Source organism: Pyrus communis, chromosome 4 (assembly GCF_041283825.1).
Source record: "Pyrus communis isolate YQ-2024b chromosome 4, ASM4128382v1, whole genome shotgun sequence".
Classification (NCBI taxonomy): domain Eukaryota; kingdom Viridiplantae; phylum Streptophyta; class Magnoliopsida; order Rosales; family Rosaceae; genus Pyrus; species Pyrus communis.
This window is the reverse complement of record NC_142568.1, coordinates 2,659,573-2,781,468: the sequence shown is the minus strand read 5'-3', so window position 1 is coordinate 2,781,468 and position 121,896 is coordinate 2,659,573. Positions and strand designations below refer to the sequence as shown.

Sequence of the window (121,896 nt, the reverse complement as noted above, 5' to 3'; positions counted from 1 at the left end):
AGATTGGGACCTGCACACAATATCATTAATTTTCATTTTAAGTGAGGTTGTTTGATTTTAATACTGATTTAAAATTCAAATGAATTTGCATTTAAAACGTACCCTAAATTCATTTTGGCCAGGTTTATCTTTTATCTTTTTTATTTATTATTTGTTCTTTTTTACATCCACTGGTCATTACGAAATTGGCTTTGTGAGAGTTGCATGGGTGCCACATCACATACTAACACATTTATTTTCGCCCAGTTTATCTTTTATCATTTTTATTTATAATAAAACTTAACTAGTGTAGATGTCTGAAAACAAATTGTATCTATTCAACCACATAAGAGAAAAGGAAATCGTATCTACATAAAGAAAAAACGTAGTCAAATAAAGACAATTGCCAAGAGCACATAACTCAGAAAAGACTCTGAAGTAGGTAAATTAATTCCTGCAAAAGAAAAAAAAATAATTAACTGAATGATCAAATGATAATCCTCGTAAAAAGACCTTACATTTTGAACGAACAAGAAATACAAGGAACAATTTAGTGAAAAGAAGAGTGCATGATGCGGCAACCTTATACGAATCACGATATGAAGAGTTTCAGTAGAATTTGAAAAGAGGACCATCGACTTAGCCTCGAAGATTGTTGGCCAACAAAACGAGAGATAATTGGTGAAAGTATAAATAGTTACAATCTCCAAATGGGATTGTACTGTAAAAGTGAGCCTCCCAAACGTGTACTTACATCCAACAAAACTCACATTGTACTGTAAAAGTGAGCCTCCCAAACGTATACTTACATCCAACAAAACTTACTTGCAGGTTTTGGCGTCCAGTAATTAAATCTCAAACAACCAAATTTGTAAGCATAATCATCACACCCATCCAATAGCATATATCAAATAACAGATGACAGTCAATGTTCCAGAAAATGCATAAACAATATAATTTCATAAAATGGACCTTTACTTTACTCGTCAGCAATCAATCACGGATTATATTGTTCTTTGCAGTCATTACACACACATCTACTAATTCGCATTGAAATAAACATACAAGGACAGTAGAAAATAAGAGAAATATATAAAACCTTTTTTTGCAAGCTCAGACGACGAAAAGCCTGTAGAAGTGATCAAAAGCGAGAGAAACTGGCCCAACCCCAGACCCACCAGTGTCTTCTTTACCCAAAAATCTTTAAACCTCATCATATTTGCCATCAAAAATCCGAGAAAAACCCAAATTCAAAGGCTTTAAAAGAACCCAATACACTGCCGAGCTAAATGTGTCGAACAGTAGAGTGGAAAAGCTAAAACTCAGAGACCAATTTGCAGAAACTCCGCTCTTTGAGTGTTAATGGCGTTTAAAGGATGATAATTTACTGAATTTCGAAAACCCAAATACTAATGGCAGATTTTGTGTTTGCGTACGACTCAAGAACTCAATGGGAAGGGGCCTTCAGCCTTGGGGAAGAAAGAAGGATAATACAATGAATGTATGAATGAATGAAAGGGACTGTGAAATCGAGGTTTTACCCGAAGCATAGAGTTAACCGACGGCTCAGCTGATTGAACCAAATTCTATGCGACACTTCTGACGGTTTTGTTTCACAGCATCTCCAAACGTCAAAATGTCCAAATTGAAAAAGGATGCAACAACATTTTTCAACCGAAAAGTTAAATTTGATATGGTATGATATTAAGCATCGCTCACTTTTACAAAACTCAAAAGTGACCGCAATTTTAAATTTTAATTAATTATTAAATCTATTTATTAATTTTATTGATGTTTTCATCTTAAAACATTTATTAGTCTCTTCGAGAACATCAGATAAATTGAAACGATTTTAAAGCATTTATTATTGCAGTTTAATCTAATAAAATAATAATTTAATATAACATATTGAGTGAACATAAAACTTTTAAAAGATTTTAAAATACTCCATGTCAAATTTAAATGTTATATTTAAAATTTGACATGTCCAATAATGCTCTCACCCGTTGAATTTGGGAGAATGTCTGGTAATTTTTAATCATCAGCAATTCCTCATTATTTTCTTTTGGTTACAACTTTCATTTTATATAACATTTTTATTTTCAGAAAGATTATTAATGAACTATATAAAAATAAATAGTGGACTTGATAAAAATATTACAAGTAGTCTATTTAATTGTTACGGTTGATTGACTAACTGAAGTTGATTTTTTTTTTAAGAAATGATCTTTATAGAATATTTGTAATATAAATGATTTTGATAATAAACACATAATTTTGTCAATCATTCACGAAGTGTATAAAGTAGAATTCCTTCACAATTTTATGGAGTGACGCAATGTAAATTACTCGATTTTTTTAATATAACTACACTATAGTGAGGAAATTTGACCAAGTCGCTCAATATATAACAAGTTAGTATCAAACTCTCTATTGATGAAAGTCGATGATAAAACTAATCACTTAATCACCTACAAATGAGGAATAATACTACTATATTATAGTGATTAAGTGACAAATAAAATTATTATTTTTTGAAATAAAAATATGTTACACTAAATAGTGACGAAAATAAATTAATTTTAAACACATCATTTATAAAAATCAAACTTAAAAAAATTTTGAAAAAAATGCTATTACGTATTACTAAATGACAGATAAAATTATTGTCAAGGACAAACAACATTTTTACCAATTAATTGATGTGGACTAACCGACAAAGGACTAAGAAGCATATAATAATATTATTCATTTCTTTCATGAACCCAAAAGTAATAGCTTCCAACCATTATTCATGGATATATTTTTTTGGTCACGTGAATATAGATGTATATAAAAAGCATGCATTATGTAACTTGTGGGGCCCTCTATCTATCGACTACATGACGACTAGCGGCAAAGGCCATTTTTGACCTAGAAAATGCGGTGGAGGTGGTCTGTGGCTGGCTGTGGTCCAAAGTGGCGCATAATGTAAAAAACTGAGGAGAAGGGAAAGGACAAAAAATCTCTTTTTATGCATTGGAGGAGTTGGGTGTTTGAGTTGCAATTCCAAAAGCACAACACCAGGCTTGACTTATAAAAGTAGTATGATGCTATTTACATACTTTTTTTTTGTCAGAAAAAATAAATAAAAAATCAAAGGGTAAAAATGAAACAGAGATGTGTTGAAGATAAGGAGGTGTGTGTTGATAACGCCGTCTCAAAAGTAACTTTTTCTTCTAGCACAGAGCCGAACCCAAAACCCCTTCTCGTCTCCGCCACTCCTTGTTTGAGTTGAGGTCGGTGGCACCCCCATCTTAATGCTTTCCTTCTTCTCCCTTTCCTTTTTATTAGCTATGCATGTGTATTGCCTTATCGATGCTCATGGTTGTAGATTTGAGAAGTCACAGTTTTCTCTCGACTTTCTTTGTATAGTTTCCCACTATTCGTCGCTGTTTTCCAGTGTTCTTCGACGTCTCCCGATATATTTAACCGTACTTTGCATTTGCCAAATCCAATCCCCATCCTGCAAGCCCCCTTCTTCAACCCTCAACATCCATCATCTTCCATCTTGTTCATTTGCTTTTACTTCTCTCTTGCCATCCCTCCCACAAACTCTGCTCAGAGCCAAAGTTGACACACCTCTTTTGGCCCTCAGATGTAAGCCTTCCGTTCACCGCCCTGCACCCGACTGGCATGCCGAGGCCAAGCATGTTGCAACTTTGCTAAAAAAAACCTACCGAGTCCATGGCTCTAAAGTTTAAACATAAATGAGCCGATCATTTGTTAAAGAAATCAACCCCATCTCATTAAAGGACCTACACAAATCTAGAATAAAGAATTCTAGAACATTCACTAAGGTTGGTTAGCTAGATTATCCAAGTTAAAGTAGTACTTTGTAGAAATGACTAGAATGTTGTTTCTTAAGTTGGTGGAAGAGTCTAGAAGAATGGTGAGGTTTCCACCAACATGCAAGATTAGTGTAGATAATTCTAGCTTAGGAAGTTAGTGGAATTATCTAGATATCTCTAGCATGGTGTGTCCAAGCTTCTCCAAGATTCCATCCATGCCTATAAAAGGAGAAGGCATCCACACCATTTGTATCAACAAAATTAACAAATCAACAAATCAACCAAGCAAGCTTGTAAGCAAGCAAGCAAGTGAGAGTGAGAAGAAAGAATAGTCTTGTAAGAGTGTGAGTGCTCTAGAGTTTGTCTCTAGAAAGTGAGTGAGTGTCATAGCTTCTCAAGAGTGTCTTTGATAGTTTGTGTTGTAATATTTTGTTTGTGTAATACAAGTAATTTGTTTACTTGTATTGTCTCTCCAACACTTGTGTTAGAGTTAAGTACTCTGAGTTTTTTGCCCAACATCATTATCACTTTGAAACCAGCAAGACGAAAGTACTCAAGCACATAAACTGGGTTTCACCTCCCAAAAACCTAAGTTGGCTTAAAGAGGAGACTTATCTGCCACGAATGCTCATTGTTCACTTGCTTGCGCATGCCTTTTCTTCTTCCTCCCATCTATGCTGGCCTTTTTTCACAAAGGCTTGTTGGCATGTGCAGCAAGTAAACAACGATACTAATGTTGAGCATAGTCAGGTCAAGCTTCTTCCGGTGGATTGGATTGAAGCAAGCAGCATTCCATGAGCTACAAACCCGAGAAACGGATATCAAATTCAGATAATTTAAAGTGATCAATATTCGTACGAGGATGTCGTATTCCATATTCGCATAGTTTCGAACTTCGGATCTCTGCCATTTTAGAAGAGATTATTATTGAATAATGACAACTTGTACATCCAAGTGGCTAAAAATTGGTGGCTCGAATTATGATCAACATAAATACATCTATGAGACTCATAGAGTACCTTGGTGCTCTTTTGTTGTGGCTCTTAAGATTATGTGATGGCAGTCACGTGGAAGAAATGAGATAGATTCTAAAAGAGAGCGTCCTTAGACTTGAAATTACCAAAAAAAAAAAAAAAAAAAAAAAAAATCTCTTTTGACTTTATAACAGCGATCTAAAACTTTCAAATCGTTGGTTGGAGACTTGAAGCATCTTATGTTTCTCAGATTGAATCCTGCATGCAATCTGACATCTGCATGAAGAACTGGAATAAGCCTAGCCTAAGATGCGTCATATGGCCACATTATTGGTAGGAATAAACACCCAATTGTGTCCTAAATATGTGCTCATTGAGAGGAACAAACACTCATGATGTTAATTTCCTCATACACATGTCAGACTGCATGCAGGTTTCAGTTTCAGAAGCATAAGACACTTCAAGTCTCCAGCTAACATTGGAAGTCTTAAATTGACGTTGCAAAGCAAAGAGAGTTTTTATGTAAATTCAAGTCCTAAGATACCTTCTATAAGAACGTGTCTCATTTTCATTAGGAGTGTGATATCCACATACCTTTTTAATTTTCGACTGTTAGATCGGATGAATTGAAGAAGATCAACGAATACAAATTATCATATATATATATTTAAATGTTAGCTGCTTACTCTCTGTTCTTTCGCAGTGTGATCCTATTTCCAGTAGCAATCACTTTCTATATCACGGGGTGGTTATTCACTTTTTGGATAGCTTCTTCTCTCCAATGTATGCTTAACTTGGATTCTGAAATGCATTACTTAAACCCCATTAATGGATTGGTATATTCTAACTTGCATTAGTCATTGGTCTTGGGGTTTGACGTTGCCGAGCCAAGTATGTAGTCCATTTTCTCTCTTCCATCTCACCCTCGCTAGAGACAAATTCTGGTGCGATAATCCAACTTCAGTAAAGACAGTTTCCATCCGACTTCAGTGAAGCTAGGGTTTGATTTTCTTCAACTTGGATGCTTAATTGTCTTATTCTTAGAAAAAGGTTTTTGATTGCACGAGTGACCATATATCTTATCTAGAGTATGTAACAATAAGAAGAGATGGGAACAAAAGAGAGATCTGGAATCACTCTGGCCTTTGGCATCACAACAAGGGTGCATTGGAAATCACCCCAATAGATCAATTAGATAAATTCAGGCATCACAGCGAAGCTGACTAAATTTGGAATCACTCCAAGTCAACCTGTGTCTGACACATAAGCAGGAAATCCAAAAGCTTACAAAGTAGCTCCTTTTTCATATATGGAATAGGAGGAGCCTCGTGCCCCATTGGTTCGAGGAGAGGAAGCTTTCTACACCAAAAAGATGCCAAAAAGTTTGGGAGCAAAAGGAGCTGTCGAAAAGGGTAAACTATTTTCGATATATGGATTCCTGCTTGGATACTCCCTCCACCAGCTCAATCCAGAGTTCTATGTTTCATACCACCAGTGACTCCATTGCAGCAACAACAGCTACTTCGCAAAAGGCTCATGGGAATCGAAGAGTACCTCTCGAGACCTTTGCAGGCTTCTCTGAAGAAACAGTTTGAGGAAGGTGAGAAGACTCTTTCAAGTCAATATCTCGGCAACCAATTACTGCGACAATCAAAATCATCTCAGAAAATGTAGCATGTAAATCAACTGAGCGGAAAAGAATTCACTTTCACATTTGGTGGTATATCAGGGATTGTATGAAGGTTAAAGCAACAATCTAAGCTCAATGTTTGAAGCATTGAAAGACCACTGAGGCTGGGTAGGGTATGAAAATCATTCCATGAAAGATCCAAAACTTGTAAAGAAATTAGACTCCCAAGATCCTTAGGGATTGCATCATCAGCTAAATAGCACGATGAGAGATTTAATTCCCTTAAAGAGTTTAATCCCCGTAACGAATGTGGCAAATGAATACTTTCCACACCTGATAGGGATAAACGAGTGAGATTCTTCAATCTTACTAGGGAAGGTGGTACTTCTCTTATGTCTGTATGATCTGCTTCAAGTGTTCTCAGTGATATCATCTCCCCTATATCCTCATGCAGTTCTGTGAATTCTGAACATCTATTAAGAAGAAGAGTCTCAACAGATTTCGACTTATAGAAATCCCTTGGAAGAGAAATAAGCTTAAAACAGTATGAAAGGTTCACCAAAGAAAGTCTTTTAAGATGACCAATGGAGGGGTGAATCTCGGACAAACTCATACACCATTCCAATATCAACTCTTCAAGATTTGGGACTTGTGAAAAGTCCGGTGATTTATGCAAGGAATGGGAATGGCTGAGATCAAGGGTTTTCAAGTTATGTAGCAACCGTTGCAGAAAATCAAAAGAAAATTGAAATTAATATCCAAAATGAAGATGTTATAAAAAATAAAAAATAAAAGAAAAGCAAAAAAACAAATAGAAACCGAACATCATCAGGTGTAATTCATTGTACCTTGGAACCCTCCCAAACTTGTACCAGTTTGCTTTCCTGCATCTCTAAGACAACTAGTCTGGGTTGATTAAAAAAGTCATCTGGTATGGACTTTAAAGGGCATCCTTTCCAACGCAGATATTTGTATTCTCCTTTGAGCTCTACGCTGATGCGTTGATGGGATAAACGAGTGAGATTCTTCAATCCTAATATGGAAGGTGGTACTTCTCTTATGGCTGTTAGCTTTGCTTCAAGTGTTCTCAGTGATATCATCTCCCCTATATCCTCATGCAGTTCTCTGAATTGTAAACATCCATTAAGATGAAGAGTCTCAACAGATTTCAATTTATAGAAATCTCTTGGAAGGGAAATAAGCTTATCACACCACTCAAGGTTCACCAAAGAAAGTCTTTTAAGATGACCAATAGAAGGTGGTACTTGTCTTATGGCTGTATACTCTGCTTCAAGCGTTCTCAGTGATATCATCTCCCCTATATCCTCATGCAGTTCTATGAATTCTGAACATCTATTAAGAAGAAGAGTCTCAACAGATTTTGACTTATAGAAATCCCTTGGAAGAGAAATAAGCTTAACACAGTATGAAAGGCTCTCCAAAGAAAGTCTTTTAAGATGACCAATGGAGGGGTGAATCTCGAACAGACTACTACAGTCCAACAATATCAACTCTTCAAGATTTGGGACTAGTGAAAAGTCTGGTGATTTCTGTAAGGAATGGGAATGGCCGAGATCAAGGGTTTTCAAGTTATGTAGCGACTATTGCAGAAAATCAAAATAAAATTGAAATTAATATCTGAAATAAAGATGTTATAAAAAAAAAAAAAGAGAAGAAAACCAAAAACAAATAGAAACAGAACATCATCAGGTGTAATTCATCCTCATTGGGTGGTGGATGATTGACAATGTTTTAGTTGGTGGCATTGAGCTTGAATTCCTGATCATAACAGGCTAGATCAAGCATATTTTTCTGCGAGATGCTTTGCTGCTGGATGTTCATCCTTTGCATAATGTGTTCGTATTTAGATGTAAAAACTTACGTATGCCATAGGTATTTTGTAGATATAAAATTTTATTTGTAATTGGGAATAATTTTTTGCTGGCCAATTGACATACAAACATCCATAAATACAATTAAATTGAGTCATATGTGAATGTGCAATCTTGATTGATAGAATGACTACCCATCCATCATGCCACATTATCTTGAAAGAGAACATGTCGTCGTTGCATATGACATTTCGAGCTGATAGTGCAGGCATGAACAATGTCCATGGTTACAGTTCTGCGCCTATATAGTATGACCACGAACATAACTTTTGGAAGCTATAAGTTCCCCTACCCTTAAATTTATGATCTTGTTTACATCTGTCAGTGGTTTTCAAAACGGCTTTTTAACCGATGTTCCGCTTACCAAAAATCTTCCATAAAATCTTCCATTGCCTCGGAGAACAGTGAATTCCATTGGAGCGCAGGGAGAAACTTGCCTGATAAGTGAAGCTCTTGAACCACTGTTCCACATAATTTTAAGCACCGCAAATCTTCCATTGGCTCCAAGATCTCTGGGAAGTTTTCAAGTTTGGAGCACCAAGAGAGATCGAGTTCCTCGAGATATTTCAACTTACAAATGCTCTTTGGGATACTTGAAAGGCTTCTGCAAAATCGTAGTTTAAGTATTTTGAGCACAGGGAGAAACTCGACAGATGAGTGTAGCACTTGAACCGCTGTTCCACTTAAATTTAAAGACTTCAAATGTTCCATTGGCTCCAAAATCTCAGGGAAGTTTTCAAGTTTGGAGCACCAAGAGAGGTTGAGTTCCTCGAGATATTTCAACTTACAAATGCTCTTTGGGATACTTGAAAGCCTTTTGCAACGTTCTAGGTTAAGTATTTTGAGAGCAGGGAGAAACTCAAGCAATGAGTGTAGCTCTTGAACCGCTGTTTTTCTTAAATTTAAGAACTTCAAATGTTCCATTGGCTCCAAGATCTCTGGGAAGTCTTCAAATTTACAGCAGCCGGAGAGATTGAGTACCTCAAGATATTTCAACGTACAAATGCTCTTTGGGATACTTGAAAGCCTTTTGCAACGTTTTAGTATAAGTCTTTTGAGAGCAGGGAGAAACTCGATTAATGAGTGTAGCTCTTGAACCGCTGTTCCACTTAAATTTAAGGACTTCAAATGTTCCATTGGCTCCAAGATCTCTGGGAAGTTTTCAAGTTTAAAGCATCTGGAAAGATTGAGTCCCTCGAGATATTTCAACTTACAAACGTTGGTTGGTAGACTCACAAGTCTCGTGCAACTAACCAATGATAATTCATTTATATCCCTGGGAAGCTCAGAAAACTCGCCAAGAGATGTGCAGGAATTTATATAAAATGAACCAGAAACTTTCAACTTACACCTGTTGCTTGGAAGTTTCTCAAGGTATCTGCACGAACTTATACCCAAGTAAGAAATTTTTTCGTGAGACCAAACTGATTGGGGCAACTGCTTTATACCACTCTCAGATAAATCCAAGTATTCAATATTTCTTGGCATCTCTGGAAGATACTTGAGACTTCTGCAGCCTTGAAGATCAAGATGAGTAAGCTCGTCAAGATCTTGAAAATACCCAGGAATTTCAACCAAACTTTCACAGCCAAAGAGATTTATGTTCACAATTTTTAGACTCCCAGAGAGATTTGGAACTTCAGTTAGATACATAGAGTGAAACAGATCGATCACTTGTAAGTTCACAAGTCTCTGTAACAAGAGGAGAGAGAATATCAAGAATTAATATAATTTCTACACTTAATTTTATACAAGAAATAGAATAGGCATATAATATACCTGGTCTTCTTGCCAAAGCTTCTTAACTCGGCTCCATGGCATATGAAGCTCAACTAGATTTTCCGGGGAAAATTTTGACGGCAAAGATTCCGGTGAATATCCCCACCAGTAAAGGTAACGAAGAGAATCGGGAAGGTCTAGAGAAGCAGCGGATTTGTTGTCTAATAATCCAAAAGTATGCCCAATAAGCATTATTAGGTTTGACATCAGTTTGAAGTTCAATGGTTGCTTTTCACTCTCATACGACGTACTAAGTTCAATGGCTTCAACAATTGGAGTTTCCTGACAATAAGAACAAAGTTTAAATGTATATATCTTCAACATGGTAAGATGTAATGCTTATTTGGAAAAAGAATTCAACAAAGTTCTAGAATAATCTAGAGTATTTGCGATGGTAATGACGCACAAGTTTCGTAGTACCAAATGGCTCTTACCATCTAGTTGTACCATCACTTCTACCATCTTTCTATAGAGTGTAGGACCCATCAACGCATTTGGGTCCCATCTTTATTGGAGAGAAGGTACAAATGATGGTATAAATAAATAATAAGAATAACATTTTTGCAATAAAAATTCACTCAAATTAATTTTTTAAGAATCCGACTTCTTTATTATAAATGAGTTTTACTTTGTTGTGTTATCATCTAAAGTTTGCTATTTATTTTTTCTTAAAAAATAAAAGAAAAAATTGAATGCATTTAACTCTTACCGTATTACTCTTCAGTACATGATGGACATCCTCATTCGTGAACAACCTATTCCGTTTACCGGGATCTTCAATACATTGTTCCCGAACAATTGTCATTCCCATTTCTTGTAGCGAATCGTGCATCTCTATGATTTCCCCTTTCCATTTATCTGAATAAATTGATATGAGAGACCTATCAACGAGAATTCTAATTCCAGATGTTGGAAAGAATCCACGAACATCTAACATTCGCTTTACCTCATTCACTTTCATCCCCTTATGAAAACATGCTATATCCAGAAATACCTCCTTCTCAGATTTTCCCAATCTATCATAACTTATTCTCAACACTTTCTGGATATCTTCACTGGGAGATTGTTTCAATTTGTTGAATTCATCTTTCCAGTCTTCTTTGTTCTTGCAATTGAAGAACAAGGACCCCAGAACTGTAAGAGCTAAAGGAACGCGTCTGGCATAATCCACGGTCTTTTTCGCCAACTCCTCATAAGCTGTTCTACGAGTAGTGTTATCCTTGAAAGCATGCAAACAGAAGAGCTGAAAAGCGTCATCTGGTTTTAATACCTTAACCTCATAGATATTATCCTCTTTAACAGTTTGTCTAAGTGTGTCCCTATCTCTACTTGTGATAATGATTCTACTTCCATTGCCATACCGAAGACGATCACCAGCTAAAAGCTGCATTTGCATTGGACTACTCACATCATCAAGAACAATGAGGAGCCTTGTGCGACTGAGCCTATTTTGAACACCAATCGATCCTATGGATAGACCTTCTTCCCCTAATATCTCACTCAGAAGTTTATTTTGCAAGCGATCTAGTCCATCTGGTGGTTCTGATTTTTCCCTGACATTTTTAAGAAAACAAGAAGCTTCGAATTTAGAAGAGAGTCGGTGAAATATAGTTTCAGCAAGGGTGGTCTTGCCAATACCACCCATGCCCCAAATACCTACAGTGATGCAAGCGTCCTGTGAATGAATGCCCAGTAGTGATTCAATTTGCTCGATGTGGCTTTCAATTCCAACCAAGCCCTCCTCTAAATCACATGATGATTCACATTTCAAATTTGTCCAAATATGATCGACAACATTCTTAATTAGATCTGCCTCCGTCCTGGAATATATATAAGTATGAAATAGTTAGTCTTAAAGGCGTGTTGAAAAATTTGTCACGTAAATAAAGAAATATACTAAAAGGTTTAACACCGTATATTTGTGAAAAAAAAAAAAAATCTTGTTATTCTCTCCTCAACTAAGTGTGCTTACATATTATAGCATTCAACCGACTATCTATTGATGAAAGTAAACTTGCCTCACTAATTAAACCGCTAACCCTAAAGAGAAATCAGATACGTTTAAATAGGGTACAACTAATTACAGAGAGACAGAGAGGGAGGCGTGCAATTGTGGGGAGGGGGAGGGGGAGGGGGAGGGGGAGGGGGAGGGCAAGGGAGAGGTAGAGGGAGAGATGTTGAACAGGGGCAAGTAAGACCTGTTTGTATGAGACCTGCGATTCAGTAAGTGGAAGGGTTACAGAGAGTGAGAGAGAGGGAGTTGTAGGGATTGCAGAGAGAGAAATAGAGAGGGATGAGTGGGTAGTCTTCTTCGGCGGTTCTGAAGAGATGAAGAAATCTTCTGGAGCAGATTCCTGAGAGAATGAGTATCCTTCTAAACCACTCCTTTTGTTTGATGGGTTTTGTATATTTATGGGTGATACATATTTTATTGAATTTCGCGGTGTATAGACTAATGCTTAGTATTAGATGATGCTAAAAGGGGTCCTTATCTTCTAAATCTTTAGCTTGCTCTACCTTGAATTTGTTTTGAGTTCTCTTACATGAGATTATCCCTTATGAAGAAGAGAACTAAATAGGGTGAGTCTTATATTTGTTAAGATTTGTTCCCCAAAATCATGCAATAAGAGTACCACAGATCAAACTCCCAAACATTTCTTGGAGGACATATATCCTGATGAATTGCTTAAACCTGATTTGGATGTTGAACCTTCTGTCGATATGCCAAGTTACCCAATTTTTAGTGTCTGTTGACATAAACCATGAAAAGCTTGGAAGCAACTGAGAGTCTCTCCTCAATAATTACACTTGTGTTCCGTCATCTTCACTAAAATGTCATTGATTTATATTAACAACTTCTATTTTTTCAATTTGCAACATAGAAGCATACATATGAGGGCAAAAAAAAAATTCATGTGTTGATCAAGGAAGTTCGAAAAAGCTAATTAGTATATATGTAAGTAGAATTGTAAATATGATTGTACAATGTGTGTGGATAGAGTTGTAAATATGTGTAAAGAAAATTTATAACTCAAATTGTCACAAGTTTAAAGAAAATTTATAATATATAGTAATGCTTTACCAAATCTTAGCACAAATCAAATTGTCACAAGTTTAAAGAAAATTTACAACTTTATACAAATTAAAGAATGAGTTACTTACCCGTCTTTGTTTGAATAATCAAACCCAGACAGATCGGCTGCAGTTTTCAAAGCAGCCCTCCACTTGTGCACCTTATCAATACTGTCCTTGAAACGTTTTTCAAGTTGAGCAAATGCACCCACATAACTCCCGTGTTGTTTTCGTACATAAGATGGTTTGATTTTGTAGAATATGGGTATAACCTTCTGGCCATATCTTTCCTTGCATTCGAGTATATGCACAAGCTCATCCAAACACCATGTGGAAGAAGCATAGTCTTTTGAGAAAATGATCACCGAATGCGTGGATTTCTCGATTGCCTCTCGAAGGGCAGGTCCGATTTCTTCTCCTTTCTGAAGTCTGTAATCTATGTAGGTTTCAATTTTTTTCTGAAGTAAGGCAGCATGAAGATGGCTGGTAATACCAAGGCGGGTGTCCTCACCTCTGAAATTGATAAACACATCATACTTTTCTCGACGAGGGGGGATATTAGCTTCAATACCATCCATCTGTTTGTGTCTCTTTTCTCGACGAGGGGGGATATTAGCTTCAATACCATCCATCTGTTTGTGTCTCTTTTCTCGATGAGGGGGGATATTAGCTTCAATATCATCCATCTGTTTGTGTCTCTCTCACACTAGAAGAAAAACTGCCATTGCACACTTCTTGATGACTGGAGACTCCTTGAATGGCAGTAAAATATGTGGGAGTACATACATATAGACCACAATTGATCAAATCACTCACCTACATTTAGAAAATAGATAACCCTTACATAATGTGGCCGGGAACAAAGAATTGAGATCATCAAGCACCAACTAAATGAACAATTTAGGGACAGTAATTGCATCTATTACATACAAAAGTCTCCGGCTTCTCAGTATAATGCAATAGTTCTTTGGTGGCAGGATCAACAACCAACTGCCAAAACTGGTTCGAAGATTCAGCAGAAACTTACAGATGAACCTAAAAACGAAGTATGGCATGACGAAAAAACATGAGGAAAGAGCATCAGGAATATGGGGGAGAGTTGCAACATTATTCAATAGTTCAAGCTCTGTCAACAAACTAACCTTTATTACTAACATTGTACCCATCACCTTATATCCTTTATGAGCATTTGCAATGATGAACAACAAGAAGCAATAAAAGGAATTAACTTTTTGAAATTATATCTATAATTCCAAGCAAAAAACTTCCAGTTAACATACAGGAATACGGAACACCAAACTCCCCAAGCATGTCTTAAGTAGAAAATTGCAGCAAACATCACAATTCAGCAAAAAGATATGCGACTGTTCCAGAGACACAAATACAACATCAGATTAAGCAAAATTTTATTACACACAAAAGTGGAAATGGAAACAAATGAGAATTAAGCCTAGAATTCGAACCGGGCTGTCTAATAACAACGTGGTCCTTACTCCTCCTGACTAAGTCCTTACAATATATACCAAGCAATGATCCTGAACTAAATCCACGGCCGTCCACATCCACAGATTTCATCACTGTTTGTGTATTTAATAACCACATTTTAGACCAACTCCAATGTTGGGCTAAAAACCAAATTACCCCCAAAATTTCCCCCCGAACCCACTCCAACCCAAGGGGAAATTTTCGGCTAAATGCTAAATGCTAAACCAATGCCAAATTCCCCCCAAAATTTAGCCCAAAAATCGGAGTGGACTCCACCTAATATTTATCGAAATTTAAATTTTTTTATATTAAAATGTTCATAAAATTAATTTACGATAGTCTACATATTTATTTAAAAAAAATAAAATTAATTTAACAAAATAAATAACCTAAGTTCATTTTTTAATAATTCGGGTTAAAATTTTAGGCTAGAACGGGTAGAGTCCCTGAGCTAAAAGCTAAATTTTTCGGGTTAAAAATTTTAGCTTTTAGCCCAACCATCAGAGATGATCTTCCAATGCTTGCTGTGTAATATATGAAAAATAGTTTTATAAAATATTGAAGTGGTAAGATATAATCCTATAGTTGATTAATCCTAAAATCATAGAGATTTCACAAACCATTATTTTACCTTATCTCTCTGGCTACTTCGATTCTGGCTTCCTTTGCTAATTGCATGTTGCTCACTTAATTAATTAGCTGAAGAAGGTTCCACTTCCTACGACCGGAGGTGCGGCTGACTCCGAATTCGAAGGCTTCCACGACGGCTACGAAATATAAACGAGGACCTCGACTGCTCACTCCCTCTCTGACTCGCACCTGCTCTTCTCTCACAAACACCTCCTAACGCACCTCCCTCCCATGATCCCTCCCTATCAGACTCGGATCCCAACGCGATTCCCGATTCAGGCTCTACATCCACCGATCTTCCCAAACCCAACCCACCCCCTCCCCTGATCCCTCCCTACCAGACCCGATCTTCCCAAACCTTCCTGCACCGCGTGCAGAGCGTTTCTGCTAGGAGATTCTGGCAATGATGGAGCTCGAGAGCCTCCACGATTTGTCTGGAGAAGGTAGAGAGAGAAAGGGTCAAAGGGGAGAAACAATCTGAGGGAGGCGGAGTAGAAGAGGAAAGGAAAGGCAAAGAGAGATGAGAAAGAGTAAGGCTGCTTCTAAAACTGAGTGGGATGTAGGGTGTTGATCAATAAAATTAATATTAAAATATAATCGTGTCCAGACTTGTGAGGGAATTCACAAACTATTAAAGGGCACAAAACTGTTTTTTGTGCGTTAAAAAATTAATAAAAATTATAATTACTAATACCATAAATAGTAACACAAACTTTTATTTTTGGGTAAATTGGATTTATAACCGGGGCAAAGTCAAAAAGTTACAAAAACAACCAACAAATATAACACAAATAAACTACTTTTGAGTGATATAGGGGGCAAAGATCCGACACAAACCACACCATTGTGTAACCCTAAATCACTCGAACCAAAACAAGACTTAAGATGGACATGGTAAACCATCCTTGTTTAATATATAAACTATCGAAGATAGAGGTTTGTCGATCCAAAAATAATCATAGTAACACAAACTTTTGAATTCAAATTTCAATAGGCACAATACAACTTTTTGTAGACACAATTTAATGTATCTTTTGGTTCAAAATGCACATTTGAAAAAATTTTGTGCTAAATGAAACTTAAAAGCACAAATATATATATATGTGTGTGTGCGCGCGCGCTCAACGAAATTGAAAAGGGCACCAATCAATTGTATTCTGTGAAATTCCAAGAATTTATTACCAAAGAAGAGAAGTATTTGAAACTTATTTATCGAATAGGTCTTTGTATGAAGATAGTAAAAATTATTATGAGCTCGTAGCATCTTGTATAATTTTTTAGAGGTCAAATAACTGTAAGGTTAATCATTGAGTCGATGTTAGATGGCAACCATTGAATGGCTAGGTGTGTGCCATGTGGTGACCAGCCAAAATGACAGGAACCATATTACTAGTACACATGGTGGAAGGTGATTAGGTATTAAATAAAAATGTAGCGATCAATTATCACATAATGTGTCTTATTTTAGATTATTATCTTTTTCTTTGGCAGCCACGTAGGTTACAGGAGGTGGCTTAACAATGCCATGCAATATGAGGTAGTGTGATGTATTAGAAGTGAATAAGCAACCTAGTTGCTTAGTGTTCCAAGCTATAAGCGGGACGTGGCTTCAAATAGCCTTAGGTGGTTGCACCATATCATTAATCCTTTGTTGGGTTGACACCTTCGACTTTCCAATGAGATAAGAAGCGAACCTTTCAAGTACATCTGTAGCCAACTATGTATTTTCTATTATTTTCTTGACTTGGTTACTAAGTTCAGTAACCGACTCCATATGGTATAAATAGGATTCCCTCCATTTTAAAACAGAGAGAACGGTTGATATTTACTACCAAGTTTAGATGGCATGCAAAGCTTGAGGAAGCATGCAGTGCATGCAACGTAGGGAAGAACAGATAGAGAGGGAAAATGTATATGTTCACGTAAGTATAAATATAGAGAGAGATTAGAAAAATAAAGGAGAGTAGAAAAAATACTTGATGGCTTAAGAGTGATCAAGGAAATTGCTTAAGTACGTGGACAACTAGCTATTCCGGTAATGATATGGATCTTTGTTTTAGCTTTGGAATCCAGGTAGGGGAAATAAGGCAAACCTTTACGGAAATTGATTTTATTAAATTTTGTGAAGTGATAATGTTGTGATCTTTTTGGTTGATTAATGTGGTTGAATAGTAATGGGCTAATTGCTTCAGTTAAGTGTTTACTTGTTATTGGTTATGGAATTATTGTTGAAATGTTATTCGTTGAGAATATACTATGATACATGTGGAAGATAAATTGATATTATTTGTACATCATTCATGTTGATGTGGTGGGAATTTCAGTATTCATATTGGAAGTATGGAAAGGAGGGTAGTTGGAAAGGATCTTTTGTGTAGTTGAATCTATTCATTGTGAAACCAGTTCCAGGCAAGCCTGATGTGCACAATAGAATAGGATATCGATGGAATTGTCGATGGGTGATTTGGGCTAGAGATCAAGGAATTAGATAAGATGACTAGCAAAAGGGGTTTATGAACTTGGGATATAATATGGGGGTTAGTTTCTATAATAAAACATTTGAACCACCTCTGTGGGGGTAAAATGCATGGTATGAGCCGTGTAGGTTCGCATGTTTTATTATATAAATTAACGGGGGTAAATGAAGAGGTTGCATTACATTCATGCATCGTTATAATTGTTGTTTTGATATTTGGCTATATGATTTCATGACACTTAATTTAATATTGTCAATTTACTGTGGTAAGGATATGTCCCTACTGAGTTGTTGAAGCTCACCCCTATATTGTTATATTGTTATGCATGTTTACGAACTAGACATTCAAGATGGTAGGCATGATGAGATTGGAGTAGAGAAAGTTTATTCATTTATTTACTATAGGTTGTAAAGAATTATTTATGTATTTAAGAATCATGAATTATTTTAATAAGAAGAGTTTATTTTTCAACCTGTGTCAATTTCTTTTTAATTATTTAGTTTTTAACTCACGTTTCGGATTCGGGTTCAAGTTTTTATTATCGATTCCGGGTCCGGAGCGTGACATGTTCTTAGACCATTTTTTTGTAGTGTCAAGGAACTAACAATAGACTTGTAACTTGCGAGTGAAAAAGAAGAGAAAGAGGCGAGCGCTTGATAATATGTCAAAGAAGGAGAACGGAATATTTGAGATGAATGAGATATATTAAGCTATTGAACGCGTACAAAAATTCAAATAAAAAACCCCAACTCAAGCACCTTTACATGACATCATGATTGCAGTGATCCTCCGATTCTGCCGTCTAACAACATGCTACTAATCTATATAATGAAGTCTAAAAACACTAAAACTTAGCTAGATGTAGATGTCTGAAACCAAATTGTATCACATAAAGAGAAAAGAAATCATATCTAGATAAAGAAAAAAGGTAGTCATATAGAGGCACAGAAAAAATGACCTTAAGTGGCTTCCTTCGGTAAAGCATGATACCTCAATATACAATTGCCAAGAGCACATAGTTCAGAAAAGACTGTGAAGTAGGAACGTTAATTCCTGCAATAAAAAACATTAAACGAATGATTAAATGATAATCCTTTTAAAAAGACCTTACACTTTGAATGAACAAAGAATACAAGAAACAATTTAGTGAAAAGAAGACAACATGACGCGGCAACCTTATACAAATCACAATACGAAGAGTTTCAGTAGAATTTGAAAAGAGGACCATCGACCTTAGCCTCGGAGATTGTGGCCAACAAAACGGGAGATAATTGGTGAAAGTATAAATAGTTACAATCTCCAAATGGGATTGTAGTTTGTACTGTAAAAGTGAACCTCCCAAATATATACTTACATCCAACAGAACTTACTTGCAGATTTTGGCGTCCGGTAATTAAAGCTCAAAAAACCAAATTTGTAAGCATAATCACCACACCAATCCAACTACATATATCAAATAACCGATGACAGTCAATGTTCCAAAAAATGCACAAACAATATAATTTCATAATATGGACCTCTACTTTACTTTACTCGCCAGCAGTCAATCACGGAAGCTCAGATGATGAAAAGCCTGTAGAAGTGACCAAAAGCCAGAGAAACTGGCCCAACCCAAAGCTAAAAACTCAGAGACCCATCTGCAGAAGCTCCACTCTTTGAGAGTTAACCGACTGCTCCGCTGAGTGTTTTATTGTTTTTTTTTTATTGAGTACATTAATATTTTTACTCGAAGAGAAGGAGAAGTTCAGCTAAGTCACATAATAGACAGTCTAATTTGGTATCGAATTTGCCGTCCACGAGATTCGAACCCAAGACCTCTGACTTCCAAGTGAAAAGTAATACCACCAGACCGTAGTATTGAGTGACTTTGTTGTTTCTATTTAAAAAAATTATTATTATGCCACTCAGTACTACAAGTCTCGTGGTATTCCTCTTCACTTGTAAGTGAGATTTCTTAGGATAGAATCTCGTGGATAGCAAATTTGATACCAAATTAGATTGTCATTGTGTGGCTTAATCGAACTCTTCATTTCTGTAGGATAAAATATATCGTTGTACTAAAAAAAAATTATAATTTGATTTAATAACATAATAATTTAATTTATGGATGAAGAGAAATTTTAAAAATGTTAATGTCACATCCCGACCCGGGGCGGATCACTTCCCGGGCCCGCTCCACCACCGTAGCACGATATTGTCCGCTTTGGGCTTGCCATTCCCTCACGGTTTTGTTTTTGGGGAACTCATGAGCAATTTCCCAGTGGGTCACCCATCATGGGATTGCTCTAGCCCCCTTCTCGCTTAACTTCGGAGTTCCTACGGAACCCGAAGCCAGTGAGCTCCCAAAAGGCCTTGTGCTAGGTAGGGATTAGAATATACATTTAAGGATCACTCCCCTGGGCGATGTGGGATGTCACAATCCATCCCCCTTAGGGGCCCGACGTCCTCGTCGGCACACCACGGCCAAGGTTAAGCTCTGATACCAAATTGTCACATCCCGGCCCGGGGCGGATCACTTCCCGGGCCCACTCCACCACCGTAGCACGATATTGTCCGCTTTGGGCTTACCATTCCCTCACGGTTTTGTTTTTGGGAACTCACGAGCAATTCCCCAGTGGGTCACCCATCATTGGATTGCTCTAACCCCCTTCTCGCTTAACTTCGGAGTTCTTACGGAACCCGAAGCCAGTGAGCTCCCAAAAGGCCTCGTGCTAGGTAGGGATTGGAATATACATTTAAGGATCACTCCCCTGGGCGATGTGGGATGTCACAGTTAAAGTATTAGATAAGTTGTCAAATTTAAATGTCGTATTTAAAATTTGACGTGCCCAATAAAAGTGCTCTTAGCTGTTGAATTTTGGAGAATGTCAGACAATTTCTTATTCGTTAACAATTTCTCATTATTTTCTTTTGGTTAACTAATTGTATAAATATAGATGGTCGGACTAGATAAAAATATTACAATTTATCTGTTTATTTGTTATGGTTGATTGAATAGAGGAACTTAGTTTTAGTTGGCCTTTTTTTCTAAGATAATCTTTTACAGAATAATTTATAATATAGATGATTTTGATAATAACCACATAACTTTGTCAATCGTTCACGAAGTGTTTGAAGAAGAATTCTTCACAATTTTGTGGAGTGAAGCAATGTAAATTATTGGTTAAAAAAAAAAACTACACTATGGTGAGAAAATTTGAGCAAGTTGCTCAAATTGTGGGTTTTTTCTTTGAAAATGAAAGGAAATAGTTGGTTGTTTGGCTTTTTGTTCTACTTGCAGGGGCTCGTGTTTGTGGTCCGGCTCTTCTCTAGTGTAGCGGTTTTTGTTGCACGTTGAATTATTTTACACTGGGATACCTTCATTGAATACAACACGGAATTGATTTTTTGGGTGGCTACCCTTGTGGTCGTTGGCGAGGTAAGGCAACAGTGGTCAACCATTGCGATTGAAGGTTAGGATTTTTTTTTTTGCCTTTTTGTTGAGTGGGCTTTGGTTATCCCCACCTTATTGGGCTAGTTTAATGTAATTGTATTAGGTTTTTCTCAATCAATGAAATTTCTTGTTTTTTGACAAAAGAAAAAAAAAAGGTGTGCTATCCACACACTCCTTTTTACTTCTCACATGCCTTTGTTAATTTATGTCATTTGATCTTCTTCATTTCATCTGATCCGAGTGCCAAAAATGTGTGAGAAGGGGTACATGGATATCATACACCCCCCCCCCCAAAAAAAAAAAAAAAAAAAAACTTCGAATATAAAAGAAGTCATTCTTTATTCTTGATTTAAACACATATTTCTTTTATTTGGAGATAATTTGTATCGAACTTTTTATTTATGAGAGTAAAAATTAAGATCTTTCACTTACTAGTAAGAAAAATATCACTACATCGTAAAGCTAAGTGGCAAAGATATTTTAAATTGTGATTGATTGGTAAATAACAATGAAGAATGACCATTTTCAAAGGAAGGAGACGAATAAGCTTTTTTCTTTCAGAAATTGTGGGTTTTTTCTTTGAAAATGAAAGGAAATAGTTGGTTGTTGGGCACTCATTTTCCTTTTCTTTGAAAACCACCAACCATTGGTGGATCCAGTATTAACCGGGGCTCCTAATTTAAGGGATCCCGAGTGTCATTGAGATATGTGAAACAAGGATTTTATCGAACACTTTGTGAACACAAAAGGGTACCATGCGTTCAAAAGGTTCTTAGTGGGCCTTCAATGGCATTTTTCGGACCTCTAATGAGTCATGCTGCCACCCTAGTCTCTGTGTGCATCCACCATTACCACCAAGTATAGTTGTATTGTGTTCCTTTTTTATCACCTCAAAAATAAGGCAACAAAATAAGCCCAAAAAGACAATTGTAGTGGACAAGAAACACATAAACTATAGATTCCTTGAAAAAACCACCGAGTTCATGGCACTAAAGTAAAATGTGGATTTCAGAGGATTTTAATGGATTTTCTTCAAGTGACAGACTTTAAAGGATTTTAATAAACTTTACAATTCTATATGAATTTTGGCAGATTTACATATATGTTTATTGTAGATTTCTATGGATTTGTAAGGATGTCTTTCATGAATCTCTTAGGATTTCTTTCGGTGCACAATCTAAAAGGAATTCTTTCAGTGCATAATTTTTTAGTGACAATATAAAACAAATTTTTTTCGGTGCACAATCTGATATACCAATTGGCATCCTCAATGTTCCCATGCTTTTCGAAATAATCAGCAAAGGCCATTACTGACACACCCTGACCTTGATATTCTCCCAAACACCAGGATAGACACTTGCTAATCAACACCCAAGGTAACGCAAGCCATTTAGGATGCATGAGAATTAAAAACAAACACAAATAAATAAAAGTTAAGAATTTAAATATAATGAATATGCATTTAAGGAACGTGTTCGGAGTATACACTAAACTAGAACCCTAAAAGAAATACTATAAAATTGAATGGACAAGGAAAGGGTCCTACACCGAGAGGACTCGAAGATGCCGATGAGGAAGTGCCTTAACACCAGGATTGTACGCCTTAGTTCTAAGTCCTGAGGGGGCACAAACAAACATGAGTGGACCAAGTTAATATATATACATAGTAAAACAGTTATCAACATACTAACCCCCAAAGCTTTATGAAAACTAATAGCATAGTAAGTGGTAGGCTTTCCGAAAGCCCAAGCATGCCATAAAACATCTCATAAAGCATATCTCATATATAGTGTGCTAAATAGTGGTATCCAAATATAATCTCCCGGCCCATTGCCAGCACCATGTTTCTCGACTCGTAGCTGGAGATTATTTCTCTAGGCCCTTCGCTAGCTCTATGTCCCTCGACCCGAAGCCAAGGATTATTTCTCCCAGCCTACATGCCAACACCAGATCCTCGCCCTAGGCGGAATAGTGACCACTAGATACGCACAAAACATTGAACATAATCTTTCCAAACATAGGTATATATATCTCAAAATCATCTTCATAGTATAAAGTCATCCATCATCTATACTATAAAGAAGTGATTAAAAACATGTTCTAAATAGTATATCATCATCCATCAAATATCCGACAAGAACATGAGTTCGAAAGAAAATATGGTATTCCAAAATAAGGTTAGTATAGCATGATAATCAATTTCTTATAAAACGTTTCACAAACGTAATCATTAAATCATTCTTTTCATGTATGCATTTCTACTAATAAAACATACATTTTAGAAAGGGTCCACTCACAGATACTTCGCCGTAGAAGAGCCACGCAAACAATCAAAGACGAAAATGTCACCAATAATTGCCCCTAAGCACATAAAAGGTTCAATTAATAAAACTATATCCAAATGATTTGATTTGGGAAAATGGATGTCAACAATGGGTCCAGGACATCGAAATTAGCCTAGAAGGGGTCTCGAACGAAACCTAAAAAGTCAAGGTTGACCATTGACCGGTCAAAGTCAACTATGACCGTTGATCGGGTCAACAATCAGACCAGGTTAAAGTCAACTGATCAACGAGTCGAGTCGGTCAAAGTCAACAAGTCTGGGTCAAAGTCAAACCGGGTCAGGTCAAAGGGTTTAGGTTGGACCAAGTCAAGGGGTTGGGGTTGGGTTTAAAACCGGGTTGGGCTTCTAGGCTTTTGGTTTTAGGGCTTAACGAGCCTGGGCTTGAAAGCCCGGCCCAGGGATAGGATTTTGGGTAATGGGGTTTAAAAGGTTGGGCTTAAGGTCCAACCCAAGGACTTGGGCCAAGGGCCCGTGGCACACTCGGCCCAAAGGCCTAAAACCAAGGGTATTGGGTTTTTATTCTAAAAGAGTTGGGCCGGCCCAACCCGCTCATGGGTCGTCGGACCCAAATACAAGGAAAACAGGAATCCGACCAGAAAATTCTCCTGATTCCGTTCAAGCTCAAAACACAACTTTAGGGTACGATCCTAGTACCAAAATAAAGCTAGAGATGAGAGGGAGAGAGTTGGTACCTTCCAATCACCATGAAAAGGCCGAAGATGGCCGGATTTTGGGTCGAGAGTCTCGGGACTCGCCTGAGCCGTTTCTCTGGGTTGCACAGAGATGAGGAAGTGAGTTCACAAGGGTGGTGGTGGCGCTGGATCGTCTTCAGGGTATCCCTAAGGTTGTGTCTGGGGTGTGGGTTTGATCGGGGAAGGAGAAACCAAGAAAAAGATGAGTAAGATCTAAGAGAGGGAAGAGAGTGAGTGCTGAGAGAATGTGAGGCCTCGGGGGAAAAAGAGAGATAGTGATGAGTTAGGGTGGTGCCACGTGGAAAACTGAGAAAGAAGGAGAATCTAAAAGGGAGGGTCCGGATTGGTTAAGGATAAGGGGACCAAATTGTAAAATGTGTAAACCTTTAGGGGGAGTGTAAAATTCACAATAATTTGGTGGTGGGGTTTAACAATTACAGTAATTGTCCGATGGTCTGCAATGACAATCTTGTCAACCTTCCTTTCATAAGGAACTCCCATGTCTTATAATCTGGTTGACCTCCTCTCTCCAATGTGTGCAGATGTAATGCCTCAGCTTTCTCAGTCAATTCCATTCTGCATATATGCACCAAGAATGAATAAGCACCCAATTGTGACTCCCAAGTGAGTTCACAAGGGTGTTTATTATGACTCCCAAGTGTGTCATATGGGCACATTATTGGTAGGAATAAGCACCCAATTGTGTCCTAAATATTTGCTCATTGAGAGGAGTTATCACTCATGATGCTAGGTTCATTCCATTTCCTCATACACGTCAGACTGCATGCAGGTTTCAGTTTCAAAAACATAAGACACTTCAAGTCTCCAGCCAACATATTTAAAGTTTTAGATTGGAGTTACAAAGCAAAATGAGTTTTCTGTAACTTCAAGTCCTAGGATACCCTCTATAAGAACCTTTCTCATTTCTTCCATGTGCCATCACAAGTCTTAAGAGCTACAAGTCTTAAGAGAGTATATCTTGGTGCTATTTTGTTGTAGCTCTGAGGACTATGTGATGACACGTGGAAGAAATGAGATAGGTTCTTATGGAGGGTGTTCTAGGCTTGAAATTATAGAAAACTCTCTTTGCTTTGTAACGGCAATCTAAAACTTCCTATATGTTGGACTTGAAGCGTCTTATGTTTCTTAGATTGAACCCTACATGCAATCTGCATCTGTACGAGGAACTGGAATTAACCTAGCGTCATGGTACTTATTATTACTCCCAATTGTGTCATATGAGCACATTATTGGAAGGAATAAACACCGAATTGTGTCCTAAATATGTGCTCTTAGAACACAATTGAGAGGACTAACGCTAGTTTCATTATGTTTCCTCATACACATGTCAGACTGCATGCAGGGTGCAGGGTTCAGTTTCATAAACATAAACACTTCAAGTATCCAATCAACAAATTGAAAGTTTAGATTGCCGTTACAAAGCAAATGAGTTTTCTGTAATTTTAAGTTCTAAAATACCCTCTATAAGAACCTGTCTCATTTCTTTCATGCATGTGTCGTCACAAAGTCTTAAGAACCACAATAAAAGTGCACCAAGTTACACTCTCTAGGACAAGATATATTTATGTTGAGAGCCACCAATTTTTAGCTACTTGGACCGACAAGCTATCATTGTTGAGGTACAATCTCTTTTGAAATGACAGAGATCCAGAGCTAAAAATTGTGCAAACATGGACTATGATATTCTGTTAAAAATATTCATCACTTTATATTTTCTAGATTTCATACCTCTTACTCGGGTCTGAAGCTCCTTGGAATGCTGCTTGCTGCAAGACAATCCACTGGAAAAAGCTTGACCTGACTGTGTCAAAGTTTAACTTCTTCAATGCTCCTCGAAGATTGTGTACTTGGTCCAATGATCAATCAAGCGAAACACTGAAAGGAATATTGAAGAGAGCTTCACGTCTCAGCTGGGGAATTTATCTTCCTTGGTTTTCGATTTCTCTGTGTTCGTAATCGAGTACCATTTGATCTACGCAGCCGCAAAAACCCCTCGCCTCAGACAACTTGTTCTACCAACCTAGAACCCGAGTGCAGTGATTGGATTTGAACACGCCTCGGCCTCATGGCTCAAGGAGCTCAAGCCTTAACCAATGTGGCAAGATATCGAGGATGGCACAATGGTCGAACATAAAAGCAAATAACAACAGTGATTTAAAAGCGATATGAATTGCAATGCGTACTGATTTGAGGAAGACTATGAATGTATATGGATTGGCAATAACATCGAATAGATTTATATAGAATTATCATCAAATACGTTTAAGACACACGTGTTATATACAGATTGGCAATAACACGTTAATATCTCTTAAAGTATTGGTCCATGTGGTGTACGTAGATTGGCAATAACACGTGACGTTTGTCCATGTGGCAGACTTAGACAACGGCTATATTAAGATTGAGACCAACACACAATATCATTAAATTTTGTTTTCAGTAACGTTGTAGGATTTTAATACTCATTTAATTCAAATGAATTTGCATTTAAAACGTATCCCAAATTCATTTTGCGGAGTTTATATTTATCTTTTTTATTTATATTATATGTTGTTTTTTACATAATCCAATTGGCATTATGTAATTGGCTTTGTGGGCCTTACACTGGTGCCACATTACACACTAACGCATTTCATTAACAGAGTAGACAGAAGGACACATTGATGATCGAAGCAAGGGATGAATGATGAAATTGATGAGTTTGGAACATAAAGAACCAAACTGATGAGTTGACAAAACATAAGGGACTATTTGTGGTAAAATCTTGAATTAAAAATTCCAAACTTTTTTGTTTGCCAAAAATAAAATGCCTAATGATTGGCTTAGTATTGGGTTTATAAGGAGTGAGTGGTTTATTGTTTTGGAATTTGAAATAATTTTAAAAACGAATGATTAGTCCATGTGGCACTATCATGATTGGCTTTTTAGGCCCCTTTGGGTCCCACACATCACACTAATGAAATTTTTAATGGAGTTAGACGGTAGGGACCACATTGATAAGCGGAGTAACAGATAAAGAAAAAATTTATGAGTTTGAAACATAAGAGACCAAACTGATGAGTTGGCAAAACATAAAAGACCACTTGTGATAAAACTAATATATATATATATATAAAATAAAAGGATGAGGTTGCTAAGATATTTTAATCTTTTCTAGGTCTTAGTCTCATCTGATCCAAATCTGATGCTAATCGAACATGGATTGACAAGTTAGACCCGATGATTTGAATTTGTTAATTTGATTATAAATGGATATGAATATGGATCAAGTTTGAACTCATCCGAATCTGATCCATTTACAAGTCTATTTTGAGGTCTTTAGTTCAAATTGCATTGAAGACATTTGGAAGTCATGTTTTCTTTGTCGCTGAAAAGTTGATCGACTGGTCACTGAAAGTTGGATAGTTGTCCATAGGGCCGTTTCTGAGATTTCGGAGGCCTGTGAAAAATTTATAAAAGGACCCCTTTTTAAGATAGTTTTTATTTTTTAAAAAAGTAGGATGTTGCAGTCCTATTAGATTAAAAATGTGATTTTGTAAATCCTAATAGATATGGAAATGTATCTTATATTCCTATTAGGAGTAGATTACCTATTAAATGTTGTAATCCTAAAGGGTAAGGAATTAACCTTCCCTACTACTATAAATGAAGGCACAATGGGGTGGAATAACACACACCCCATAATTACACATCTCTCTTCTTCTCTCTATGCCGCACCTTCTCTCTCTATATGGCCTTCATAATTGTTCAGTAAATTATGCCTACAACACGTTATCAGCACGCTCTTGACGCTGCGCTAAAGAGAGTTTGATCTTCAATTAGGGGAGTATTACATTTTAATCATTCTTTTTATGATTAATTTATTATTTTATTAAATTGATCTACATGCTATTGATTCAATTTAATTTTTCTGTGTAGAACGTGATATAGCGCATTGGAGATGCAATTCTGGTTTTCCGAGAAGGAACTTCTACAAATTCAAAGGCTTTTGTTGTTTTCTGCCAATCAGGTACGCTTAAAATAAAGTAAGATATTTGAAACGACTATGAAGCATGAAAACATTCCCCATGATGCATGAACCCCTCTATGTTTATATTTTCCTTACGATATATATATTGTATGTGTTTATATATTTGTCAATATATATATCTGTTTCATGCATCGCACAATTAAATTGTTATATGGAATATGTGAGTCAATGTATACAAAATAAATTAGAAGCATATTCAGGGTTTCTTAAACCCGAGGTTCGAAAAAAAAATTAGGTATTTTTTGGCATCACCACAGCAATACCGTGGGATGGCATCACCTTGATGCCTTTGGACCACTTGTGTAGTCCTTTTTGGGCCTGCTGCTCCGTATCGAACAACAACCAAGCCTCGGCTTGGCCTACATATCACACGGCCCTAACATCCCTGGTCCACCCGAGCCCAAACCCACATGCTAGAAGCATGCTGGGCTTGTTCCCAGGCACGGGCCTGCAGCCCTGATCCCTTGTCTCGGCCCACGCCAGCAAGCTGTCATGCTTGTTGGGCTTTGAATTAGCCTCGGCTTGCAGTTTTTTTTTTGCAGCCAGCCCATAAGGCTGGGCTCCCCATGCCAAACCAACAGGCCAGCTACCCTGCTGGGCCTTGAACCATTGCCACCCCCCTTAGCCTAACGCGCCAGCCTTCATGGTTGGCCTTATTGCTTGGATCTATGGCCTACAGCCCACCTCCGAGCACTTCCTTTGCTCACGGCACCCAACCCTTTTATGGGCTATGGTATTTTTCGACTTGATAATATTATTTTAATATTATTTAGCTTTTACAATCGACCCCGTATGGCCCGATTTATTGAATTAATTAAAAGTGACATGCAGTCCATTAATTTGATAATGAATCCAAAATTATTGACTTGAAGATCACTTTTGGACATTAACGATTCAATAATTTATTTTTATACTTTGATCCGTTGGCATACTTTCATAGTAACAAAGCTCTCACACTTGAGTTCCCGAAGAAACTCAAATCCACTACACTTAAATCAGCATATTGCATTATGTGTTTTTGCAGGAACCTCTCTTTTATGAACTAAATGTTCATAAACTAAATTGAACCTATAGTTTCAAATTTAGTGCCTTTGAAACCCCCGAAGTTTTCATAAAACAATACACCCATGAAAACTCGACCTTTTTTTATGTAAACCGTGTCTTAGAACTCGAATGTTCTAACTTTGATGATTATGGATGATTCATTCCCAAAGCACCAATCACAATCTTGTTCCCTCCAATTCGGTGGATTGTCGAACCGTCACAAGTTCGTTTTTTCCTGATTTGGACGTTTCTAATAGAAACCACTTTATGTGGGGGACAAAACGTGACTCTCCACTCGACTATTAAGAAGCTGAGAAACCATTGTAGCCAACAATGGCATGAAATAGCTGAATAAGCCTCTGCCATGATCTTCATTCGAAGACTTATGCCCGAAGCATTACAAACGGGAATACCTCCCGATCGAGGATTCCATGGCTCTTTGGCTTGCTCATACAGACCGTTTAATCATGAAAGACATTGCCTGCAGCACACCATGATTATGTCCATGAATGAATACAATTATGAAGTTTATAAGTCCAATTGAATTTTGACTAGAAAATACTTTTCTCGTCCTTCTATGTTTCTAACTCGCCTTTGAAGCAGTAGTGTAGAATGCGGAAGTTTACCAAATTCTCGGATCTAATTACTACCACAAACATATGGTAGAATCAGGGTCTGCCAAGGTGTGGCATCATGCCTGAAGTGTGATCATTCTAAGACCTAAAACTTCAAGAATAATGGATAATATTCCTAAACCTTAACCCTGCAGAATGTACTTCCATCTTGATGGAATAGATCATTGGTTATGCACATGTTCGTGCCCCTACCAATGTTGTTGAGGAGTACCATTCTCATAGTCAATATGTGAGACTAATTTTGCTCCACCAAACATCGTTGGAAAAGCATAAATTTGACTTGGATGGCATTGTTAACTGAATCCTTTTAGTAAACCATTTACTTTGTGAACATTTTTCCATGTTCTTGGATTCAAGTTTGGTGTATGTTTTAGTTATGGATAATCTTATTGATATTATCCTCGAATATGAGTTAATTGAATCATGTTTCTTAATACATGTGACCAATTCAACTAAACACGTGATCAGGTAGGAATGTGGGAGAATTAGTTGTTTGGATGAATGCGATACTACACACACTAACTTTATACCTAAATCACATCTCTAACAACCACTTCAGGTCTGTCCAACTTGATTAAGAGCATTGGCACGCTCCTCATTGTATGAATCGTACTGAATCACCATTTAAGGGACCTTAAATTCTCCCTGTCGTTGAGTTTTTAAGGATATTCGAGATGACAATGATTATAAATGAAACCACCGAAGAAAATAGAGTGGAATATTATTGCACCACCTCAAAAAATGAGCATGCAACTTTGATTTGGGGCCAATGGGTTGTCTCCTAACTGGAAACACGCCACATGTGGCCGGCCAGAAGCCGGGTGATTCGAGCAATTTACTTGCTTTGGCACGACCATTTGGGACACTTAGGTCGAACAATAATGCTACAATGCATCTCCTTACCCGAAGTAAAGATCTTGTGCCTACAAGCACACTTGCCAAAACTCGCTCGTTTTGAGAAATTTGATTTCTAAATCATCCCTAGCAAAGATACGAAACGACTCCCTTTTTCATAGTGGATTCAAGGGAATATATGTGAACTAATCCAACCAAAATGCGGATCATATAAATACTTATGGTTTTGGTTGATGAAACGACAAACTGGTCACATGTTTGTCCACACACATTACTACTAAACCTCATGGGCGATTAATGGCTCACCACCCTACTTATACCTTAAAGTCCGGGAGACTAGATAATGCCGGAGAGTTTATATCGACGGTTTTCAACAAAGTATTGCATGTATTTTGGGTTTATAATTGAACATCAAATTCTCATGTTCACCCCAAATAGCCTCGCCTAGCGATCATAAAGCGCAATTTAAATGATCACCCGAATTTTGGTAAACGTACCAAGTTTTTGGTCTTTACCTAGGGCTATGCAATCTTGTATGCAGTTATGTTGGTCTGCCTTAAGGCCCATTGCCACCCAATCAATATGACGTTACAGTTAGTTACTGGGTACGAACCTGACGATTTTCGTATTTACGCATTTGGGTGAGCATTTCATGTGCCAAGTTGCGCCACTGCAACGTACCACTATGCGTCATCAAAGAAGGATGTGAATCTTTGTCGATTATGATTCTCCTTCACACTAGCTCTCTTCGAGCCCTTGCACGTGATCTTTTTACCTCTCATTTACGGGTTGTCACTTTAATGAGATAATCTTCCCGCCGTTAGGAGGAGATAAGAATGTCAACGTTCCTCTCGAACGACGCGAAGTTGCATGGAAGTTGCCCACTATGTCTCATCTCGGTCCCCATACCTCACACGTGTGATAAGCAAGTGCGATAAATTCTAGCTTTCATAATGTTGCTCCATATGCATTCCTCTGATCAAGCTAAAGTGACGTGATCATATACTAGCTGCAAACATTCCGCAAGGATAGACGTACGTAATGGACATCGAGTCAACATCCTTGGAGGATGTGGCGTCCTTGTTGGACGGTTTGGACGCCCATGTTGGACGGTCCGATATACCGGCGAATAGCCAATCAATCTGTCTTTTCCTAGAGCATGACAGATCATTCGGTTCATAAGATTCACTTCCCTGGAAGAGGAAGACAGGACACAACAATGAATCTAAACTCGATCGTTGTCTTAAATCATTTCCATCTCATGAGATTAATTCAGATTACTCGTGAGACTTGAAGTTCTTAGTCTAGTATACTAGTTTGGATGAGCTAAATGGAATTGAAATGAGATTACCATTGATGATGTTTTCACTTATATGGTAGCTATCAACATAAATAAAAGCGACGATATCGAACTGTGTTTCGTTGATTAAGTGACAACTTAGAACTAATTAGACAATGGAAATTACAATCCAGGTCAAATTCCTTACAAAGTGTATATTGGACCTGTCGTTCCTACACTGCCCAAGGTAACCCTATTGTGTTACAAGTGGGAAAAGAAGCGTTATGAGATGAATGAAATAGTGCGATATAATGCACGCCTTACGGTGCAAGGTTTCTCTCAAACGTCATGTGATTGATAGCAACATTATGAAATGTGGTTAGTGTTTTCTCCATGGGGATATAGATACGAAGATTTACATGTAAGTTCCCAAAGAATTACATGGACTAGTTCAAATAGTTCCAAACCACATAACATCTTCTTAACTTGTTTGAGGCATTCACTTACAATCTGACGGAAGTGGTATAACCATCTAAGTGATTATTTGATCAGCCATGGATGAATTATGCTCTTGCGTGTTAAACTATGAAGTCTTATTTCGAATTGCTAGAGTTACAGTTTATGTCGTTGACACGATTCTCACTAAGACATCAGAAGAGCTTGAGAAAACTACCTTGCACCTAAAGATGGAATTTGAGATGAAATATCTTGGGAAAACTCGTCTATGCCTTGACCTGAAGTTGAAGCATTGTTCTGACGGTATTTTGGTCTACCAGTTGAACTACACCCTAAAGGTGCCACCTTTGAGTATACATTTGATCGTCCATACGTTATATGCAAACGAGACCCTTGAAAGGGCTATGGAATCCGAAATTCCATATCTAAAGTTCAACTTTGCGCTTTGTTGTACTTAGCTCATTGTATTAGATAAGACATCTCATTCGCTATTGATCTTGGCCGCGCCTACACGTAACCATTGAATTGGTATTAAAGACACACCCTGAAGGTACTATGAAGGCAAATCCCAACACATCTCGAGCGGATCCAACCCCCTGATCCTTGAAATGATGATTGCCTTGTTGTTATGCTGACGTAGGTTACTTATCAAACCTGCACAAGGCAAAATCCTCGAATGGTTATGTCTTTACCGTTAGGGATATCTCAATATCTTGAAGGTCCACAATATGTCCTTAGTTGCGAAATCTTCGAATCATTCCAAGACTTACCTTACTTTACTACACCACAAGTGAGACATAGTTATAAGTTCTTGTTGAGCATATTCGAAGTACTTGCTATTTTTCATCCATCATTGAGTCCCAACAACGATCCATGAAGACTATGCCACATGTATCAACCTGATCAAGCCATGATACATCAACGAAGTTAACACCAAGACATATTGCGTCCATATCTACATCAGCAAAGCATCAGGAGATTGAAGTCATGCAAGCCAATCTCAGACAACCTTGCCGGCCTCTACACGACGTCACTGCCGAAATCAACCTTCCAGAAACTTGTCTGAGGAATTGGTATACCTAACTATCATATGCAATGCTTGTAGTTCTCATGTGGAAGTTATGTCAAACTTAGGGGGAGTATCCAAAAGTATACTCACTTGATCTTAATGTACTCTTTTTCCCTACGATTAGGAGCATTTTTCCCATTGGATTTTTTGCTACCTAACTAGGTTTTAACGAGACACCTATATTGGGCTTATCATACCCTTGTGAGCTCTTCTACTTGCGTCCAAAAGATGTATAGTTTTGACTTAATGCAACTTCTCATTTTTCTCCTTAGTCTATGGGTTTTCTCCCACTTTGGGTTTTACCATAACGAGGTTTTGTGAGTTTTATTTTTTTATGCATTCTTCCGTTGATTTGAGACTCGTATTTGCTCATCGTGCCGACGACTTCATCAACTGTACTTACTTCATCGCTGAATACTTGATGCGCCATTTACTTGAGTATTTACACACTCAAGGGGGAGTGTTGCAGTCCTATTAGATTAGGAATGTGATTGCGTAAATCCTAGTAGATATGGGAATATATCTTATATTCCTATTAGGAGTAGATTACCTATTAAATGTTGTAATCCTAAAGGGTAAGGAATTAACCTTCCCTACTACTATAACTAAAGGCATAATGGGGTGGAATAACACACACCACACAATTACACATCTCTCTCTTCTTCTCTCTATGCCGCACCTTTTCTCTCTATATGGTTTCCATAATTGTTCAGTAAATTATGCCTACAACATAGGACAATATATTGGTACGAGAAAATAATAACTTAAATCAAAACAACCTTTAGGACTCACTAGTTGTAAGTTTACAAATGTCATTAAATAAGTAAAAAGAGTTACAAACATAATCTTCACTAGATAATCAAAAACATTTCAACCTTAAGCAACCAAATAAAGAAAAAAAAAAGCTTCAAAAACTCTAACTTTAAAGTTTCACTTGAATATATAGCATTATTATATAATAAAATTGAAAAGAAAATCGTTTTTTAAGGTGTTATTGGCACTCCTGTTTTCTTATTGTGTACTCCAAATTTTTATATTTAGAAAGAAAAAAAAATTTACACTTATGAAAAGTACACTATAAGTTTTTAAAGTGCCAATTAAAGTATATTTTTAATATATAACATTAATACATATAAATATAAGATACCAAAAATTTTTGGGGCCCTTCAAATTTGGGGGCCCTGTGCAATTGCACATTTCGCTCCCCCTCAACGCCGCCTCTGGTTGTCCAGCCAATCATCGAAAAAGTCGAGGGTTGCCAGAAAAGTCATCTAAAGGCTGGCCGGCCACTAATTATTGAAAAATTTAGTGAGATTTAGTGATATGTATAAAATGATTTGGATTGACCTATCAATTGGTACCTAAACTAAAAATATGGTAATTTTTCTGAAGTTTTTCTTAGAAATGGTACACCTGAAGAGTTACATTTAAAGAACTGTTGGAGACGCTCTAAGGTGCAAAATGTTGTTAACCATTAAATATTTAAGTGCTTCTAAAAAAAGCACTTAAATGATTTGCTGCCAAAAACGGTTTTTAGGCTATTAAAAAACTTTTCAAACAGGCCCTTGTAAGTTATATCGTCTTTCTTTCCGGCCAGAAAGGAAAACCCCATCATAAACCCTGAAAACAAACACCCGCTCCAAGCTCTCGCAGTTCAAAAATGAGCAGAAGGCGGTTGAAAACTCTCGTCTGGCAATCAATTTCCACCATATCTTCGTCACCTCTGAAGTCCAACCCCTTTTTCTCCACAAACCCACCACACCCATTCCCTTCTCCATTCAAATCCTCCCACCAAAGTCTAAAACCTTGCTTCCCCAGATTACTTTGCACTTCTTCGGAGGACAATCTCGATGGTCTGGTCGATCCCAACGACTTGTTCAAGCTGGAGAGTTCTGGAGTTGAGTCTATTTCGGCAGAGGAATTCGCCTCTCTGCGCGATTCGGTGTTGGATACCAGTGTTGGTGGTGGGTCTTCGATGCCAAAATTTGAATCAGCTAAGTTTTCTAACAATGCCATTTTGATTTCGAATGCTATCAGGAATAATAATGATGAGTTTGATGACAAAACCCAGAAGTTTCTTAGGCAGTTTAGGGATAATCTGAATGAAACTCTGGTGGTGGAGGTGTTGAAGCTTATACAAAATCCTGAATTGGGTGTGAAATTTTTCATATGGGCAGGTAGACAAATTGGGTTTAGTCACACTGCTCCCGTGTACAACGCGTTTTTAGAGTTATTGGAGTGTGGTAATAAGAGGGTGGCGGAACATTTTCTGCAAGAAATTAAGGGTGATGATAGAGAGGTGCTTAGGAAGTTGCTTAATGTTTTGATTCGGAAGTATTGCCGAAATGGGTTGTGGAATGTAGCTTTGGAAGAGCTGGGGAGGCTCAAGGATTTCGGATACAAGCCAACTCAAGCAACTTACAATGCTTTAGTTCAAGTGTTTCTAGAAGCAGATAAGTTGGACACAGCACACTTGGTCCATGTGGAGATGTTGGATTCAGGGTTTAAGATGGATGAGTATACATTTGGTTCATTTGTTCACGCCCTTTGCAAAGCTGGGAGGTGGAAGGAAGCTCTTGCATTGGTTGAGAAGGAAGAGTTTGTGCCCAATACTATTCTTTACACGAAGATGATATCTGGGTTGTGTGAAGCTTCACTTTTTGAGGAAGCTATGGATTTTTTGAACAGAATGCGATGTGATTCTTGCATTCCTAATGTTGTGACCTATAGGACTTTGCTTTGTGGGTGTTTGAAGAAAAGACAGCTCGGTAGGTGCAAGAGAATTCTTAGTATGATGATCACAGAAGGTTGTTATCCAAGCCCTCAGATATTTAGTTCTCTTGTACATGCTTATTGCAGGTCCGGAGATTACTCTTATGCTTATAAGTTGCTTAAGAAAATGGTAAGATGTGAATGCCAGCCAGGCTACGTGGTTTACAATATCTTGATTGGTGGTATATGTGGAAACAGGGAATTACCAAGCCCAGATATGTTAGATTTGGCTGAAAAAGCTTATGGTGAGATGCTTGATGCAGGGGTTGTTCTAAGTAAGGTCAATGTGAGCAATTTTGCATGGTGTCTTTGCGGTGCCGGAAAATTTGAGAAAGCCTATAAGGTTATCAGCGAAATGATGAGCAGGGGTTTTGTTCCTGACACTAGTACGTATGCTAATGTTATTGGCTTTTTGTGTAATGCCTCCAAGGTAGAACAAGCATTTTTGTTGTTTAAAGAAATGAAAAGGAACAGTATTGTTCCTGATGTCTATACCTATACTATTTTAATTGATAGTTTTTGTAAAGCTGGCCTTATTGAACAATCTCGGAGCTGGTTTAATGAAATGATACGAAATGGTTGTGCTCCAAACGTGGTGACATATACTGCTCTTATACATGCATACCTTAAAGCAAAGAAGGTGTCTGATGCTGATCAACTCTTTGAGATGATGTTGACTGAAGGTTGCAGTCCTAATGTTATTACTTATACTGCTTTAATTGATGGTCATTGTAAAGCTGGTAGAATTGAAAAGGCTTGCCAGATATATGAGAGAATGAGAGGTAATGTGGACGTCCCTGATGTTGATAAGTATTTTGGAAGTGATGATCAGAGTTTTAGAGAACCTAATGTCTATACCTATGGGGCTTTGGTGGATGGTTTATGCAAAGCACACAAGGTTAAAGAGGCCCGTGATTTATTGCATGCTATGTCAGAAGAAGGTTGTGAACCTAACCATATTATTTATGATGCTCTTATAGATGGATTTTGCAAGTATGGGAAGCTATATGAAGCACAAGAGGTGTTTGCTAAGATGTCAGAGCAAGGGTACAGTCCAAATGTGTATACGTACAGTTCTTTGATTGATAGGTTGTTTAAGGATAAAAGACTGGATCTTGCTTTAAAAGTCTTGTCCAAAATGTTAGAAAACTCTTGTGCACCAAATGTTGTTATCTACACAGAGATGATTGATGCCCTGTGTAAAGTTGGAAAAACAGATGAAGCCTATAAGCTTATGCTGATGATGGAAGAAAAAGGGTGTTATCCAAATGTCGTGACTTATACTGCAATGATAGATGGCTTTGGGAAAGCAGGTAATATCGAAAAGTGTTTTGAGCTTTTTAAACAAATGAGCTCTAAGGGTTGTGCTCCAAATTTTATCACCTACGGGGTTTTGATAAATCATTGCTGTTCAACTGGACTACTGGATGAAGCTCATAAGCTTTTGGATGAAATGAAACAAACACATTGGCCAAAGCATATGGCAGGCTACCGTAAAGTTATTGAAGGTTACAATAGAGAGTTCATGACCTCTCTTGGGCTTTTAAATGAGATGAGTGAATGTGACACAGTGCCAATTACTCACATATACAAAGTTCTGATTGATAATTTTGTAAAGGCTGGAAGGTTGGAAGTGGCTCTTGAGCTGCTTGAAGAGATTTCGTCATCTTCACCGTTTACATCTGTGAACAAGAATATGTACACTTCATTGATTGAAAGTCTTTCACATGCAAATAAGGTCGGTAAGGCACTGGAGATGTTTGCAGACATGATGAGGCATGGTGGTTTTCCAGAGCTGGATACATTCTTTCATCTTATTAAAGGGCTTATTAAAGCTAACAAGTGGGATGAAGCTCTTCAACTATCAGATAGCATATGCTACATGGTTCGTCTCTCTATTTCGTCTTTTCTTCCATACTGTAGCTTTCAACTATTTCTTTTGCATGAAGTCTTTTTTCTCTTTATGTATATTTTTAATCATTTCTTTTCTTTTATTTGCTTCTATCTTTTAGGTGGGAATATGATACATTTAATGCCCTAGAAAATGAAAAAAAAAAAAAAAAAAATTTCCTATGGCTTTTATTTCTTAGCCCTTTACCTTTACTTCCCTAAGCCCCACAATCAAACCCTAACCAAATAAACCTCAATCCAGTGCTCAAACTAAGAATTGTGCACAGAGAACATCTAATTTGCATTTAAGAAATATTGCATAAGATAAAACGTTGAACAGCTTCTATGTTAATGGTTTTAATTTTGAGAAGGGTTGAATTTAATGTGACATTTTGTGTTGTGTGAGCACATGCACAATTAAGGAAGCACAGTAACAAGTCTATTTGTTTCTGTATAAGCATGTAAAATGCTATGACTGGCCATGCATTTTGCATCTGTGCGTGGACCTTTAAGCCATTATTGACTATTCAAAGGAATGAATTAAGAAAATGTGATAATATTGGAACTCATATTCAACTACTTGAGCGAATTGTTTGTTTGTGTATCTTATATTGAATGGTTTGGCCGACTTGTCTGTTCAGGAGTCAACCCACCGTCTGGTAGTTCCTCATCATGATGCCCTCTATTTCTTGTGAAGTGAATTTTCTTTATGCTGTATAAGATCAGTGGTTACTTGAACAATCTTTCAGTCAGCAGTTTTGTTCTTATCTCTCAACTTTGCCTTACTGTCTCGGCAGCATTTCGCATAAGCGCCTTTTGATTTGTTGTGGATGAGCTATCTTACTTTGCTGCAGTATGTGATTGAGCTGCCGCAAGCTGTAAATTTACAGTATCTACCTATAAGTTGTCTTTTGTGCTTTTTTTAAGGTCTGTGAAGACCCTTTCTGTAGCATTTAGAGGTTAGTCCAGGATTTTAGATTCATTTTGAAAAGATCTTTGAAACATAATGATCACACAGATTTTTGATACCACAGCAGCAGCCAGTGCTTCTGCTTTCTAGTTCTTACAACTGGGCTTTTTTTTTTCTTTAAAAAAAAAAAACAGAATTGTTGATGAAATCAACAATTTTTTCTCCCAAAATTTCTATTTAATGACTTAGATAATATGCTTTATTTATTTGTTTTATCAATTTTTAAAACTATTATCGAGAGGTAATCTATGCTTGTTTGGTGCAAACTTCAAAAGTATGGGAAGCTGTAATCTGAAACAGTTGGTGCTGCTGATATCTAATTGCCTCTGCTTGTCACTGTAAATTATTTGTTTTTGTTTTTTATTCTTCTTATATATCTCAATTATTTGCGCAGGATATCCATTGGCATATGCAAGAAGAGACATCTGACAGAAATTAATGTGTTTTCTAGACCATCATGTTTTGTTACTCATGCACCATCTGATGACTCACTGGACCTGGTGACCTGGTTGAAGGTTCTGTTGAGGAGTGGACCGCATTTCTATCAGAGTCCGTGTGCAAGCATCTGCAACATAGGATGTGAATGATTGTTGCTTGCTTAATGAAGTGACTACATTTTTACTTCACTTTGTGAAGCGGCTAGAAATTCAAGAAAACTAGAACTTTTATCTCCTACCTATTCAAAGGAGGTAAGTCATCTTATATAATTTCATAGCATGGTTACCCCAAAAATCTTGAGAATGCAGGATCCAATACCAATACTTCCCCATGATGCCTTGATGGATGTCAGATATTCCAAATCTGTATCTTGTTGATTTCTTGGAAATTTTGATTTTTGGTTATGGGATGGATATGTGTGAGGCATGTATGATGGATACATAAGGGATACAAGCAAGAGTAGAAGGGGTTATTTGTAAAATTTCTATAGAAGAAATGGGGGGTATGATTGAAAAAGGGCTTAGTGGGTATTTTAAGATGTTAAAGAAGCTAATATGAAAACAAAACTATTCATTAGAATCTTATGTGATTGTAATATTCCTTGTAGTCTTCATAACAAGTTTTTAGAAAATTGTGGTTTTGCAGTATCATCTCACATTTCCTAAATTGTATCCATACAACATAGTTTCGATGTTCTGCACCAAGGCTTTCAGATGATGCTGCTTAATGAGAATATGCAGCAGGTCTCTGCTGCTAGAATTTATTTACTGCTCCATAGCCATTTTCATGGTGAGTCATCAGAAGGTCAGAAATTCAGATTTTTATTATTCATATCTCTGCACTTGTTTAAATGTATGGTTGTTCAAATACTTATGTACTAGGTACAGATAATTCACCATGTTATTTGCTACTTCATCGTGGCGAGAATGATCTTGTGTAGCTCTATTACTTACTGCTGTTGTTGCTCATTGAGTGAGCAGGTTGGTGACGTGGAACTGAGTTCAGGGGAAGTTGTATTTGATTTCCAATCAATCATGTCAAGGTAGTAGTGTTATTTAAATATCCTATGCATGGAAACAAAACAATATTGTTCGAAAAACAGTTTACAGGATGAAATTTCTGTATGAGCTTGAACTTATTTTGCCTAGTTACTCTTACAGCAATTACTTTGAGTTATGAATTGAGTGTAATAAGGATTATGTGATCAGAGCTGCGTTTGGAAATTCTCCGCAAGATCTCATAAGGTGTCTAATGTCAAATTGCAGGCATTACACAGATGCGAGAAGCTCCAGTCAAACTTCCTCATAATGACAAACGATGCCAGAAAATTATGTCTGGGATTTGCCGTCACAAGCTTCCTACTTGTGAACCTTGAGGATAGTCGTTGATCAACTAACAAAATACTGTGCTTGAATTTATGAAGTAAGTCAGGTATGAGATACGATTGGTGTCTTATAAGGATGTCTGATGTCCTCATTTTAGAGAAGAATCACTTACAATGTGCTCTAATGATCCGAGCCATCAATGTATTGAATTCCTTTTCAAGATCGTTCATGCTAAGAAATCAACAAATATGAAATTAGTCATCCAATTGTCATTGAACAACTCCATATGCAAGGACAATGTTTTTAAACATAGAAATTATCACGATGATGGTCAAATGACTAGGCAATGCATGTAAATCCATGGTTAAGCAATGTCTTCGTTTTAATGCACTTACTAGATTCCTTCAATGCCCGCAGTTATTTTGTGCCGTTGCACTTTTGGGCAAGATTTTTAGATTCTTTCGACTCCTGCAGTTGTTTTACTTTTGGGGGAGCTAGTTTTGAATCGAATGAATTTTAACGACCATAATTGCTTATGTCATCTGCATTGATTTAATCATTCTCTGCGTGTGCTCATTTTGATTGCAGTGCATCTAACCAACATGAGGAAACTACTCAACAACATTTCGAGTCACCTTGAATTTCGGTTTTCATGTACGAGGTGATTGCAAGGGAAAAGGTAGGACATGTGTTCTAGTCACACTAGCAGCAGCATACCCATTTTTGAGAATGTGAACAGGCAAACTCCTCTCCATAGTCGGTCCACCATTGCACTGTTTTGGGAAAACATGGAAAATGTTGAAATACCCTTTTGACAACATTTGGTTGTGGTGCTCTTCTGGTTGCGGGTTTGTAATTTTTGTGCTACGATATCTTGGTCGAATTGACCACTTGGTCATTTTCTCTCGTGTTGCTGCCTTGGTGGCTGCTGGCAGGACGTTCGTGGCGGCAGTGGCAGGTGGAGCTGCTCTCTGCGTTTGGAAGATAGGGATTAGGGTTTTAGTTTTCGTTTGTTTGCTCATTGGGCTGGGTTTTGTGTTTATGATTTCCCCCAGTGTATTTTCGGTTATTATGCTGTCCTTTGGATTGGCCTGTAACCTCTTTTCCTACTTAATGAAACGTTACTTTTCGACAAAAAAAAAAAAAAAAAAAAGAGATTAATTTATAAGTCCATGCAAGATCTCTTTTTTCGGGCAATGTTGTACGAATGTTGCACGTGACCAAGTTTTCGTCTATACATAAATACAAGAAATCGTTGTTATTTGGGTCCAAAGCAAGCAGATTAACATGCAGGCAGCGCCGGGGCATATGAGTACCCCAAAAGTGTATATGGGTCCATGAGAACCCTGGGCTTCAAAATCAAACACTCCTTATCTAATATCAAACCCCAAACTGACAGAACAAGCGAACATTTGTCGTAGTTGCACAGTTGCAGACATCCTTGGGACGCATACAGAAGCCTAACTCCAGGCTTCTCATCAGATGCAGTAAAACATTGTTAATCAATAATACCGACACCAGTCGATTTAGTCCTCTTGTTCTTGTACTTGATGTTGAACAGATCAAATCAAATCCAATAAGAAAGGTCCCTTCCTTTCTAGTACCCATCCAAAACAGCATCCCATTGTATGCCAATCCAAAAGAGGGGAGAGAATCCTCCTCCCGTGATTAGTAGATACACGTGTCGATGTCATCTCTGTTTTCGTTTTTGGCTTTTTAGCCGAAATGGTCCATAAGATTTGCATAACTCATCACTTTGGTCCTTGAAATTTGAAATCAATAGATACATAGACGGCTACGAAATTGTGTCGACGTCCTCTCTGTTATTTTCTTTTTTGGCTTTTTAACCAAAATGGTTTATGAGATTTGTATAACTTATTACTTTGGTCCCTGAAATTTGAAATCAATAGAATTTGATACATCTACCTTCAAATTTCATTTGTTGTCTAGAAAATAATTTTCGCTAGCCTATTTTCTCCTTCAACTCATGTGTGCTAATTTGTTGTCTGTTAATTTCATTTTTATTTATTCAATTCAAATTCTGCAAACAAACAAGGGTGACATGGGATCATTTGTTGTCCATGATCCCAACAACTTCAAACAACTAGGCAAACTAAATTACAACATTCTCTTTTTACTTCTTATATTTTTTTTTTATCATCCCTGTCTTCCTTTTTTATCTTCTTTTGTGCGACTTTATTTTGCGCATCAAGCACTCAGTGAAATGTCTCTGTTGACAAGTTTGGCAGTCTTCAACATTACGTTATAGTTTCCTGTAGTCACTCTTGATAAGTCGCTACATATCATAGTAATTGTTGACCTATGTTGGCATAAGCCTTTAGTAGATGTTGGCAAGAATCCACATGTTCCTACCACTCAACGAAATAGTCTAATGAAGTTTTGGTCAAAATCATGAACCCGTTATTTGAAAATCCTGACTCCGCCACTACAACAGTAAGTTAGGGAATACAAAAGCAACTGTTCATCACACACAAATAGAGTAGCATGTTGCCACCACAATGAATATGTTCTTAATATGATTCCAAAAACCTCAATAATCTTGTTCCACAATCAACCCAACTAGCTTTAGTTTTCCACAACAGAGTCAGAGGCATCAGGTTCAAGCACAACAGTAGGCCTCTTTCCTCCGGCTTCAGCTCTGAAAAAATGAATCTTCATTTCACTTCTCTTTTCGTTGACAAGCTCAAACACGGCGGTGTCCCCGGGTGAAACGTTGTTCGCATGCCAACATTTCATCAACCCTTCCGTCATGAGCACACGACTGCCACAAGATTTTATCTCATCGACCCGGAGCTTAACTTTCCATACTTTCCCATCCGGATCTATAAGCCTCACCCTCTCCTTTTCAATGAGACCTTTTGCTACAGCTAGCTTCTTGGGGACAGTCTGCAATATGCAGGGAACATCATCAGTGACTAGTCGGTTGGGTATAGCGCTGAGATGGCATGCCCTTCCCAGGATCTATCGGGGAAGGTTTCATAAACATAATTGGCTTACAAATTGGGTTGAAGAAAGTACTCACCATTCGATAAGGAATCTTCGGCACAGTTGCTTTGAAGCATGTTTTATACTTTGATCTGAATGCGATGTGTCCATCTGATGTTTCTTTCACATCAGCAGGCTTGTACAACATGCCTGTAGAGAAAATAGCACATTCGAACACATTGTCTCCGAACAGATACACATGCCTGTAGTGTGTATATGTATATACAACATTACAAGAAAAGAAAGGAACATGCCTGTAGTGTATATATGTATATACAAAACTTGTATAACTTACTTTTCCTTCGGTTACGAATACTAGCTTGATTTCCAGTTGTCTTCTTGGCAGCTACAGCTTCCTCCTTTTCACATCCAGTTGGATTATAGATTTTGACGTCAAACTTTGTGTCGCCATCGTACTTAAAAACCAAGAAATTACCGATTTCTAAGAGATGATCCTCAACGAAATTCTGCCAACCCTTGCGGAAGAAGAATTTTCCATCCTCTCTTCCTTCCAAACCTACCGTCCACGATTCTCCACTTGGGCCTCTAAGAGTGCATTTGCAGGGAGGCCGTCCATTGAAATTCTCCATGAATAAAGGTGGCAGACACTTCAAAGTTCATGGTATCAGAAAACAGAATACGGTTGTATGACATCAAAATATGAAAACAATTAATCAAACACTGCCTAATTCTATGCCAAATCAGAAAAGCCATCACATGCATGACTGAATTAGTCAATATGAAAGCAAGATCGTAAATCCAAAGAGAAGTTTGTTTAATTTTCGCGGTTACAAAAGTCTGTTTCGTTCAAATGGTAGGTTCATCTATATATAAATCACAAGAAAACACTTTGTAATTTTGCAGAAGAGTCTGAACGTAAGTGTTTGTTTTGCCCTTGGAAGGCGGAGTGCCTAACAAACATTAATTACCAAAAAATTTAATCGAAAAGTTAAAAGGCATGTCTCATCCAAATGCCAGAACAGAGAAAGAAACAGAAAGTATTTATCATCCATTCGCTCCTGCAGCGATCGATCTTGAGTTATTCTAAGTGAAAACGAGGCTACTAAAGGGGCAGGATGTTACCAAATGCCGAGAGAAGTCATCATGAACTAGGGGCTTGAAAAAGGATCGCACTCTCCGTGAAGGATTTGTTGAATTCCTCGCCATTTGAGCGTAAAAGCTTTACTGAAATTCCGAAAATGGGTGATCATCCACTTCAACAAGTAAACGGAAATCCCAAAAATATTGCAAGGAATTTCCACAAACTACTTCTTCATAAAGGAGCAAACTGGGGAAACAAGATAAATGTACTCCTAAAAGAATGGTTGAAATAGATTATCTGGATGCTGTCCAACTATGAAGCTTATACTGGTTTCATAGATATACAAGATGATGATAAAACATACATGCAGATTCTTCAGGGGATTTTCTGGGAGAGAAGATTGCCTCAAAACACTATCCTTTGTCTGACTAGCTTTTCCTGGGAAACATTGGACATGAGGAGGAGGAAAAGTAAAACTCGTGAAGGAGGCAAAAAGTTCAGCCACCACCAACCATCATAAGTTTCTTTTAATATTCCTAACATTTTTTGCAATCAAAATTGACATGCATTGAATTATTTCCATGTACATTATTTGCTCCTTTGGGATGACGAAATATATATATATATATATATATATATATATATAACTGATATGGAAACTGTAGACAAATTCATGGAAAAGTGAACTTTTCCAGTTTTGAACAAGTGGTCATCTCACCTTCCCCGATCAATTACTCCACTTTCGACCAAATAAATAAATAAAAGGAAATAATTAAAGAGATAATTAGAAAGAAATTTAATTTTATCACTAAGGAGACAGTTATTCCTACTATTTGCTCAAAAAATTGAAGTTATTGTTGGAACCAGAAACTTGCAAAGGACTGCTGTAATGCAAAGTTCGAGAGCTTACAAAACAAAACCGGGAGAATTCTTATTAAGCAAACAAACTGCATGGCTATTAAATAGCCTTTACATTTGAACATGAAAAGAAACAACTACTTCCCACGATCACAGGACCTACGATCATGGTGGAGACTACGTCAAAACAGGAAACATGCAACACGTCCCTTAAGTGTAGGGATTATTGTTTCTAAAAGATAAAACAACCCTAAAAACTAGGAACCCTAGCTGTAAATCCTTATCAGATAACGGCTAGAGTTTTAAACAATTCTAACATCCTCCCTTAAACTGAATACCACAGCTATTCAGTTTACTCCTGAAGCTTGCAAACACCCAGTAATCCCCGCAACTTCAGAAACAAGTCGACCTTCAACGGCTTCGTGAAAATATCTGCAACTTGTTCCAGAGATGAGCAGTGCACCAGTTCTAAAACTTCATCCTTAACCAAATTTCGAAGAAAGTGGAACCTTACATCAATATGTTTGCTTCGACCATGCAACACAGGATTTCTTGATAGTTTGATAGTCGAAATATTATCACAATACACCACTGTTGGACTTCGTTGCTCATGGTTAAGACTCTCCAAAATTCTTCTTAACCAAACCACCTGGCATGCACTTGATGCTGCTGCTATGAATTCTGCCTCAGTAGTGGATAAAGTAACAACTGGCTGTTTCTTTGAGGACCAAGAGACTGCGCCCATATTCACCATAAATACATAACCTGAGGTGCTCTTCCTATCATCTTGATCACCCGCATAATCACTATCGGTGTACCCAATCAACTCCTCAGTTCCTCCCTTCTTGTAGAATATCCCCAAATCAGTAGTTCCTTTAACATATCTAAGAACTCTTTTTGCCGTCTGCATGTGAACTTCAGTTGGACGCTCCATGTAACGGCTAATCAAACTTACAACAAACATTAAGTCAGGGCGTGTAGCTGTTAGGTACATGAGACTTCCTACCATCTGTTTGTAAACAGTGCCATCAACCTCTATTCCTCCTTCATCTTTTGTAAGTTTGAAACCAGGAACAATGGGATTTAGTACCGAGTTGCATTGATGCATGTTAAACCTTTCCAATATCTCTTGAGCATACTTTCTTTGACTAATAAAGATTCCTCCAGAACCTTGTATTACTTCAATACCAAGAAAGTATCTCATTTTTCCGAGATCGGACATGTCGAACTCCACCATCATAGATTTCTTAAATTGTTCAAACATCAACTTATCATTTCCAGTAAAAATGAGATCATCGACGTAAAGACATACTATCAAGATCTTACCTTGTTCTGCAGTTTTGATGAATAATGTGTGCTCAAAAGGACATTTGTTGAATCCTTCCTTGTTGAAATACGACTCTATACGACTGTACCAGGCTCGGGGAGCCTGCTTGAGTCCATATAGAGCCTTCTTCAGTCGATACACTTTCATCTCCTGCCCTTTCTGTTCATACCCAGGTGGTTGATCTACAAATACTTCTTCATCTAACTCCCCATGCAGAAATGCGGACTTGACATCAAGCTGATAAATGTCCCAGTTCTTTTGCGCAGCAAGCGAGATTACCATGCGAATGGTGTCTAGACGAGCAACTGGTGCGAAGACTTCTGCATAGTCAATCCCATACTGTTGGCAGTAACCTTTAGCAACTAGTCGAGCTTTATGTTTATCTATTTCTCCATTCTCGTTAAGTTTCGTCTTGAATACCCATTTTACTCCGATAGTTTTCCCTCCAGGTGGTAGCTCGACCAATTCCCACGTACTGTTCTTCTCGATTGCCTGTATTTCTTGATCCATGGCCTGTCTCCATATTTCGGATGTCACTGCTTCTTCAAAGGTTGTGGGATCTTGATCAGTAAATAGTGCCAATTGAGCCATACCCTCATTCTCCTCATCAGATAAGCCCTGACCTGTTTCGTAGTCCCTCATCCAAGTTGGTGGTCTTCGAGTTCGTCTTGTGAAAGGTGAGACTTCATCAACTTGGCTGTCTTCTTCAGCTACTAATCCACCATGATCAGATTCGGTTTCAATTTCTTCATTACTTTCAGCCTCAGGATTACTTGTCATCTCAGTGCCATTTTCTTCATCCATATCCCATTCGAGATCTGCCATAATGACTTCCTTGTGATTGTCATCCCAAACCCACTGCTTGTCTTCTTCGAACACTACATCCCGGCTTATGATTATTTTCTGTGAGACAGGATCAAATAATCGATAAGCTTTAGACTCTTCACTCACCCCAAGCAATACACATTTACAGCTCTTGGCATCGAGCTTCACTCTTTTATTGTCAGGTATGTGAGCATGAGCAATGCACCCAAAGATTCTGAAATGGTCCACGGATGGTTTGTGTCCATTCCATGCCTCCTCAGGTGTCTTGTTCTTCACGGCAAGAGTGGGGCATCGATTCAACACATGCACTGCCCAGTTAACTCCTTCTGGCCAGAAAGTTTTTGGAACTTGCTTGGCTGACAACATACTTCGCACCATGTTCATGATGGTGCGATTCTTTCGTTCTGCTACACCGTTCTGTTGGGGGGTATATGCTGCAGTTAATTGCCTATGAACTCCATTCTCTTGGCAAAAATTTGTGAATTCGTGTGAAGTAAACTCCCCTCCTCGATCTGTTCTTAAGCTTCTTATTGATGTCCCAGTTTCCTTCTCTACCCTTGCTTTGTAGGATTTGAACGTGCCAAATGCTTCGGATTTCTCTACCAAAAAATAAACCCATGTTTTTCTGCTAAAATCATCTATAAAGGTGATAAGGTACCTCTTTTTGCTGTTTGATGCAGGATTAATTGGCCCGCATATGTCCGCATGCACTAGTTGTAGTATCTCGGAGGCTCTCCATGTGCTTTCCCTGGGAAAAGGGTCTCTGGGTTGTCTCCCTACCAAACAGTCTTCACATACCCTTTGAGAGGCAGTGAATTAAGGCATTCCTTCCACCATATGCTTCTGTTGAAGTATTCTAAGCCCATTCCAGCTCAGATGCCCATAGCGACAATGCCAAAGTCGTGCTTGATCAGTGGTTTGAGACGAGAAACATCTTTGTTCCTTTGGTAGTCCTCGAGCTGATATTGCAAACATTCGATTAGAACTCATCTTGGTCTCCATGATTAGACCTTTCTCTTCGTGAAAGATTTTGCACCTTCCATGTTGGATAAGTACTGAGAGTCCCTTCTCTTGTAATTGTCCGATGCTTAACAAGTTGTTCTTCAAATCTGGTACATAGAACACACTGGTGATCACGTGTATCATACCATTTACCTCCATTCGAACGTTTCCTTTGCCTTGGACAGTTAAGCTGGAATTATTTCCAAGCTTCACTGATTCTGTGAAACTGCTGTCAAACTCACTAAATAGGTCCCTCTTGCCACACATGTGATTGCTGCATCCAGAATCAAGGAACCATGTGTGCTCCGCTGTTGCCTCATTGAACTCCACGAGTGCCATCAACAAAATCTCTTCTTTTGTCTCCACATAGTTTGCTTTCTCCTCCTTAGGTTTCTTTGGACACTCCCACTGAAAATGCCCTAGTTCATGGCAATGATAGCATTCTAGGGTTGACTTGTCTAGCCTTCCCCGTCCTCTTCCTCTTCCTCGATAGGTTCCTCGTCCTCGTCCTCCTTGCTGGATTCCATAAGTAACCTGAAGAGCATGTTCATCCTCCTGATGTCGACTCATCCTTTGCTCATGCACCAAAAGGCTGCTCTGGAGTTCGTCGATAGACATGGTATCTAGGTCATTCGATTCTTCAATCGAACAGACAACATAGTCGAACTTCGTTGTCATGGATCTCAGGATTTTTTCAATGATCACCACGTCGTCCATTTTTTCTCCGTGAGTCCGCATCTTGTTAGCTATGGCAAGAGTTCTGCCAAAATAACTATTGACTGTTTCTCCATTCTTCATGTGCAGCACCTCGAACTCCTTGCGAAGGGCCTGCAGTTGTGCACGTTTTACACGTGCAGTTCCTTGATACTTTTGTTTCAAGGAATCCCATATATCCTTTGCTGTGTCTTTCTTCAGAATGGTCTCCAAAATGGACCGATCTATAGCTTGGAACAAATAGTTCTTGGCCTTCAAGTCTTTCAGCTTTAGTTCATCTAAGATCTTCTTCTGTGCTTCCCCAGTTTCCGATCCTCCTGCTGCTGCAGTAATCCCAATCTCCACCAAGTTCCAATACTCTTTGGAACGAAGGAAATTCTCCATAAGCATACTCCAGTGGTCATAGTGTCCGTCAAGCTTGGGAATAGCTGGTTGTACGTAACTATTCTCAGACGCCATGGTTGTGTCTCTCCGCTTAGGTTGCAGACTCTCGATCAGGCCCCGGAGTGGGGCTCTGATACCAGATGTTGGAACCAGAAACTTGCAAAGGACTGCTGTAATGCAAAGTTCGAGAGCTTACAAAACAAAACCGGGAGAATTCTTATTAAGCAAACAAACTGCATGGCTATTAAATAGCCTTTACATTTGAACATGAAAAGAAACAACTACTTCCCACGATCACAGGACCTACGATCATGGTGGAGACTACGTCAAAACAGGAAACATGCAACACGTCCCTTAAGTGTAGGGATTATTGTTTCTAAAAGATAAAACAACCCTAAAAACTAGGAACCCTAGCTGTAAATCCTTATCAGATAACGGCTAGAGTTTTAAACAATTCTAACAGTTATATCAAGTTTAGTCTGTAATTATGCAAGTTTTGGGCCTTTGCCCTCAGAAGGCAAGCACGGACTGACAGAAATATAGTTACTCACTAATCCGAAAGCTAAATGGAAATGCACTTGAACAACGCCTATCCGATAAACTTAAAACAGAAAACGGAAAATTACTATACGCCGAGAGAAGAAGTCATCATCGACTAGGGGCTTGAAGAAGGATCACACTCTCTGTGAAGGCGGCATTTCAGCTGAAAAATCTTGGCTAAGTATGATCGAGCTGGGAGAGAATTTGAGGTGAGGGATTGAAGCTGATGCCAACTCTGCTAGCTGGCTGGTGATCTTTGTCAAACTATATATGTGAATTACATAAACAGTCATAAATTTATTGAGGGGGGGAATTACAAGTGCACCCACCATCCATGTGCATTATTTGCTATTTTGGGATGAATTATTACTGCATTTAATAAATATTTAATTGATCTGTGTAGGAAGGTTTTTCCAGTTTTGTATTGCCTTGAACAAGTGACTTTTTCAAAGTGCAGAACCAAATTTAGCGTCGGTGATGCATTGGATTCGTTTTTCCTGTCATCTCACCATCCCCAATTAATTACTTCAGCCTCATCAGATCACGTAATTATCTAAAGATTGTTTATTTAATGCATGAGAATTGTTATCAGCATTCCGAAAAAAGTTAACAAGCACTGCTTCCTCTCTTATTTTTTTTCGACAAGGGAGGAGTTACGCGACGTCTAACTCCTATTGTTTGTTTTAAGTGCATGCATGGACTAATGTAATGTCATGTTAATTTTACTGCGTTTGGAACATTTCTTGACAAGAGTGGTTCAAGAACCCTAGCCATAGGAGCTGGGTCCGTCTTCCTTGTGGTTGTAGAGACAGCAGTCATGGAGCCTTCAACCAGATTAAGTGAGCTTAAAGTTCCATCCATGCATGTCTACAGACAATTTCACCGTTTGCCAGGCTTCTTCCAAATCTGCTTCCAATTTAAAGTGTTCTTGATAGAAACAATTTAGAGAAAGAATTGGGAGCCAAGGACTCCTTTTTTTTACCCAAAAAATAAAAAAAGAATCTACATTTTGTTGTCGTCATGATTTGAAAGAGTGCGAAGAAACAAATGGGAAGCCCATGTGAGCTCCACAAAAGCTTTGTTAGAGGGCTCGCTCGAGGCTCGCAGGCTACGTGTAGCCAGCCCTGCCTGATAACTAGCATATAGCCCCCTTACTAGGTAGAGACTGTTAGCAAATGTGTCCGTTTTATGTTTAAACAACAAAATTATTATACATTTTATCACCATTTGTTTGATCAACAATTTTAGTCAAAATACTAGATGGATAATTAGGTGATGAGTGGAGGAGTAGTTGATTTTTTTGGTCGAAAAGTGAAGTAATTGATCGGGGGAAGGTGAGATGAGAACAAAATCACTTGTTCAAAACTGGAAAAATTCACTTTTTCATGAATTTGTCTAGAGTCTCCATATATATTGCATCATCCCAAATGAGCAAATAATGCACATGCAAATGATTCAATGCATGTCAATTTTGATTGCAAAAAATGTGAGGAAAATTAAAAGAAACTTACGATGGTTGGTGGCTGAACCTTTTACCTCCTTCACAAGTTTTACTTTTCCTCCTCATCATGTCTAATGTTTCCCAGGAAAAACTAGTCAGACAAAGGATAGTGTTTTGAGGCAATCTTCTCCCCCAGAAAATCCCCTAAAGAATCTGCAGGTATGTTTTCTCATCATATTGTATCTGTGAAACCGATAAAAGCTTCTCAAAGGTGTATCGGTTTGAATTATTATCACTATAAGTTGTTTAATGTTTATATTTTTTTTTATTAATCATGTTTTGAAGATCTTCCTATGTTTGTAAATTTTGTAATTAATCAGCAACATATATAATTACTAGCTGTTCTTTGTTCAACTTATAAATTCCTAAGGCAGCATGCATATAATATATTTCAAACAATCTTTTAGGACTACTTTCATCTTGTTTCCCAAGTCTGCTCCTTTATGAAGAAGTAGTTTGTTGAAATTTGCTACAATATTTTTCGGTTTTCGATTTACTAGTTGAAGTGTATTATCACCCATTTTCGGAATTTCAGTAAAGCTTTTCCGCTCAAATGGCGAGGAAATCAACAAATCCTGCGCGGAGAGTGCGATCCTTTTTCAAGCCCCTAGTTGATGATGACTTCTCTCGGCATTTGGTAACATCCTGCTCCTTCACTAGCTTCCGTTTTCACTTGAGATTAATTCATGATCGGTCGCTGCAGCAGCGAATGGATGACAAATACTTTCTGTTTCTTTATCTGTTCTGTCATTTAGATGAGCATTGCCTTTTAACTTTTGGATTTTGTTGTTCTTGTTAGTGAACATGTTTTCTTGGCAATTTATATTTGTTAGGCACTCTGCCTTCCAAGGCCAAAACAAACACTTCTGTTCAGACTCTTCTGCAAAATTAAGTGTTTTCTTGTGATTTATATATAGAACCTTCCACTTGAACGATACAGACTTTTGTAACCGCGGAAATTAAACAAACTTCTCATCGGATTTATGATCATACATTCATATTGGCTGATTCAGTCACACATGCTATGGCTTTTCTGATTTGACATAGAATTAGGCAGTGTTTGATTAATTGTTTTCATATTTTGATGTTACACAACTGCATTTCTGTTTTCTGATACCATGAAACTTTGAAGTGTCTGCCACCTTTATTCATGGAGAATTTCAATGGACGGCCTCCCTGCAAATGCACTCTTAGAAGCCCGAGTGGAGAATCGTGGACAGTAGGATTGGAAGGGAGAAAGGGAGGAAAGTTTTTCTTCCGCAAGGGTTGGCGTCATTTCGTGGAGGATCATCTCTTAGAAATCGGGAATTTCTTGGTTTTTGAGTACGATGGCCACACAAAGTTCGATGTCAAAATCTATAATCCAACTGGATGCGAAAAGGAGGAAGCTGCAGCTGCCAAGAAGACAACTGGAAATCAAGCTAGTATTCGCAACCGAAAGAAAAGTGAGTCATACAAGTTTTGTATGTGGTAAATGGGTGTTTCTTTTCTTCTTATTCATGTGTATCTGTTTGGAGACATTGTGTTCGAATGTGCTATTTTCTCTACAGGCATGTCATACGAGCCTGCTGATGTGAAACAAACATCAGATGGACTCATCGTGTTCAGATCCAAGTATACATGCTTCGAAGGAGATGTGTCGAAGAACCCTTATCGAATGGTGAGCACGATATTTATGAAACCTTCTCCGATCCAGGGAAGCGCGTGCCATCTCGGCGTTGTACCCAAAATGACTAGTTATTACGCTGCTCCCTGCAATCGCTTAGAATTAAACACACGCCATGCACAACCTAACGTCACATGTGTTTACTACCAGATCGATAAACTATAAGCGATTACAGGGAGCCTCATTAGTGACTAGTCCTTTTGACGTAGGTGCCTGCGTGCGCTTCCTTGGGCCGTGACACAAGTGACTGAGCATTTTCTTTCCCTTTTTTGTGTTCTGTCCTTGATATTGCAGACCGTGCCGAAGGAACTAGCTGTAGCAGTAGGTCTCATCAAAAAGGAGAGGGTGAGACTTATAGATCCAAATGGGAAGTCATGGAAAGTTAAGCTCCGGCTCGATAATACAAAGTATGGTAGCGGCCATTTGCGCATGACGGAAGGGTTGATTGCATGTTGGCGTGCGAACAACGTTTCAACCGGGGACACCGTCGTGTTCGAGCTTGTCAATAAAAAGAGAAGTGAAATGAAGATTCATTTCTTCAGAGCTGAAGCCGGAGGAAAGAGGCCACGTCTTGTACTTGAACTTGATGCCTCTGACCCTGATGTGGAAAACTCAAGCTAGAATTTACGTCAGATTAGACTCTCGTATCGCAATACTCATCGGTTGTAATATTTTAAAAGTGGATCCACAAAATTAAATAGAGACGTGCAAAATGAGGAATGAGTGTGGAAATCGTTTTTTCCGGCATCAAATTACTTTCGAAGGTAGATACATCGAATTCCCGCACTTACAACACACTCACAGGGTAGGGTAAACAAACCAGTCATTCGACAAACCAAACTAAATCAGCTGGTTTGGTTCCAATTTTAATCAAAAGCCAAGTTAATCAACATTCCATGCTTCCATGTTTTGCCTGTTCATGGATGTGCAAAGTTCTTTCAAGATATAGTTAAGCTAAGGTGCAGCAGCAAGGAATGTCTTTGAACCGGAAAAGTCCCCGTAGACAAGAAAATTTATGTAAATAATAGGCTGTTTTGATTATTGATGATAATATCGATGTTCATATAGTACAGATACAGGTTCGAAAAGGCTTCCCCTCGTACCACACGCGCAACCTTGAACAAGTATCCATCTACTCATTCATAACAATAAGAACAAAGGTAAAAAAATATAGGTCGTTTGGAGTCCAATCAAACTTTACATATCAATCGATTATGCTTCGATCATTTTCTTCATCTGTTTCTGCAAACACGTTTTATTTTCTGTGAGGTCAGACCATACACTTCCTGCTGTCCTGCAAATATCACGGGGAAAATGGTAAGAGTCAGAACAAGGCAAGTTTCTAAATACTAAATGCTAAACGTCTATCGTTTACAATAAGGAACTTTTGATTTTTAGAATTTTATACCAGCTGATATGTCAAAACATGTTTTAGGAACAAAAGCATGGTAAACAATGTACATATAAAATGAAAGTTGTGACCTAATCCAAGATGTTCGTTACCTAATTAGTGTTTAGAACCAGGTCACTCAAGCAAAAGAAAAAGCGAACAACTATTTTGTTCAAACAACTATCCAAATTGGTACTTCACCTCAATTTGCCCCAAAGATTCATCCAACTACGGACCACTCCTATGCTTGGTTTTTAACAGTGTGAAATACATATTCACACACGAGACGTTCTTGTGAGAGTTATGATAATGAGGTAATAGTAATACTTGCTAAAGATGAAAGAGAAGATTACCAACATGGTTTTTGTTTAAGATAGCGTTAGCAAGTTAAATTGTTAAATGTTAAGGGGGAGGAGAGGACCCACACCAGGGTGCATAGGCATTATTGCTTTCCGCCACTGCGCTGTAGCGCCATCTGCGAAGATTAGCAACATGATGGAAGGGATCGTATTGTAATTCGGACTTCCATAAACTTGGATGAAACTCTGATCTAAATGTCACCTTATATTTCATATTTGGGAAAAAGAAACCAAACTGTTATTGTGCTTGTTCATCTAAAGAAGGGCAAACAAGAAGGCATCAAGAAAACCCAGATCTCAAATAGACTAGATAAACTCCAACTCTGCAGCCGGCTCGATTCCCTTGCAGGACATGTAGGTCAAAAAGGTAAATACCAAAAGGGAATAACTTAACAGAGCATAAACTAGTATCATTGTTCAACTCTAAGGTCCCTTATGGTCAGCATGTGACTGAAGACCCGAAAAATTATCCTTAAATGATCTAAACCATTCTATCCTAATAAAAGCAGGCATATCATGAAGCATGCAGAACTGGTCCTGGGATTCGGGATTCAAATGTCATTTACCAAAACGAATGTCTTTTTAATAAAAATTTAAAGTCAAACACCAATGCAACCGACTGTAATGTGTATCATTTCTCAAAGAAACATACAGACCTTGATACTCAAGAAGATTCCAACAGATTCTGGATGTCTTTCTGCACAGAGCAAAGATAAATAAATCAGCAGCTGTTGTCTTCATTATCCCCAAAGCAAACAAACAGATCATCACAAAAATCACTCTGACCTCAATTTTAAGAGGTGATGTCACAGGAGCATATCTCTCCACAACCTTCCCTTCTTTGTTAATGAGAAACTTCGTAAAGTTCCATTTGATGCCACTCCCGAAGACCCCACCTTTCTGTCCCTTTAAGAATTTGTACAGGGGTGCCTCGTTCTTCCCATTCACCTCAATCTACAATGTCCACAAGTAAACTAAATTAGTTGTGCATGAGTTAGTTAGGGCTGGTTTGGTATTGTTGTGCTTTGAAAAAACGCTACTTCTGCTGTGCTGTGAGAATAAGCAGCAGAGTGTTTGGTAAACTTTTTTGCAAAAGTGCTTTTGAAGAAAAAAGGCAGTATTATAGTGTTTGGTAAACTTTTATGTAAAACAAATGTGAAAAAAAGCCGGTTTTTCAAAGCTGGGTTTTGCAACTTCTTGTTTTTGGCTTCTTTTCACCCAAAATTGTGAAAAAAAAGCTGAAGCTGAATGTTTACCAAACACAAAAACAGCTCCCAACTTTTTTTGATATCAGCTTTTTTCAGAATCACCTCAGTACCAAACCAGGCCTTAATCTAGTCACTTTATACGTGTAGTAGTCGTTAAATATTAGAAAAGCCATCAATCAAAAAATTATTTAAGTAAAACCGTAGAACAAGTTCTCTGCATTTTATTTGATGTATGAAATTTGAAGAGCACATAATCTATGTGCACTTGTGTGGAGATACTTGTTGATAATATCTACCAACAACCATATAGCACCAAGAACAAACAAAAGATTTGTATTTAGAATTTTGCATACAGATTGCTAACAAACTAATCATTTATTTATTTTCTCCAATATAAGGATACCTTGTCAAAGATTGGAAATTCAGCTTTAAATCTAGTGCATACAACTTCTTGAATCTCCTCATTGTTTCCCGGCTCTTGTCCTCCAAACTGGTTGCAAGGAAATGCCAAAATCTCAAAACCTGCCAGAAATTAAAAAGTAAAACCCCCATGGATAAGTATGAAACACATGAATCAACAAATTTTTGGCATTGCTCTGCAAAGGTTCACATACCTTTGTTTTTGTACTTTTCATACAAAACACTTAATTCCTTGTAGTTGGATTGTGTTAAACCACTGCAAAATTAATAAAAGAGTGAGCCAAGAGGGACAACGGAGGTTACAGAGGTGAAATGCATGTCGAACACTTACTTCAGCTTAGAACATCATGATTCACTAGAAAATTCATCATCTACTAGTTCATCTGAGCACAGAATACGTGTACAGTTACCAGTGAAATGCTCTGAAGAAAGAACTGTTTATCAAGATCTTAGAAAAAGGAGATTAAATAATTAGTCTTGCCTCTGAATCTTGAAGGATGGACATCGTAGTACCAGATAAAATGCTTTTCCATTTAGGGGATCTATTGCTTGCTACACAGTACAATTATTATTATTTTTTTTCTTTAAACAATCCGATGAAATTTTACCAACTAGTGAACACAACTAAGATTTCGTGACAAACTTCCTGGTATCAAACAGGAAGACAATGAGTAAAATCTTCAAAAGGAATTTTTAGATTCAAATTTTTTATAAATTTTACACTAACTGAAGTCCATGGCTTTCAATCTTTCAATTACAATCCAAGTAGAAATATCACTAATATATTACATCATAAGAAAAGAAAATAAAACGAAAGTTACGAAAAGAACAAGGAAACATTTGTTGAGATTACCAAACAAGACCTATGTTACATACAATATGAAAAGGACAAATTAATGCATCTGTAATAAAATGCGTTATCCTAAATACAATACAATTTAGACCATTTTACAGATCATCTGAATGTAAGAGAAACAATCTAATTGAACTTTCCACATCAGGATAATGTATGTGTAGTCCGCACTTCTTTTCATATATAATCTCCGTAAAATTCAATTTGAAGGTAATAACCATGTATTTGTTCATAAGGAGTCGGACCCTTAAGGAAAATATATGCATAACATGAAAGCTGAACCTGTATTTAAACTAGGAGAAATCATACTTAATAAAGACTTAAAATTTCAAAAAGAAAAAGATAAATGATTACGTTTTGAAAAAAAAAAAAAAAAAAAAAAATTCATATTCTTAATGAGAGGATCATACCCAATTAACTAATTATAGTATACAACTACAAAAATGTTCTTGATAAAGCGACATATTATCTCAAACGTCTATTTCCAAATGTTAAATCTCTCTCTTAAGAGCACCAGCAGATATTTAAACTACAAAGAAAAATTCTTTAAAGCCCTCCCTAATTCCCCATAAATTATGTTTAGAAACAACGCTCCACAGAAAAGGCCAATAGAGATTTATTACCACAAGATTTGTATCATGAATTTCCAAATATGCAAAGAAGCACACAAATGCCCAGGGTGTCACGATTAACATGGAATAGGGATACAAAAATGTCAAGAAATCATTCACAGAAGAGATCAAGTTAGTTACCATTTTGAAGCAACATTCACAATCAGAAGAACCTTCCCACTGTATTCACTCAGATTTACGTCGTTACCATGAATATCCTGCAACCGAATTCAATGCATAAACAAATATATTTCAGATCAAGTTGTCAAATAGAACAGTCTACAATTTGAATGTACTCAAATCAGTATTGAATCTGAAATTCCAAAGTCATTTCATCAAACATAATGCAATATAAGATATAACTACAGAAATTTGCAGCTGTCTCCTAGAACTCCAGAAGAAGCATAACAAAGCAATTGATCTGGCCGGAACGGCCTATGGTTTTGTTCTTTTTCTCTCATAAAACTTCAATATATTTAATTTCATATCTGTAACAACAAAAATCGGAAAAAATTCAAAATATCCAAAAAAAAAAAAAAAATCATAATTCAAAATTTCGAAATATGAAGAGAAAAAAAATTGATATTAAAGTTAGAAGAAAAGATATGGAGTACTTGGAGCTTTCGGAAGATATAGTGCAAAATCAAATGCAGTGGCGTTCTAGGATTCAGAGCCGATCCTATTTAATGGGATAAAGCTTGGTTGTTGTTGTGTTGTTTTGATACTAAAGTTAAAGTGAACACACAGAAAATCAAAAGCAAATAGAAGGATGAAACTATTCAAAAACAGAGAAGACCCACCTCAAAAGCAAGATATCAGAACTACGGCTCCACAGTCCAACTGAATGGATTCACTACTATGTTACTTTGCAAACAATGAAACTTATTATACAAAAAGCTCAAATCTTTAAATTCCATTAGTTTCTCCCCAGATTTTCTCAGCAACCAAACATAACATACGAGAATGAAACAGAAAAGAATGAAAACCCAGTACCTTGACAGTGAAGTCGTAAACAGATTTGGAACTTTCTTCAGCCATAATTCGAGGAGAAGAGAATTGAGAAGTGTAGAAGTAGCAGACGAAAGCAAAACCCAAAAAGAAGAGAGAGACCCAGTTGGTGAATTTCAACAAACGCATGCCTACGCCTTTCAGCAATTGGGAAGGTCCTCTTTCATACTGCATTGACAATTTTGCTGCTTTTTTTTTTTTTCTTTTTTTTTTAAGAAATTGTTATTAGCATTTCAGTAAACTTTTTATATTAAAAAAGAAAAAAACATGTAAAAAAGATTTTTAGAATACCAATAAAATTTTTTTTTCTTTCTCTTTTTGTCAATTATTGGCATTTCTACTCTGTTTCCTTCTTTAAATGTTTCTGTCTCCCTCTTATTTTATATCATTTTTTGTCGTAATTCCTTTGTTTGTTTTTTTTACATTACATTAAATAAATTAAAGTACATTCCCTAAATCAACCACCAAAACCAATCATGGGGTGGGGGGAAGGGGCATCTCCAATCGTCCGGTCATAGGATCATAGTTCAGCATAAAATTCATCTCTAATAAAGGTCTGGCTTAAAAATATCTTGAGACTCATCGGGCCAAAATATAGTCTTATGGCCAGTGGGTTAGCCATCTTTAGTCAACCTATCTTTTCAATTGAGCCTAGTTGGATTTGTTTTTTAATACAAAATTTAAAATTTCTAATTTTTTTCTATAATTATCTAAAATATTTCTACACCATTTCTCATATCATTTTTACCCTTACATACTATCTTACCTCCTTTTATTCAATTATTCACATTCTATTCAACTCAAACACTCTTTTTATACACACCATTCTCTTACTCTTCCGATAATTTTTCCTTTAATTTATTCAATAATTTTCAAATGACCACGTCTTCAAATGGCACTTAAAATATGTCCGGAGTCTTATTCATTTAGTGACAAATGATACTCAAATTATGTCTGGAAATTTTATTTTAATATGATAGTCTAATTCAATTAACCAATAAAATTAAAGAACAAACTTAAAATAATAAATTATTGGGCTAAAAAATAGCCCCCTTAGACCAACTCCAATGGTGGGCTAAAACCCAAATTACCACCCAAAATTTCCCCCCAAACACACTCCAACCCAAGGGGAAATTTTGAGCTAAATGCTAAATGCTAAACCAATGCCAAATTCCCCCCGAAATTTAGCCCAGAAATCGGGGTGCACTCTACCCAATATTTATCGGAATTTAAATTTTTTTAGATTAAAATGTTCATAAAATTAATTTACGATAGTCTACATATTTATTTATTTTTTTTAAATTTAATTTAACAAAAAAAATAGCCTAAGTTCATTCTTTAATAATCCCGGGCTAAAATTTTAGGGTAGAACGGTTGGAGCAGAAAAACTGTTTCTGGGCTAAAAGCTAAATTTTTCGGGCTAAAAGCCAAATATTTTAGCCCGAAAAATTTAGCTTTTAGCCCAGAAACAGATTTTCTGCTCCAACCGTTCTAGCCTAAAATTTTAGCCCGAAATTATTAAAGAATGAACTTAGGCTATTTTTTTGTTAAATTAAATTTTAAAAAATAAATAAATATGTAGACTATCGTAAATTAATTTTATGAACATTTTAATCTAAAAAAATTTAAATTCCGATAAATATTGGGTGAAATCCACTATGATTTATAGGCTAAATTTTGGGGGGAATTTGGCATTGGTTTAGCATTTAGCTCAAAATTTCCCCTTAGGTTGGAGTGGGTTTGAGAGGAAATTTTGGGGGGTAATTTGACTTTTAGCCCACCATTGGAGTTGATTTTAGGTTGGAGATGATATAGAAACATGGTCTAACACTGTTCATTAAAAATAAAAAAAAATTATTGCAGGGCTAAAATCTGGACGGGGGCTAAACATAGCACCTTCGTTGGAGATGGCCTAAAAGGTCTTAGATCTAATTCTCGGCGAATTTGAATCACATGATTGTTAGCTCATTATAAGGTTAAACTCACTTCCTAGTGTAGATAATATCATTTGTTTATGAAAAATAAAAAAATTGAGTGAAAGCTTGACATTATAGATGTGCTTACAGGTTATTTTTTTATTGATGTTAATTTTGCTATTACTAAGGAGAGGGGGAAGAGTTCGAAACTATTATAATAATTTAGGCCTGACAAATAGGTCTTGTTTGTAATGTTTGTATAATTTTCGTGTCATGCCCGTTATTTTAACAGTTTGTGTGTGTTAAACTCCTTATCTTAACAGGTGACTCAATAACAACCTGATTTATTAACAGGTCATATCATTTCATATCAGGTTAACAAGGTATGTTATAAATTGTCAAGTCTAATGTCTAGACTTGGCAAACAATATTTTAATGGGTTCTTAGTATGTGATCCGATAACGATCAGACTTGTTAACAAGTTAACGCGAATCCTGTTATTTTTGTATCACTTCGTGTCGAGTTAACGGGTCATGCAAGAATTTGTCATGCCTAGGCAAGATGGGTGAGTGTTGCTCATGATTCACATATGCTTATGGCGATGTTAGTTTTTTAGTGCATATTTAAGTTATACATCTAAACAAAAATTGTTAGATATTATTGAAGAAAATTTGTAATGGCTCTTATTCATATTTAAAACTAAATGTACATTACAAAAAAATTACTTCACTTGAAGGCTAAAATATAGTCCTTTGACCTTATCATCCTTCTAGTAGGCAGCCAAATTTTTTTAAATTTTGTTTTTCAACCAATATGTCAAATTAACCTATTATTTTTTTTACATTATAAAATAAATGATTAAATTAATAAGGGACATTTAATTCATTATTAAATTGACACACGTTCACCTTCCTTGATTGAAAACAAGAAAGAGGTAGGATAATTGCACCAATCAACTCAACATTAATTATAATAAATGATTACATTCATATCACCGTCACATAGAAATCGACACTTGAATTAGAGAATGTTAAATGTGGTCTTTACTGTTATGAAACTCGTTTGGATGTGCTTTTAAAATGACTGAAAATATTTTTGGTGAAAATGTTTTTAGAACCAAGCTTTAATAAAAATGCAAGTAATCCTAGAAAATCACTTAAAGTGCTTCTTGGAATAAGCACATAATTGGTGCTTTTTGCATAAAGCATTTTAAGTGCTTTTTGAACCTAAAATAATTTTCTCTAAAAGTACTTTCCATCATTTTGAAAGTATATCTAAACGAGTTCAAATCTTATGGGAATTTTTAACAGCTCATTTGCAGATACTTTAAAGCACTTCCACCAGAGGCACATTAGGCCGGATTCTGTTGCCTCCTTTTTGTCTGCCCTTACATCCTTTCTTTAATCTGGACCGTTCAACTAGATCCAATGGCTAAGAGCTATGCCACATCGTACAAACCTTAACAGAATCAAATTTACCTGTCTCTCCTCGCCGTCTCCAACGTCTCAGACTCGGACCAGGATCCTCTCCTAATCTAAGGATGAAGATCCTCATGACCAATAGATATGGACCGTTGGACAAAAATTCAACAGTTATAATTATTATAACTTTAAAGGGACTTCCTATTTGTAGCAGTTAGATAAAAATCTAACGATCCACATCCATTGGTCACGAGCATCCTCATCCTTAGATTAGGAGAGGATCCTGACTCATCAAGCATCACTAATCCAGTGGACCTGTTCAGATAGTTGGGGAAAGCAAGCCATTGGAAGCTGTTGAGCACGGTGGAGATTTTCTCAAGGGACGGTGGTGCGGAGGAGGTGGGATTTCAGGCCATCGATTTTCATTCGGTTTCACGGACGTTGTCGTTTTGGGTTTATAGAATAAGAGGGAGAAATATAAGGAAACGACAGTCCCGTCGCCTTATCAATTCTTCACTCACTCCCCATACATATCGAATTTAATTATTCATTCTTTAATGTAATCAGAACTGGTTGATTTTCGTTTTCCAATCGTTAATTTTCTTGTTTTATTTATTAATCATTTCTGTGCTCTTGCTGCTAAACCGTAGATTTTCGTTTGCAATTACAAAACTGTAACTTTTTATTTTGTTTTATCATTTTTCGCTCGTAACATAACTCTGATCTTACATTGCCGGTCCCAAGCCCGGATAAAGGAGGAGGGGAGGGCGTCAGGTAGTCAACAACCGACACTCTTATCTCATGTTGAATCCTTATGATTTTTCGCTCGTAACATGTTTGATAAAATGCCTAGCTCAGGTTGTGTTCCAGAGTAATGTCATGTTCGTTGTTTGACAATCTGCTGGAACGTTGCATTTTATACCGGTGTTGATTCTTCCTTTTGCAGTTGCGCTTCTTGGGTTGAGCACAAAGTCGTGCCGTTTAGGCTAGCATAACGGGAGATGTAGAGAAACTCAAGAACGCTGCTCGTCTCGTCCATATTTACCAAGAAAGGATCATGGCCCAGTGTCTTGTAATTGTTAAGGTAGGCGGGTTTGGTTTCCTCCGTGGATGTCTGCAAGAATTTAACTATCAGCAAACGCGTGGTCTTGTGAATGTGAGGTTGAAATGGGTGAAAGATAGGGCGTTGGATTTTGTTGTGGCTTCTGAGAGGGATCTCAAGGCTGCCAGCATTCTGGTTTCCATTATTTCTTCCTCACCTCAGTGCTGCATCCCTGTATACCGGCTCACTTGTCATCGGGGACAACTCGGTCTTCCTCACGATCTGAAGCTCGCTACTTTTATTAGGAGGTACCCATCTGTTTTTGTTGAGTCCTATGATTTTTGGGGCGGAGGCGCTCGAGTCCCATGCTTTAGCTTGACTCCTGAAGCCCTACAGCTACACCAAGAGGAACTCAATGTCCTTAAGCAGAATCAATTGGATTTCATTAATAGGCTTCGAAAACTGCTCATGCTCACCCGGGATTGGACCCTCCCTTTACAAACCCTTGACCAACTGAAATGGGACCTCGGTTTGCCATATGATTACATTCATACTGTGATTCCGCATCACCGTGACCTGTTCTCTTTTGTACACCTCCCTGATGACCGCGTTGGCTTGAAGCTCTTATCCTGGGATAAGGACCTTGCTGTCTCCCATTTGCAAAGGAACTCTGCCCGACAACAGAAGGAAGAAGATGTAAGAAGTGGCTGTTTAGCTTTTCCAGTTGGATTTACAAGGGGTTTTGGATTGAAGAGAAAATGCATGGAGTGGTTGAAAGAGTGGCAGACCCTCCCTTATACCTCCCCCTACTCTGATGCCTCCCATTTAGATCCTCGTACAGATGTATCTGAGAAGAGGATTGTAGGGGTCTTTCACGAGCTTCTTCATCTAACTATAAACAAGAAAACTGAGCGTAAGAATGTGAGCAACCTTCGCAAACCTTTGGCCCTACCTCAAAAGTTCACTAAAGTGTTTGAGCGCCATCCAGGTATTTTCTACATTTCAAATAAATGTGCCACTCAAACTGTCTTTCTAAGGGAAGCCTATGACCGTCAAAAACTATTGCAAAAACACCCTACGGTCGAATTGAGGGAAAACTTTGCAAAGCTGTTGAGAAAAGGGTTCCTAGATAGGAGCAAAGGTTTATACAAGAAAAATAAAGGTGATGGTATCGACGTGGATCCACATGTTGATGGTATTGGCAATAACCAATTCAGTTCTGAAGAAGAGTCAGATAACAATTTGTTTTATGAGTATGACTCGGATGAGCAACATGGACCTAGGATTCATTTGTGAAGAGGATTGGGTCGAGGGGATTCATCGCTTCTGGACACCATATGTGGGATCAGCCTCATGATCACTGCCAGAATTTTGCAAATAATGGTAAGTATAATTATTTTCAACTTACAGAAATTTGTAGATAATGTTTTCTGATACGACTCATTGTTGCCTATCATTCTTCGTCTTCAGTGGGGATCTTTCAGTTAACGTTTCTCTTTCCTTCACTGAAATGGTAATAATATCAATCAGTTTATATTTTGCAGTCTTGCTTCTGATCTTCTGATTATACTCCACCGCTGTGTTTTGCAATTGAGGTATTTGCTTTCTTACCTGGACTTGCCCTCTGCTCTATTTCTAATCATTTGGAGAGTACTGTGCAAAAAATTGACGTAGATGATTATAACGAACAGTGCTATTTTATTCTCAGATCAAATTCTTCCAAATTCTTCCAAATTCTCTTGTTCATTCTTGAATCTTGATCTTTGTCTCTCAGGTCGTAGTTGCTTGCTAAGGAGGCAGCTCTTGATCAGAGTGAAATCCCTGTCCTCTCTGCTACGGTAGCTAAGAATCAATCTATTTTGCCTAAAGCTTCATTCTTTCATGGAGTGTCTGGTCCCAGTTTTCGGAAGTCAATTATTCTACTGCACGTCATGAGGGTTCAATTTATAGAGGTCATGTCAGAGGAAGATTTTATTTCAACACTACCAGAGATTTCCTAAAGTGAAGACTGCATCTTCTCTGCAATCTGTCCGTAAAGCACAGTTTCCTGTTTCTGATTACAATGGAACTCGACTTGCCACGTTTGCTTCATAAAAAGGGAACTACGCTTCAGATTGTTATCAGACGTGCAAATCACTGTTCAATCACCTTCTGTTGCATCGGAACCATGCCATATATGTCGGAAGATTGGGCATACTGCTCTCGTTTCTCATTGGTTTTCACAACGACGACTACACTAAGCAACAAAAGGTTCCTCCTCCGACCATCATTGACTGCTATGAGTGCCAATACAACGGTTGCACCTTGCTCCTGCAGGATTGCTGGGTTACGAATTCCGGTGCCACGTAACGTACGAATCATATGATGCAGATTTCTCAAATTCATCTTTTGGCAACATCATATGCAAGCACTCAAGCAATTACAACTGCCAGTGGCTCAGGTTTCTGAAAGATGTATAGTTTCTTCAACCGGGAACTTGCATCTCAAACTGTATATTTTTGTTCTTTGTTCACTTTTGAAATTGAATTCGTAAATTTCATTTGGTTGCTCCAGTTATTTGAAATTTATTTATTCACATAAAATCTGTGCCCCTCGGGCTGAAGGATGGTTATCTTCTTTGTTATTAGTATCATCCTTTTTAGTGTAATGATGTATTTACACTCAAAGATGAGGAAGATATTTGGTATGCAACTTGCCATTCACGAGATTCAAATTTAAGAATTCTCAAGAGAAGTAGGCGGAGTCGGTGATATCCCCGAGGCAATGGGTGTCATGTCGTCTTTCCTCTCTACGTTACCATGAGAATCAATGCATGCATCTAGACCAACGTAAAAATTTTCAACTGTTGTAAAATCGATAGTGTGTGCAGTGAAATAAATAAATAAGACATAAAATTTACGAGATTCCTCTATAGTCAGTGTGATTGGAGTACATCCTCAGGACTGTAATGATGCTTTCATTTATAATCTGAAATAATAAGATTATAAAGATAACTTTCTCTCTATTCTCTCCTCTCTCCTTCCTTTCTTCTCTCTCTTCCTCTTCATTCCTTCCTCTCTTTGCCGTGTAATTCTCTCTCTTCTGTGTTCCGTAAGTCTTACATTTACAGGAAAACAAGAGCACCAAAAGTATGCAGCCGATAGCTCATAGTGGAAGAACATGTTCTTAGGGGCCAGCCTAAATTTCCACTTCCTTTGTTTAGTGGACAGCTAGCTCTTAGTGGCCAGCCATCTTTACAACATCAACGGTGATTTCTCACTTTCATTAGCAAGATGTCTTGTTGCAATGGGTTTCAAGCACATTGAAAATGTCATGTTGCACTTTCCTTTTTAATGGACGAGGCGAACAAAGTGGATCCCACTTTTATTACCAAGATGTTATTCTTGTCGGATTCTCTTTATGAGAATTTTAGGAATCCGTGAATCGTATTCGTTTATTGTACATCGTACGATCAAAAATTATTTTAAATATTTTTATTTTAAATTAAACATAAACAGTACTTGACAAAAACTGAACGTACGATATACGATGAACGGATATGATTTACGGATTTTTAGAATTCTTACCAAAAGGATGTGGAGATGACCCTGTTGGCTAGTTTTTATGTTTTTACAATTTTCAAAACTTTCACAGCCGTTGGATTTGTATCTTTAATCCTAGCTCTCCATAGTGGTGGGGTCCATTGAAAAAGGTCGCGTAAAAGAATCAAGAACAAAACAGATAAACCCTAAAACTAAGCCGCCAAGATAAACTACCACGCACTCTCTGCTTTCTCTCGTAGCTCTCCAATGGCGACCGAAACAACAGAGCAATCCCCGCCAGCCGACCAAGTCCAGTCGCTTTCCATATCCGAGCCTCAGGTCGATGACCAACCCTCCAGTTCATCAAATCCAACCCCTTCGTAAGCTTCGATCAGTGTATTTTTTTTCCTTTCCGTTTCTAAATTCGCTTGTTGATCTGAATTGTTTTCGAAATTGTGTGTTTGTGTGGCTGTGATTTTTCTGAAGATTGAGCTTGGAGGAGAAGTACCAGATCGTGAGGAGCGTGGGGGAGGAGTGTATTCAGGAGGATGAGCTTCTGAATCTGCTGGCTCACAAGACTGAACCCATCTGCTACGACGGGTTCGAACCCTCGGGTCGAATGCACATTGCTCAGGTTTTACATCGGTTTTTCTAGGAATCATTAGATGTGTAATTATGAAACGTAATTGATATGAATTGTGTATTTGTGAATTTGAAAAGGTTCTAAATTTGAACTTTGTAGTGTGTTCTTCGTGTAAGTTTATTGGGGTTATAGAAGAATTTCTTTGTGCTTCGAAAGAAAGATTGTAGTAATAACTTTAACGGCGGATATTTGTTTGAGCATTGATTGTTTTATGAGGTTTGAATGGGTTGTTGTGTAGGGAGTTATGAAGACTATTAATGTTAACAAGCTGACATCTGCTGGCTGCCGAGTGAAGATGTGGATTGGAGATTGGTTTGCGCAGTTGAACAATAAGATGGGGGGTGATTTGAAAAAGATAGAGACAGTTGGCAACTACATGATTGAGATATGGAGGGCTGCGGGGATGAATTTGGACACTGGAAAAGTTGAGTTTTTGTGGTCGTCAAAGGAGATTAATGCGAGAGCACACGAGTACTGGCCTCGTGTGATGGATATAGCTCGGAAAAATAAACTTCCGAGAATAATTAGGTAGCTACCGTATTGTGATGCTTATTGTACCTAACTCTGTGGACCTTGTACTTATATGCTTTTATTCTTCTATATTTCCAGGTGTAGTCAGATTATGGGTCGGACTGAGCAAGATGAGTTAACTGCAGCCCAAATTCTCTACCCTTGTATGCAGTGTGCAGATATATTCTTTCTTCAGGTAGCTGGCTATTTTACTTTTGAATTTTTGTTAGTAGGTTTTGTTTCCCATGTAGCATTGTGTTGAAACCGAATATGACATGGATTATTAAAGGAATGGTGCTAACTTTTGTGTATGGAGTATATGATAGGTCCACTTGGGACATTACATTTGTTTTGTGCTACTTCAGTTATTGAACCTATTGTATAGAATTACATGGATATGAAAAGCGTAATAGTGAAGACTAGAAATAGTACGAGGCTCATAAAGGTCCATTTTACTGGAGCCCCATAAAGGGAAGTCCTGAGACTCACTATTTACCTAGATCTTGTTTAGACGATGCGTCTTCTGATCAGGATGCATGTAAAAGAAAAACCGCTAGATTTTGGTTATATGGAAAAGAACAGGGAGAATATATCCATGTTGAAATAAGAGTGAGTTGTAAAATATTTTTCCTTTTGACAGGCGGACATCTGCCAGTTGGGAATGGATCAACGTAAAGTCAATATGCTTGCAAGAGAGTATTGCGATGACATCAAAAAGAAGAACAAGCCTATTATCTTGTCACACCGTAACATTCTAAATCCTATTCCACTTGTTGCAATTCTGATGTTTTATCCTTTAACATGGGAGTGGTGACATGGTTTTTGTTTGTTTTTCTAAATGATGATTTGCAGACATGTTATCCGGTTTGCAGCAAGGGCAGGAGAAAATGTCTAAAAGTGATGTGACGTCCTCCATATTCATGGAAGATGAAGAGGTGGGTTGCTACTAGGCTACTAGAGGTGAAGTAAATTTTCAATTTCTGTGAGGGTCAAGGTTAAATTATCTGTATAAGCTGCATGTGGATTGGAAGACAAATGTATTCAAGTTGTAAGCTAGGGCTTTTATCTTCCATCGTATTCCACTATATATATGTTTAAAATTTTGACATATATCACTCTCATAGGCTGAAGTGAATTTGAAGATAAAGAAAGCTTACTGTCCTCCAAATGTTGTCGATGAGAATCCCTGTATGGAATATGTGAAGTATCTCATTCTACCTTGGTTCAATGAGTTTTCTGTTGAGCGGACTGAAAACAATGGTGGAAATAAGTAAGTGATAGACTTTAGATCAAATCTGTATTGGTTTAATATGTTAATTAAAGGCTTTTGCTAATTCAGCTTTATATCCTACCGAGAATGCCATTTAAAAAAAATTGATCTTGTTGTCTTGGCTAATTGTAATTTTTGGTCCCCTTCCTTTTCCATCCAATACAGAACCTTCAAAACCTTTGAAGAATTGGCTGCTGATTATGAAAGCGGCGAGCTACATCCAGCAGACCTTAAATCAGCTTTATCAAAAGCATTGAACAAGATACTGGAGGTAGGTTCACTTCTTATACGTATGTTTCTTTGATTTTTACCTCTCCCGAATTGACGGCCTGATGCCAATTTGACTAACCATGAGAGTGGTGACGATTTCATCCCATAATGTTGCATTACACAGTTAGGATCGGGGAAAGAAATCTATATTTGATGGGCCTAACTGATCTTGCTCTCTAGTTTAAATAAAAAAAATGTACCATCCTTCATAGGTTCAAGAATGTCTGCTTTTACATTAAATAGTTGACCATCCTAGAGCTGATCGGGATCTCTCTTTCTGCTTTAATCTCAAACTGCAAGTGTTTTTCTTTTGTAAATTATGCCTATCTGGTAAAAAAACGAAAATTAAAAAAGAAGGGAGAAAGATAAATGCCTGGCTACTCTTTGCCGCTGCTGGGTTAAACTTTCTTATTGTTGGTATGCAGCCTGTACGAGCACACTTCAAGAATGACAAAGCTGCCAAACAACTATTGCAAACTGTTAAGGTATTTTTCTTTTTCTTTTGATACAAAACGCTTTTCGTAATTGCATATTCAGAGTTATTAATTCGAAGTAGCTCTAAGGTAAGAGAACTGAACCGAGTCTTTCTGTCGTTTTGTAGAAATATAGAGTCACCAGGTGATGACATTATTGGAGCTTGGACTTGTCATCGTTACCTTTCTGCTCTATCCTGAATGCTGGATGAAAAGACCTGTATTTCTCAATTTGATCTCTGATATATTTTACAAGACCTTTATGGGATTCTTTATATGCATGAAATTGTTCGGTTTCCATACATTGCTATTCGTTCATATTACTGTTTCATGCGTTTTCTCGAAACTCTTAAGGAAGGGTTTTTCTTTAGCCCTTCTGTTTTTTGTATCACGTAGAACAATTCAAGAAGTAAACAAACAATTTTGCAGTGCAACTTACGCCTAAACCTAATTTGCATCCTTATGGGTTATGCTTCGGTTTAGCCAAAGAAGAAAACTTTACGACTTATTTTAGTATATGGTAGTAAATTTCTGTAGTAAATCGGTAAATACCGTAGATATTCATTGATATAGGGTAGGATGAAATTTGCATTTCACCCCTTTTCATATTGATGCTTGATTTTACGGATATTTTGTCGGACATATCAATAATTTTGTGGATATGTTAAACTGAGAATATATTGGTGAAAATGGTGATCCAGTTATCGCAAATCCCTCAAAACAACCAAAAGTAAAGACAGCCTCCGGCTGTTTAAATTTAATTTTAACAAAGTATATGGTCCGGCAGCTGCACAAAGGTATAGGCATTGATTTCTGTCATTACTATTGGCAAAACTTGTATTTACCTAAGTCAACAGAGGACGTATTCGTCACTTAATACTACGGTTTAGTGGTATTTCTCTTTACTTGTAAGTGAAAGGTTTTAGGTTAGGTTTTTACCAAAATGGAATTTGAACCGCGTTATTATAAACTCATTGTAAAGTTTAGTCTATTCCCTACCCTCTTAATGTAGATGAATATTGTTCCAAAAAAAAAAAAAAAATTAACAGATGACATATTCCCTTGATTCGTTCTGCCCTTGATCAGCACAATGTTTGTCTTTGATCGACCTTACTTAGTGAGATAATATTTACTTAGTGAGATAAGACTTTTGTTGTTCGTACCTACACAATAATACGAGTTTATACATGTTTTTGTTTTCTCGTATCAGCCATTGACCATGTCTTGACATATTCTTTTGTGTTACTATTAGGATGCTCGAGCATATGAATAGTTTTGTTATTAGTTAATTTTGTATGATTCGTTAGCGCAATGGAAATATTGCTCCTTTGTGTACAATAGATGTTCCCTCGTGGACATAAAACAACTTCATATTATCAAGATTCAAATGAATAAAAGTTAAGAGAGGATACATGACATGGCTCAAAATTTGCACAAAAAATGGACTAAAATTTGTTATTCATTCGGGCCCCTCTTTTTCCCCTTAAGCTCTTTCCCAGATGTTAACGGACCATAGAGACCGAGATGCAAGGAACCTTGTTGTAGTCGATCGTGAAAGTAGTTCTTGTACAAGTCCCAGAATTCATCTCTGCCAAATAAATTGAATGTGAGGCATGCGGAGTGCATAAAGTTGAAAGATTTTCGATTCAAAACACAGCACAAAGACGAGAATAAACGAAAAAGCATATATCAAGCTTCTTCACTGTGATTTTTGAACTATCACTGCGCACTCTGGCCAGCGAAATTGGAGAAAAGGGAGAGGGTTAAGATTCTTCAAAGACAACCATTAGTTCGGTATCAAATTATGGATTTGAGCATAATATATGTTTGCAAAAGAATCTCCCGAGAAATAATGCATAAACCTTAAGGAAGGTTTGAAACTCCACCCTGTCATTTGAGATCCGAAGGTAGGGCTTTGATTTGTTCATTATTTAGGAACGGGGAAATCAATAAAAAAGGAACAGAAAAATCCTAGAGAAAGCAAATGCAATGTAGAGAGATGACTCATAGCCTAACCTGACTTGGGGAAGCGTAATCAGGGAATAGCCCTTAACATCTGGGTGCATGTCAAGTACAATCACCGACAGTCGTGAAAGCCCCAATGCCTCAATGTCAATTAGCTTCTTTATCCTGAAATTGATGAGTCGAAGTAAGAACCAAATTATTCAATTTACACAACTGAACTTGAAAACAGGAAAGATAAAGGAATGACGCTATATACGCTGCTAGAATCCAACAAACTTGCAAATTGCTAAAAACACAGTACAGAAATCCAGTGCTAAGGATGAGTCTCAGTCGTTCCCTTAGGAACAACACCAATCTTAGATTTCTCTTCGCAATGTTTACCCCATCCAGCAAATACAAGATGCAGGATGGCAACAAAATCCTGAACTTCTCTTTCGCTTGACTTCAGCTACCAACTTACCCGGCAGAATACAAAATTACAAATTGGTTTCTGGGGATCTAAGGGATCAAATTATGATAGTATTGATCTTATTATACAAATATCAAGTCTAATTATAATTGGAAAATCAGTTATAATGCATATAGATCAAGGGAGAAACAAGAATGTTGAGTTGAAAACAAATATGAGAATAAGTTAACAGGAACAAAAGAATAATATTCATTATATTCATTATTCATTCACATACAAACTAAATATAATGATGCGACTTATAACTGAAACCTTAAAGAATAATTACTCCTAGCTCTTAGTTTTCAAGCTCTATCATATCCCCATTGGCGGCTTGGTACTTTCTTTACATAGCAAATAATATCAAAGCTGTAGTTTCTAGTTAAAATGAGCTTTATTGGGTGAAATTGTTTTTATATAGAAAAATATATTTTGCATAGCCCACAATACACAATGAACACCAAATAAATAAAGAACCAGTCATGTTACTTCAAAGTAAAGAACACATTAACATCGCACCGTGTTCATTTGAGATGATACTGTGATTAAATGTACCATTAAGTAAAAGCTGCACATTTTGGGCTGTGATAAGCAATGAAAGATTACTGCATGTACAGGAAATTATGATAAATACCTGTTTGGTGTACCACTAGCGATATTGACGCGGTTTTTTAACAAGGATACCTGCATAAAGCATAAAGGGGTTGAAAGAGAACGTACACATACACATGCAAAAACACAGCTGATAGGTTAAGCAGAGAGATGAAATAGGACTAGTTACAGTACTAAAATAACAGTAAGAAATGTTATAAAAAATAAAATGGTAATGCAACATTTATTTACAAGTTTATGCCCAAAAAGATTCACAATGAACCTGGTGATAGTTTGGAGTGACCATGAAGTGGATATAACTGGTTTCAATCCTAGTCATGATACGTTTGTTTCAAAAATTTGTAGACCATCCAACACAAGCATTTAAAATTGAAAGGAAAGGCAATAGATTTCCCTGGCTCCATGCCTATTAACAATTCATGGTAGTGTATAAACTATTGCACGTGGGTAAGCTCAACATGCTGAACTATAACCAGACAGATGCTAATAATCCTAGCAAATAGTAGAGCATGGTGCAACTTAGCAGAGTAATACGTGGTAATAAATGCGCCATTAACTAGAGAATTTTAAAATTCTGAGTAACTACCTGTTCTTCAACCTTCATATGCTTAGAGAACAGCTTTGCTGCACGACATTCATTAGTCAACAACCGGAAGCCCCTATAGGAACAGAATAAATTTTCAGCGATATGCACATAACAAAAGGGGTTAAAGTCTCTGGTGCTACTGAGACATTTTACATGAAAATCAACATAAGGGGTTTGGCAAAATCAAATTTGCAAATGGTTCAAGTTATGGTACTATAAGGAAGGAAAATATTGTTATTCACCTAAGAAGTTCTATCGCTCTCAACGCAGATGTACTAATAATAAGAACTGCTGGACTCCCCGGATCAATTTTCCCATCCACAAGATCCTTTCCACAAAGTTCTTGTTTCCATGATGGACCAAAAGCTTCCTTCACATGTTTCAACAAGCTGCTGACATCTTGATCCAAGCTTTCAGACAGATCCAGAATACACTTATCTGCAAAATTAAACGAAAACAATTCAAGCACGTTCCTCAGGCAGAGGCATTTTCACAATTGCCGCATATAAAAAATAATGCTGAATATAAATTGAACGTCAATACTGAACTAGTTTGACTGAATTTCGAAAGCTATCTTCAGCCAATGGCACTGATACGTTGAATTTGGATACCTCCCCTTACGCACAAAACTATATCCTCTCATCTGCTTGCAATTTTTAGCCGGAAAATTTCCCAGAAAATATGTGACAGTATTTACGAATTTTTCATCTAAAAAATATATTTAATTAGAAATAGAAATTAATATGCAATTTTCTCAAATTCCTCAACATTTTCTCACCAACCAAACAGACCGCATAATCAATAATATGCAAGAAAAAACATGAACAGACAAATTAACAAAATAAAAGGTACCATTGAAGGACTCCAACTCGAGAGAAGAAAGCTGAACGCCATTGGCGGACTGAAACTTGTCCAGGAAGAAGCTGAGCTGCGCGGACGCCGATGCCGGTTGTACCTCGGCACCGTCGCTTAAACCGCTGTCATTTTGGCTGCTTTGATTGCTCGCTTTCTCGTCAATTGGGTTTCCATTGCCGCCGCCATTGCTTAGCCGTTGCTTCTTCTCCTTCTTCTTCTTGTCCTTGGTGTGGGAGTGGGCCTTCGTCTTCTTCGTCTTAGGGCCGAGCGGCCTGCCCTTGTTCTTAGGGTTTCTGTGAGACAGCTTCGATGGCTTCTTTGCTTTCCCGCTCCCCATTTTTGCAGCTGCTTGTTGACACTTTCTGCTAAACCCTAAAAAGTTAAAGACTTTAACTTTCTTACCAGCTAGCTAGGAATTCGTTTGTTTTTAGCCACCATACCCTCGCTTTATTTCGAAAATTCAAATTTTGCCCCATTCACTTTTACCCAATGAAAAGAGTGAATTGAAAATTTGGTCCCCGTTTTGTGGTTGTTTCTCTTTGGTCCTCAAACAAGGACCACAGTGACGTTAGCTTCAAAATTCATTCGGCAAGAACAGTGATAAGTGGAATTTAATCAAATTAATTTTGGTTGAAATTAGGGTGGACTTGGGTATATATATTAACTATTGAAAATCATAGAGGAAATGGTAGAAATGGTCATTTAATTTTAACCTAATTAGAGTAATGGTTATTTAACTAAAAATTCATGATCAATGGTCCTTAACTCATCAAAACGTGCAGCTATGGTCATTTTCATTAACTTAGTTAAAACTTCTGTCAAAATAAGTCACGTGCCATCCACATTGAATTAAGGAGCAAATATGGAAAACCAAATAAGAAAAATTGTAACCCTCTAACTCCAAACCAATTGGAGAAACAGCCCCCCACCATTAATGCAATTGAGTAATGGTCTCTCAGTTTACCCTAATTGTAGCTAATGGTTTTTTATGACATGACTCATTTTAATGAAATTATGACAAACTGATGAAAAATATTATAATTTTCGTCTTGATGAGTTGAGAGACCAATAATTATGAATTTTTAATTAAGAGACTTTTTCTTTAATTAAGTTAAAATTGAAGGACCATTAATACAATATTCCCAAATCATGGATAACAATTGAAAACCCCAAAACCACCGATGCACTGTTGAAACAACCGCCACCCTTGCCTTTCTTCCCTCTCTTCCTCCTCCTCTGTATCTTTTCGATTCCCAAAACCCCAAAACCTCTCCTTTCTCTCCTCCGCGCCGGCGCCGTCTCTGCTCAGCCCAAATCCATCGTTCCTCGTTACAAGCTTCGCTCACTCTCCCCCACCTGTCCACGTGGACGCGCCCCCGCATCGGGGCAAAAGCCATCCTTCCAGGTTCTCTGACTCCGGTGTTTTATACGGCGTACCAAACGAGACCCTAAGTTTTTGCCAAACGTGCTCTCTCACATCTTCCCACGTTTCTCCACTTGTCCTCACTTCAGACCCCCACTCACTCTTGGCGGTTTTTTTTTGCTGCCAAAGCCCCCAAAACCGAAAGGTATTTCATTGGCCCGTTTGAGTTTACTGAGAATTTAAGGTACAGCTCTATTTTTTTTTTTTCTGTCTGATTTTCTCGGGAAACAAACAGGGCGGTTGCTCTTCCTCCTAATTGGGGAAAAACCGGTGGCGGAGTTGGCTCTTAATTTCAAAGAATGGTTTTTTGCTCTCACTGTAGAAAGCCAGTTTCTGGAATTAGCGATGGTGGTAGAATGTGAGTATCCCAATTTTTGTTTGTATAATTTTATTTTATATTTTTAGTATTTTTTTTTTACATAAAGAATTTCTATTGGGGTGTTATGAATTGGATTGTGATGTTGCTTTGCAATTGTTTGTAGTTCGTGTCCCGGATGTGGAAAGGTTTTGGAGTACGAACAATACAGTGAGGAAACCACATTCGTTAAAAATGCAGCTGGCCAGGTATTTCCCAATTTCCTTTTTTCTTAGAAAAAAAAAATATATATATATATATTTTATACTTGGTAACAAATGCATACTAAGGCTCGTTTCGGAGTGATTGTGGGACGGCCAGAATCGCTTCTGCGATGTGCTTCTCCGTAAAATCAGTTTATGAGGAAGCACATGGAATGTATTTCTACATAAAATCACTAAGATGTGATGTTTTGAGTGATTTTATGGAGAAGTATTGATTTATATTCTGTTTAATGCTTTTCTACTTATGCGTTTGCAGAGCCAGGTGGCTGGAAGATTTGTACGGACCATTCAAAGTGATATCTCAGCTTCTCGCGAAAGGATCTTCGAGAACGGTATGGCTCGTTGAGCTTTTGTTTTTCAAGGTTTGGGTTTTTTATTGCTTCTTTTTTTTAAGCTTTCATGACCCCGTGTAATATTGGCATATGCTTCCTCAGAAATATAATTACTTCTATTAATGGAAGAGTTCCATTTTCAAGCACTTTGTTTTTAAAAAGAATTTATTTTATTTCTTTGGTTTGGGTTCTAAGAAGTGCTAACCTCTGGGGAGTGGGATGGCAGGAGTAGAATTTTCTCTTGAGGTTTTATTTTAAGTTAGTGCACTTACAAATTAATGAACACGATAAGAAAATCTGATCGGGGACTTGCAGTAGACATGGAACTGGAAAATCGAAATGTTGCAGTGATCATGTGTCAGCATTTCTGGTCAATCAACTAGAAGAAAGCCTTTAGGTTGCACTATCAATTGGAGTGTGCTTTATTCAGTCATTTACAGACTCAACACCCCAATACACGTATAGAAGGGGCATAACCACTTGCATTTGTGTACAGACATGTAATATACTTAGTACTTGAGTCTCCTTGAGTCCATTGAATGAGTTTTGGGTGAAATCACCTGCCATTAATCAAGGCAGGTCATATGCCAGCAGCCAGAGTAAAGACTAGAGCCAGAGTCTGTGTTACCGCTTTGTGTTTTTCTTTAAACTCAGCACATTCTGTTGGTACAATTTATTCATGTCTTGATGTTAGCAGTTACTCAACTTGCACAAACTAGGATGATTAACTACTACTTTCTTTTTGAAAATTTAATAAACTTTATCATGCTCAAGAGTTAATGAAGATAATGTGATTTGTCTTATCTATAGTCTCATTGATTGTTTATGGATTTGCAGCCGAATATGAATTAAGATGTATGAGAAATGCTTTGGATATGGGAGACAATGAAGAAATTGTTGACATAGCTAAGCGCTTTTATAGAGTACGCCTTCATGTATTTGAGCTTCATTGTTTCTAGTTACAGAAATTGTGGAAATCTAAAAGACTAAACCTGTGATCTTCTTCTCCTTTTGAAGATTGCAGTAGAGAAAAATTTCACCAGGGGGCGTAAATCAGAGCAAGTACTGGCTTCATGTCTTTACATTGCATGCCGGTAAGAAAACTTGTTTGCTGTTTTATTTATTTGTTTTATTCTATAAAGAAACAGTGAAGAAAGAGACAGAAAATAGATGAGGGGTGGCAAGCAGATCACCCCAAGCAGCCAGAAAAAAAAAAAAAAAAAAAAACAGTTAAGCTGTTTAATTAATTATTTCCAGCCATGTTTATCTTCTTATTCATATTCAATTTTACCCCATCATGATATGAGCTAATATTGAACTTGAATCTTGTCTCACAGGGAAAAGAGGAGGCCGTATCTACTTATTGATTTTTCGAACTACTTGAAGATAAATGTGTGAGAGAGCCTTTCCTTTTTTTCTTCACTTCTGACTTTCTTCTCCCTTGCTTTCAGTAATGACATTCTGATTTTGGATTTAACCTTCAACATTTGCCCTTGGGTTTAATATTGCTTTCCTATAATGTGATTCGCAGTTACGTGCTAGGTGCTGTGTTTTTGCAACTTTGCAAAACTCTTAGGCTCAATGAGCACCCAATTGTCCAAAAACCTGTTGATCCTTCTTGGTTTATTCATAAATTTACAGAGAGTAAGTGTGAGAACTCTGCAATAACAAATAGTTTTCTTACTCTAGGATTTGGATTTAAATGCAATTTGTTCACAAAGTAATTGCATCACTCCTTTCCAACAAAAGGTCATTACTTTTAAGCAGTGTTGAAACTTTTTTGGCTGAGTGGTTATATGGAAGAATATGTATTCAATTAATACTACATAAGTATCAAATCCAACAAAGTGTCTTCTCCTTTGCTTTTCTGGTTTGATGGGACTAAAATGCAATGGGACATGGGGACGCGGACATCAATTCATAGTTATTACTGCTTTAGTTGTACATCCTCCATATTTAACATCTCTGTTTTGTGCTTTGTTAACCTTTTGAGCAATTTATTAGGCCTAAACACTTAGTTTGCAGCTAGAACTAGCTAGTCAGGGCTTTTAGATAATTTGGATTTCTATTTACAATTTTACTTTTTCCAAGCATCTTCAATTTGTTAATGTCTTATGTCACACTATTTTTTATTTATGTCTTTTGTTTTGGGTATAAGTCCTCTGTACCTTGTTCCTTCTGGTACCCGTATTTAGGTTTGCTGGTATACCCAATAATTATCTGATACATATTAAACAGGGATACATAACAGTTACAAATACGCCTTGTAGGTTTACCAGGAGGAACGAATAAAAGGGTCATGCAAACTGCACTGCGGATTATCACTAGCATGAAACGGGATTGGATGCAGGTTTGCTAACCCTTTTCAGCATAATATTGATGCATTTTGGGTGTCTGATTTAGTGTTAATCTTCAAGGAGGTTGAATGTCATTGTCGTATGAAAGATCTTCAATTCTTTTACAGACAGGCAGAAAACCCAGTGGGCTATGTGGTGCTGCGCTATATATATCTGGACATTCACATGGTCTCAATTATTCCAAGTCTGATATTGTAAGTCACACTCAGTTGCTACTCTACAGTGGTAAGAATATTTCGAATGAGTTGGTTTTTTCGTTGTGGATAATCTATTATATGGGCACACCAGTTAGATTTTTTATTTTATTCCAGATTTCTAATACAAAAAAATTTCAGCAATGAAAGATTACACATTGTTTTGTTTATATTGTGTCAAGTTATGAATGTCTTGTTTCTCAATCAGATTCAGTTCAGTCCTGTGCTCTAAATATGAAAACTCTTTTGTCCCATCAAATTTTTTCTTAAAAATGATTATGTAACAATTCAACATTTGATGTTCATTCAGCCCTTACATTTTATATGATGTATCTTGTATATTTTATCAGACTAGGATTGTGCATGTTTGTGATGCAACATTGACCAAGCGGCTAGTTGAGTTTGAGAATACTGAATCTGGAAGCTTGACGGTATGTTACTTGCAGTAGGACATTTATTGTAATTTCTAACATCTCCATTTCAGCCATATAGCTTACATATATGAGGACAACAATAGGTTAATTTGCAGTTTTAAATTTCCATCATTTCCATTTAAATTTCCTCCATCATTCTTTACTTGCCTGTACATTGCCCATCACTCCATCTCCACATTTCTCTTGACTTAGAAACAATTGAATGGTAACATGAATTTGACATGCCAAAACATTTCTATGTTATTGTAGTCACATGCGTGTACAATTCCTGGCTTTTGTATAAATTTTTAAATAAGTGCATGTGGTTCAGTATCTTAGTGGAGATGGTGTTGGGCATATAATGGCCTTTTCCCAACCAACCTAGGTTAGGGCCTAGCGTGCCCCTATTATATTAAAAGCCTTACAGCCCTGCGTGATGGAGACTACTGCATAGGGATCGATCCGGAACACGGTTTCTGCCCATGCGTCCTGGGTTCAAAACTTCCCCCTCCCCTAAATTATTGTAACAGTTCCGACTCCTGCCCCCTCTCCTTAATGATAATAATAGTTTTTTAAAAGTAAAATTAATGGACATTTTTTAGATTAGGGTTCAGTGATTATATTATTTTGGTTGTCCTTTGGGCTTTAGTTGCAATTGCTTTTAGCATTTATCTATTTCTCTGTATTTGACATTTAAATAAGCTGCAAAAAAATTTAGACCTAAAAGATATTCAGTATCTGATTTTTTTTTTTTTTTTTTTTCCCCATGCATTTGTTTGGGATATGTAAGTACTGAACTCTTATACTCCCCACCTTGAAGCTAGTTTATTTATTTTTTTATTTTTTTATTTTTTTCCAGATTGAGGAGTTCCTTGAAAAGGCCAGGGAGCTGGAAGAATTCAGCAAAGAACCAATTTTGGCATTAAAAGTGGGTAATGCAGATGATGTCCTTTGTGAGCATAAGGGTAGTGGAAAACCATTTGCATATGGACTTTGTAGAATTTGTTACGATGATGTGAGTCCAATTCACTTTTTTGTTTCCATAGGACGTACAACGTATGTTAAAGCTTTAATGGGTTGGTGTAGTTTATGCAAATTTCAGGTGGACTTGAGGGAGGGTCTAATCCTCCAGCTTTCCAGCGTGCCGAAGTAAAGAGATCGGAGGAGGCATCTGCTGAGCAAATTGCTACAGATTCTGGTGCTGAACCTTGCCAAAGCCCGGACAACAGTAAACAGTTACCAAATGTAACCATTACATTTAGTTATTTTTCTGCTATGTAGTTAGTAATTGGTGGTAAAATAACAATAGTGGTGTTTCATATTGCTGTTATTTACACATAAAATGTAAAACTCTTCGGGCATGATTTAAGAGTTGATAATGTCCTAATTTCTTTTTGAGGGTCCAGTGTTATTTGATTTGGAATGGTCTTGATTTTTCCTTGTTTGGGTTATACTTTATTGAGATGCATGTGGGATGGAACTGAAGGTTTGAGTGTCTATTATGCCTTTTTGCTTTGGAAAAGCATTATGAGGACCCACTACATTATGTTTGTTATAAGTGCTAATAGATGGAGAGGTATAGTAGGTTTTCTGGAGGGCTCAGACCTTCTCTCTAAGGCTAGTTTTCCATATCGAAATAGATCTCCGGAACTTTTGATTCTCCTCAATTCTTTATAATAACTCTTCCACCTTGTACACCTTAATTACTATCCTTGTCAGTCATATAACAAAGTTGCTCTGATGTTTATTTTTCCTCATTTCATCTTGATAGTTTGAGAAAGAACTGAACAAATCAAAAGCAGAAAGTAGAGACGAAAGAACGCAGTTTACAGAGCCCGAAAGTACCACTGTTGATGCGGATGCTGAAGATTGTGATAAGCCTGACAACCTCTCAGATATCGAGGATGCAGAGGTTTGTAATTATTAACCTAGACAGGTTTTATTTTTTATTTCTGTTCTCTGTAAAAGTACTTTTGCTTGTAACATAACTTTTCAGTTCCATTTACCAAATACTTGATTGGGGCTGCTCCAGAGATATGAAAGTTGATTATTAATGATTCTATAATCTAAAACTAAGAGCAACACTGTATGAGCTGAAAATTTCTGTTTGTTGACTCCGTTTCATTAACACTTATTCCTATGTTAGATTGTAATAACTGTATCGGTTATGTACATGTGATCCTGTATAATGGTTTAACATGGTTGGTTTGCCTTTTTGTTATAGTTTATTTTGTTTGCACTTTCAAAATACAACTGATTAGCGGTTGTAATGGTTAAATGAACAAATAGCCTTTTCTCAATGTCTTTTATTTGGGTTTATTCCCATTGTTTTAAATTTGCATGTCCCACCTTGAGTTTAACATCAGAGAGTGTGCTTACACATGTAATTGAGATATCATAAATGATTGGTTACAAATGCATCTACCGTGATGATGACCTTCTGATGATAGTAATTCATAATTCTGTACTTGTATTTTTTTTTTTTTTTTTTTTTGCCTGAACTATTTATTTGTTTTTATGCACGTGATTCATTTTTTTGCATCGATTTTGGTTCATTGTGCTTGTACTTTTAGATTATTACTTACTATTTGAGATATCACACAGGTTGATAGCTACCTTCTAAATGAGGAGGGGAAACGTTATAAACAGATGATTTGGGAAGAAATGAACCGGGAGTACATTGAGGTACCTTTATTGACGGTGTTTAGTTACCATTTCGTGATTCTTTGACAGATTGTCGTTATGCATCCCAAATATAATGACAAAAGATGTATATCTAATATATCTCTACAGAATTGAAAAGGCTGATCTCTGGTCCTGGAATTGACATTATTTTATACTGGATTATTTAGGGTACTTTACTTGATTACTTACTAGAGTAAAGGGGCGATAGCTCTCAAACCTTGACATTTTAAAGTGGAAAACGAGCATCCATAATAATGGGGTCCCCGTTTCTGAGAACATGGAAGTATATTCATGTTTAAGTAGTGAATAAACAATAACCACTTCGATATGAAGAGAGTTTCTATTTGAACCCATTGTTTATCAATGTCCCTTTACAATTAAAAAATAAAATCACAAACCCGGTTCCAGCAGAGCCTTCAGAACTCTCCATTGCTATCAGACTCTGTCAGTGTCTCCCCAAAACCCGCAAAGTTCAGATCCGGCAAGAGGCCATTGACCCCATTCTGGCTGAGAGGTCCTCGACCATAGTGGAGCTGGGTTTGTGATTTTAGTTTTTAAAATTTTATAGGTGATAATGGGGAAAAAGGAACTGCTGGGTTGGAAAAGTCAAATGCTTGGTTAAAATAGAAGCCATAATATTATTGGTATATGAGAGATCAGCATTTCTTTTTGTACGAAATGAAGAAATTTGTAACTCAACTTTGGCTAGTGAGTTCTTTGTTGGTCTAATTGTGAGGGAGAAAGTGATAACCATTACCAAGTATGTATTTTCAAAGGAAACAGCAGAGAGGTTCGTTAAGAAGACCAAACCAAAACAGAAGAAGATATATGGCTTAGAGTGCTAGAAACTATAAAACATCGAGCACAAACAATTACCCTAGAGCCATCAGAGAACAGCCTTTCCAGTCTAGGCTCATTACTGGGAGAAGTCGGGGTTGGCAAGGTATATAGCCATCCCAAATCATTCTAAAGCCTAGCCATGTCACGCATGGCATGATATATCTGCATCTATGTTGGTTTTATGCTGTCATCTTTCATACTTGTCATATGTTTCACTAACCCAGTAAACTTTTGCAGGAGCAAGCAGAAAAGGAGAGACAAAACAAGGCTGCTGGTATGGATCCTGACATTCCAGAAGATGCAAAGAACCTTGGGCAGGCTACAGCAGCAGCTATGGCAAAGAAAAGAAAGGTTTTTTCTCCCATCTTTTTGATAAATGGAACCTATTCTGCTATATCATTTCTCTTTAATATGATAAACAGATTTTATTTTAAGGAAAACTAATGAAAAGGGCTTGAAAACTTTGAGTTTTAACGATAAGGACAAAATAAAGGGAATAGTACCAGGATTAACTTCTTAGTGTAAAAATGTGGTTTTTTGTTAAAGTGAATAGTACCGTGGGCTTTTCATTAAAACTCCCTTTATTTTATTCATAGGCACAATTGTTTCGTCTTCATAAGTTTTCACACGATTTGCAACCTCCTTATTTCTGAAATTTTTATTTTCAGGAAAGGCAACTAGCTCGAGAAGCCGAAGCAAGGAGTTCTACTCCAGCTAAAAATGCTGCCGAAGCTACCCACCAGATGTTGACTAAGAAGGTATTTATAGCTTCCTATATGGAAAGAAAAAAAAAAAGGGAAAAAAAGATGTTATAACGGAGAGGCTCTAGTAGTTAGCTTAATTAAGTAGATCATTCCTGGCCACTATCTCTTTTTACGGTAAGGATTTAGGACACTCAAAAGTGGGAGTGTTTAGGCATGACCTTTGGATGTCTTAATCTTAGACCTTACGATCTTGAATCGGTATTTATTTTAGCTCCTTGATTAAATTTCTTGCCTGAGCTTTTCACGAATATTCATCTTTATTAGTAGATCAATTTGAAGTTTGGAGCAATTTCCCATTAGGGTGTAGTGATAATTTATTATTTATTTACAAATTAGTGCAAATCCCAAACATCCCAAGTCGAATCATTAACCGGACTAAGTAGTGAGAGAAGAGTTATCGTCTGGTAGGTTAGGGCCCCTCAGCAGTTCCATACAAGTTGTCCATTTTCTGGTATTTATGACTTTTGAGTTCACATGCGATAAGGCTTAGATAGAAGTTGCATAAAGAAGATGACATTAGGTCTGCAGGCTTGGGGTGAGTTTGTCACTTTGTTGTAGGGTAGGGCCTACTGTAAGTCTGAAAGGTGTACATTCCTGAAATTTTCTTGATTGACCAAATGCTGAAGTAAACTGGTGATTGATAATATGCTGTATGTGTGGAGCACTTTGTTCATTAATCTTTTACATAGATTTGTAGACCATATTGTCTAGTTCTTTCAGATTTTGACGGATTTCAACATGGTTTCCTTGCAGAGACTCAGCTCAAAAATCAATTTTGAAGCCATCGAGCATATATTCCAAACAGATGTACATGCCTCTCTTATTGTGTTCTAGTTTTTAAATGCTGAATCTCTATTCTCTTTTATTGCTTGCATGCGGCATGCCTATGGCGAGTTTCATACCTGTTTTTTCGCTAATTTTATTTTTGGAATCTACTTTGAATCTTCTGTATAATTGTCGTGCAATATTTATTAGCTGGCTGCCAGTATGTCTCTGTTTTGTTGATAGCTTAGGCGTTGTATGTACTTTCATGGTTTGGCGTTGAATGCGTCTTCAATTCAGCTGCTGATGATGTATATATGGTTTTGCTTGTTCTAACAGGAAGCTCCAGATGGCTCCAAGAAGAAAAAACTTGAATCTCATCTTGACACAGACAAAGCGGGCGACAATGTCGATGAGTTGGGTCCAGAAAATGAATATGAAGACGAGGAGGGAATCGAAGGAGCATTTGGCTACAATCTTGATGATGAAAATGTTGATGAACAACCATACGACGATGAAGATTATGGTTATGATGGCTACTGATGGCGCTTTCTGTCAGCGTCTTATTGAAGCCCTTAGGTAGCTAGATTCAAGTGTTTCCATATATCAAAATCGATATGGTTTTCTCGGTCACACTCCGGACACATTTCTGCAGCCTTCCCCTAAGATTTGTTTTCTTACTCAAAGTTGGATACTGGACACTTAGTTTATTTTTTGTAATGTAAGACTGAAAATACATTTTCTTTTTACAAAAATTAGGGTTGTATACGAAGTGTAGGCTGTTTTTCGTTTTTTTTTTTTTTTTTTTTTTTTTTTTTTTTTTTTTAACTGAGGCTATCCATTTTCTTAACGGGTTGACACGATTCGATATGTTAAGTTAACGGGTGAGTATCAGATTTTCAAGTATCGACTTGGTGGGTTCTCAGCATAGACGTAAGGGATTACGTACATAGCACGTAAATTTAATTTATGTCGAAGCAGACCTTGAATCTGAGGTTAAAAAAAATAGCAGTCCACAAGAGAGAATTTTATTTTTTTCTTTTTAAACTCTTGTTTTGTTTTCTATTAATTTTATGATTATTTATTTCTCACATTGGGAAGACATACAAGCGATGTATATGATTATTTATTTCTCACACTGCGAGGAAGATACAAGCTATATATAGAGGGAGGAATTAAACTCAGGAGTCCAGATGTAAGGAGGAATGCTATTAACTAGCTATGCTACAAAGCTTCTGGGCTAATGGCTCATTTGGATCTAATTTTAAAATAACTGAAACTCCTTTTAGAACAAAAAATGTTTTTGGGTACCAAAAACACTTGAAGTGTTTTTTCAAGATTTACTTGCATTTTTACAAAAAAATAGTTTCAAATACATTTTTACCGAAAACACTTTCAATAATTTAAAAAAACATTTTCAAACCAACCCTAAGTCGCTTTTATTGTCATAGGAAAATCAATTTATTTATTAGCTAGTCATACATAGGCCAAGTTTGATTTCCTTGTCAAAGAATCTACACACACACACACACACACACACACACCTTGGAACTTCTTCCTATTAATCCATATAGATATAATAGTCCCAACTTTGCTCCAAACAGCAGAAAGGAAGTAATCAAATGAGTGATGGGGATGAAGTGGTTCTTATGGGATTCTGGATAAGTCCTTATGTCACGAGAGTGAAAATTGCTTTGGCGGAGAAGGGAGTTCATTACCTCTATTTGGAAGAAGAACATCTTCTCCAAAAAAAACAAGAGCCTTTTGCTTCTCAAAGTCAACCCAGTGTATCAGAAAGTTCCTGTCCTCATTCATAACGATAAGCCCGTATGTGAATCCCTCATCATTCTTCAATACATTGCTGACGTTTGGAGTGATCACAAACCTCCTCTACTTTCAGAGGATCCTTATCGACGATCTAAAGCAAGATTTTGGGTCGACTTTTTCGACAACAAGGTAACTCATCCTCGAGTGAAAATTGTACCTATTTCTTCACTCTTTAATTCCAAGAATATCCTTTAACAGTTGAATAGTTAAGCACTGATGTTGTCTCATCAGTTCCAGCTGGTGGGAGGGTTTTATCACAAAAGGCCTCGGGCATTGGTAGAGTAAGACCATTCATTATATATTTGTGCAGATGGCAGACTGTGGGAGAAGGATGTGGGCTAGCAAGGGAGCAGACCAGGAAGCAGCAAAGAACGAGTTTGTAGAAGTCTTAAAGCTGTTAGAAGGCGAGCTTGGGGAGAAGCCTTACTTCGAAGGCGATCGTTTCCGCCTCCTGGATGTCGCTCTGGTACGATTTGCCTGCAGGTTTTACACATATGAGATGTTTTGCAATTTTAGCGTGGAGAAAGAGTGCCCAAAGATAATGCAATCGGTGAAAAGGTGCAGCCTGAGGGAGAGTGTTTCCAAGACCCTTCCTGACAAATATAAAGTCTATGACTTTGTCTTGGAAGTCAAGAAAATGCTTGGAATAAATTAGGAGCTAAGGACTCGTTTGGTAGAAATGACTGGATTGGAATGGATAATCCTTTAAATTCCATTATTTTGAAGGTTACGCAGAATGATTTTTCGTTTTGTGGGGATTAGAAGAGGATTAGAAATGAAGAAAACTTCTTCCTTTTAATCCTCCCATTTTGGTGACAATTGAAATGGATAACTTTTCTTCTTGAGTAATCCTTCGTCTATCTCTATGTTGGTCACAATTTATTCATTTCTTTTTTCAACATACTTTTAAAATAGCATCACATCCATTTCAATTCAATCATGTATACCAAACGAGGCCGAAAGCTTGACAGTTTAACAGTTGCATGGAGTGGACATGAATCAAGTAATGCCCTTGTTTATAAAATAAAAGAGAGTGAGTGAAGAGGGAGAGGGAGAGAGTACACAATTGGTTTGGGATAACGCTTTTAAAAATAACTATTCATGTTAATTAGCTGTAAAATAGAGAATGGTTGAGCGTTTTATGAACTCTAGTTGTAAAAGTGATGTGTGTAGAATATAACTGTTGTTGTTGTGCTATGATCTACTTATGAAAGTGATGTGTGTAGAAGGATAAACATCGTTATTTAAAAAATTAATGGGGGCAATAAAAGCATTAAAAATATTTATTAAAGACTCAGCTCCATTTTTTATGAAATCAAATTTTCACAACATTACGTAAGTGTTTTTAAAATTATTAAAAAAGTTTTTAGAATAAATATTTTTGGGTTCTAAAAGAACTTCTTGCAGGAAGCACTTCAAGTGCTTTACCAGGATTCACGTGCATTTTAACTAGGGAGTTTTAACGAAAAGCCCACGGTATTGTTCACTTTAACGAAAAACCACATTTTTACACAAAAAAGTCAATCCTGGTACTATTCACTTTACCCCTTATTTTGTCCTTATCGTTAAAACTCAAAGTTTTTAAACCATTTTCATTAGTTTTTCTTTTTAACTAAGCATTGATTTTACATACATTTTCACTAAAAGTACTTTCAATCATTTTAAAAGTACTTCCAAACGAACCCTACCGCAACCTACAACCTACAGCCGATTACTTTTAAAATAAGTAGGATATTTACTGGGTTAATTACACTAACACCCCCTGAGATTTATCGAGTTTTCACAAAACCCCTTCACATTTAAGACATTATACTAACACCCCTTCATGTTTTATTTCGCTTTCACATAACCCCTTCAGTCAAAATTCTTCTAATAAATTGATAAGTTTACTCTTATAACTAATTACTTAATTAACGATAAAGAAATCCTTACAATTATATATAGAAAATGAAAATATTAAAAAATAATTTAAACATTAAAAATTGTCACTAAAATTATGTAATGCCTGATAACGGGGTGAAGATCAAACAGATTATTATTGTTGTAGTTCTTCATCACAAAGTGGTGGCTGTGACCCAATTATCTTGCACACAATACTTAATTCTCTTTGAACTCTAAATTTTTGTGCAGTTTAGTTTCTAAACGTTTTACATCTACGTTTAGTTCTATCTTATGTTATAACCACTGCACACTTTGCGTCATATGAAATCATCAACTTAAACACTTAAACAACGTTCCAAAAGAATCCAACAAAAATTTCAAACAGATTCATAGAGAGAGAGAGAGAGAGATGAGGTGTAAATGGAAGATAGAGCCAAATTCAGAAATGTTAGGGTGCTAGATTTGAAAATTGGAAAAATGGGTATGAATGCAGTTGACCACAGCAAATCAAAATCCACAACGCAAAAGTGATGGTCTGAAATGAATCGATCTTGCAACGGCTAAGCGATGCAGAGTGGCTGATCACAAATCTAATTTGACCCACGACGCAAGACCGGCTTTATTCGCTGGATTGTTGACGTCTTCTTGTCTTGTTATATCAGTTTTATCGGTGAGGGGTGGTTGCCCTTCATTTTTTAGAGTCTGAATTTGTTGTTGAAGTTGAAGTGGTAGTTTGTGTGGTGGCTTTGGGAAAACACACAAAGGAGGTTTCGATGGTGGGTAGGGTTGCAGAATTGCAATGAAGTCAAATGCAGGAGATTTCATGGGAGTTTTTGGAGTGATGGTTTTTCTATTTTTAATGTTTTATTTATTTTTAATATTTTCTTTCTATATAATTATAAAGACTTTTTTTTATTGTTTACGTAATTAATTATAAGGGTAAAGTTGTCAATTTGTTAGTAGAATTTTGAGTGAATGGGATATGTGAAAGTGAATTAAAATCTAAAGGTGTTAGTGTAATATTTCAAATGTGAGGGGGGTTTTGTGAAAACTCAAAAAAAACCTTAAGGGATGTTAGTGTAATTAATCTGATATTTACTATACAATTTTCTCTCTTAACCTTAAAGTGAAATATTTTCAAGGTGAGAAAAAAAATATACTAAATGAGACGTAAGTATTACGTTTGTAAAAATTGGGGTTTGAACTCCCTTTTTATATACAAACTAAATCTTGTTTTAATATAACGGATATATTTACATTAAGAAGTTAAGTTAAGCTACAAAATGGGCTAATGTATTAATTTGGTATTTTCATTCATGAAATTCGACATAAGCCCCTCTACTAAAAAGAGTACTACTAGACTGTAATTTCTACTAATTAATAAAACACTCATTGTCAACCAAAACTGTGACATCCCACATCGCCCAGGGGAGTGATCCTTAAATGTATATTCTCATGCCTACCTAGCATGAGGCATTTTGGGAGCTCACTGGCTTCGGATTCCGTGAGAACTCCGAAGTTAAGCGAGAGGGGGACTTGAGCAATCCCATGATGGGTGACCCATTGGGAAGTTGCTCGTGAGTTCCCAAAAACAAAACCGTGAGGGCGTGGTCGGGGCTCAAAGCGGACAATATCGTGCTATGGTGGTGGAGCGGGCCCGGGAAGTGATCCGTCCCGGGCTGGAATGTGACAAAAACCTTATGAAATTACCAATTTAACCTTCTAATTAAAACATGACATAAATAAGAAATATGGGGCAGAAATGTAATTTCACACAACCAAATTTTGCTTATTTTTTCTTTCAAAACCTCACATACATGTAATCCTAACATATCTCTAATAAAAAAATAAAAATAAAAATAAAACTTCCCACTCCCACATTCTCTATCACTCTCTTCCTCTCTCCTATTTCAAAAAAAAAAAACATATATATATATCAAACACTTTGTGTGTACCTATATGCTAGTATTAAGTATAAAAGGTCAATTTGTAGGTTGAATAAAGTTTCACTTAATTCATATAGATTCAATTTTCACAAGTTTAGACACGTAGCATACACATGGAAGCATAATGAGGGCATTTGTTCAAGTTTCAACCCTACCCTCTTACCCATATGCTGGCTTTTTGGGCCTTTGGATGCCATCCCCACAGCCTAACATCTTTTGAAAAAAAAAAAAAACCTATCCCTTTGCAAACATATGAATTTCTTAGGATAATACTTCGGTACTCGTACTCTTTAGTGTATATTTTATGTATCCCTCTCCCTTGAGTTGGAGCGTTTTGCTAGACTTAACTACTCAATTGCATCGATTCTTATCATTCTAGGAGCATTTGATCCACCTTCCTATTGTAAAGCATAGGTTCCACCGGTGCATAATTAGACGAGGTAAGCTTCTACTCCCTTGGCTTTCGAGAGCATTTTCAAGCATTTTCACATTCGAACAGAACCACTGAGCAGCACTTGCCATCGAGAATATGGAGCTTTAAGCACATTCAATTGATTGGTAGTACAACGGTCCTTTGTAAAATCTAAGGAATCTTAATGAAACATTCTTGGTACTGTTCACTTTTAACGTTAAGGACATTTTTATCTTGAAAAGTCACTCCTAGTACTATGCACTTACACCTTTATTTTGTCATTTTCATTAAAATAAAAGTTTTTGAGGATTTTTTTGTTAGTTTTCCTTAAAATCTAAGGCCTTTTCCGCTTTGGCCCAATAAAAAAAATATATCACGTCTTATTTGTTTTTGTAGTCTAAGAAGGATCAAATAACATATCCATTATTATATATATTTTTTCAATAGCATATGTGTTATAATATCATTCGACAAAATAAAAAATAAGTACACATTAGTGAATACTCAAGTATTATCAGCTCTCAAATGACTTGAAAGTGACAATATTGTTCTTTAAATTTCAACACAAAACTAATTAATTAATAAATTACATCTCTAATTGATTTTTGCCGAATCTTGTTTCTTTGATAAAAGAGCAGCCACAAAATCCTCCATTGCCTTAACAGAAGACCCCTTCTCCTTTCCTTGATCACCATCATTATCTCTAATTGATCCTCTTATCTTCCCCTTAATCTCACCTGCATTTTTCCTCATCTCCCCTCCCTTTCCACTCGTCCATCACCAGATCAATCACCTCCTTCACCTCCTTCCATCCAATATTACTCTGCACAACCCTCGTCAGCTCCACACTCACACCCATCTCCTCCACCAACATCTTCGAATTATAAGCCTGCTCCGCCGCCAACGGCCACCCCACAATCGGCACGCCCTGGCTCAAGCTCTCCATCACTGAATTCCACCCGCAATGGCTCACAAAAACCCCTGTGGATTTGTGACAAAATCTCCAACTGGGGTGCCCAGTTGTGCACTAGCAACCCCTGTTTTCGTTTACTCATTATTTCCTCAAACCCGTGCGGCAGCCACTCTGCTCTGAACTCACCCTTTAGATCAAACCCCACCGGAGGCCTTATCACCCAAACGAAAGGCTTGCCGCTTTCTTCCAACGCAACAGCCAATTCCATCATTTGGGTTGCACTGATAGTGTTCTGAGAACCAAATGAGATGTAAATGACAGAACTCGAACCTTGCGAGTCAAGCCACTCGAGGCATTTCTTTGCGGAAAAGCCCAGTTCTTTCCCCGCGCGCTGCCTCGAGACCTTTAAGTCCGATGTGGATGAGTTTTTTAGTGCATCAGCAGGAATTAGAGGACCAACGCACCAAACATGAAGCTTCAAGCTATCCCTCAAGATATCCAATCCCAACGGCTCAATTTCCTCCACGGTATTACACAGCCAACCAAAAGATTTTTTAGAAAGAGAAATCTGGGACTGGAAAAATCTTGACCAAGAGTCTGTACCGTCTGCAGCTCTTACAAACGAACTCAGCTGAGAGATGTGGAACCTGCAGTGTTCCGGGAAGCCGGGGATGGTGAAGTATTCGTTGCTTGCGGAGCGGTGAGGGAGGCTGAGCCAGACTGATGTGTAGGCTGCAAAGCCGTAAGCCCCGCTTGTTTTGAAACTCACATTGACAGTGCCTAAGCTGTTCGCAAGATCGGTAGCCCATCCGAAGAACACGTCAGAGATCAAACAGAGCGGCGAGCAGGAGGTTCGAGGTTGAGTGAGGCGGCTAAAAGGTTGATCATTTTGGAGAGGGGGAGGTTCTCTGTGGTTTCTGTGTTAGGGGGGAGGTCGTGGTCTGAGCTGCAGAACGGAAGTTCGGCCAAGTGGATGTTGTTGTGATTGGATGAGGCGGAGGAAATGGTGGATTGGAGGGATTTGATGTTGAGAGGGGTGGTGGCGATGGTGATTGAGAAGTTTGTTGACTGTTGGATGTGCTTCGCGAGTGATAGGAATGGTATGATGTGGCCTTGAGCCATGAATGGCAGCATTACTATATGCTCTTTCTCAAATCCCATTCTTTTTTTTCATTTTTTTTTCTGATGATTTTTTGAATGATCTATAATGGTGAGGAGGAGGGAGAAGAAGAACAATTTTTTTTCCGTCTTTGATAGTCCGGACTACTGGGTACTTCAACTTTTTTATCAATTACATCGGCATTTGAAAAAAAATTGTAATTTCTTCAATTTTTTGTACTACTAAGTAGAGAGTAGTGACAAATTTGAGGATTTTAACGAATCGTCGGTGCCAACTCTGTATTCTATGAAATTCTGATAGTTACAGACATTGCCACATTTGAAGTTGGAGTTTGGAGAATACTAAAAGCCAATGCATCACCCGACCCGATACATTTCTTCGCCTAATTAGGTTTGTTGTATAAACAAAAGAGGATGTCACGTCGAAACGAATTATGTATTTTGTTTCTTCCTCTTGTTTTTTTTTCCCTTATGGTTTGTAGTTCAGTTATGCATCAAGATTATGCATGCTTTTGCATTTCTCAGGTTGCGTAGCGTACGTTACAATTTGAAACATTTTGCATTTCTCAGGTTATGCACCAATATTCCCGTACCAACATTACAAAACATTGTGTCAAAAATATGAGGTGGTGGAGAATTCATAAAAAGTCTCACTTTAAAAGAGTCTCCTTAGCATTTCTATCTCAAAAAACATTGTAGAATTATAAGTGACAACTTCTCGGAATGAATATTTCATCTTCTACCTTCAACGTCACAATTTGAAACTAATTCTCTAAATGTCTTGAATCTAGTAAGTTGTTCCCCTTAAAAAATTAATATATCTACTTCTACGAAAGCAAGAAATGAACTTTCTATACGATCTCATTATTTAGCATTTAAGGGTATTATGGGACCATGAATTTTGGACCACAAGATCGAGCTGGTCGGAATGACTGATATCACATAAGCTCCGGAATGAACCTCACGATGTGAAGTGAATTGACGTCAACGAACTATCGGAGCAAGTCACTTCGAAAAGTCTCAGATCGTGTTAATGGATGGGCAGAGTAGTTTTAGCCGCCGGATAGCTAGAAAAGAGATAGCATCATCACTGCCAAACATGTGTCTTGCTTTAAGCTGCTAGTAAATTTATATAAAGATTAAGAACGATTGCTCTCGCAATTCTGGTGGATAAACAAAAAGAAAAAACTCGGTAAAGACTACACTGAGCATTTTTGGAAAAAATAAGGGCAATTAGCTGGAATAGATTATTCTAATAGGATACTGTGACAGTGATGGAGCGGCTAATTAAGAGGATGATATGAAGAGTACCTAAGGTTATGCATTCACCTTTGGTAGTGAACCTGGTCATATGTGAAACAAGTATATGTTGCATTCACCTAAGGTTATGGAGAATGATTTTTCATTTTGAGAGGATTAGAAATGAAGAAAACTTCTCCCTTTTAGTCCTCCCATTTGGAGATAATTGAAATGGACAACTTTTCTTTTTGGGTAATCCTTCGTCTACCTCTATATTGGACATAATTTATTCATTTCATTTTTCAATGCACTTTTAAAATAGTGTCACATCCATTCGAATCAGATCATGTATGCCAAACGACGTCGAAAGGTTGACAGCTTAACAGTTGCAATGAGTGGACATGACTCAAGTAATGCCCTTGTTTATAAAATGAATGAGAGTGAGTGAAGAGGGTGGGAGTACACAACTGGTTTGGGATAATGCCTTTAAAAATAACTATTCATGTTAATTAGCTGTAAAATAGAATGGTTTTATGAAATCTAGTTGTAAAAGTGATGTGTGTAGAATATAATTGTTGTTGTTGTGCTATGAAGTCTACTTGTAAAAGTGATGTGTGTAGAAGGATAAGCAGCATAAGTTTAAAAAAATTAGTGAGGGCAGTAAAAGAATTTAAAATATGCGTTAAAGCTCAGCTCCATTTTTTATGAAATCAATTTTTCACAACATTATAGACTCGTTTAGAAGTATTTTTAAAATAATTAAAAATGTTTTTAGCGAAAATATTTTTGGGTCCTAAAAACACTTGAAATGCTTCTTATAAGAAGCATGAGTTTCTTGCATGAAACACTTCAAGTGCTTTACAGGATTTGTGTGCATTTTTACTAAGCATTGATTTTACATACATTTTCACCAAAAGTACTTTCAGCAATTTTAAAAGTACTTCTAAACGAGCTCTACCATAACCTACAACCTACAGCCGATTACTTTTAAAATAAGTAGGATATTCACTACACACTTTTCTCTCTTAACTTTGAAGTGAAGCATTTTCAAGGTGAGAAAAAAAAAAAAACCAAATGGGACGTAAGTATTATGTTTGTAAATAGGGTTGTGGTTTTCACACACCCTTAACTACTTTTCCCACACCCCTTCATTTTTTTAATACTTAATTGGTATCCTACTATTTAATCTTCCATATATACCCCTTCCTATTTAATCTTTCATTAACTACCATAAAAAAGTAGGAAGGGTATATATGGAAGATTAAATACTAGGATACCAATTAAGTATTAAAAAAATAGGGAATGGTGTGGGAAAAGGGACCATGATCCTCTCCTAATCTAAGGACGAGGATCCTGGAAAAGTAGTTAAGGGTGTGTGAAAATCACAACCCTTGTAAATATTAGGGTTTGAACTCCCTTTTCATATACAAACTAAATCTTGTTTTAATATAATGGATATGTTTATATTAAGAAGTGAGGGTTAAGTTAAGCTACAAAATGGGTCAATACATTAATTTGGTATTTTCATTCACGAGATTTGAACATAAGATCCTGGACTTAAAGAAGTAGAACTAGACCGTAATATTAAGTATAAAAATTATAATTTATAATTTTACAGGTGTATAAGCATTACAATTACTCAACTTAGGGTGTCATAAAGTGAAAGGTCGATTTGTAGGTTGAATAAATTTCCACTTTAATTCATATAACTTCAATTTTCACAAGTTGACATGTAGCATACACATGAAGGCATAATGAGGGCATTTGTTCCAAGTTTCAACCCTACCCTCTTAGCCAGGTGCAGGCCTTTTTGGACTTTGGATGCCATCCCCACTGCCTAACATATTTTGAAACAAAACCTATCCCTTCGCAAACATATAAATTTCTTACAGGATAATACTTCGGTACTTTCTAGTCTATATTGTATGTATCCCTCTCCCTTGAGTTGGAGCGTTTTATTAGACTTCGCTACTCGATTGCATTGATTCTTATCTTTCTAGGAGCATTTGATCCACCTTCCTATTGTAAAGCATAGGTTCCACCAGTGTGTAATCAGACGAGGTAAGCTCCTACACCCTTGGCTTTCGAGAACGTTTTCAAACATTTTCGTATTCGGAGAGAACCATTGAGCAGCACTTGCCACTGAGAATATGGAGCTTTAAGCACATTCAATTGACTGGTATTACAACGGTCCCTCATGAATTCTAAAACCTTTTCCGCTTTGGCCCAATAAAAAAATGTAACGTATTATTTGTTTTTATAGTCTAAAGAAAGATCAAATGACATATCCATTATTTCAATTTTTTTTTTTAAATAGCATATGTATTATAATATCATTCGACAAAATCAGAAATAAGTATTCACTAGTGAATACTCAAGTATCATCAGCTCTCAAATGACTTGAAAGTGACAATATTATTCTTTAAATTTCAACACAAAAACTAATTAATTAATAAATTACATCTCTAATTGATTTTTGCCAAATCTTGTTTCTTTGATAAAAGAGCAGCCACAAAATCCTCCATTGCCTTAACAGAAGACCCCTTCTCCTTTCCTTGATCACCATCATTACCTCTAATTGATCCTCTTATCTTCTTCTTAATCTCACCTGCATTTTTCCTCATCTCCCCTCCCTTCCCACTCTTGTCCATCACCAGATCAATCACCTCCTTCACCTCCTTCCATCCAATATTACTCTGCACACCCCTTGTCAGCTCCACACTCACACCCATCTCCTCCACCAACATCTTCGAATTATAAGCCTGCTCCCCCGCCAACGGCCACCCCACAATCGGCACGCCGTGGCTCAAGCTCTCCATCACTGAATTCCACCCGCAATGGCTCACAAAAAACCCAGTGGATTTGTGTGACAAAATCTCCAACTGGGGTGCCCAGTTGTGCACTAGCAACCCCCGTTTTCGTTTACTCATTCTTTCCTCAAACCCGTTAGGTAGCCACTCTGCTTTGAACTCTCCCTTCAGATCAAACCCCACCGGAGGCCTTATCACCCAAATGAAAGGCTTTCCGCTTTCTTCCAACCCAACAGCCAATTCCATCATTTGGGTTGCACTGATTGTGTTCTGAGAACCAAATGAGATGTAAATTACAGAATTCGAACCTTGCGAGTCAAGCCACTCTAGGCATTTCTCTGCGGAAAAGCCCATTTCTTTTCCCGTGCGCTGCCTCGAGACCTTTAAGTCCAATGTGGATGAGTTTTTGAGTGCATCATTAGGTATTAGAGGACCAATGCACCAAACAGGAAGCTTCAAGTTATCCCTCAAGATATCCAATCCCAACGGCTCAATTTCCTCCACAGTATTACACAGCCAACCAAAAGATTTTGTAGAACCCGAAATCTGGGGCTGGAAAAATTTTGACCAAGAATCTGTACCGTCAGCAGCTCTTACAAACGGATTCAGCTGAGAGATGTGGAACCTGCCGTGTTCTGGGAAGCCGGGGACGGTGAAGTATTCGCAGCTTGCGGAACGGTGAGGGAGGTTGAGCCAGATTGATGTGTAGGCTGCAGTGCCGTAAGCCCCGCTTGTTGTGAAACTCACATTGACAGTGCCTAAGCTGTTTGCAAGATCGGTAGCCCATCCGAAGAACACGTCCGAGATCAAACAGAGCGGCGGGCGGCCTTCCCGTTTGATGATATCAGTGATAAGGCTGCGAGCAGGAGGTTCGAGGATGAGTGAGGCAGCAAAAAGGTTGATCATTTTGGTGAGGGGGAGGTTCTCTGTGGTTTCTGTGTTGGGGGGGAGGTCGTGGTCTGAGCTGCAGAATGGAAGCTCGGCCAAGTGGATGTTGTTGTGATTGGATGAGGCGGAGGAAATGGTGGATTGGAGGGATTTGATGTTGAGAGGGGTTGTGGCAATGGTGATTGAGAAGTTTGTTGACTGTTGGATGTGCATTGCAAGTGCTAGGAATGGTATAATATGGCCTTGAGCCATGAATGGCAGCATTACTATATGCTCTTTCTCAAATCCCATTTTTTTCTTTTTCTTTTTTTCTGATGATTTTGTGAATGATCTGTAATGGTGAGGGGGAGGAAGAAGAAGAAGAAGAATTATTTTCCGTCTTCGCAATTTGAGAAACACTGAAACTCTTTAATTTTTCGTACTACTGAAGTAGACAGTAATCTTTGAGGATTTAAACAAGTCGTCGGTGTAGGAAATGCGATCACAATGCCAACTCTGTATCCCTTGAAATTCTTACGGTGACTGACGTTGCCACATTTGTTAGAGTTAGGCGAATGATAAACGAAAGGGTTCCTCTTCCGATCCCATCTATCAAATCCTTCCCATTAACTAATCTCGTTCTTGAAATTTAATCCAACAGCTAAAAACAGAGATCATTTTAAAAGTTATAATAACTTTAACAGTTCGATCAAATTTCAAGGATCTCAGTTGATTGATGGGGAGGACTTGGTGGAAGGGATCCGGAGAGAATCCCTTCCCAAGTCAATGGACCATGCCGGATAAATTTATTTGCCTAATTAGGTTTGGCGTATAACAAAGAGTCATGCTACGGAAGTCAAAAATTAGCAGACCAAACAAGGTGTCATCAATAGCAAATGAACAGGTTTATCAACGATTAAGTAATAAATCAATCATTAACTTCTATGTCATTTAGTTTACAAAATTTAGTCTACAAATTTAATCTCCTTAGCATTACTCATAAACAAAAGAGGAAGGTTAGGACGTTGAAACAATATCATGCGTACTTTTGCATTTCTAAGGCTGGGTGCCGTACGTTGCCACATTTGAAGTTTGAGTTTGGCGAATGATAAAAGTAAGTGGACCATACCGGATACATTTCTTTGCCCAATTAGGTTTGGCGTATAAACAAATAGTAATGCTATGCAAACTAAATTTGTAGACTAAATTAGCAATCCAAATGATATGTCATCAATAAAAAATGAGCACATTTATCAACAATTAAGTAATAAATCAATCACCAACTTCCATGTAATTTACAAAAAATTTAGTCTACAAATTTGAGGGAGTATTCAGTTGAGAATTTGACGAATTTTAATGAATTTATAAATCCATAGATTTTTATGGAGTTTAATTGATTTGTAGATATTCCATGTAAAATTTTGATTCAATTCCCTCAAAATCTCATAGGGAGATGTGAGATTTGTGGATACTTAAAATACACTACAAAATCTTTCCCTTCTAATTCCTCAACTTTTTGAAATTATTTAAAATCAAATTCTAATTGAATACACCTAAAATGTTATAAACTTCATTAAAATCCTAATTGAATGCATCTAAATTTCTAAGAATTTTAATAAAAGAAAACTAATGAAAATGTTTTGAAAACTTTGAGTTTTAACAATAAGGATAAAATAAAGGGTAAAATGAATAGTACTAGGTTTGACTTTTTAGTGCAAAAATGTGGTTTTTCGTTAAAGTGAACAGTATCGCAAACTTTTCGTTAAAACTCCCTTTTAATAAACTATCTTAAAATCATGATTGAATACACATTAAATTTCAATTTCAATACAAAAACTAGTTAATAAATTACTAGTAACATAATCACCACTCATTAATTTGTGACAAATCTTGTTTCTTTGATAAAAGAGCAGCCACGAAATCCTCCATTCCCTTGAGAGCAACTCTAGCGTGAGAGCCCTCTTCACAGGCTATTTACTATTCAATTCACCTGGCGAACAGTAACTGCCCTTAATGAACAGTAATCGCTTTTTGCATCTCTACCGTTACACTTCAATAGCCCTGGCAATAGACAATAAAATATTAGTATTTTATTTATTTATAAAATAATACAAAATAATTTTAATTGTAATTTCGGATAAGATTTTTAATCGTTCCTGTTGTGCTACGTGTCATTATCCGAAGTATTATTAAATAATACAAAATAATTTTAATTGTAATTTCGGATAAGATTTTTAATCGTTCTCATTGTGCCATGTGTCATTATCCAAAGTATTATTAAATAATACAAAATAATTTTATTAGTAATTTCGGATAAGATTTTTAATCATTCTCGTTACGCCACTTGTCATAAAATCCGAAAAGAGAATTATTGGGGATGGATTTCCGATAAGATTTTTAATCGTACTCGTTGCACCACGTGTCATTATCCGAAAATACAATTATTGGTGATGGATTTCTGATAAGATTATTAACCAATCACATCGCACCACATATCATAATCTGTTTACAATATTTGAGGATAGATTTCCATAAGATTTTTAATGAATGACGGCATGCCACATGACATTATCTACAACCTAATCCTTTTTGAATCCTCCATATAATCTATCATCCATCCTCACAAATCTCACACCAATTTTCTCAAGATCTCTATCATTATTAATAGTTTCTACTTCATTCTTCACAAAAATCTCTATCATTATTCATAGTTTCTGCTTCTTTCTTACAGTGTCTTCTTCTTCCTCAAGGATGATGTGGGAACTCGATCAGGAAGAGGAAGAATTGTTTAACCAATCATTTGAATAAATATTCAATAAATTGGAAACAACATAAAGTACTATATTCAATAAATAATAAATTACATGACACGCCCCAACCGAGATCAGGGAGTGCTGGCCGTCACACAAAGGTGACGTAACCATGTGCACGTGCGGAAGCTAATAGAGTAGTAATAAAAGTACGAATAATTAAAAACTAGCATACAAAGTACTAGAAACATGTGCTAGCGTAAGTGAGACGCTAAGTTCAGAGCAATAAGTCTACAGCAGTCCAAAGAAAAATGATACGACAATAGTACACCCGAGGGTGACCCTACGCTGGTGAGCGTCTGTCAGAAATGCCAGAAAAGCCCTCTGAGAAACCACCGAAACAGCTAAGCAACTAGAACCTGGAGGGGCACAAAACAAAAGCGTGAGTGGGCAAAAACAAATCTTTTCGAAAACCATTAAGTAAAATACATTCTAACCCCTCGCCGTAAAACCTGTATACTTCCCAGAAGATAAACATATATACGTATGTATAGATATGCCAAACATGCTCAAGGGTATGCCAATCATGCTTACCAATATGCCATATCAAAACCTCATAATGGAATGCAAGTGCTCAGGTGTATCTCATAACGATAACATATAATCTGGCAGCCGGAGTCACCTAACGTGACCTGTACGGCTGCATATAGAGCTCAAATCTCAAACTCAATAACTGAACCTGCCCACGAGTCGGAACCACCTAAAGTGGTCTGTACGACAGGCCTGGGTGTAAAACATATATACGCTCTAGTGTTACGATCACGTGAAGGCTGTGCGAATAATCGCGAGTCACCTACGAGTCGGAACCACCTAATGTGGTCTGTACGACAGGACTGTGCACCTAACTTGGATCCAAGCTGAGCGTGTGGTGCGGGAGGTGAACATCACGTGAAGGACTGTGCCCTACTTTGGGCGGGAGCACTAACACCGGGGGTGCAGGTTATGAGCTCTCTAAGCATCTCAAACCACTACTGAAATATAAACATGAATAACACTTACCTGGCACTTACCTGTGCGTCCACAGCACCCAATATGCATATGTATGTGTATGCAACTAGTAATGCAGCTAAGGGTGCATAATCAATAATAATAATATGCATGGCATAAGACAATAACCCTTTTTACTCAATTTCTGGGAAAATAATGGTATATAGGTATATACGGAAAACAAAAGCCCACTCACTGGTATGTGGAAGGGTCGTAGCCCTCCTGCCTCGAGTGACCACGCTCGTCCTCGGGATACGTATCACCTATATGCGAAACAACTATAAAAACGTTAATTTTAAAGCACATAACCAACTTCTCGTGATAACTTCTCATACATTGCTCAAATTGGACAAATGAATATACCAACGTGCTCTACACAACCTCAGGATCACACCCATATTTTTAGAAAAAATTTCCTCCGCCACACGCGCCTCCACGCGCCGGCCAAGGCACGGCCACGCGCAGGCACGTGCCTGGCACGCTGACGGCGTCAACTGACGCCGTGAGGAATATTCCGTTAGTTCTAACGGATTCCGTCAACGGCGTCAGGAATATTCCGTCACCTTCTCCGGCGAGCCTCAGGCGACGTCGCCGGCGCCGGAAACTGGAAAAACCTTCAAACTTCGTTTTCTCTCTCGTTCCTCAACCATTTTTCACGATTCTAACACCAAAATAAAGCCCTAGACTAGTAGAACAACGCTATACAAGTTTCGAGGGTTAAAAATCGCCAGATCATACCTGTCCACACGAACCAAAACCGGCCAACTTCGAACCAAGCTATTCCGACGTCAAAACTCTTCCAACGAAGCACTCTGAGGCTCCTTGGGACACCACCAAGCTATCTATGAACTTCAAATTCCCAAAAACGTAATGAAATAAGTTTCCATGAATAGTGCTCAAATCTGCCATTGTCGAATCGACGTGAAAACAACGGATTTCTTACCTGAAAATGGTGCGATCGTGCTCCCACAAGCTTCACGATCTCGACTGTGCCCTTAGTTTCCTCGATCTGTAATGGTTTGGTGTAGTTGTGTGTGTGTGTCCGTACGTTTACAGAAGGAAGAAGAAGAAAGAAGGGAGCTCGGGAGAGAGAGAGAGACAGGGAAAGACAGAGGGAGAGGGAGATGACAGCGTGTGTGTGTGTGTGTGGCCCAGCACATGCCAACATCACACAAAATGACTAAACAACAAAACGAAACAAACTAGGGGTAAAAGGGTCATTTCACATGCACGATTTAGATAATTTCGGGACGGGATGTCACATTACAACCCAAAGTGATTGGAAAATTATGGCCTCCGATTACAAAAACTACTCTATTCATCATCACTTAACCAATTTGTGGTGCTAGGATGATATTCTCTTATGGTGCAAGGACATTTTAGGGGTATTTCGACTAATAGGCTTTCACATTTTATGTATAGTTCTTTTTCAAGTTTTCATAGATAACAAAAGCAAAATAACTTTTTAAAGTGGCAAACATTGATTAAACGTCTTTTGAATCAAAACCTATCCATTTGCTAACAATAGGAATTTCTCAATTGACTTGAAATTACCGGTAACCTAATCACCTCTAAGTAACTTTTGACTAATCTTGTTTCTTTGATACAAGAGCAGCCACAAAATCCTCCATGGCCTTGACAGAAGACCCCTTGTCCTTTCCTTGATCACCATCATTACCTCTAATTGATTTTCTTAATTTCTCCTTAATCTCACCGGCATTTTTCCTCATCTCCCCTCCCTTCCCACTCTCATCCATCACCAAATCAATCACCTCCTTCACCTCCTTCCATCCAATATTACTCTGCACACCCCTTGTCGGCTCCACACTCACACCCATCTCCTCCACCAACATCTTCGAATTATAAGCTTGATCCACCGCCAACGGCCACCCCACAATCGGCACGCCGTGGCTCAAGCTCTCCATCACTGAATTCCACCCGCAATGGCTCACAAAAAACCCAGTGGATTTGTGTGACAAAATCTCCAACTGGGGTGCCCAGTTGTGCACTAGCAACCCCTGTTTTCGTTTACTCATTCTTTCCTCAAACCCGTCAGGCAGCCACTGTGCTTTGAACTCTCCCTTCAGATCAAAGCCCACCGGAGGCCTTATCACCCAAACAAAAGGCTTTCCGCTTTCTTCCAACCCAACAGCCAATTCCATCATTTGGGTTGCACTGATTGTGTTCTGAGAACCAAATGAGATGTAAATTACAGAATTCGAACCTTGCGAGTCAAGCCACTTGAAGCATTTCTCGGCGGAAAAGCACAGTTCTTTTCCAGCGCGCTGCCTCGAGACCTTTAAGTCCAATGTGGATGAATTTTTGAGTGCCTCAGTAGGAATTAGAGGACCAATGCACCAAACAGGAAGCTTCAAGTTATCCCGCAAGATATCCAATCCCAACGGCTCAATTTCCTCCACAGTATTACACAGCCAACCAAAAGATTTTGTAGAACCCGAAATCTGGGGCTGGAAAAATTTTGACCAAGAATCTGTACCGTCTGCAGCTGAGAGATGTGGAACCTGCAGCGTTCCGGCAAGCCGGGGACGGTGAAGTATTCGTTGCTTGTGGAGCGGTGAGGGAGGTTGAGCCAGACTGATGTGTAGGCTGTAGTTCCGTAAGCCCCCGCCCGTGGTGAAAGTCACATTGACAGTTCCTAGGCTGTTTGCAAGATCAGTAGCCCATCCGAAGAACACGTCAGAGATCAAACATAGCGGCGGGCAGCCTTCTTTTTCGATGATGTAGGAGATGAGGCGGCGAGAAGGAGGTTCGAGGGCGAGTGAGGCGGCGGAAAGGTTGATCATTTTGGCGAATGGGAGGTTCTCGGTGGTTTCTGTGTTGGGGGGAAGGTCGTGGTCTGAGCTGCAAAAGGGAAGCTCGGCCAAGTGGATGTTGTTGTGATTGGATGAGACGGAGGAAATGGTGGATTGGAGGGATTTGATGTTGAGAGGGGTGGTGGCGATGGTGACTGTGAAGTTTGTGGACTGTTGGGTTTGCTTTGCAAGTGCTAGGAATGGGATGATATGGCCTTGAGCAATGAACGGCAGCATCACTATATGCTCTTTCTCAAATCCCATTTTTTTTTTTCTGAGGGTTTTCTGAATTATCTGTAAGGAGGAGGAGGAGGAGGAGGAGGAGGAGGAGGAGGAGGAGGAGGAGGAGGAGGAGGAGGAGGAGGAGGAGGAGGAGGAAGAAGAAAAATATATTGCTATTTTTTATGAGGATGGGTGCGAGAGAGTTCAAGGAACAGAACTAAGGACATGCCGTATGAAATACGAGTTTAGAATTCGTCTTTGACTACTTGACCATCTCGGTTAGTAAAATGATTGAATGTGAGACAATGTATTAAAAAAATGGTACTAACCTCCTCAATAATCTACCATTTGCTACACTAAGTTAATTTAAATAACAAAACAAATGCTATAAATATATGAAATAAAACTAAAAAATTGATTTTTTTTTTTTTAATGATTACGATAGTTTTATTTCATAAACTCAAAGAGAGTACATGTTATGGTCAAGATCACCCTTCATGACCTTGATCATACGTGAACACCGTTACAAGTACAACGAACATACACGAACGTACACCCACTAAATTCATAAGCAAACTCAACAATATCGGCAACGATGAAACCGAGACTAGACAGATATTTTCAGTACTATTTTCCATTTTTAGTCGTCTGAATTATCAGATAATTTAATTTTTATCAATTAAATTGTTTCTTCAATCATTCTTGTTCATTTTTCTTATTATTTATTGTGTAAGGGAAACTCAAAATCATCATTCTGTGTTGGGGAATTAAGAGAAATGATAGAAAGATTAATTTTTAAACAATATTTACAAATTAAAAGATGTGCTACTAATAAAAAATTAACATGTTTATCAATAGGGAATTGTTATTAGCACTCCAAAAATCACATTCTACATTCCAAACTTTCTATATTAGGAAAGAAAAATACACTTGTGAGGAGTGTAGAATGAGATTTTTGGAGTGCTAATAACACTTCCATTATCAATATTTAAATAATAATTTAATCACCAACTTCCATGTCATATTAATTAGTTTACAAATTTATACAAAAATTTAGCTTGCTTAGCATTACTCGAATTAAAACGTAAATTTGGTTATGCAAGCAACAGCAATAGGACCTGGATTGTCTGCCCTCCCCATCTCATACACTTCCCATCCCCTCCTATTTCTGCAGTCATGGTTAAGCTGCATCAACATTTTATATTCCCATTGCATTTTGTCTTATTATTTCTATAAAAAAAATCAATATAAAATGTTGATGTGGCTTAACCGTGGCCACATAATATAGGAGGGGATGTGAAGGGTATGGGATGGGGAGGGCAGACAATCTAGGTCCATAGCAATACAGACTTGGATTTGATTGGTTTCTAGTTTGCGATGTGGAGGAAATGCTGCCATAGATGCCAACTCGGTATCAAATGAGGATTCTTTCCAGATCCTTTTGTGAGGATTTCGGAGATCCTCAAATTGTGTTTCAGAAATCATTTTAAATATTTTTATTTAAAACTAAACATGAATAGTATTTGAAGAAAACTAACAGCAAGATGCACAATGAACAAACACGATTTGAAAATTCCTAAAATCTTCACAAAAAAAAAATCAGGAGAGGATCATCATTCCTCTGTATCCTGACATATATTTGGTTTCTTCCTCTTGCTTTTTTCCTTATGCTATGTAGTTCAGTTCTGCATCAATGTGATGCATGCTTTTCCATTTCTAAGGTTGCGTTGCGTACGTTGCAGATACTGTCGAATTATAAGTAGTAACTTTTAAAAATCACCACTTCATCATCTACTTTTAACGTCACTTGGAACTAGTCCTTTAATGACATGTTTACCAATCAAGATAAGAGTAGAAAGAAACAGAATTGCACGCTTTCTAAAGCATTTTAACGTTTGTTAACATGTGCACGCCTTCTAAGAGCAAGTTCAGCAGGGATGATTGCCTGATGGGCCGGGGACCATTTAATTGCAATTGCCTCCCTCCCTTGCTCCAGCTCATGCGGGCAATTGGGCTCGGGGGAGGCCTGAGTAAGAGGGGAGGCGGGAATCAACAGCCCGAGTGCTTGAGGGTGCTGATGCAAGGCTGACATCAACCATGTTAAAAAATTAATAAAAAATGTAAAACATTAATAAAAACATCTGAAAAAAAATTTAAAAATTAACAAAATTTGATTTAATTTTACTATAAATTTCTTATTATTATCTTCCACCTTACACCACAATTTTATATTTTCTCAAATACTTTGGATTGTAATTTCTTATTTAATAACACGTGGCATAACAAAACCGATTAAAAATCATATCCGAAATTACAAATAAAATTATTTTTTATTATTTTATAAAATAAAAAATACTAATATTTTATTGCCTATTGTCATGGCTATTCAGTTTATGGGTGGAGATGCAAAAGATAATTACTGTTCATTAAAGACAGTTACGGTTCACTGGAGGGGATTCAATAGTAAGTTGCTCTGGGGGACCTTTGATATGCTGGAGTTGCTTTAAAGCATTTTAACATTTACTAACACTTGAGGGATTAAAAAATAAGAACTTTAACGAAAAGGTTCCGGTATTATTTACTTTAACTAAAAACTATATTTTTACACAAAAAGTCAATCTCGGTACTATTCATTTTACTATTTATTTTGTTTTTATCGTTAAAACTCAAAATTTTCAAGTCATTTTCATTACTTTAAAAAAAAAATTGGTGAGGCCCGCCTAATGTTCAGAATCAAATTCCAAAATTACATGAAATTGGATTATTTAGATGGAAATGGTATTTGAATTCTAGATAGCTATGTACCTTTACAATAATCCTAAAGCATCCTTCCACCTTTTCTCCATCCGCCGTATGACTTTACTAGCAAACACCAAGAAGGCACCACCCACCTTCATGAAAGCATCAAGACACCAAAATCACTTCGACTCATCCACCGCCTCGATCTTGTCGGTTGGCGATGACCAAATTAAATATTAATAAAATAAAAGAGAGAAATTTATAGGGCTGTGTGTGTGTGAGTGAGAGAGAGAGAGAGAGAGAGAGATAGATAAAGGCGTCTGGGGGTGATAGGTGAGGCTGTGGCTATGTGTAAGCGGTGGGGGAAAGATAGATAAAGGGCCATGAAAGCGGTGGTCACGGAGTGGATTTTGTATTTTTATTTTTTTTGTCAAATGTTATGTTTGTTCGATTAGGAAGTCGATAGAGTTTGAACTATCATCGTAGTACAAAATCAATACTTCTTTTTATCATTGTAATAAAGAGCCACTTACGAGTAAATTAGTACAACTGATTTTATTCTCTATACAAATAAAAAATAAAAAATAAAAAGAACTTGAATCCTTCTCACAAATTTTTGAAAGTTAAAAAGAATAAAAAATTTACTAAGGATAAAAAAAATTAGCACATAAAATATAATACTTAGAATATGAGCATTCTAACAATAACATTCATTTTCATTCCGATTCATATGAGTTAGTAAGCAATTTATATGGATTGATACTATTATACTCCGGTTCCAAACAGTTTTAGTAAACATTTTCAACAAAAATCTAATTCTAACTCTATTTCCTTCCAATTTCTTCTCAATTCAATTCATATCAATTTGATTACGAATTAGTAAATGAGCCATAAATGTTTTGAATCTAGTAAGTTTTCTCCTCAAAAAGCTAGGGTGGTGCTATCCAACACCCATTTTTACCTCCATACTCCCTCTCAATTTCTTGCCACTAGATCAAATAACTTGAAGTAGATAAAATTTAGTAAGAATGTGTGAAAGGTAAAAAATGGTGTATGAATAGCCAATGGAGGATCCAGGATTTGAACCTGGGGAGTCTCAATGTTAAATGTCCAAATTTTAGTCACTGAGGCATTTCATTGAACATTTGGTGTGTTGTCATCAGTTAAACCATGTTGTGCACATGTCAGTCAAATCATGGTGCGCACATGTCAACAGATATCAACATATGCCGAAGCAATCTGATGAGTGATATCAAGAGAATTTGTCGAGTCTTGTTAATGAAACCTGTCAAGATATGTCTAAAAGGTATTATATCAAACAGTTGGTAGTTACAAAATGGAACAGTACCAAATATTCGAATGGTCTTCGAAAGAACTTCACTTGTATATTTCCCAAACTCCAAGTAATTCAGAGACTAGCTCTGTTCCAATGTGCATCCCCACCTATGAATAACATCACCTTAAAACTAATATCTCTACCTCTACCGAAGAAAGAAATGAACTTTCAACCTGTTAGTTGACAGACAAAACGAGTGACACTCCATGTAAAATAATGAGTTCATTGGAAGCTGGGGGTGTTGAATGATAGCCGCCATGTCCGGAACGAGGTTTTGTCCAAGCACCCGGAGTTGCATCATTTGAAATGTAATTGGCGGAGCCTTGAATTGAGGATTGTACATCAACAAATTGAGTAGATTTAGCCCAACCTAAAGTACAATGGGCCATGGGATTTCAATAAAGGTGATTGTTTAGACGAGTGTACAAACCCATACGGTAACACATTTTTTATTTTTTCCAAGCCACACCGTCGGATTGTTTAGAATGGATGGGTATTACCATGAATGTCGGACCATCGGATCGAGCTGGTTTGAATGAGTGTGATATCATATAAGCTTCAGAGTGAACCTCACGGTCCAGAGCGAATTAACGGCAACGGACTGTGATGCGAGAATTACTTGACACTCAAATTAAACCCTCGTTTGACAATTGTAGTAGAATGGATAAGTGAGGGATCGTTCTAGACCGGGGATTAGGAGGGCTTGCTAAAACCTTCTAAATTGACTTAAAAACATAAAAACTAAATTAAAACAGATTTAAGACACTTGGGAACAAGGAAATAAAAAAGGGGGTTTTAGTTTTGACGAAGTTGAAATAAACAAACAAAATGCAAAAATGGACAGATTGTAAACAAGTGTTGTCAAACAAGATGGTTGGTGAATTAGCTAGAGGTTCTTTCTCCACACATGATATTTATGCATATGAATCAATTTCCAGTTATTCCTTCATTGAAATATGAACGACAATGCCCCAAATTAACCGTGACATCACTAGTTAACCCTCAGATTTTCCTTATATTATTGGATTGGATGGCATCATTCGACAACCCAAAACATTCTCAAAAGTTCCCTACATGTCATCATAATAGAGATACAATCGAAGATCATTAAGAATAATGAAAACCATAAGCATTGACAAAGCATTTGCAACTATGACATCATGTTACTCATGCTAAGAATTAAACTTAACGCGATCGTGACAAGCGACCTTAACTACTTTCAAGTATAAGTTAGTAACGATTATGTGAAACCTTCTTAAACTTTAGCCACATATTTATGCATGCTAATTAAGTGTCGACCCTCAATCAACAAACACAAATAAGTTAATCATCAAATAGTTAAGCCAATTGCATTCACGAATCAAGAGTTCATAACCGGAATTCATCAATTCATATCACATAAATAATCATGGTATTGAAATCACCCCTAGCCAAAAAGGGTTTAGTTCCTCATAACTTTGAAATCAAAGAAACACCTAAACATTCCAACAACTCAAACTTGAATTGTATGAACGTTTAGGCACTCTTCTCTTCCATTCCTCATACGTACAAAATAAAGAGAATTAAAAATGAAACATTGAAATCAAAGAATCACCTAAACATTCCAACAACTCAAACTTGAATTGTATGAACGTTTAGGCACTCTTCTCTTCCTCGTTGTTGTAGCACAAGGTTTAAGGATAGGTTGTGTGATGGTATGAAGTGTTTTGGAGGGATGGGAAGTGGTTGGATAGTGGCTGCAATGGAGGAGAAAAACTGCACAGAAATGGAAGGGGAAGTGTTTGTGTTGTGTGTTTTGTATGAAAAATGAGATATGCATGAATGAATGAATGCTAGGGTATTTATAGGGGTAGTGGAGGGAACATATGGCTGTTTGTTTAAGCATTTGTGTGGATGAATGATGGAAAAACAGCTAGGACACATGTGAAAACTGGAATTGCACAAGGGGAGCAAAGGGAACCCACGGCATGGATGGATTTGTGCATGTGTTGGCTGATTAAGATTGTGGAAATGCAAGGGAATGCACGGGTTAGGTTTGAAGAAAAGGTGTGTGAATGGGGTAATTGAATGATTAAAGTGCATGTAGGTTGGATATTAAAGGATGGAATGTATGTGAATTAAGTTGGAAAGCTGGAATGATGAAGTGGGAGTGCACGGCATTGAGTGTTTGTTTGATGATGATGCATGTGATGGGTGGGAACAAAGGGGGAAACATGGCACAAGGGGGCTTGAATGAATGATTGAATGTGCATGTGGATTTAAAGAATGAGTGGTGGTGTAATGATGAAGTGAATGCATGTGACTTGTGAATACAAAGAGAAGGGGAAAAACTGGAAATACTCAAGGAGTGCACGGCATTGGGGGGGGGGGGGGGGGAAGAAATGATGGCATGAAAGTGAAGGGATTAGTGGTGCATGTGCATGTGTTTTAGGTTGTGAAAGCATGTGGATTAGGTGGAAAGAGGTGGATGTGCATGTGAGTTGAAATGCATATGTTTAAATGGTTGAAATGTGTAGATGATTATGAGTATGATAAGTGATAAGTGAATGATATGTGGTGAGTGATAAGTGAATGAAAGTGATAAGTGATTATAGGGCTAGTTTAAAGGGCTAGGGTTTAAGTACATAGAATGGGCCTAAAATAGGTTGGTTTGCATGGCATAATATGTTTGATTGGACTAGAGGTTTTCCATGGCTCAAAGGATTTGTTTGATTGGGCTAGGCCCTTTGTTTGATGTCCCCAAAGAGCATACAAGGCTTCAATTTCGTCCATCCTCTTTGCTCCATGATTAAACTATCCAATCCTTGCCCAAAAGTGCCCCAAATAGCCTCAAAATGCACTTTCTTGCGCCCTAAGCCCTTAGAACCTGAAAACACACAAAAGAAGCATAAAGGACTAAAATAACTAGAGAAACATAACGTAAATGCACGAGAACAAGCCATTTAAGTCGCATGAATATGCTTCTATCAGACTGTCGAAACAATCATTTTGATACGTCTAAGATTGTGCCAATGGATGAGCATAATAGGTTTTTATCACCCAACAAGATCCTCTCCGTATCCTTTTGGTGAGGATCATGGGGATCCGTGAATCGTGTATGTTCATCGTACATCGTGTGCGGGCAGTTTTTATCAGACACTGTTTCTGTTTAATTTTAAATAAAAATATTTAAAATGATTTCTGACCGCATGATGTACGATGAACGGACACGATTCACGGATCCCTAGGATCCTCACAAAGAGGATCCGGATTCTTTTATCACCAGCTAGAAAATAGGTGCTTATTAAAGAGGTAGCATTGTCATTGCCAAACTATGTCATGTTTTGCTTTAAGCTGCTATTAAATTTATACAAAGAGTTGAACGATTGTTCTTGTAATTTTGGTAGATTAACACAAAAAACTCAGTAAAAATTACACTGGGCATCTTGGAAAAAAAAAAGGGGCAATTAGTTGGAATGGGCACATTTTGACATATTGTTGCACTTTTGATCACTTTTTAAAAGGGCAAATAGTCTGAATGACCAATTTTTGACATTTGGTTGTAGAAATGATCAATGTTTATTATCGTCATTTTATCATCATTGCATGGTTGTTAGGTCATCGTTGCGTCATCAATATATGATCAATATTTCTTCGTTACATTGATCATTCCTAAAATCAAATGTCAAACACAGATCATTGCTGCTAATTTCCCATTAAAATTTCTATTTATGTGAGGTTGGCAAGACTTAAGAGTGAGAGTTTGAGGAATGAGCATATACATAAATGGAATGAAATTGAATGGCAGAATCGTATGAATTACATGCTCTCAAATCCCATTTTAATTTGGTTTTCCTTTCGGGATTTTTGTTGTTTGGATGTATCATTGATAATTTAATTTTGAACATTGACAATAGACATCTTTTGTTATTTTAATTTGGCAATGTTTTACAATAAATTAATTAATTTTTTTTAATACAGATGATATTATAATATTACCACGTTAGTAAGATAGAGTTTGAGTTTAAAACGTAATGAACTAAAAAAAAATAACTTAATTAATATGACAATCCACTACTTAAGTTTGAAAGAAAATGACACATATTAGCATTGCAAATGCAATGGGAACACATTTTTAGAAGATATTTTCCCATTAAATACGTTAAAACTTTCTTAAAAGAATAGGATGAAAATCATGAAGTGAGACATTTGCGGTGAGTATATTGGAAAGTTTTGAAGAAAATTGATGACCAAATGATTGTGCGTAACGAATGATGAAATGAATCCCTTTGATTCTACATACTATATAAGATGAGAAAATTGTAGCAATAGTCTTTCAACTTTAATCTAATTAGAGCAATTGTTCTTTAACTAAAAGTTTGTGACTTTTAATTTCTTAGCTTATCAAAATGTTCGCTATGGTCATTTTCATCAACTCCCTCAAAACTTTAGTCAAAATGAGTCATGTTGGAAAAAACAACTTACAATTGGTGACTATTGCGCTAATTGGGTAAAAGTTGAGGAACCATTTCTCCAATTAGGTTAAAATTGAATGAAGTTGCTACAATTTTTCTTGTTTGATTTTTCGTATTTATTATTTTATTCACCCCCACGTGACTCATTTTGACGAAAGTTCTAACGAAGAGCAAATATGGAAAACCAAACAAGAAAAATTGTGACTATTTTTTCAATTGAATTAAAGTTGAACCTTTTGCTACAATTTCTTCATTGAGATTGAGTAGGTCAAGGTCAAACCAAATCCATACTCACAATCACATTCGCACACATCTCTCCCTCCCTCCCTCCCTCATGGTGACAAGGGGTTGACTAGTATCTTTACCTCTACTGAATACTAAAGATCAATGAACAAAATTTAACAAAATATATAAAAAGTAAAAACAAACGTGTGAATAGTACTACCAAAAAATAATATCTCAACCTCTACAGAAGCAAGAAATGAACTTTTTACCTGTCAGTTGACAAACAACAAGTGACACTTCATGTAAAATACTAATTTACAACGAGCCATGGGGTTTCGATAAAGGTGATTGTTTAGCTGAGCCAACAAACTCATATGGTAACACCTTTTTTAGGATTTGGATCCTCGCCATATCCCCTCCCTGGGGATCCTAAGGATCAACAAACATGGGCCGATGATAAAAATTTGTGCAGTCTCAATTAAATGTTTTTTATATTTTTAAAAGTAAAGCACCATCGTTTTGCGTGAAAAATATAAAAAAGGAAAAAATTGTGGCCGCACGATTTTTGATCAACGGTCTGTGTTCGTTGATCCCTAAGATCCCTAGGGAGGGGATTCGGCGAGGATCCAAATCCCCTTTTTTATTTTTGATTTTTTTTCAAGCTATAGAGACTCATTGTTTAGCATTGAAGGGTATTATGGGACCATGAATTTCGGACCATCGGGTCGAGCTAGTCGGAATGACTGTGATATTGCATAAGCTCCGGAATGAATCTCACAGTCTAGAACGAGTTAACAGCAACGGAATGTCATAGCAAGTCATTTTGATATGTTCAAGATTGTGTCAATGGATGGGCATAGTAATTTTTATTGGCGACTAGAAAAAAGGTAGCATCGTCAATGCCAAACTATGTTATGTTTTACTTTAAGATGCTAGTAAATTTATCTAAAGAGTTAGAATGATTGCTCTCGCAATTTTGGTGAACCAAAAAAAAAAAAAAAAGAAACTGAATAAAGACTACTTTTCACCCCTAAATTTGAGTACAAAAAACTACACTGGGCATGTTGAGAAAAAATAAGGGCAACTAGCTGGAATAGACACGTTTTGTCATATTGTTACATTTTTTTATTACACTCTTTAAAAGGGCAAATAGCCTGAATAATCAGTTTTTGACATTTGATTGCAGAAATGATCAGTATTTATAATGTCGTTATTATATCATTGTTCTGTGGTTGTTATGTCATCATTGGGTCATCTGTGACGACCCGTCCCAATTTTCATTATAATTTTCTCCCGGAGTATGTAAGATGATGATTATGCACTTGATGGCTTAGTGACGTGGATGTGCATATGCAGTTTTAAATAATCTTCCTCACTATCGTAATTAAATCGTACTTGACATCACGAACGCGTCAATGCGAGTTAGGGTTGAATCGGGTTCCTAATGAAAATGTTACGACGATGAAAGAACGAGTTAGGGTAGAAATATATTGTTGGGTTGACTATATTTTATTCACCAATCAATTAGTTCCTGTCATGTCTAGCCCAATCAGATTTTAGGTTGAATTGTTATTTTCCTTAGGCTAATTGGACCCTAAAACTCTCTCTCTTTCTCTTTCTCACAGCAGCCCAATCAGGGCCTTACTTCTTTTCTTTCTGGCCAATTCGTGACCACACACACACATGTACACACATACACACACACACACGTATCCCTCACCCTCTCATTCTTTCTCGATTCTTTTTCCCGTTCGTACAACCGTGAGACCACCACACTCAAACCATACCAAAACATCAAGGATCGAGTCCTTGGACACTACCATCATCTTCCTCATAACCTCACGAACTCATCCATACCTTTGGTTCATCGAATGGTTGTCGGAAACATAAGAAACCAAAAGCTTCGACATGGTGGGTTTTTAGGATGTCCTGATCGTGGGTGATTTATATGATTTTAAGGCTCAGGATAGACTCTAAACAACTCCCTTAACATCTTAGAGTGAAATTGGAGTGGTTTGGACATCGAAACACACAGGTTCGAAGTTGTAGAGTTGATTGGAGGTATCAAAGGAAATTCCGATCATTTTCCATTGGTTTTAGGACCTCTAATAGGTATGGATGTGTTCTACTCTTCAAGACCTTCAAATCCATATAAATTTCATGGATTTTGGTTAAGAATTGAAGAAGATATTGCACTTTAAAAAAATTTCCAGAAACCGGCAGACTTCTGCGAGTCAACGGAGAAGAAGAAGCACATTCTGTTAACTTTAACGAAATATTCTAACGGCGTTAGGTAATTTAATGGAATATTCCCTAACGGTGTTTGGGTTTTCGTCAGTGTGCCAGGCACGTGCTTGCACGTGTGGTCGTGCTTTGGCTGGTGCGTGGCGGCGCATCTGACCTGACGTCCAAAATTTTTTCTAAAAATATGGGGGTGTTCGTGTTGTCAAGTAGATCACTTTGATATATTCAAACACCCCATTTGAGCAACATATGAGAAGTTATTCCTAGGGTTTGTGTATGTGCTTTAAAATTTACGTAAAATTAGTTATTTTGCGTATAGGTGAGACGTACACCGAGGACGAGCGTGGACAAGCAAGATTGGGGGGGCTACGATCCTGCTACTTATTAGTGAGTGGGCATTTGCTTTCTATATATATCGTGGTTTCCATAACATTTTTAAAATGATTTATGCTTTAAATGCCATGTTGAAAATGAGTTACATTTTAAGTATTGCATTATTATAAATCGTGAATTATATCGTTTGATGCTGCAGAGGCCCATGTAAGCTTCAGGTGAGTATATTGTGATGGTATTGGTTGCATTGCACATTGTTATGCATAGATGCATTTAGAACTCATCATTGCTGCACCCCGATGTTAGTGCTCCCGCCTGAGGCCAGGGCACAGTCCTTCAAGTGATGTTCACCTCCCACACCGCATGCTCACCTTGGATCCAAGTTTGGTGTCAACCCTGTCATATAAACCACAATAGGTGGTTCTGACTCGTAGGTGACCCGCAATTATTCCCACAGCCTTTACGTGATCGTAGCACTTGAGCATACATATTACACCCAGCCCTATTGTACGTACAGGTCACATTAGGTGACTTCGGCTGACATATTATTTTATGTTGATTTCACATGGCTTACATCTTTTAGTGCGGAAACATTATGACATGGCATACATCAGTTTTTATTGGCCTTGTGCATTGGTATTTGTATGTATATACTTAGTATTATTTTCTGGAGACTATACGAGTTTTACAGTGAGGGGTTATTATGTTCAGAAAAGATAAATGTGTTTTCAAATGTTTTGTTTTTGCCCACCTAACCTTCTGTTTTGCGCCCCTCCAGTTCCTAGGTATTGTATATCTTGGTGACTCACGAGGACTTCTCGGCGGTTCTGACAATCTACTAAATAACTGTAGGGATCTTCTCCCCGTTTGTATAATTAGTACTTCGTTTGTCTGACTACATTGTTGATACCTATGCTTTGAATACTTGTGTTTGGTTATGTTCACTTTCACACACTTATTTCTAGTCTAATTAAGTTTAAGTTTCGTTCTTTTTATTATTACCCATGTTTTCGCATAATTATCACTTTTGCTGCGCACTTGGCTACGTCATCCTTACGTGACGGCCAACACGTCTAAACTTCTGTCGGGATGTGTCATCATCAATGTCTGATCAATATGTCGTCATTACTAAAAACTGATCATTTTTGCACCAATGTAAAAAACTGATCATTCCTACTAATTGCCCATTAAGGGCTCATTTAAATATGCTTTTAAAATAACTAAAACCACTTTTAGATAAAATGTTTTTAGGTTCTAAAAGCACTTCAAGTGTTTTTCCAAAATTCACTTGTATTTTTACTAAAAATTGGTTTCAAAAATATTTTCATAAAAAACGCTTCCAACCGTTTAGGTAAATTACACTTTACCACCTCAGGTTTGGAGTCAATTTCAATTCCTTACAACATCTTTAAAACATTTCACTTTCATACCTCAAGTACTATTTTATTTCAATATAATACATCCATTATATTTTTCATCCATTGATCCGTTAAGTGCTGATGTGGCTGCCACATTTATGCCACGTGATTGCCAAATATCTGTCACGTGGCAAAAAAAAAAAAACCTTAATCTTCTAAATTAAAAAATAAAAAAAAAGGTTAGAAAATTCAAATCCCATTCCCATACTTGAACCTTGAAAGAAAAGAAGAAGCAACAGAAAACCTGGAACCCGATGAAGAAGAAGAAGAAGAAGCAGACAACCTGGAACCCGATCCCATTACCCACCCCCCCCCCTCCGCGAACCCAACCTGGATGCCATTATCCCTCCCCCACCCCCACCCCCCCCCCCCCACCCCCACCCCCCCCCCCCAACCCCCCCGGGGAACCCAGATTCGTGAAACCCATATCCCATATTCCCCCACCAAACCACCCCCCATGCGCGAACCCAGATCCCACCCCCGGCAACGAAGTAGTGGGGTTTTTTTTTCCTCTCCTCGTCTTCTTCTTCTGGGTTGCAAGTTGGGTGGGTGAGGAAAACAAGCTTTTGTTTCGCTCTCTTTGTCCCTCTCTTGCAGCGCTCTCTGGCCACTCTCTCACATCGCTAGCTCTCTCGTCTGAATCCCAGGTTGTTGGTGTTGTTCTTCTTTCCTCTCTTCCGCCCCTTTCCTTCCATTCTTCTTGCAATTTTTCTTATTCTTCTTTCTCTATTCCATCTTCATCCTCCTATTTTTCATGCAATTTTATTTCAATTGATTGATTCAAATTATTTTCTTATCTCCAAATTTGCAATTGATGATATAATTTTGTCTTTCATTTAAACTTTTAGGGTTTGTCAATTCCCAAGCTCTCCTACCCCCCTCAAACTATCAAATCTGTTCTCAACTCAAGTCCTTTTCTTTTTCCCCAGTTTTTCTCTCCAACCCTAGCTGTAAATCTCTCAAGGCAGTAGGAAGCCAACGTCATCGCTTTCTAAAAATGTCGAAGACTTGTCCTCGGGGGTTGGGGTTTTTTTTTTCCTCTCCTCTTCTTCTTCTGAGTTGCAGGTTGGGGGGGGATCCGGGTTTTTTCTTTTTGTTCAAGGTTCTGGGGGTGGGGTGATGGGATCTGGATTTTCTAACCTTTTTTTTATTTTTTTTTTATTAGAAGATTAAGGCTTTTTTAGAAAAAAAAAAAAAAAAAAAGTTTAATTTTTTTTACCACGTGACGCATATTTGGCAGTCACGTCAGCACTTAACAGATCAAGATTTTTTTTTTTTTGTTCAAGGTTCTGGGGGTGGGATGATGGGATCTGGATTTTCTAACTTTTTTTTTATTTTTTATTTTTTAATTTAGAAGATTAAGGTTTTTTTTAGAAAAAAGAAAGTTTATTTTTTTTACCACGTGACGCACATTTGGCAGTCACGTGGCATAAATGTGGCAGTCACGTCAGCACTTAACAGATCAATAGATGGAAAATGTAACAGATGTATTATATTGAAATAAAATAGTACTTGAGGTGTGAAAGTGAAATGTTTTAAAGATGTAAAAAATTGAAATTGAACTCAAACATAAAGTGGTAAAATGTAATCTACCCAAAACATTTTCAAACGTCCTAACATTGCTATTTTTGAGAGGTTGGTAATAGTGAGAGTTTAAGGAATGAGCATATATATGAATGGAATCGAATGGAATTGAGGGGCATATTCATATTATATGCTCCCATTTATTATGAAACCATGTTAATTTGTTTTCCTTCTGGGATTTATTTAGTTTAGATGTATCATTGGTACTTTAATTTTGAATGTTGATTATAAACATCTTGTATTATTTTAATTTGGCAATGTTTGACACTAAATTAATTATTTTGTAGTACAGATGGTATTACTACGTTAATCCAAACTATAGAAGATGACATCGTTTGAATACGGAACACAATGAATTGAAAAAAATGACACATAATAGCAGATGTGAGGGAGTGACAAGTGCGAAGCGCATGCATCATCACACAAACACATCCATAAACCATTGGACAGAAAGGGATCCGGTCCTTAAACCATTGGATAGAAAGGGATCCAGCCCCTAAATCATTGGACAGAAAGCGATGCTCTTCAGATTTCTTTCCACCTAATTTACCTAGTTTAAGATTCGGACTGTTGAAATATGATCAAATGACTATAAACAGGAGGTCTCTTTAAAAGTAATGATAACTGTAACCGTTGAATCAAATTCCAACAACTCGAATCCTGAACTAAGTAGATTAGGTGGAAAAAGGATCCAGCCCCATTGGATAGGCCTGGCAATTTCTGACACGACCCGATAACCTGACACGACACGAAATTAACAGGTGTTTGGGTCGACACGATAACGAATCGGGTCGTTATCGGGTAACCCGATAAGCACCTGTTAAGATAACGGGTTGGTTCGGGTATACACGTGGGTAACACGATACACGATAAGCTGAATATTATTTTTATAATTTTATAACCCTAAAAAAATACTGTAATAATTATATACATTAATTTTACAATTTTATACCCCTAAAAATTATAATATATATTAAATTAACTATAAAATTTATAATAATTATATATACTATAATAATTATAGCCCCAAAATATTAAGTCTATCTATAATAATTATATATATATATATATTAAATTTTATAAAAACTATAATAATTATTAATTAATAATTTAATATGCATGAATATGATTCATTGCATTGCATCCATTGAAATTTGATGTGATTTGTTTCCATTCAAATTTCAATAATGAATTTCTTGCCGTTGCCAACTTGCCACCCTTTTTGAAAAAAAAATGGAGGGAAAATGAAAATGTTAAGAAAAGTTGAAAATGAAACAAAAAAGTGAGGGAATTAGGGAAAGATGTTGGAGGGAAAAGTGAAAATGATAAGAAAAAGTTGAAAAGGAAACAAAAAAAAAGAGGGAAAAATGAAAATTAATAGAAGTGGTGAGAATTTTTTTTTTTTTTTTTAAGTTATTAACTTTTTATCACACACATGACTGTCATGACATATCTCACTATTTTTATAATGACACACATGACACTTGATGTATGTACTATTCCGTGTACCAGTCAATTATAATTTATACGTACAAAATAAATAGATTTAAATCTACTTAATAAATATATATATATACACACACACACGGAACTTGATTGATGGCATACGAATTCTCCAAAACTAATTTCAACGATCCCAACCGTCAAACTTGTTTGTATATGCTTTGAGATCACATCAACAAAAAATCATAAAAAATAAACATTCAGAGATCAAGTAACGGGACAAAGCTTTTCAACGGTTATAAACGAAAAATCACGATTTAACGGTTATTTTAACTCCGATTTTGATGATTTTGTATAACTACACTCCTTGACCCTATATGAATACAATGAATGAATTCGATCTTCAATTTAAAATATTTACACAAGTGGATACCACAAAATCTTATGTTATACTTAATGAAAGTATAAATAAACTCTAAGTGTTAGTCAATCTATCGTTTTACGAATTCTCCAAAACTAATTTCAACGATCCAAACCGTCAAAATTGTTTGTATATGCTTGGAGATCATATCAGCAAAAAATCACAAAAAAAAAAACATTCAGATATCAAGTAACGGGACAATGCTTTTCAACGGTTATAAACGAAAAATCACGATTTAACGGTTATTTTAACTCCGA

The 121,896-nt window shown here is 37.2% G+C and overlaps 10 protein-coding genes, 2 long non-coding RNA genes and 5 pseudogenes across 27 annotated transcripts; 6 read left to right on the top strand and 11 right to left on the bottom strand.

Moving 5' to 3' along the window:
• Nucleotides 1–400: 400 nt before the first annotated feature.
• LOC148697299 (uncharacterized) lies at nt 401–1,490 on the bottom strand. The gene is made up of 2 exons (XR_015961420.1): nt 1,079–1,490; nt 401–433 (listed from the first exon to the last, which is right to left on the bottom strand). It is a non-coding gene; the product is annotated as an uncharacterized LOC148697299 (long non-coding RNA).
• Nucleotides 1,491–5,470: 3,980 nt separating this feature from the next.
• Nucleotides 5,471–7,152, bottom strand: LOC148697298 (TMV resistance protein N-like; the record flags this gene model as incomplete). Its single annotated transcript, XM_088693199.1, has 1 exon — nt 5,471–7,152. A coding segment is annotated over one exon (687 nt), but the record flags the coding sequence as incomplete, so codon positions are not given.
• Nucleotides 7,153–7,221: 69 nt separating this feature from the next.
• Nucleotides 7,222–14,351, bottom strand: LOC137722488 (TMV resistance protein N). Its single transcript, XM_088693198.1, has 7 exons — nt 14,299–14,351; nt 14,087–14,191; nt 13,247–13,972; nt 10,794–11,904; nt 10,085–10,366; nt 8,669–9,997; nt 7,222–8,014 (listed from the first exon to the last, which is right to left on the bottom strand). The coding sequence occupies exons 3-7, from the start codon at nt 13,840–13,842 to the stop codon at nt 7,253–7,255; spliced, it is 4,080 nt and encodes a 1,359-aa protein (XP_088549324.1). The 5' UTR covers nt 13,843–13,972; nt 14,087–14,191; nt 14,299–14,351; the 3' UTR covers nt 7,222–7,252.
• A 20,816-nt stretch (nt 14,352–35,167) lies between these two features.
• On the top strand, nt 35,168–42,159 carry LOC137723135 (uncharacterized). Of its 5 annotated transcripts, none has more exons than XM_088692284.1 (6): nt 35,168–38,263; nt 39,633–39,927; nt 40,322–40,465; nt 40,657–40,718; nt 40,942–41,098; nt 41,590–42,159. In XM_088692284.1, the coding sequence occupies exons 1-2, from the start codon at nt 35,267–35,269 to the stop codon at nt 39,675–39,677; spliced, it is 3,042 nt and encodes a 1,013-aa protein (XP_088548410.1). In that variant the 5' UTR covers nt 35,168–35,266; the 3' UTR covers nt 39,678–39,927; nt 40,322–40,465; nt 40,657–40,718; nt 40,942–41,098; nt 41,590–42,159. The 5 variants fall into 5 exon arrangements, with proteins under 5 accessions (XP_088548410.1, XP_088548406.1, XP_088548409.1 ...); XM_088692280.1 differs by having other exon boundaries at nt 40,942–41,107; XM_088692283.1 differs by having other exon boundaries at nt 40,322–40,480.
• A 1,240-nt stretch (nt 42,160–43,399) lies between these two features.
• On the bottom strand, nt 43,400–50,988 carry LOC137723711 (B3 domain-containing protein REM10). Of its 3 annotated transcripts, none has more exons than XM_088692276.1 (6): nt 50,786–50,988; nt 45,414–45,487; nt 45,091–45,192; nt 44,303–44,615; nt 44,045–44,157; nt 43,400–43,908 (listed from the first exon to the last, which is right to left on the bottom strand). In XM_088692276.1, exons 3-6 carry the CDS (start codon nt 45,172–45,174, stop codon nt 43,588–43,590), a joined length of 831 nt encoding a protein of 276 aa, XP_088548402.1. In that variant the 5' UTR covers nt 45,175–45,192; nt 45,414–45,487; nt 50,786–50,988; the 3' UTR covers nt 43,400–43,587. The 3 variants fall into 3 exon arrangements, with proteins under 3 accessions (XP_088548402.1, XP_088548404.1, XP_088548403.1); XM_088692278.1 differs by having other exon boundaries at nt 50,791–50,988; XM_088692277.1 differs by lacking the exon at nt 45,414–45,487.
• Nucleotides 46,008–47,050, bottom strand: LOC148697297 (secreted RxLR effector protein 161 pseudogene; annotated as a pseudogene).
• A 1,066-nt stretch (nt 50,989–52,054) lies between the features above and the next one.
• LOC137721678 (B3 domain-containing protein REM10) lies at nt 52,055–54,582 on the top strand. Of its 2 annotated transcripts, none has more exons than XM_088692275.1 (5): nt 52,055–52,359; nt 52,736–52,837; nt 53,357–53,645; nt 53,751–53,860; nt 54,161–54,582. In XM_088692275.1, the coding sequence occupies exons 2-5, from the start codon at nt 52,754–52,756 to the stop codon at nt 54,485–54,487; spliced, it is 810 nt and encodes a 269-aa protein (XP_088548401.1). In that variant the 5' UTR covers nt 52,055–52,359; nt 52,736–52,753; the 3' UTR covers nt 54,488–54,582. The 2 variants fall into 2 exon arrangements, with proteins under 2 accessions (XP_088548401.1, XP_088548400.1); XM_088692274.1 differs by having other exon boundaries at nt 52,064–52,359; nt 53,333–53,645.
• A 296-nt stretch (nt 54,583–54,878) lies between these two features.
• On the bottom strand, nt 54,879–59,934 carry LOC137722723 (putative phospholipid hydroperoxide glutathione peroxidase). Of its 3 annotated transcripts, none has more exons than XR_015961418.1 (8): nt 59,701–59,934; nt 58,849–58,925; nt 57,438–57,499; nt 57,227–57,345; nt 56,402–56,569; nt 55,818–56,312; nt 55,684–55,731; nt 54,879–55,160 (listed from the first exon to the last, which is right to left on the bottom strand). XR_015961418.1 is itself a non-coding variant. In XM_068461795.2 (7 exons), the coding sequence occupies exons 1-6, from the start codon at nt 59,887–59,889 to the stop codon at nt 56,280–56,282; spliced, it is 648 nt and encodes a 215-aa protein (XP_068317896.2). In that variant the 5' UTR covers nt 59,890–59,934; the 3' UTR covers nt 54,879–55,160; nt 56,272–56,279. The 3 variants fall into 3 exon arrangements, 1 of the variants encoding a protein (XP_068317896.2); XR_011066786.2 differs by having other exon boundaries at nt 56,272–56,312; XM_068461795.2 differs by lacking the exon at nt 55,684–55,731 and having other exon boundaries at nt 56,272–56,312.
• A 3,413-nt stretch (nt 59,935–63,347) lies between these two features.
• LOC137723419 (Ubiquitin carboxyl-terminal hydrolase family protein) lies at nt 63,348–66,657 on the top strand. Of its 5 annotated transcripts, none has more exons than XM_088692271.1 (4): nt 63,348–63,611; nt 63,999–65,477; nt 65,639–65,689; nt 65,869–66,657. In XM_088692271.1, the coding sequence occupies exon 2, from the start codon at nt 64,110–64,112 to the stop codon at nt 65,388–65,390; it is 1,281 nt and encodes a 426-aa protein (XP_088548397.1). In that variant the 5' UTR covers nt 63,348–63,611; nt 63,999–64,109; the 3' UTR covers nt 65,391–65,477; nt 65,639–65,689; nt 65,869–66,657. The 5 variants fall into 5 exon arrangements, with proteins under 5 accessions (XP_088548397.1, XP_088548394.1, XP_088548395.1 ...); XM_088692268.1 differs by having other exon boundaries at nt 63,348–63,826; XM_088692269.1 differs by having other exon boundaries at nt 63,348–63,910.
• A 1,138-nt stretch (nt 66,658–67,795) lies between these two features.
• On the top strand, nt 67,796–71,085 carry LOC137721881 (Tyrosyl-tRNA synthetase, class Ib, bacterial/mitochondrial). Its single transcript, XM_068460908.2, has 10 exons — nt 67,796–67,995; nt 68,102–68,249; nt 68,497–68,786; nt 68,868–68,964; nt 69,409–69,514; nt 69,621–69,703; nt 69,893–70,038; nt 70,204–70,309; nt 70,734–70,793; nt 70,910–71,085. Exons 1-10 carry the CDS (start codon nt 67,883–67,885, stop codon nt 70,928–70,930), a joined length of 1,170 nt encoding a protein of 389 aa, XP_068317009.2. The 5' UTR covers nt 67,796–67,882; the 3' UTR covers nt 70,931–71,085.
• A 1,048-nt stretch (nt 71,086–72,133) lies between these two features.
• Nucleotides 72,134–75,646, bottom strand: LOC137721882 (U3 containing 90S pre-ribosomal complex subunit). Its single transcript, XM_068460909.2, has 6 exons — nt 75,245–75,646; nt 74,635–74,830; nt 74,393–74,465; nt 73,829–73,878; nt 72,798–72,911; nt 72,134–72,369 (listed from the first exon to the last, which is right to left on the bottom strand). Exons 1-6 carry the CDS (start codon nt 75,582–75,584, stop codon nt 72,237–72,239), a joined length of 906 nt encoding a protein of 301 aa, XP_068317010.2. The 5' UTR covers nt 75,585–75,646; the 3' UTR covers nt 72,134–72,236.
• Nucleotides 75,647–76,391: 745 nt separating this feature from the next.
• On the top strand, nt 76,392–86,368 carry LOC137723660 (transcription factor IIIB 60 kDa subunit). Its single transcript, XM_068462859.2, has 19 exons — nt 76,392–76,815; nt 76,906–77,028; nt 77,153–77,234; nt 77,506–77,581; nt 78,419–78,504; nt 78,599–78,675; nt 78,919–78,975; nt 79,113–79,225; nt 79,852–79,931; nt 80,046–80,132; nt 80,483–80,563; nt 81,405–81,560; nt 81,632–81,790; nt 82,317–82,457; nt 83,150–83,230; nt 84,308–84,421; nt 84,739–84,828; nt 85,588–85,641; nt 85,936–86,368. Exons 2-19 carry the CDS (start codon nt 76,970–76,972, stop codon nt 86,137–86,139), a joined length of 1,797 nt encoding a protein of 598 aa, XP_068318960.1. The 5' UTR covers nt 76,392–76,815; nt 76,906–76,969; the 3' UTR covers nt 86,140–86,368.
• Nucleotides 86,369–87,162: 794 nt separating this feature from the next.
• LOC137721876 (putative glutathione S-transferase parC) lies at nt 87,163–88,163 on the top strand (annotated as a pseudogene). Its single transcript, XR_015961201.1, has 2 exons — nt 87,163–87,552; nt 87,734–88,163. The product of XR_015961201.1 is annotated as a putative glutathione S-transferase parC (transcript).
• Nucleotides 88,164–92,091: 3,928 nt separating this feature from the next.
• LOC137723715 (UDP-glycosyltransferase 92A1 pseudogene) lies at nt 92,092–93,964 on the bottom strand (annotated as a pseudogene).
• Nucleotides 93,965–97,206: 3,242 nt separating this feature from the next.
• Nucleotides 97,207–99,093, bottom strand: LOC137721801 (UDP-glycosyltransferase 92A1 pseudogene; annotated as a pseudogene). Its single transcript, XR_015961417.1, has one exon. The product of XR_015961417.1 is annotated as a UDP-glycosyltransferase 92A1 pseudogene (transcript).
• Nucleotides 99,094–103,817: 4,724 nt separating this feature from the next.
• Nucleotides 103,818–105,527, bottom strand: LOC137721787 (UDP-glycosyltransferase 92A1 pseudogene; annotated as a pseudogene).
• A 1,682-nt stretch (nt 105,528–107,209) lies between these two features.
• Nucleotides 107,210–108,484, bottom strand: LOC148697296 (uncharacterized). Its single transcript, XR_015961200.1, has 2 exons — nt 108,248–108,484; nt 107,210–107,527 (listed from the first exon to the last, which is right to left on the bottom strand). It is a non-coding gene; the product is annotated as an uncharacterized LOC148697296 (long non-coding RNA).
• Nucleotides 108,485–121,896: the final 13,412 nt, after the last annotated feature.

Bases quoted from the DNA above. Each gene is read 5' to 3' on its own strand.
- LOC137721882 (XM_068460909.2), bottom strand. From the start codon at position 75,584: ATGGGGAGCGGGAAAGCAAAGAAGCCATCGAAGCTGTCTCACAGAAAC. The intron at 73,879-74,392 runs GTAGTTACTCAG...TGCTTTATGCAG, and splicing joins ATATGAAGGTTGAAGAACAG to GTATCCTTGTTAAAAAACCG. The intron at 72,370-72,797 runs GTTAGGCTATGA...TTTATTTGGCAG, and splicing joins ATTACGCTTCCCCAAGTCAG to AGATGAATTCTGGGACTTGT.
- LOC137721881 (XM_068460908.2), top strand. From the start codon at position 67,883: ATGGCGACCGAAACAACAGAGCAATCCCCGCCAGCCGACCAAGTCCAG. The intron at 68,250-68,496 runs GTTTTACATCGG...GTTGTTGTGTAG, and splicing joins GTCGAATGCACATTGCTCAG to GGAGTTATGAAGACTATTAA. The intron at 68,787-68,867 runs GTAGCTACCGTA...CTATATTTCCAG, and splicing joins AAACTTCCGAGAATAATTAG to GTGTAGTCAGATTATGGGTC.
- LOC137723711 (XM_088692276.1), bottom strand. From the start codon at position 45,174: ATGGCGAGGAATTCAACAAATCCTTCACGGAGAGTGCGATCCTTTTTC. The intron at 44,616-45,090 runs GTAACATCCTGC...TGAACTTTGAAG, and splicing joins ATGACTTCTCTCGGCATTTG to TGTCTGCCACCTTTATTCAT. The intron at 44,158-44,302 runs GTAAGTTATACA...TTTTCTCTACAG, and splicing joins TATTCGTAACCGAAGGAAAA to GCATGTTGTACAAGCCTGCT.
- LOC137721678 (XM_088692274.1), top strand. From the start codon at position 52,754: ATGGCGAGGAAATCAACAAATCCTGCGCGGAGAGTGCGATCCTTTTTC. The intron at 53,646-53,750 runs GTGAGTCATACA...TTTTCTCTACAG, and splicing joins TATTCGCAACCGAAAGAAAA to GCATGTCATACGAGCCTGCT. The intron at 53,861-54,160 runs GTGAGCACGATA...TTGATATTGCAG, and splicing joins CGAAGAACCCTTATCGAATG to ACCGTGCCGAAGGAACTAGC.
- LOC137722488 (XM_088693198.1), bottom strand. From the start codon at position 13,842: ATGGATGATATTGAAGCTAATATCCCCCCTCATCGAGAAAAGAGACAC. The intron at 9,998-10,084 runs GTATATTATATG...CTCTTGTTACAG, and splicing joins AGCTTTGGCAAGAAGACCAG to AGACTTGTGAACTTACAAGT. The intron at 8,015-8,668 runs TAAGCGGAACAT...TTTCTGCAATAG, and splicing joins ATTTTATGGAAGATTTTTGG to TCGCTACATAACTTGAAAAC.
- LOC137723135 (XM_088692282.1), top strand. From the start codon at position 35,267: ATGAGCAGAAGGCGGTTGAAAACTCTCGTCTGGCAATCAATTTCCACC. The intron at 38,264-39,632 runs GTTCGTCTCTCT...TTATTTGCGCAG, and splicing joins CAGATAGCATATGCTACATG to GATATCCATTGGCATATGCA.
- LOC137723660 (XM_068462859.2), top strand. From the start codon at position 76,970: ATGGTTTTTTGCTCTCACTGTAGAAAGCCAGTTTCTGGAATTAGCGAT. The intron at 77,029-77,152 runs GTGAGTATCCCA...AATTGTTTGTAG, and splicing joins ATTAGCGATGGTGGTAGAAT to TTCGTGTCCCGGATGTGGAA. The intron at 81,791-82,316 runs GTAACCATTACA...TCATCTTGATAG, and splicing joins ACAGTAAACAGTTACCAAAT to TTTGAGAAAGAACTGAACAA.
- LOC137723419 (XM_088692271.1), top strand. From the start codon at position 64,110: ATGGCCCAGTGTCTTGTAATTGTTAAGGTAGGCGGGTTTGGTTTCCTC.
- LOC137722723 (XM_068461795.2), bottom strand. From the start codon at position 59,889: ATGCAGTATGAAAGAGGACCTTCCCAATTGCTGAAAGGCGTAGGCATG. The intron at 57,346-57,437 runs GTATGTGAACCT...AATTTCTGGCAG, and splicing joins TGAAAAGTACAAAAACAAAG to GTTTTGAGATTTTGGCATTT. The intron at 56,570-57,226 runs GTATCCTTATAT...TGGACATTGTAG, and splicing joins AATTTCCAATCTTTGACAAG to ATTGAGGTGAATGGGAAGAA.